We start from the raw sequence: 124,798 nt of genomic DNA, 5'->3' as shown, positions 1-124,798 counted from the left end.
CAAGAACCTCACTTTGGCATCTAGCACTAGGGAACCACACTTCCCAATATTAGTGCCATTGAGCATCCTGCCCCAGCAACAGATCCCAGCCAGAGTCACTGGGGCCGGGTGATAGGAGACTTTGCAACCTCACTCTTTAGTCTTAAAATACTAATTCGTGAATTCCCCATATTCATTTGTGAATTCCCCATATTCAGCTGATGTCCTCCTCTGACTTCTGCACATGTGAGAAGACACAGCTGTGCATACATTACCCACATGTTACATACACCCCTCTCCTCAGACAAAATAGAAAGCAACTGAGGAAGATATTTGACATCAGTTTTTGGCCTCAACACATGTACCCCACATGCATATGTATATGTACACACGTGTACCCACACATTAAATAGCTACACACAAAAAGTACACACACACACACACACACACACACACACACACACACCCACTAAAAGGATCTCAAGCTACATCTAGATGCTCCAGTTGGCCACAGACCCAGCTGAACTCCCAACCAACAACAGTCAGCTCTGTAAGGGAACCAGCATGAGTATCCAACACAGAAACATGGTCGAATGACAACAGGCCCCAGCCACTATCTGACTAAAACCACGTGAGAGACCCTGTTGTGGAACACTACCTTCCGGGAACGGCATGACTGTTTGCCCTCTTGAACTTTCAGACACTAGGACAACATGCAATAGACCGACATGAGATTAGACCCACTAATGTTCATCATGCAGCATGGGTATAAACAGGAGCATTTAGACATGACCATTTAGCAAAACAATCCTCCCACATTTACAGTATGCAGTGGGAATTCCCACCTATGACACAGGCCTAAAGTCCAATGAAAAAGTGGTTGGTTATCCCGATAGTTTTCATGCCACTGTGGCACCAGGGAGCACATCTTAGTTGGAAGGTCATTATCACGTCTCATGTGATTCACAACTAAGTAAGACTATTGATGGTTTTTCTATTGACGGTACTATCAGAACTATCCAGAAGGAAACTTCCAGTCCATGTCTCTATGGCCTGAAAGCAAAGTGTGTGGAGTCCTCAGCAGTAGGGTTTAGCCAACTGATTCTCATGGTCAATGAAGAGCAATGGTTAGGGCCTGGATCATTTGGGGACCCTCTGTCACTCCCCTGAACCAACAATCCACAGGGAGTTATTCCACACCCGCATTGGGATTTTCATTGAATAATTCATGGCTTCTAAAGGAGCATTTCCTGTTTGTGCAGGATACCTACGAGGAGCATTTTCTTCAGGGATGCAGATGTTCACAAATTGTCTATGATCAAATATCCTGAATAAAACCCATTGGTTCACCAAGCTATACTTGGGCAGAATCATTTCTTTGGTCCGTTGTTGGTGTCTTCTCTGGGGTGAATAGATGTTTGCGTCCCAGAAGGAGCCCATGAGAGTCCTTGGTAAGCCTAGTCAATACCTCCAACCAACAGGTGGTAAGATTTTTATTTAGATGACAGAGTTCAGAGGTGATTTGTTGCACAGTCAGTCATCAACATTGAAACACATCAGGATTCTTTTCAATCTGTGTTTATTGTAAGCTATTCTCACAGACCACTTCACTCAACATGTACCAGATGTTGTCCTTTCTTAGCAAAAGCTCACAAAAAATATGTTTAAAATATTTCAAAATTAAAGTTTGAAGTTGGGGGTCTTTTTCCTACTAAAATTGGAAAGGATTCAACTGTATGTGAAACAATAAAACTGAGTTTGAAAATACACTGTAAGACTTGTTGACATTATCTGTGATTAAGGGTCTATGGCTTTTGTGGTCATGTTTTAAAATTTTATCTTTCCTTATTGTTTTAAAACAAACTTTCCCATAAATCACAGCAACTTTTTGTGCATAGCTGTTTAATGAGTAGGTACACGTGTGTACATATACATGTGCATGTGGGGTACATGTGTGTTGAGGCCAAAAATTGATGTCAAATATCTTCCTCAGTTGCTTTCTATTTTGTCTGAGGAGAGGGGTGTGTGTAACATGTGGGTAATGTATGCATAGTTGTGTCTTCACACATGTGCAGAAGTCAGAGGAGGACATCAGTTGCCTTGGTCAAACATTCTATGCTGTCTTCTCTTGAGACAGGGTCCCTCCTTGGATCTGAAGCTGGGTTGGCAGCCAGAAGCCACAGTGACCCTCCTGCCTTTACCCTCTGCTGCTCTGGAGTTAATAGGCATATACACAGCCTTTATATACCCAGTCTTTTACATAGTTGTTAAGGGATTTAAACTCAGGTCCCCATGTATGTGTAGCCAATGCTTATGCCCTCTGGGTCATCTTCCCGGCCTCCATTTTGTTTTTCGAGACAACTTCTCACTGAACTTGGAGGTCATCTGTTACACTGAACTATCTCTCCAACAAGTCTCAGGGACCCTATCTCTGCCTTTCCAGTGCTCGAATGACAGGCATACACCTCCACACTTGGCTTTTTTAGGTGAGAACTGAGACTCAAACTCAGATCCCCCTGCTTCTGTGATGAGCAATTTACCGAGTCAACCACAGATGCTTTAAGACAGTTACAGTTCTGAATCTAAACTATGCCTCTCAGCCAGAAACTATCACAGAAACCCTAGGTCAGATCGTATTCATGATAGAAAACCACAGCAAGCAAAAGACATTCTCTCCCACCCACACACACAGCTCTAGTATTCATAAGATGTTTTTTGGCTTCCTCTTTAGATTTCGGATGCTGGTTATCCAGTCTAGTTGTGCCCCCACTGAGTCCCAAAAGAAGGGAACCAACCAAACATTCACAGAAATACACATAACACATTCATGACAAATCTTGGAAGATAGGGAAATTTGCTGACCTTGTTCTGTAATTTATTTTCTGTGTACATCTTGGCTCCTTCAGGAGACATTGAGATCCCTTCTTGAACTTTACCCCACATATAAGCTTAAGTCACAGGCTTACAGAAAAGCCTAAAATATTAAGAACATATTATATTCCAGTGATCACTCTAAGGACATTAAACACATTATCACATTACATTTTTGGCAGCTTTGGGATGCAGGTGTTCATTGTCCTATTTTACAGTTGAAACCGCCACAGCTCCAAATGCTGACATTGTCGCTCAAGGAGTCACAGATGCTGAGACCACGTTAGAATCTATGTGCACCTCTCAGCAGCATAAATGGAGCTGTTGAGAGTTTCTGAGTTCAGACACACCCAGAAATGACATCACGGTTGCTAAAACATGGGACAAAAGCCATCGATGAGCCAATAGCATAATGTGCCCTTGGAAGTCATGCTGAAGGAAGGCTAATCTGAGAATTGGCTATTGCAAAATGTTGACATCTTCCAACTGCTCTTTCATAGTGGTAGTCATTAGCATAACTCTGTTATCTGAATTGCCCTAGTGGCTTCTGTGTCTTATGGGATTCTGTGCTGTCGTTCTAGTATGTGGGTGCTGGAACTAACCATTCAGGAAGAATGTGTGCAAAGGTCTGATGGTGTGGTGGAGACTGAGAAGACACACAGAAAAAGCAGTGGGTTCCCAGAGTGAGTACACAGGTACACATATATACATAACTTTCTGTACATGTTGATGAACATGTTGGGTGGGATAAAGACTACTTCTCTATGAGTTATGCCCAAACAGTCTTAGCTCTTCTGCAAAATGTTTTCCCCTTGAATCACTCCTCTCTGCATTCTCCTGTGGGCTCAGAATTCTGGAAAAACTCAAGTGTGGAGGTGATTTTATGGTGGGATGCTCTGGGGTGCGGTAAAGCCTTGTTCTTTATCTTATTTGTGTCCCAAGTCCTACTTTCTCCATCTAGTCTCCATATGAAATATGGTCATATATAATTAGGAGTTCCTTTTGGGAAATGCAAACATTTCGCTGTCCACATCTTGGTTTCTTCCCCTCGCAAGTAACATGACTTTGTCATACACACACACACACACACACACACACACACACACACACACACACTGCCAATTGGCTGAAGTGAGGGAATTTGAGGAATAATCAGTTAACCTGAAGACAGCCCCGCTGAGGAAATCACAGGGAGAAGGTACTCAGAACAGCTTGTTAATTAAGAGCGTTGTCCCTGGAACCAGACCAAATGTGTCCACCTCCTCCCTCCACTGCCACAAGCCACTAGACCTTGAGCTAATCACAGAACTTCTTCAAGCCCATTCCCTCAGCTCAAACTGAGGCTGTCAATAATTCTCCCTTGGTGTTTTGTGAGCACAAAATAAGATCATGGGTTCAAAGAGCTTTTCCAATGCTTGGTGTGCGGCAAGGCTTCAGTAAGCATTAACTGCTTTTATTTATTTTGGAGTTCACATGAATAAAGTATTCATTATTTATTGAATATAAGTTCCAAATACATCTCGGAACTGAGTACTTAAAAACAATGAAGTATTTTGCCGAATATCCCATTTCACAGGTGAGAAAACTGAGGCACATAGGGTGAGGTTGTGTTCCTAAGGTCCCCAAAGCTACCAAGCCTTAATCTATTTCTGTCTGACACAATGCGATGCAAGCCTTGAGCTCCCAGCCAAGACCTCATATAAGCTTCATCCCAAAACACAAAACTAGAGCTATGTGTTATATCTGTTGACCCTTGGGGCTGGGGATTTAGCTCAGTGGTAGAGCGCTTACCTAGGAAGCGCAAGGCCCTGGGTTCGGTCCCCAGCTCCGAAAAAAAGAACCAAAAAAAAAAAGAAAAAGATCTGTTGACCCTTTCCATGGGCCCTTTGGGACCCCAACACCTCTTGATCCCAAAACCTTTGGAATGGCCTTTAACACACCGAAGGACCCTCTGTGGAAGGCTATGGCACATGGGGAGGATGCTGTCTCCTGCTCAAGCTTTCACTCAAACTACCCATTAATGTGAGGGTTCATCTGTGTTCTTGGGGTGTTTGTGCTCTGGTATCTGTGTGGAAGGATTACCACGCAGGATTAAATACCATGGAATCTTTCCAAATGTCCTGTTTCATGATATTTGACACTGACTGCAGTGGGTGCATTTATACCACAAAAGTTAGTAAGTGTGAAAAAACTGTTCTATTGGTGTTCTGGAGTTAAGAATGGCATCGTAGGATGGGCAGAATTGCACAGTGGTTAGAGACACCTGCTGCCAAAGATGATGGTTCAAGTTTGACCTCTGGGACCTACATGGTAGAAAAGGAGAGGCCACTCCCACAGGTTGTCTCTGACTACCACATGCACATGATGCTGCCTGTGACACACACACAGAGACACACACAGAGATACACTCTCACAGACACACACACTCACACATACATACAAACTTATACATACATATGCACAAACTTCCACACACAGACGCACACAACCATACTCACTCACACACACACACACACACACACACACACACACACATACAAACACACGGACACACTCACACACACTTACATACTCACATATACATACAGAGACACAGTCACACAAATGTACACACATACACACACAAACACACACACACCTACATATAGTCACACACATACACATACACTTACATACACACATATATACACTCACCCACAGACACTCACACACACAATACACCAACACAGACACACATATACACACACAGACACTCTCACTCACACACACAGACACACATATACACACACAGACACTCTCACTCACACACACAGACACACATATACACACACAGACACTCTCACTCACTCACACACACATACATATACACACAAACACACATAGACACACACTCACACACATACATATACACACAAACACACAGACACACACACACATACATATATACACAAATACACATGAACACACACACTCAATCACACACACAGTCACCTACACACTCACAAATGTAATAAAACCTTTTGGCAATCGCGTAGATCGTACTTAAGACTGCGGCACCTCTGATCTGTTCTCTGGAACAAAGACAAAGAAACTAAGTTGATTTTACTTCTCATTCAGCGGAAAGTCCATTGACAAATGGGCTGTTTTCCAGCACCTTTACTGCTCCACTTCCATTTCAATTGTTCACAAAGTTATCAACCAGCATTCATGTCAAAACTACGTTTGTAATCCCATGGCAACCCTAATGAGCCTAGAGAAAAGAAACACACAAACCAGAAAGTATATTATTTCAGAATTAACTGCCTATTTGAAAATTATGATGGAAACTCTCATCAGTTTTTTTTTGAAGGACACCATGGTTTTATGGGTGTGATAGCTCCCGCTGTAGGGAGAGGTCCAAGTGGATTGCCCATCATTTCGTTATTTGTGAATTGTGCGCTATTCGTTCTTTATAAAAAGGAAACTATGTAGCGATAACATCAAGACTGCACACATCCACAGACGTCCTTCGAAAGTTTCTCCATCTGTTTCAAGAAGACTGCCAGGACCTGCCACCGCCACCAGACTTTTGGACTACGTGAGGTCACAGAGGGCTAGGGAAATGCCTGGAAGCTTCAGGCCAGAGGAAAGGAAGGCTGGTGTTTACAGTGAGGGCTGGCTCCAAAACAGCTTTTGTCTGTTGGGACCTTTATTTATTTTCAAATCAGCCTAAAGCCTCTGACCTCGGTTTGAAGTTAAAGGACAGGAAGAAAGGTCTTTTTCCTTTTTTAAAGTTGTATTTAATTTTTTTTTCAGATGCTATATTTTGATCGTGTTCTTTCCCCTCCCCCAACTCCTCCAAAGACACCCCTAACTCCCTTCCCACCCAACTTCATGACAGATAGACAGACAGACAGTTTGAAAGAAAGAAAGAAAGAAAGAAAGAAAGAAAGAAAGAAAGAAAGAAAGAAAGAAAGAAAGAAAGGGAGGAAGGAAGGAAGGAAGAAAGAAAGAAAGAAAGAAAGAAAGAAAGAAAGAAAGAAAGAGAGAGAGAGAGAGAGAGAGAAAGAAAGAAAGAAAGGTCTTTTTAATTCATGGGAATTGACCACATCATTCATTACTGGAGAACTTTAGAATACTAAGAAGGCTTAGCCCAGGATACCCCAGAACCCTGGGTAGTTCTGTTAACACTGGAAAGAAAATTACACTCCCTCCCCCACAACCCCACACACTTCTTCTTAGAAGCTGGGCATCCTTCAAGTCTACAGGATACCTGTAATCACACAAGTGCCTCTCTGTTTAAGGTCATGCTGGCCTCCTATAAGGGACATCATTTATTTACCTCATTGTTTTTATCCATGTGTACATAAAACATGCAGCATATAATTCATTTATTCATCCTTTTATGCACTGAGTAAACACAGTGCATCACCTCCCGAGGGCCAGCCAGAGTTCTGGCACCATGTGTGTAGCATGGACTGACAACCCCTGACATCATGGAATACAACCAACTAGGAAATATGAACGCCGTAGTAATTTCACATTCAGTTCGCTGAAAACTACATCAATATTTCCTCGGCACACTACATTACCTCCTTGACTCAAAAACGCTATTATAAACTGTCAGTGCGGTAGTAATGCTCTGCACCGTTTGAAATGGCATTAACTCCTTTGATTTTTCCCAGCAACCCCCTCGAGTCTGCCTCTCCTCCCACTTACCCATGATAACTTCATAGCTGGTGAGGAACGGAGGGTGTTCAGACGAACAGGGTTATGTAAGCTTGTGTTCCATGCCACTTAACGACAGTCTAGACTATAGGTTGAGCAATACCTACGATACGGGCCAGGCTTTTATTAGCATCCTCCCTCTATCATTTTCTGCCTGTGGGACTTGGGACAAGAACTTGTCTCTTGTTTCACAGCCCTGAACTTGTTTCTTTTTATGTGTCAGATGGGCAATTGCAGTGTGCAATTAATTCCTGGGAAGATGATAAGAGGAATCAGTGTTACAATGAGTAGAATATTTAGTGCGGTGCCTGGGACATACAGGTTCAAATCTAAATAGTGATGGTGATGAGAATGAGAGAAAGGTTCATCAGAGGGTCCTGGTCTGGCGAGGGGCCCACAGACTCCTAGAGATTAGGGTCTGACATTACCTTGTTCACTGGAGTGTGAGCCTAACACAAGACATATTGACTATTTGTCGGTTAGTTACTTGGTTGTTTGGTTGGCTGTTTGGTAAGCTGCTTGGTTGGTTGACTAGCTGTTTGCTTATTGGTTGGTTGGTGGGTGGGTGGGTATGGATAGGTAGGTTGGTTGGTTGGTTAGTTGTTTGATTGACTGACTGTTTGGCTAGTTGTTTGACTAGATGTTTGTTTGTTTGTTTGTTTGTTTGTTTGTTGAACAGTGTTTGGTTGGTGGGTGGGTGGGTGGGTGGGTGGGTTGGTTAGTTAGTTGGGCATCTGGCTGAATGGCTAGTTGCCTGGCTGGTTGATTGGTTGGATGGATGGATGGATGGATGGATGGATGGATGGATGGATGGATGGATGGATGGGTGGGCGGGTGGACCGACAGACGGACAGACAGACAGATGGACATATGGGCAGACAGACCGATTGCTAAGTAGCCTGACTATGGCCGACTAGAACCTCCCAGAAAAATGTTTCCCCCAGTTTTGTTCTTGGTTCATCACTTTTTGACCCATCAGAATCAGTAAGTTGCTTTCTACCCACTGTTGCAAGTGGCTGAAGCAAGTTTTAATCTAACTTCTATTTGTGGTGATATCCACGATGCTGTCTCTCCTAGAGTTGCACATGAAACAACTTAATTTTATAAATCAGGCATCAGAGGAAAATGAGACCAGATCTCACTTCACCCACTTACTACTAAAGACTTAGAAAAGCCAACTCCATTCTCTAAGTCTCTATGTTACATGAGTACATACATGCATAACCACATCTACATATATTTGACAAATAACACTTACTTCTTACATTGAGTACATTTTGATTAACTCATTAAGTGAAACCAAAAGCATCAGTATCTCCATCAGAATGTGGGCTTCCAGGAGAGAATCCTAGCAAGGGCTGTGTATGAGATATAACATCCCCACGTTGTCAACTGTCATTGTACACATACATTAGTCTCCAAATGCTGTCCCCAAAATTCATACCACACCAAAAGCCAGCCCTTCCTCCCAAGAGACCTCCCTCCAGGTCACTGTGAGTCAACCTAAATGTCTATTTAGCATACTGTGTATTTTTATTTGTGTGTGCATGTGTGTGTGACAGAGAAGGGGTTAGGGGGTGGGATGCTCTTGTAGACTATGGTTGTCAGTTCCCCTAGAGCTGGAGTCACGGGTGGGTGTGAGCTACTAAATATGTGTACTGGGAGCTGAACTTCGGTTCCCTGCAAGAGCAACAATAGTTCTTAACCTCTATATCCATACTGTATATGTTTGTAAACTAAAATAGAAAGGTTTTTTAATAAGTTAATCAAAATGCACTCAATGTAAGAAGTGTTATTTGTCAAATATATGGAGATGTGGTTATGCATGTATGTACTCATGTAACACAAAATATGAATCATGGTGATATATGGATATAGATAATTTTTGAAGCTACCATTCCAGTCTCATTCAGAGCTTCTAAATGTATCATGTCACCTTTGGTGACGCTGTATGTGAAGAGTTAGAAAAGACACCACTGCCCCCTGCTGGACGTCTTGATATCCTCAGCGAATGGCCAGCACCTGTCTTCTGTGGAAGCCACTGGCAGGGCATCTATGCTGATTCTCTGGCCAGAGTTAGAGGCTACCTTTTGGCCAGGATGTGCCATTCTCACCTTTAAAATCACAGTGCTCTCCTCTGATGCCTTTAGTCAGTCTGGGAAACTAAAGAGTGGCCGAATTACGGAGTCTTAGTGTCATGTGTCACTTTTGGTCTTGTCTCTGAAAATTTCAGTTGGACAGAACCTCTATCCCAAATCCCCACCATCCTCTGCACCTCTGGGAGAAGACATGCCTCTGAGGAAGATGAAACCAAGTTCTCAGAGCCAGGACACCCAGCATTTCCTCTCCCACTGCATTCAAATGGCTGAAGACAGCGGTGGGAGGTGCAGTACACTGAGAAAGACATAACCACTCACAAGACAATACTGTCATGGCATATGTCCAGAAGCAAAGAGCACTGCTAACATACCTGTGCTTTGAGGATGGGAAAGAACCAGATATGCCAGGAGCCTGTTTAATCCTGCTTCACTGTGTCAATCCCCGGAACTGAGGACACGTGCAAAGTCGCCTACAGTGTTTCACCCTGTCTTAGTTAGGGTTTTGCTGCTGTGAAGAGACACCATGACCAAAGCAACTCTTATAAGGGCATACGATTAATTGGAGTTGGCTAACAGGTTCAGAGGCTCAGTCCACTCTTAGCAAGGCGGGACATCCAAGCAGACAGGGTGCTGGAGAAGAAGCTGAGGGTTCTACATCTTGTTCCAAAGGCAAACAGAAGATTGTCTCCCATGTGGCTAGAAGGAGTGTCTCAAAGCCCGACACACAGTAACACACTTCCTCCAACAAGGTCACACCTACTCCAACAAGGCTACACTCCTTAATAGTGCCTCTCCCTGGGCCAAACTGCATTCAAATGACTGAAGACAGCGGTGGGAGGTGCAGTACACTGAGAAAGACGTAACCACTCACAAGACCACCACACGTTCCAGTCAGAGGATGAACTGTGTTTAGTTAAGTAAAAGACATTACTCTGGTCCCTCTGTGAAGCTGCCTTCAGTCTCATGTGTCCACCCACGAAAGAACAGTGCACCCACACCCACCCACAGTGGGAGTCACTACACTTTTTAACATCAGCGTTTACACCAGAAGGGAAGAGATCCAAAATACAACTGCAGAGTACCTGATGAAGCCCAGAAAGAGAGAGTTCAGAGCTTAACTTTAAAATAAATGAACTTATGGGTGGAGTCAATGGAGTCCCTTTAAAAATAGTCCCATTTGTTTGTGTTCTAGATGAGGTTTCTTTGTTCCTTGGGTAATAAGTTGTCCCTAAAGAGAGATTTGCTTCAGCCATTTCCTTGTCTATGAAACGAAAGAGGCAAACAAATCTTTATCAGTTCATCTGAAGTTTACCCTCTGTGCCAGGTACTGTGCGTGCTGGGTACTTTTACATGTGCTGTCTAACACAGCTTGGCATAACAAAGTTGTTTGCTAAAGGTCAACAGGCCTGTAAGAAGCAATTAGAATGGAGGGGGTAGGTAATCCCACTCCAAACCCTACCCCCTCGCCCCACCCCTTACTGCCCTGTAAACCACTCTCACACTGCGTTCAAAGTCACCCCTAACATATGTGTACTTTGGGGGCAGGAAAGAACCATTTATGCCAGGAACCTGAAGCACAAAACGTCTACATCACTCACAACCGCTCCTTCTGCAGCTTGCTTTTGTCCTCAGGGTGAAGCCCAAATAGCTTCAGGGTTTGTCCCCTCGCCCACTGCTGGACTTCAGTTTTTTGCCTGTCTTCCCTGTTTCCCTGACTCTGCTCCAGCCTCACCTAATCTATTCCTACTTGGGGGCTTTTGGTGATATGCCATCCTGTTTGTCAATACCAAGATGCAGGCTTGTCCCCAGCCAGAATACAGCAGGTCTCTCCAAGTAGAGCATAGCAGGGCCCTCCCTGACACCCTTGCTCCTGTCCTAAGTAAAGTTCCTGTTCTTTAGAGAACCCACAGTCTCCTGGAACCAACTCTAGCGATGCTAAAGATCCTGATTCTATTCCACAGTGCATCACGTGTATCTTACCCGGCTCACCCAGCCAAGGTCCTGCTTCCCTGTTCTGAGAAGGGCACAACTGGGGCCCACTGACTCTATCCATGAGGAGGGGAATCTGTTTTGCTACTTCTATTTCTCATGAGGATGGGAGTCTCTCAAAACATTCAAAAAGACCCTGATCAATGCTAAGCTGCCTTCTATGCTTTGTCGTTTGTTAATTTCTTGGACTTTTGAGCACTGAAAGATCGGAGCTAGGCAAGGAGCTTTGGATAAGGAACAGGACTGAGCTTAAAGTCAGTGCACCGTTTTGCTCATGATATTTGTTATAAGTTGTGGAAGTCTGTGGATGACAAAACATTACAACTCTGTGTATGTGTGTGTACGTGTGTGAATATGTGCATGTGCATGTGAATAGGTGTATACGAGTGTGTGCATGTTCGGGTATGCACATGTGTGTTATGTGTGTGCTTGCATGTGTGCATGTGTGTGTATACCAGTCATCCTTTATAGAATTAATTTATATAAGCAAAGGAAATGAAGGGAAAGAGGAAAGAAGGGCCAGCCAAAACCCCCAAACTGAATAGGTATAAATAGCTTGATAAACGACTCTTCTAGTGTTGTATGTGGTGATAAACTCAGGCTCAGGTGCTTGTGAGACACAGTTACACACTATGAAGGGGGCTCCGGAGGGCAGAAACCCTTCTCATTCCCCCAACCTAGTCTCGCATCAGAACCCTTGGAGCACTGCTGTGTGTTGCCACTACCTGTGTGCCTGGGAGGAAAATTACCTTCTGTCTCTTCGCTTACTCAGCCATAGAAAGAAGAACAAAATCAGGGCATATGAAAATCTGATCTCATCCCACAGATGACATCTCCAAACCTGGTCATGCAGGACAAGGACAGAAAGAACTCCGTGGGAAAGGAGCAGTCAGGGGACTGACCTCAGAGGTCAGAGCTCTGAGCTGCAGAGTCTCCCTGCCATAAACATGGAATCAAAGGTTCCCATTCCCTGGTGATCTGTTCCATTTTTCTCCCTTCACCCCTGCCCATTCCCTCCCCAAATAAACAAATGAATGACATTACATCCAGTTAGCACAAGCACACACAGACACAGACACAAACACACGCATATGTGTATAAACACACACATGTGCATATACAAATGTCTGTATCAAGATAAACACATTGCCTGCATAAGAGAAGCCCCAAGAGTGGTAGTTGGTTTCAGGATGTTGGACGGGGAAGTGGTCCTCCTGAAAGTGCCACTGATAAGAGACGAGGAGCTGGGAGTCAGGCAGCCCACGAAAGTTCTGGGAAGTAGGCTAGGATACCTAAGCCATGGCTGTGAAAAACACAGGTCAAGCCTGCTCCCTTCTGATGTCTGTGGATAATGGGGGAAATATAAAGATAAAAGACAATCAACACCATTCTAAAAGAAACTACCCATCTTGCTTAAGGCTTCCTACGGACATCTCACAACTGTTTTAACAAGTGACTTATAATATATATATATATATATACATATATATATATTATAATTATCTGGTAGAATGTCTTAGTTATTTAAAAAAAAAGGCCTGGCTCCTGTCTTTATATAATGTGTAATGGTATTATTTATTATGAAACACAGTGATCATTTATATCTGACCTGGTTACAGGCAAATTTATCGGATAAATCAAAATGCACAGAACACTTTAGCTAAAACTTACAATGAAATATAAAATCCCCATAATGCCCCTTCATGTACACAGGTGCAAATGCATGTTTCATGTACACATGAGGAAGATCTGATGGGCCGGAAGTTCCTTGTAAATGACTACAGAGCTCGAAATGAAGAATCCGCTATAGCTGCTGAGGGAACCAATCTTAGTAGGGCTTAAAGGATAACATCAACTTACACTAATTACAGTAAGATTCCATAGCAGTCTTCATCCCCATGACCAACATCAAAAGCCTGAGCAGTTTGGAGACAGCAGCAGCTCGGGCCAGAGGATAGTGAGCCATCAGCAGAAAAGGGGAGAGATTGTAACTTGAGTCAGATGGGCAATGGCTAGGGCTTGGCTTCCAGGCCGAGAGAGCTTTCTTCAAATATAAGATGTGTAACTGCTCTGGAACTCAAGGGCCTTGACCATCCCTCAGGAATGTTTTTGCAAGGACTCTGCATGGGAGATTAGGCCAGCCAGCCTCAACCACAACATTCCTCCCTGTTTCCTTAGATTTTACAGCTTGTACTGGGGGCAGAATTGCATCATTTTTACACAGGAGCAGATCGAAGAATTCCATTTCCTCTCTGGGGAGGAACACTCTAGAGGAGAGAAGAGCCAACAAGGATTGAATTTCTTCCCCCCACCAAGAAACATATATGTGTGTGTGTGTGTATATATATATATGTGTATGTGTGTGTGTATGTATATGTATGTATATATGTATGTATATATAGTGTGTGTGTATATGTGTATATATAAATACATATATATAAGTATATATATGTGTATTGTGTTATATATATATACATATATATATATATATATAGTGTGTGTGTGTGTGTGTATGTATGTTGATACAACTATAACCTTGGTGACTAGATGTAATGGTGACTCAGTATACCATCCGTTCCCACCCCCACCACACAGACAACCTCTAGTCATCTGAAAAGTCCAAACACAAAGGCATGTGATCCAGTTGGTTAGTTAAATCTAAGCAGCTATGTGCAGGTGAAGAGGCTGATGGCCAGACCTCCTCACATGTTACACTGCTCAGAGCAAGAATGAACCTCCCACCTTGTGATCCCTGAATTGCTCTCTCAAACTTCGTGCTCCTGAAACATGTGACTCACTAAACCAGAATTAGGAGGAGCAGGAACGAAAAGTTCATGGTCGGCTTGCTCACCGAGCAATTCACACACTGTCTAGGAGCTGTCCTAGAATATTTTTCATGCTTCGCTATGCACTCGAATGGCTGGGGGGTGTTTGTGAGAGATAGGGAGTTGGGCTTCAGGGGGTTCCATTCAGTTGTCTTGGGTACAGACACAGAATTTGCATTTCAGCTGTCAATCATCTGACGCCAACTCTAGTCAGTGAACACAGTTTTGTCTCACTGCCCAGTTCCATTACCAAAGAACTCAGTTACAATGGTAAACAATTCTAGAATGATCTCATTGATCCCTCCCCTCCTGACTTCTGTGCCCCTGCTAACCACAAACCTGTCTTTTGTATTAGCTGATCCTCTCTGAGGAGCATCCCAGTTGACCGCTATGCCATAAGCGACTCCGATAGATGCTGTCTTATTATGAACACAATGCACAAGGCAAATGGGTACCACTTCTCAATTTGATTATAATTTCTCTCGTTTGATCTCTTTGGTGCCTCTCTGCCTTGCTCATTCTGATGACAGGAGGAGCTATCATGGGGTGGCCTGGCCATCCTGGCTATCATGGCTGTGGCTCACTTCTGGCCAACTGCCAGCAACAACCAACTGGCCAACTCCTGCCAACAACCATGTGAACCAAGTGGAAGCAGCTCTCTCTACAGCTGCACCTGAGGTGACTCCTTCCCCGGCCTACACCTTAGTTTCAGTCCTGTAAGCCGCCCTAAGCCAGAAGACCCAGCGAGGTCACGTTGGGATTACTGCCCTCCAAACACTATGAGATAGATAATCAATGCTGTTGCAAGCCACTCGGTGTGGTGTGTGGTTACAGATAACTCACAGAGGTGTTTTGTAAAAGAGTCACCTTCTCTCTCCCCACCCCCAAGATAAAGGAGACAAAAGGGTATATAAATGTAAATAGCCAATATTTAATAATATACAGTATTTACATATGATGTATGGCAGAATTCACAAGCCTTAGACCAAGTTAAGCTTCACTCGAGTTTCTGGAAAGTCTTATAGGAGCCATGCTTTCAAGTAGAATGGAGAACATGGACCCCAGTTGGACCTCTGGACATTCCACCTGACCCTTCTGTGGATGCATCTCCTGAGACAAAACCTTGCTGGAACCTTCTGCCAGCAGTCTCCATGAGCACCGAGTACTGACTCCTTTCGGTTTTGAAGAAAGCAAGAGAGAAACAATGGGTTCCTCCACAGACACTGAAGGGTCTTCCCTGAGAACACTGGTGAGGGTGCCAAGACAGTCTGCTCACACTTTCCCCAGTGCACTGCCTGCTTTCCTCCTTTCTCCAGAGCTGGGTTGAGAGAAAGCATCTCGGAGCTGTTTGTGTAGAAGAGTCACAGTGACCTGGGCAAAGTTCCCGAAGCAAAGTGTAGAGCCAAGATGCCCTTCACAGAGCCCTTCTCCTTCTGGGCATTGCTCTTCTCCATAAAATGAGGTGATAACTTGAATCCTCCCAGCCCAGATCTAAGAACTTGGGGCAGGAAGGCAGCAGCTAGCCATGGCAAAATGGTCAAGAAGGGGATGGGTCTCTTCAGAGGGCCAGGCTCCCACCACTGAGCCACCGTGACCTCTCTGAAGAGCACCCCAAGGGTTTGCTGTGCCACAAGGGACTCTGGCAGATGCTGTCTAGCCTGTTCTTAATGGTGTCCTGCAGCTCCTCGTCACCCACCAGGACCGCAGCTGCTAGTGCCAGCAAAAAGTATTCAGTAGCATCATGGGCATCCTAACCCCATGGGGCAAAGAAGAGACATCATTAGCAGTACTTACAGGACAGGCTTAAGCTCTATGCTGAGATCATTGACATTGTTCAGTTACTCCATCCCCACATCCCAATGCCTCAAAGGAGGTCTTCCCTTGATGTACTCAGGCTCTGATGGCATTACCAATCACAGTGTCCCTCCTCCTCAGGCACAGAGGTGGCATCTTCCCCGTCTCCAATCAAGATACAACATTGCACTGGACAGTCCACCCCCCTCTGGGACTTTTTGGTGTAACCCAACAAGGAAAATGGCCGATTTCCTTTTGAATATGGCATCAGTCTCCCAGGGGCTGGCAAAGATTGAGGCCAAGAGTCACAGAGAAGTAGGAACACACAGCGTCAAGGAGGAGATAAGAGGTATTCATGAAGTTGAAGGAGGAATAGAATCCAGAAGTACCCAAAACTAAATCTGCACCTCAGCTTCCAGTTATGGGAGTCAGTAAACCGCCTCTTCTGTTTACAGTTGTTCCAGGTTTTCCCTTTGCGGTACCTAGACTCCTTGGCTGATGCAACCAGACCATGCATTCTCTGTCCCTGAGCCACTTGCTCTGGCATGGTGGTTAAGTGGGCCTTCACCTCGCCGCCTGTCCCTCTCTACACAGAGGATAAGAAACAGATGCTTGTCTGGGGAGGATTCAGAAAGAGACTCCTGGTTCTCATTATCCTATATAATTACTGAAGGCCAGAAACAGTCTGACCAGTAGGCAAAGGTCAGCGGAGCTGCCCTGAGTCTCCATTTGTGGTCAGAGTTAGACAAGACTCAGGAAAAGTCACTATTAAAAGTTTATGGGCTATGCTGGGGTGACAAGGACCTTTGGAAGGGGAAGCCAAACTTGAGGACACAGTTTGGGGGAGGAGGGGTGGTCAGAGTTATAACGGGACTGAAGGCTACCACCTCAGTTCCAGAAGCCACTGGGAGTTCTAGATTGGACTCCAGCCCAGCGAGGAAGAGACTCAAGACAAGAAACTTCTCAGGACTTAAATATCCTTGTATCCAACATGGCCATACATGATTATCTCCAGCATACTCCTGTGTGTGTGCCTTCCTTATATGAAGTAATTTCCCGGAGCTTTATGTGAAATGGGGTACAGTTGACATTAAAGTTTTCACAGGAATTATAGTAGAGGAGAGGTATGACCTTTCTTCTCAACGCCTTTCACTTCTCCAGTGGGGCTTAACAGAAAAAGTCCTCACATCCCCAGAGAAACCATTCCCTACCCTGTGACTAAAACCTGATCATCTTGGCCTCACTCGTCCTCTCACCTCCACTCCAAAGTCCCCTCACTAACTCTCTCAGTAAAGAATGGCTGAACAGTAGCTCTCAAAGAAAAAAAAAAAGCCATCATGGAAGACAACCTCTTACCTTCAGCTGGTAGAAAGTGAGTCGGCCCAGGCGACAATACACCTTGGCATAGTACAGCGCTTCCTTGGGACTCTGCAGCCATGGCGGGCACAGGGATAGAGTCTTCAGGTAGCAGTCTTCAGCCATCTCATACATGTTCAGAGAGAAGTACACGGTCGCCAGGCGGTGAAAAGCCACCAGCTCCTGTTTCTGATCTCCTGAGAATGACAAGAGTTGGGGATACCATGCAGCCAGCACTGGGTACCATTCACTCACCTTCAGCCCAGAAAACTTCCCGAGTCTACCAGATGCCACAGATTAGGGGCAGAGAAAAGAGCGAGGCACAGGCCCCTGCCCTCGTGCGGTTTGATGTTCCAGAACAATGAATTCCTTAAAGAATCCCACAAACAGAACATTGCTCTTATAGACCGTGCTACAAAGACAGCCACAAAACGCTGGGATGTCTGATTTCTGGAGAGAATAATCTGTGGTGCAGATGATGAGATGATTCAACATGAGTGGGGGAGGGGCGGGGGCTATCTCATAAAAACAGTGGTGGGCTATGATGGATGAGAAGACAAACTTGATTAAGTAATTAGGAATTCCTTTCTTTGAAGATCCCTGGATAGCAACCGTCCTTCCCCCATGAAGTCTGTCCTCAGAAAGCCCAGTGCCATCTCAGCTCCTTACCAACTCTCAGTCCCATGGATTCTACAGTGACCCATTGTCTTTTACAATAGTGGCTTTGTGTGTGCTGAGGGCCTAAGGTGTCTGAAGCTTTGTGTGAGTTAATGGTTTTAATAACTAACCAGTTTAATGCAAAGTACATTTATTAATGCCGAGAACAAAAGCTCCTCGTCCAATCCTGCCTTTTGGAATGATCACAAGGTAGCTATTTGATGCCATCTTTTTTTTAAAAAAAGAAAATTGCTTTTAAGCTTCAAAGAACCAAAAGCCAAAATTATAACAGCAGTCCAATGGAGAGAAAATTGTCTTCTCTGGGAAAGCACAATCACAGAGACATCAGCGTAAGGTGAGCCCAACCTCCTGGAGCTCCTTTCCAGGAAGCAATATATTGATAAAGAGACTGAGCTGCTCCGGGCCCTCAGGCCTTTCCTGAGGTCAGCAGCAACCCTCTGCTGAGATTTCCTGCAGTTAAAGTGGAGGGACAAGGGCAAAGAGTCCTCTGGTACAGTTAGAATCAATAAAACCCACTCCCTCCTGTATCAGATGACCTTGAAAATGCCCAGAAGAACCTTCTAGAACTACCTCTGAGGTTTCCATCTACTCCTGCAACCAATCAAGGCTCCGCTCATCAAGACTGCTTTTCCTCAGACTGGCGCGAGTGTACACACACACACACACACACACACACACACACACACACACACGCTCAGGGTGAAGTTTGTTTCCAGTCTTTTTAATTTTGCCTTTCCTCCCTGCCAACTGCTTACATTACTCCTCCCCAGCTTTCCCTGTAAGGGCAAGCTCTTTCAAATATGTCCGGAGTTAGGTTAATGGCAATTTGACCTTCATTTGCATTTCTACTCCACAGGGGAATATGTTGCCTACTTATTAACAAATTAAAAATTCAGGGAAAAAAAGTCTTTATGTAATAAAGACATTACCTATGCATAGAATGAAATACCCACTTACCTCATAGGGGAATGTTACCAACTGTGATATAACAGCACTGGCAACACTGACCTCTGAATAAGGACGTGTGCCTCACCCTGTGCTGCCACCGTTACATAGACAACTATTGCTTTTTGTAACCGAATGGGAGTAGACACTCATTTGAATAGTGCTCTGTTGATGAAGAACAAAACTTGTGGGAACTGATCCTGCTCAGTTAGTTTCCCTGACTGCTGAACCTAGAATTAAAACCCACACAACCCTAGTCCAAAGCTGGCATGCACTGCTTCACTAGCCATCGGTAAGTAGCGTTTGTTCCTAGCTCCGGGCACCTATGGGTTAGGCCCACCTACCTGTGAGGACACTCAGCCTGGCAGCCAGAGTGGCAAATTCCAAAGCTTTTTCATAGCCCCGGAGGCTGATCTGCAGCTCCGTCAGCTTGTTGAAGATCCGCAGCTCGGTTCGCAGGGCCTTCATTCTCCTCGCTAAAGGAACAGCCCCAGCCTGAGAAACCGAGGCACAGGGATCTTAATCTACAGATACGCCATGCTGTCCAGGCCTGGCTTCTCCTGGAGGGTCTGTGGTAACCATGTGTTCCCATGTTGCCTTTCCTCAACTCGCTCTCCGCTTGGTACTCTGCCCAGCTGTAACTAGTTTATGAACTGGAGGTCACTGAACCTTCTAAAATTGAGGCAAGCAGAAAAGAAAGTCGACTTCCTAATTATGAGGACAGGAGACAGGAGATTGGCTAAGGCAATTTAGGGATGGGGAATCCAAAAGTAAAGTATCCAAAAGTTCCATTCTTTGATCGATTGTTTGTTCAAGGGTTTGTTTCTCTGTGTATCCCTGGCTATCCTGAAACTCAGTTTGTGGAACAGGCTGGTCTGGAACTCAGAGACCCACCAGCCTCTCCCTCCCGAGTGCTGGGATTAAAGGTGTGTGCCACCACTGCCTGACTCAACAGTTCCATTCTTGCTTGTCCTTAGCCAGAAACAGGACATGTCATCCTTGTCTCTCCAGCCAGGATTGCCAGAAGGGAGCTCTAGCATCTTACCACCTCTTGAATGAGCATCTGCCGGCAGCCATTTTAAGGTTAAAGGTAGCTACAGACACTAAGCCCTTCCTGTGAACAACTCTGAAACGAGGTCTCCAGATTTTCATGTGCAAATGGGTTATATTCACTCCCCAACTTCAGACCAATCCTAAATGAGTTTAAGATCTCAGCTCTTGAGGAAGGAATGGCCTTGGAGGTCACTGGGGACATCAAGGCTCTGTTGAGGTCCCATTAAAGACCAGAATCTTCCTCTGGCCTTGGATGAAGATGTGGAATTCTGATCTGCTCCAAAGATTAGGGAATTACAAACAGTTGTCTCCCCCTCTAGGAGTTCATCTATCCAGGCCTGTCAGTCACCTACAGTCGTGCTAAGACGATAAAGAACACAATTGTCCCCTTAGTGACATAATGTACTTTCCCTTCCCAGAAACCCTGCCCCGAGGGCAGCTGCCTGGAGGTCTTCCGTCAGACAGCACTGCCAAACTGCCAGGCCACTGCCGTGGCCATGCGACTACGTAGCCATGTGACCATGTGACCATGTGACCATGTGGCCATGTGGCCTGGCCACTTCTCTGAGTCCTAACTCAGAAACAAAACGATTCCTTTCCCTTCTTCTCTCTGTTCCTGTCAGGTATGGGAAACACTGGGACACGCTTTCCTAACGCTCTGATTTTTCCCAGTCTTTGACTCAACCAAGTGCCCTCCCCTTCCCTATGTGGCTACGGACCACCAAGGTAGCTTTCTGCTCCTCTTGTTTCTCTCCTCCTGATGCTGCCAAGAATTGATAGCTTGCCTGTCCTGTTTATCTCTTAAACTCTAATAAAACTGCCTTTGGGCCTTTTTATAAGTCAATTTCTAAATCCTTTCATTAGTATAACTAACCACGCAAAAGAGGGGACTCCAGTTTCCCCAGTAATATATGGCACCCAGTGTGGGACTTCCCGAAGTTTCCAATAACTCTGGGGTCACCTCAGGCGATATGTGGAATACTTGTATGAGCCAGTGTCTGTGTCTGGTAGTGTTCTGGAAATAATCATTTCCATTGTTTCCATAATTCCAGAAGTTTAAGCTTGTCACCAAATCTTTGAGCCTTATATTTCTTTTTAACCTCGTTTATTTTTATTTTATGTGTATGAGTGTGTGTCTGCATGTATGTGTACCACACTCAGTGTAGCATGTGAGGAGGCCAGGATAGGGTATTAGATCCCTGGTACTGGAGCTGAAGGCAGTTGTGAGCTGCCATGTGGGTGCTGGGAACCAAATCCGGGTCCCCTGCCAGAGTAGCAGGTGCTCTTAATGAGAGCCATTTTTCCAGCCCCGAGCCTTAGTTTTATTATCCACAGGATGCGTGTGAGATTAGCACCTCTATCAGTGGGCTGCTTCTTGCTCTCCCACCTACACTCAGTGTCCAGCACACACTTGGTATCATGATGAAAAGCAGGCAACTGACCCCAGAGTACATACCCAAACAAGCAAAGGTTTAGGACCGAATACTTCCCGGATGTCAGGAAGATGATGAACAACAATTCATGTCTCTGCTAACCCTGGCCATTCTGGCTTCATCATTTGCAATAGTAACTATGAAATCATGACTTGATGAGTTATACATTTTAAGTTATTTGTTTGGGGGGGTTGGTTTGCTGTTGTTATTGTTGTTGTATTTTTTTGGTTTTTTTGTTTTGTTTTTGTTTTTTGACACAGGGTTTCTTTGTGTAGCCCTGGCTATCCTGAAACTCACTCTATAGACCAGGCTGGCCTCAAACTCAGCGATCCACCTGCCTCTGCCTCCCAAGTGCCGGGACTGAAGGTAGACATCACTACTTTCTGCTTTTAAATACACTTTAGTCCATGTTTATGAAAAGCACAGTAGCATCCCTTAGTGTCTGTGGTAGTGAGATGTCTCCCATAAGTCTTAGGCATTAGAATACTTTGTTCCCAGATGATGACTGTCTGGGGAGGGTTAGGAGGAATGGCCGTACTGGAGGAAGCATATCACTGGGGATGGACTCTGAGGTCTCCAAAAACTCATCATTTCAAGAGGGCTCTCTCTGTTTCCTGTTTGTACTTTAGATGGGAGGCCTGAGGTGTTACTGCCACTGTCCCTGCCTGTGGTCACACTTCTCTGATAGGATGTTACACATATTCCCTCGGAACCACAAGCTCAAATTAAACCATTCTATAAATTGTCTTGGTCCTTTTATCCCAGCATCAGAAAAGGTAACTAATAGTGTCTACCCATGCATCCCCCTAGGTCATGGTCCATAAAGCTACAGTCCTAAGAATTCTGATCATCTATGTATGCTACTCCTGCAAAGGGCTCTACACACAAAAGACCTAATTACTCTGATACATTGTAGCAGCAAGGCTTACATCTCAAGCCAAAGAGTAACGTTGATGAGATCCCTTGCTGGGATGAAGATGTGCGTTCTAGACAAGGAAGACAAAGAGGGTTCAGTGGAGCTGCCCCCAGTTGTGCCAGGGCTGGCTCGGCATAGTAGGAAGTCAGTGGCTCACCCGGTAATACTCCACAGCCCGATGTCTATGGCGGGTCCCATTGAAGAACACATCACCTGCTTCTTCATAAAGCTTGAGAGCGAGGGAGAGCTCTTCTGACCTCAAGGCTGTCTGGATGGCCTCCTGATAGAACAAAAATAGCTGTCAAAGGTAGAGAAAATGTCATCCAGAGTTCCGAGACAAGCACGGGGAGGATCGAGAACCTGGTCAGAATCCTAGAAACCCTTAGCCATTGTGTGGTCTTGGCCTCCACCCATGAAGCTGGTCAAGAGACTCAGATGTGACCTATCTGAAAGTCCCGTGTAGGAGGAGGACATTCTTCTGGGGGGACTTGGGGAGCTCTTAGTAGTGCAGAGATAAACAGTCTGTTCCCATAGCTAAATATTTATTTTAATATGTTTCAGGAAAGCCATTAAAAATGAGTCAAGCCAGTGATTTCAGACATTATGTAAAGTTGAGTGTCTTTGAAGGGTTGATTTGAAGTGGAATACAAGAAAAATAAATAAATAATGGTTTAAGAGGGCGCACGGACTTAGCCATGGACCCACTTAATGTATAAATGACTGAAATTGGAGATGTGGGACCCATCCCGGCAAGTGGAGGCAGCAAGACTGAACAAACTCCCAACTCCTCTTCCAAGTTCAAGTGACTATTATCAACAAATGTTCTGTGCTCGGCTTGCCTCCTCCCAACCCCCACAAACTCTCCGTCTCTGCCTCCAGCCAGCTAGGAGAGTACAGCTGCTCCTCAGGTGGCCGCACCGCCAACCCACCTGCAAATACACTTCCACCAGCTCGTCTTCCTGCATGAGGTAGTGCAGGCGCCCGGCCCCCAGCCAGGCCTCAGCAGCCTTGTCTCTCTCCCCTAGGTCGACGAATATCCGCAGGCTCTCCTTGATGCAGGCGAGGGACCTTCTGAGGGACCTGAGGAAAGATGTGGACCTGTGAGCTATGGAGAACCCAAGAGCTCGGAGGTCACTCAGCACAGGAAGACCCGAGTTTCTAGAAGAGAGCTAGCTTGCTGCAGACCACAGAGAGAGCAGGGGCTCATTTGAGTCTCAGCTCTGCAGGCTGTGTGATCTTAAGACAAGATAGTTCTTACCCAAGCCTGGGTTTTCCCATCTGTAAAAGGGGAATGTAATTAATTGTTCCTGCCTTAGAAGATTATTGCGAGGACTGAGATATCCGTCTAGAACGTTCAAACTGGTGCCTAGGAAGTAGGAAGCAGTTGATGAACATTTAAATATCATGACCACCATTACTAACCCACATCCCTCAACCTTTAGACTATACCGCAGTATATTTCACATAAGCACCCTGGAGGACAACAAATGTACTTCTATGAACGTAATGCCTGAGTGGCCATAGAGATAATGTATAGTGGGTAACTGGAAACCATGAAGAAGATATTGACCTTTCATTAAGAAGAACAATCCAAACAGCCTGTTTTTTTGTTTTTTTGTTTTTTTTTTAAAGATGGTACTTAATCCTGCTTTCATTATTTGGAAACTCTCTAATTAGTGGGTGTTCTTTAATGATTTGGGAAAATGTGTCATGTAGAAAATACAGTTTCCCCATAACAGGAATTTAAAAAAGAAATGTGGTATGAATGATGTGGTGGTGAAGACCCAGAGCCAGAGAACAGCGGGGACCACAGGGCCTCCTCTGTCACCCCCAGCAGCCATGAGTCACTTGGGGACTTTTTAAACCAATACATGCAATTCACTGTGGTACAGTCACACCAGCTGGAGCCCTGGATTAACTGGGATTATGACCCGGGTGCTAGCACTTGGTCACAGCTCCTGTGGTTTGACTGTACAGCTCGGATTAGTATTTGCTGTTCTAGCCCATTCTTTGTACGGGCTAGAAACAGTGGTTCTCAACCTGTGGGTTGCAACCCCTTTGGCAAATATCTAGCTCCAAAAAATATTGACATTATGATTCATAACAGTAGCACAATCACAGTTATGAAGTGGCAATGAGGATGATTTTATATTTGGGGGGATCACCACAGCACAGCTGTATTAAAGGGACCCAGCACCAGGAAGGTTGAGAACCAGTGCTGTAGAGGAAACAGTTCCAGACACGGGAGATGACTTCACAGGGCTGTGCAACACACCGGGAGCAGCTCCAAAACCAGAGAGCCCCATCCACAGTTCTGAAAGTGTGAGCCCCTACCCCTACCCCTACCACCTCCCAACCCCATGGCCCCACCCCATTGATATTACCTTGAGAGCTTCAGAAAATTCCAAACTCCCAGAGGTACCTGGGACTAACTAAATGGAAGCATGACAGCCACAATCCATAGGCCCGAGTTCCCAAAACACACTCAGTTTATGGTCACCCTGCATCAAAGTCTAGGACATACACCTTTTAGAAACACCAAATGCTATCGGCCACAACTGCAAATGTGTACACAAGAAGCATACGCACTGAGCGTCGTTCCTATCTGTTGTGCTTTCTATACAGTTTGACTCACAAAGGTTAGAGGTGTGATCTCCACTGTAGCAAAGCTGAAAGGTAGTGAGGCCTATAAGATGAATCCAAGGTAACTGGATCACCAGTTATCTGAGGCATTGTTCACAAAAGAGATTACGTGGCTCTCCTGGGACTTTGGTTAGCTCTGATGAGAGCTGAGTTGTCCTGAAGAAACAGCATAGGTCTGGTTTCTTATCTCACCAAACACTCTTGCCAGTGTGGTACCGTTAACCAGTAGGCCTATGCCAGACCTGGAGTGATGATGGCACCATGCCCTATTGCCTAACCCAAAAGGTTTTGCAATAGCAATGAAAAATGGATTACTATGTCAGCTCATCACAGACAACTCAGCTGTCAGGCCCTTTTTCCAATGAGGGATGCAAACTTTGCCTTGACTGGTGCTCACTGACCCTTTTTGGCAGTGACACAGCTTTGGGCTTTCTGGAAAAGAGTGCCCAGGTATTCAGCCCATGTAGGAAAGAACTCTGGTTGTCCCTACTGCCCTGCCCTTGACATAAGATGACTGGCTTCCAGGGTGAACATTAGACTCTCTCAAGTATTTCAAATCTGAAGCTGGGACAATGCTGAAAGCTGAGAAGCCACATGCGTCGCTGTGCCAGCCACTGGCCTCCCTGATTGGGTAGGAACCACAGTCCTCATAAGACACAGGAAGGCCTGACCTTCTCGGCGCAAATCTGAACAAAGAGAGGTAAAGCAGTCCAGGCCTGGCTCCACTACACTCCTCATTCTGACCAGAATGAATGGTGAAGACAGAACTCGTAAACCTCATCTTGATCCTATTTCCTGTTGTGCTTTTTATTATCACTTACTGTCCTCAGATGTCCTTGCTCTGGAGTTTCTGTCTCCAGATCCTCAGGGAACAAGATTTAGATTCTCAGAGGCTAACACACGGAGTAGACATTTGCTTCTTTGCCAGGGAAAGAAGAGTTAAGCATTTCTCTCCAAGATAAACACCCAAGGGTGGGAGTGGGAGATAAAACATGGAGACCTCCATATGAGCAGAGGGTTTTGCCAAGACACACATTTGTCTTCTTTTAAAGTGCGCTAATAGTCTAAACTGGGAGGTGTGTTCAGCTGCCTTGGTAGATTTTAATCAGTCCTTACCACCCATTATAATAAATGCAATGGCTATGTTGTGTCACACACAGGACTGACTTGAAATGACCCAGCATCCTCTTGCCACTACCTGAAGGTTCTACACCTGGTTTGGCATATATATATATATATATATATATATATATATATATATATATATATATATATACTGGGTTAGCACTGACTCACTCATGTGAGTCCTCTACCTGACCTGTCTTGATCCCACTTTCATTTTAACCCTATTTCCTGTTCACACTCCAAGTTCACACTCTGGGTCTCAGGCCTTGTTTCTTCTTCCCTGTCCAAACAGATAAACAGCGGCCAGGTGACCCCAGCACATCTGTATTCCCAGACAGCATCCTGCCATCCCTGCCTGGGTGACCCTGCCTGACCTCTAACAGAGATAGCCTCCAGTGGTCCTTCTGTCCTTTTGCTATATAGCAAGAGTCCTACTTGCAGACGGCTGTTCAGGTGGAGGGGTGGGCACCTTCGATGCCATCCTCTCATTCTCCAGCCATAGAACTTTAAACTAGCAAGGTGCTTAGCTGGTTTTACAGATAAACAATGCCCCAAGGAAGAAAACAAGCACTCCCAAATTCCCGTGTTCATTTCTAATTTCTAAAACCTTATTTGAAACTCTGCTGCTCATTGAGGGTGGCAGTGGCAAGGTATGGTAGAGTTGACTGGGCATTTGGCGTGCCCTGGGCACTTTGTACCCATAAGCTCAATTAATCGTCACAGTAGCTCCAAGGGAGCAGTATTACTACTACTATAGCCATTTTACAAAAGAAGAAAAAAATAAGAGCTAGTGGAAGGGTGGCTCTGTGTGTTAAGGCACTTTTCACCAAGGCCGAACATCTGAGTTCCATCACTGGGACCCACAGGGTAGGAAAGAATTGATCCTGAAGGTTGTTCTCTGAGGTCCACATACACCCAATCACAGGCATGCTATAACACCACCACACACACACACACCACACACACACACACACACACACACACACACACCAAATAAATGTAAATGAAAATGGAAAATTAAGGCTCAGAAAGCATAAGGAACTGTGGCCATGTAATAAACCATGTTTAAACCAGAATCTAATGCTGCAGGTCTAGCCACACATTCAAGCACCCCTTACTGAACTCCTGACTTAGCTATCATGTGTAGGAAAGCTTTGATTTCCTTTGCCACTTACAAAAGACTGAGATTGTTAAGGACATAAATGATTGCAAACCTTGAGAAAAGCTTTCCTCATCTGTAAAAATGGGTGGTAATGAACCACAGCCTTGAGATCAAGTGCAGACATACCAAAGGCAGCTGTTTCTTCAGTTAGGATTGCAGAAGAATTAGGGATTAGTCATATTAGTTATATTAGAAACCAAATGTTGGAGGCGCTTTTCTTCTTTCTGTTGCTTGTTTTGCTGTTTTTATTTGAGGTCCCCAGAAGCAAGCAGAATAGAATAAAAGAAAAGCTAGGAGGAACCAATCCTACACTGGCATCAGGTTCACATGCAGGGACTAGTCGGTCTCCACAAGGGCCTGCTGCTTGCAAAGCACTCCCTCCTTCTAGTTCTACTATGTTGGATGTGCTTACCACACTCTCTGACTGTGATGGTGACCATTTTCTGTTCTCTTTACTATTCTGTGAGCATAAGAAGCTCGGGGACTGTAATGCCTTTATCTGATTTCTAGCTACATGGCTGGACCAGAGGAAATGATTTTAAAAAGTATTATTTGTTGAGTGATCCAATAAAGTCACAAGGTCCTCCTGAACCCTACACAAGGGGTTGATCTGTATAGTGGTTTGGATGAGAATGCCCCCATAGGCTCATATGTTTGAATACTTGGTCCTAAATTCTCATGGAATGGTTTGGAAAGATTAGGAAGTGTGGCCTTGTTAGAGAAGGTGTGGCCTTATTAGAGGAGGTGTGGCCTTGTTAGAGGAGGTGTGGCCTTGTTAGAGGAGGTGTGGACTTGTTAGAGGAGGTGTGGCCTTGTTAGAGGAGGTGTGGCCTTGTTAGAGGAGGTATGGCCTTATTAGAGGAGGTGTGGTCTTGTTAGATGGGCGTGGCCTTGTTAGAGGAGGTGTGGCCTTGTTAGAGGAGGTCTTGTTAGAGGAGGTGTGACCTTATTAGCGGAGGTAGTGGGGCCTTCCCAGAGGAGGTCTGATCCAAGGGAGGGCTTTGAGGCTTCAAATGCTTCCCATAATTCCCAGTGCACTCTATACACACACACACACACACACACACACACACACACACCCATCCCATTGCAGTTCTGCGACGTGAGTGGTCCCTCCACCATGCCTCCACTCTATCATGATAGACTCCAACCGTCTGAAACTGAAGCCCTATTAAATGCTTCCTTTTATAAGTTGCCTTGGTTGTGGCATTTAACCACAGTGATAGAAACGTAACTGACACCGTCTGCATGTGTCAGGTTGAGACCGAGAACAAAATCCATGAAGGCGTCAACCACTCGGAGACTGAACCCTTGGTCTCATTCCAATGTAGTTGTCTCCTGGAAGGCAGAGAGAACATTACTCTGTAGGTACTGACCAGTGAGACAAACCTACTACCCCCTCCCATTTTAAACACCAGAGGGAAAATCAATTAATTTAGTGATGATAACCACCAAGAAGACAGAAGAGGGAAAGCCCCTTCTATTGAGAATTTCAGCTAAGTCCAGTGAAGCCAAGCAGTGTGATGACGCTGGCCTCCAGCAGGGAGGGACAGAGCTGATAAAAACCAAGCCACTCTCGACCCTGGAATCCTAAGGCGCCATCCTTATCTAGGGCGAGGGTTGTTAGCAGAGAAAACAGCACATACAAAGCGCTTGAGTACATGGACAATAGACTAGGGGTGGCAAAGTCTGACCCGCGTGCCAAGCACTCCCTCCCGTCTGCTTTTATGAGTTAGTTAGCTTTTCTGGAACGCAGCCACTCTCATTGTTTATGTACTGCCCAGAGCTGTTTTTACACTACAGCTGCTGAGTGGCAGAATGCTGATGGAGAACATATGGCCCACGAACCCTGAAACATGTACTATTTGACTGGTTTTTTTTTTAAGCTTACTAATGTGAGGGGTTATGCTCATAACCCTAGCACTTTTGAGGTGGGAGCAGAAGAATAAAGGTTCAAGGTCACCCTGCTCTGGGTGATTCTGCCTCAAAAAATAAAAACCAAACAAGTTTTCCGACACTGCCGTGGTCTCCAACTGTTGGCAACAACCACCACCGGGGGCCTCGGGCAACACATTGGACCACTTTAGCACTCAGCTTCTGTACAGCTTCTTGCTACATGCAGTTGCCCTGAAACAGACGCACTGCTCAGCAAAACAACACGTGTTCCATAGAAGCTTTCTGCTGGCCCAGTATTTTCTTTGTGGATGTTTACTGTACGTCCGGAGGCCTGCTGAGATGCAATCCCCATAGCCTACCCAACTCTGCATCCTTTCTCAGCCAAGGACTTCTCTGCCTGAGTCGCCATGATCGTCACCATCTGTTCACCCGTTACTCACATGACCTTCGCATCTATTCCCTTGATCAGAAATGCCACTTGTTAGCATTCACCTTTTCCCAAGCATCATACTCAGCCCTCGGGACTCTCCTCAAATGTCTTACATAGATGATTTCTGTCACACAGACCCTCTTACCCCTCCCTAGAATCCTTTTCTCCTCCGAGCCTGACTCTGCTTGCTTTACCTTGAGTTTGGTGAGAACGGAAATTCTTTGAGAGGAGCTGAAGAAATCTGTCCATGACAGCGGTATTCAACCTGGGGGGTTGCAGCCACCCCTTGATGACCTTTTCCTAGGGGTTGCATATCAAATACCCTGCATACCAGATATTTATATTATGGCTCGTAACAGTAGCAAAGCTATGGTTATGAAGCAGCAACAAAAATAACTTTATGGTTGGGGAGGTCACCACAGCATGAAGAACTGTATTAAAAGGTCAGCATTAGGAAGGTTGAGAACTGTTAAGTTTCAAACCCGAGACAAGCACCTGAGATGCCTGTTTAACCTTCCAAAGTAGACCAGACCTCCAGTTTTTCCCAGCATCCCTCAGTCCCTAGCGGTTATGGGGTATGGCTGGTATACCTGCCTTCTACCCTGAACTCTCCAGCCCTTCTCCCAGAGGCTCTTGCCTATATAATCCAGACATTTTGGTTACCTACCCCTTTTGTACCTTTGGCCTCCAAGCTGCTGAACTTGGTCCTCCCCACCCCACCCCCGTCTTCCCCTCCCCCTCTCCTCACAAGGCTCAGGGTCATATCCACTCTGGACTTTCCCAGACGTGTCTGCCTCTGGCCATGTGCCACATATCCACAATAAACATTTTTCTCCACCACACCAAGAAGCAGTCATGGCCTTTCCTTTTTATTCCTTTTTTCATTCAGAAACCAGGGGTCTGTGATATTAAGAGCTACTTCCTGGGTACCAATGCCAGGAGGAAATTTTCTCCAACAGATGCATGTGTTTATGCTCTTTTATCATGACAGTCAGAACTTCATAAGACTCTTTGACTTTCACTTAAGCTACCAGGAAGCATCATGAGGAATAAAAGTGACCACACCCCGCGGGGTGTGGCGACACCTGTTCATCTTTGTTCTCTGTCCTTTTCTTTTTAATTTTAAAAGCGCTCCTCTCTATAGGATTGCTGATCTATAAATGCTAAACAAGTATGGCATTCCTGCACGTTCTCCAACGAAATAGCTACTTCACAAAAGAACAATAACCTTGCCGTCTGCAAGAGCTTCCTGTGACACCGGAAGTACTTCTGAATCCTGGGGAAGTCAATGTTGATGGCTGGCGGATGTTTCTTCCAAAGAATTTAAATGAAAATCTTGAAATCTGGGACTACTGTATACTAAAATCAAAGGCCTCAAGGATTGGAGAGATGGCTCAGTGGCTAAGAGCACCAGCTGCTCTTCCAGAGAACCAGAGTTCAGTTCCCAGCAACCACATGGAGGCTTACAACCATCTGTAACTGCAGTTCCAGAAAATCCAAGGCCCTCTTCTGGCCTCCACAAGCACCGGGCACATAAATAGTGCACAGACACACATGCAGGAAAAATACCCATACACATAAAATAAAAACAAATACAACTTTTAAAAAATTAAAGAACCTGGTTCTGCTTCTAGCGCAATGGAGCAGAGATCTCAGAAAGTCCAGGTCTGGAGGAAACCAACGGAAACATAAGCAGTGAATTTTCACAATAAGCCTTTCCCCAGAAAGTCTGTGCGAATCTCACCTTATGGACACCTGATGCTTCCTCGCCTAGCCTTCATCCTTCCTGCTCACCCCAGACCTGTGGCAACCATCAAACAAAACCTCAAAGTCTGTTTCTGGGGAACCCTGCTACAGGGCTCAGGATGAGTTTGGATTCCCCAAAGCTCAATTAATTAATTGAATTTTAAAACACCCTCTTTTCTATGCAGTTTTCAAAAAAAAAAATCAGAAAGATAAATGAACATTGCCACAGTCTGACATAAAGAATGTTAAGGCTTTGGCTTTTACTGTCTATTGTAATGCAAAGTGCAGGCCCCTAAGACCTGGAGTCTACACTCACCCCTGTGACCCTGCCCCCAAGTTAATTCTGATTGGTGAATTAAAAATGCTGACAGCCAATAGCTGGGCAGAAGAAACATGAGTGGCGTTTAGGTTTCAAGGGCCTATGAAAGAGGAGGAGCATGAAGGAGAAGAAGGAACAGGAGAGGAGGAAGGAGAAGCCACCATGGGTTAAGGCTCAAGAGAGTGTGGCCCTGAGGGCTGCCCAATGGGAGTTGGAATCAGGCAAGATGGAACATAGTAAATAGTAATCAATAACTCCGGGCTATCGATTGGAAAATAGATTCTAACAGCACGGAGGGTAGGCAGTCGCCCAGTTATTGTGCTGCTTAAGGCTTATTGTAAAGGATGTGTGTGCGTTTTTAATCCGGGAACTCAATATCCAAAGGTGGGGAAGAAACCCCAAGCCAGGATTTAAAATTTTTCTACAAGAAAGAAAATATTTGGGACAAATAGGAATCTAGGGTTAAGAATGTAGCTCAGTGGTAGAGCACTTGCTTGGCATTTGTGAAGCCCTGGGTTCAATCCTCAGCATCATTAAAAGGAACTACACACGAGGAACAGGCAAAAGCACATAAAGGCAAAAGTGGAGGATACCACGTCCACACGAGCCAGCCTCTCTAGGAATGAAGGCCATGTGCATGTGTGGAGCTCTGTGCGCTCACTCAGAAAGTCCTGCAAGTGATACAGGTGAATCTGGTACTCTCGATCCTTAGGAACCCGCTAAGAAAATTGTTGTAATGAAGGAAATAATACAGTGCTCCATTAAATATCTATTTAACATGAGAGAAAGCAGAGGTAGCAGAATTGAAAGTCGAAAAGGATGTGAGACGACAGAAAACAAGCAGAAAAATGATAAAAGGGTACATAAGCCTCCCTGTAGGTGCACAAAGGAGGGTGCTTACTCAACCAGGAATGGGTTAAACACTTCAGTCAAAAGTGTGCGCGTGCGTGTGTGTGTGTGTGTGTGTGTGTGTGTGTGTGTGTGTGTGTGTGTGTGTGTGTTTGACAGAGCCCAAATGATGTGTAGACCAGCCTAACAGAACCGAAGAGGAACTAGACAATTCAGCAAGACAACTGGATATATTACCAACCCTTGTTCAATGACACAGAGGACAGTTAGACTTGGAGCAAGAAGGAAACCAGGGACTATGGATATAGTTCTGTGGGTCAACACATATTCAACATGCACATGGCCCCAGTGAATCCCCAGTACCAAACAATAGCAGTGGAGATAAAAATAAAGAACAGGGTGAAATTCCATTATAATGAAACAGACCAATCGGACCTAGAAGAGATGATTTACAGAGAATGTCACACCTAACAACAGCAAAAAGTGCATTCGTCTACAGTGTCTAGACCATCCTGCAAATAGACCACATGCAGTGCCATAAAACAACTCTCAAAACTTTGAGGGGAATAGACTAATACAAAATATATATTCCCACCACAGAGGGATCAAATTAGGCACCAGTTAGAGTTTCTAAAAACTGGGAAATTCACCTGAAAAAAACTCCTAAATAGCCAACAGGTCAGAGAAGAAATCACAAAGATATTAGAAAATACTTTGAGATTAATAAAAAAGAAAAGCACAATATACCAGAATTTGAGGGATGATATAAAGTGTAGCGCAGGGGGAAATACCTGCTTATAAGTCAATGCCACCTGAAGACACTAGCCAAAGAGGAGTAAAACCAAAGCATGTAGAGGAAGCAGGCAAGACAGGTGAGCAGAGCCACACAGAGAATGGCATACTGTAGAAAATGGATAAGATGGAAAATCAGCTTTTTAAAGGATTTTTTAAAAATATCCGATCTCTAGTTAGTAGGACAAGAAAAAGAGAGAAAGGTGAAGAGAGACTTGGGAACTAAACAGAAAACTATCACCAACTTCCTAGCAATAAAAAGGGGTTGATTATTCTCTAGAGAACAATATTTCATTCTCCCCATACCCTTATTTCACCTGGACCTCATCCTATGGGATGCTACCCTTGGTATTTGTGGTGGGCCTTCACAGCTTAATTAAGTCTCTGTGGAACCCCCTTCCCAGGACACCCAGAGGTGTGCTTTCCTAATTGCCTTAAAGTGACATCCAAGATTGACCATCGTAAAGAGCCTAATTCATTAAACAAAGCAATCCAAAAAGCAAGACTGAGAGAAAATGTCTGCAACACACACATCCAGAGCACATGAAGTCTTGCAGTCAACAATAAAGAGGCAAAGGACTGATTTTAAATAGACGAAAGACCAGGTGTTGGTGGCGTATGACCAGCACTTGGGAGACAGAGGCCAGAGGATCTCTGAGTTTCAGGCCAGCCTGCTCTAAAGAGGGAGTTCCAGGACAGCCAGAGCTATACATAGAAACCCCGACTCAAATAAATGATAGATAGATAGATAGATAGATAGATAGATAGATAGATAGATAGATAGATAGATAGATAGGCAGACAGACAGACAGACACAGTGATGGATTGGCCCAGGGAGTGGCACTATTTGGAGGTGTGTTCTTGTTGGAGTAGATGTGGCCTTGTTGAAGTAGGTGTGTCACTGTGGGTGTGGGCTTTAATACCCTAGTTCTAGCTGCCTAGAGGTCAGTATTCTACTAGCAGCCTTCAGGTGAAGATGTAGAACTCAGCTCCTCCTGCACCACGCCTGCTGGATGCTGCCATGTTCCTGCCTTGATGATAATAGACTGAACTTCTGAACCTGCAAGCCAGCCCCAATTAAGTGTTGTTCTTTTTTTATTCTTATTTATATGAGTACACTGTAGCTGTCTTCAGACACACCAGAAAAGTACATTGGCTCCCATTACAGATGGTTGTGACCCACCACCAGGTTGCTGGGAGTTGAACTCAGGAACTCAGGACCTTTGCAAAGGCAGTTAGTGCCTTCTCCAGCCCCAAATGTTCTTATAAGAGTTGCCTTGGTCATGCCTGTCCATAGCAGTAAAACCCTAATTAACATGGATGGATGGATAGATAGATAGATAGATAGATAGATAGATAGATAGATAGATATTGAGGTAAATATTAAAAATAACCACAAACCCTCACTGGCCAGCTAGGACATATGGCATTAGCAGGGACATTCATCTCAGTGGTGGCCAGTTCTAGGGCACCATGCCATGCTACCCCCAGCTATTCTCTGTCCCTGGCAGTCTCTCCACCCCTATTGCTAGCTACGTGCTGTGGCCACCCTCTCCCAGCTGGCTCTCTGCCTCAAACTCTGCTCACATTCCCTGAAACCCAGTAAAATCAGGACTCTAGAGATCCCAGCAGCTGCTGGTCCCCCGCAGTTCCGAGACCCACTCTGATCCCAGTGGCGGCTGTCCTCTTGCAGCTCTCTGCCACTGACTCTGCCACACTCCCAGCAACTGCTCCCAAATGGTTATAGTACCAACTCCCAGCAACCCATTGAAATCAAAACTCCAGATGTTTTTAATTTAGCAATCAGATGTATATTAAATTCTCAATCCACAAAATGTCCACACTATAAACTTACAACCAATTGATAATGATAAAAAAAAAACCTCCCACCTAGATAAGATAAATTGACCTATAGAATTCCATCCCTTAAGAAATATTCATGACAACCTGTGGTCATTTAAGGCCACACGGATCTGGGTCATCCTCTGCCTCCATCTTGGTTCCTCTCCTCCTCTTCTCTCTCCCCTTACCAAAACTCTGTGCCCGCCCCACTTTCTCACTGTCCAATTACAGGCCTTGCCTTAACTTGTGCCAGCCCTCACCTGCATATAGACACCAGCCTACAATAGATAAGCAGGCAGGCAGGCAGGCAGGCAGGCAGGCAGGCAAATGACTTGTATGAACATTTTTCCAAAAAGAACATATAAAGCCCATGAAACAATGTTCAATATCTTCAGTCACTAAGGAAACACAAACTAAAAGCCCCATGGAAAAATGAGATTCCATCCCATCTCACCCCACTAGGATGGCCAAAATGAAACTCATACAACAGCAAATACAGTGAGGACATGGGGGCACTGACGTCATCACACATTTCTCATAGGGATATCAAATGGTGCGACCTCTTTGGAAGACAGTCTGCATTTCCCCAAACATTTAAACAAAGTTACGAACACTTGTAATTCTGAAATCCAAAATTCAGTTCAAGAGAACTACAACCCCATCTTTACTCGTTCACAAACGCCCATTAGTTACCAAAGCGGCAAGGTAAAAACAACCCACAAGTCTGTCAACTAAGGAATGACTAAGCAAACGTGGCATAGCCACAGCGACAAAAATAATGACTAGTGGGCCAGCAAGATGGCTCCGCAGGTAAAGGCTCTTGCTGCCAAGCCTTACAATCTAAGTTCAATCCCCAGGTCCCACTTAAAGAGGGGAAGTACCTGACTGCCACACAATGTTACACAGAAAATAAAAGACAAATGGAGGGAGGGGGTAAAAATAATGGGACACTGACATCCATGGCATAAATGATCCTTGAAAACACCATAGGGAGTGAAAAAAACCAGTCCCGAAACTGACCCCACTTGTACCTAGTATCAAGGATACACAGGAGGTGTGTGGCTTCCGATGCCAGATGAGAGTGGAGGGTGGGCAGTCCTTGCTGCTGAAGAGTCCAGGGCTGAAGATGTTTGGCAGTTTGACAGCAATGAGACTTAACACAGCTACATGAGAATGCTAAAGACCAAAATGTATGTTGAGCTGCAAATTAACTTGTAAAGGCTCAGCCGTATCACATGTGGTCAAAATTCAATGACGCCGTTACGAAGAGGTGCTAAATGAGCAATATCTGCCTGAATAGAAGCCTGTACAGGTAACACGCACACTCGCACAGCGGAGGCTGCATGAGACAGTTACTCTGAGTGTTTTTGTTCCTAACGATGAGGCTCCCCAACTCTTAACCATAGACACATCAGAAAGGCTCTTATGGTGTAATAAAATGCTTTCTCAGGAACAGATCCTATCACTGCATTGTATAGAGGTTTTATCATAATTCTTCATGTAACTAAAGTATGCATATACCTACTATACCAAGAACTTAATATAGAGAGCATGATATATAATCTTTCATATACATGAGCTTTTTGTTGCTATTTTTAAATTTTTAAATAGTTACTTCTGGAGAATTTGGGGCATAGGAACTTGCAAAGAGATCCTTGTTTCCCATGCATGATCTTCAATGCTGGTTTAATTTAATTTTATTCATTTTTACTATAAGTAACTAATTTTAGGGTGGGAATCTACATTCCTTATTTGGGGACCAGTCACTTTGTCCTACTCTATATTCAATACGTGGTTTCTTATTGGTAAGTACTCCCTAAGGAGGGGGACCATGCTATTTTACACCTAATACTGCATAGGCCAGGATCAAAGAGACCATTTGGAATGGCACCTGAACTCCCACTAACCTTGTCACCAAACACTAGAAAGCCTGCCTCCAAACTCCTTTCTTTCCCTACATGAACCCTGAGCGATCCAGGCACGGTCTCCTTTTGCAACAAACACCCCTCTCTCTCTTCGGCATCAGCATGCAGGGCAGCAAACCAGTATACCCAGTAACACAGAGTAATGATCCCGTGGGCTAAAACCCCATTATCACTCAGCTGCCCGCAGGAGCACACAGCCTAGTTCTGCACTTGATACAACATCTGCCTACAAGAACTCCGACCATTCTTTGGAGTTTTCTAGGCTCCTCCTCCCCGCAAAAGCCCTTAGGTCCCTGTCTCCATGGCCCTATCTAAAAGGTTGGTAGCTTTAAGGATCTGCCTCAGCGAATGAAGCCTCTTTGGAGGCACTAGGAGCCTGGTAGCCAGTGTCAGATTGATATAGTTAGCCAGTCTCAGAATCATCTGGAAGATTCCTGACTCTATGAACACAGCAACCAAGACAAATGGCTTGTTAAGGACATGTTATTAGGTCCCAGTAGGGCTTGGTTTCTAGACTCCTAATTCCAGCCACTTGTCCCAGTTTGTAGCTGATATCTTCTTGTGGTCCCCACTCATATGTCTTCTGTGTCACCTGCAGATGATGCACTGTTTGTTCTTAGATGTAAGAACAGTGATTCAGGGGTTGGGGATTTAGCTCAGTGGTAGAGCGCTTGCCTAGGAAGCGCAAGGCCCTGGGTTTGGTCCCCAGCTCCGGGAAAAAAAAAAAAAAAAAAGAACAGTGATTCATACTCTCTCCTTCTGCCTGCCCACTCTCTTCTCTGTCTCTCTCTGTCTCTCCCTCAACCCCTGTTGCCAAAAATCTCATTAATTTTGACAACTAAACCAGAGCTGAGAGCAGAGGATGTCAGGTAGAAGGTGGACACACCTAAAACTGAAAATACACCAGAAACACGGTTGGAAGAGGCAACGATGAGTCAGAAGTAAACTCGGCATCCTTGTTCCAGCCTCCTGAATCTGGCTTTCTAAAGCCCAGTTCCAGATGCATGTGACTATTCTAGTCCATCTCAAAATGTCACCGAAACCCATCTCTTAGCTCTGTCCAGAGGCATCCAGACTCCTAGAGTTTGTAGGAATGAAGGCAGGACAGGCTGGGCAGGCATTCCCTTGCCTCCCACGGCTGTGTGTGTCAAAATTCTCTCGCTGGCACCAAAGGCAAAGGGAGTGGGAAGCTCAGAAGATGTTTTTGTATGAGAACAGGAACAGGAAGAAATACAGTGAGTGGGGAGAAATACATAGCGAACGAGAAGGTCACCATTCGATTACCTGTTGTCTGATGCCTACATGCCCACGGTTACCATGGTACCAGTGCTCACTACTTTTGTGTCAACTTGACACAGCTAGAGCCATCTGAGAGGAAGGTGTCTCACTTAAGAAAATGCCTCTATAAAAATCGGGCTGTAGGCAACCCTGTAGGGAGTTGTCTGAATTCGTGATTAATGGAGGTAGGGCTCAGCCTATTGTGGTAGTGCCATCCCCTGGGCTGCTGGTCCTGGGTTGTACAAGAAAGCAGCCATGAGGAACAAGCCAGTACACGACACTCCTCCATGGCCTCTGCATCAGTTCCTGCCTCCAGGTTCCCTCTGTTTGAGTTTCTGACCTGACTTCTTCAATGACAGACTACGATGTAGAAGCCAAATAAGCCCTCTCCTCCCCACCTTGCTTTCGAGCATGATATTTCATCTCAGCAATAGAAAGTGTCTAAAAGGGAAAAATAGGGAAGTGTCTAAAAGGCAAAAGCTAGCCTTGAATTAGTGTTCCCTGCAAATGTCTCTCTGATCAACACTAGAAGAATCCCCACTCGATTTTAGTAAGAATTATGATCCTAACGTTAAGACACAAATCTGTTGCGAAGTGAAATGAGAGGTTTTTAGAGACAGAATTGCAAGCTGACCATCAGTGAAGGAGAATCTTAGGTGGCCCTAGACTGGTGTGAGCAAAGAACTCCAGCAGGAGGCAAGGTGAGGTGGGTGAGGAGACTTTGCGTATCAATAGCCTAAGAGATACTTGGATATACTGGGGATATACTTTTACAAAACTGAAGGTTTTTCGGAGAGCACTGTGGTGGCTTGAATGAAAATGGCCCCATAGGCTCATAGGGACTGGCACTATTGGGAGGTGTGGCCTTGTTGAAGTGGGTGTGGCCTTGTTGGAGTAGGTGTGGCCTTGTTGGAGTGGGTGTGGCCTCACTGGAGTAGGTATGATGTTAGCGGATAAAGTGTGTCTCACTGGAGGTAGACCTTGAGATCTCAGAAAGCCAAGGCAGGCTGAGTGTGTCTCATTCCCTCCTGCTGCCAGCAGATCCGGATGTAGAACTCTCAGCCGCTTCTCCAGCATCCTGTCTCCCTACATGGCGACATGCTTCCCTCCATGATGACAAGGGACTAAATCTCTCAACTGTAAGCCAGCCCCAATTACGTTTTTCTTTATAAGAGTTGCCATGGTCATGGTACCCACAAGCAATAAAACCCTGACTAAGACAACCACCAATAAATAAATAAATAAATAAATAAATCCCAAAAGAAAGTACTAGTATACAGTTTCCTCACATAACCAAGTGCTAAGTCCACCCTTCACCCCCGTGTATTTTTTTTTTTTTTGAGCACAGGTGATAGCAGACTTGACTTCCCTAGTCCCAGTTCCACTTTAAAGACGAGGTTCCAATCAAGTGGGTTTTTTTTTTAACCAAAAAGAAAAGCATCCCTGTTTCATTTCATGGCATTTATAAATACTCTGTGTCCTTTCTCAAATCCTAATTGTCTTTAAGTAATGAAGACCTCCTGAAGGGACCCTTCACAGTATAACTGGCCCCCACAGTATAACTGGCCCCTTTGAATTATGTCCTCTCAGCCAATCAGGATAGACTAGAGACACAAGAGAAAGTAGTAACCTTTACAGAGACTGTCTGAATTTCAGGCACTTTAACTCATTCACCTCTGACACTAGTACTGTATGATAAACACCATTATCATCCTCCTCTGACTGACGAGGAGACCAAGGTATAACTCGCTCAAGGCCATAGAGCTCCCAACCGACCGGTAGTGCTGCTGACAGCTGCAGGACCTGTGGTTTCCCAACATGTTATCCACATACCGTGTGCATCTGGACACGCGATTCTTGAGAGAAAGAATACCATTCCTCCCTCAAGCAGGGACTCACCTGGATGTATTTAGGTTCCTATAAAGCTGCCCAAGGGACTCCAGTAACCGCCCCTCCATCTCCCGGTCCCTGAGTTGTTGAGCCAAGGCCAGCCAGTGTTCATGATAGGTAATGCACGCGTCAGGGTTTGGGGACACGGAGCTGTAGAAATGGCAGAGGGATTTGGTGACCTGAAGTTGACCTGAACATAAAGCAGGGACATGAATGAGATACTGGCATGGCGTGCACCAACGTGTCATTTTCCAGTGCTCCCAGCAGTGTGGACATACTCACTGTTTAGGTGTCGGTGCCTTAAGCCAAATAGCAGTGCCATTTCATAACAAAGGCGGCTGTGGACCAGCTGGTGTCCAGACACCAGAGCTTGGCCCAACCAGAGTAACACTTGTACCAATTCCATATCTGTCTCCTTGCTGGCTTGGATTTCAGAATACAGTCGGACAGCCTGCAGGAGATAACCCCTGGCTGACTGCTGCATACAGGACTTGAGGGTCAAGTGACCAAGATTGGCCATAGACACAGCCTGGTTACGTATATTCCCCATCTCCCGAGCTCTGATCAAAGCTCGGAGATAGCTCTTGGCTGCCCTGCTTGTCCGACCTTCATCTTGAAAGGCCAGTCCCAGGAGGTTATGGACCACTCCCCTCTGGGTCACACACTCTGTCTCCCTCAAGGAACACAGTAGCGGTTCGAGGATCTCCAAAGCCTTCTTCGTCTGCCTGGCTAAGAGATAAGCCCATGCCAGACAGAGAGAAGATTCAAAGGCTTCCTCTTCACCCAGGAGTTTCCCTAACACATGTGCTTGACTCAGGTATTGGACAGAACCATCAGGAGACCTGTGCTGGAGGTACATTTTGGACAGGAGGAGACACAAGGTCCTCTGGATGTTCAGGTCAGTCTGTTCCTCACAGGCAGCCAGGGCCTGCCTGAGGGTTGGGCAGGCCAGTGCAGAAACTTCACACCAGCTTGAAAAAGGAACACCCAGGATCTTTGTGGCATTCTGGAGAACCAAATAAGCCTGCCAAATGGCAACAGACATCCCCCGGGCACTCTGGGGACCACGTTTCTGAACGGAGGCCACTGCAAGATGTGGAAGATATTTCTTGTCATACAGAGAACTCAACATGGTGGCTGTAACCTCCGAAGCAGGAGAGTGTCCAGAAAGGAGCTGCAGACGCTCTGCAAATGGCAGAACTTCCTCATGCCGGCCAAGATTCAGGAGCAACCGGATGGCCAGGAAGCAGGACCTAGCCTCCAGAGGGCCACTCCCCGCCACGATCCCTTGGCGAAGCACATAAGTCACCACGTCAAGCTCATTCTTGGCACTGAACTCACGGTCTGGCAGGCAGGCCAGCAGAGCACCTGCCTTTTCCAGCAGGATTGGCCCTTTATGTCTTAGCCTCTGCCTCAGGTAGATGGCTGCCAAGTTGATGTACAGAGCAGCCACCAGGGAGAGGTCCTCGAACGCCCCGTCAAGGACTCGAATGGCCTCCTCAAAGTATACCCTGGCCTGGGAAAGTTTGGTCTTCCTGATGCTTAGTCTGCCCAGGAGGAAGCAGAGCCGGGCATGGGCCCACGTCCTGTGGGTCATCTTGGCCCACTTCCTTGAAGTCTCTAGGTAGGCCACTAGCTCATCCTCCTCAGAGAAGCTGTAAAAGGACGAAGTAAGAAAAGAGAAGGAGAAATCATAGAGGCTCTTGAAGTGGTCAGTGTAGCCTTCATGATCTAGAAAAGCCAAGATGGGGGCAAAGTGCTCCATCTCATCCTCTTCCAGGCTAGTGCTTAGGTCCATGAACAGTTCCGGGTCATCGAGGTCATCAGGCTCTGGAAGGTGATAGCTGTCTGAGGAGGCTGAGATGAGCTCATCCTCAAGGCTGGAGTCTAGAGAACTGCTGGAACGTCTGGAGCCCATGGTCTTCCGCTCCATCCAGGTCCCACCAGACCTGGCCTCCCTGAAGCCCTCGGGCTGAGATGCTGTAAGGACAGGCAGAGTTGAGCACCCCTGAGGGCCTGCAACTGGGGCAGTCAGCTCCTGGCAAAAGAATAGAGAAGCTGACCCAAGGACAGGAGGTCGGGCTTGACATGATCTCTACTCACCGCTCAAGTCATTCTGAAGATTCTGGATGGATTCAAACTCACCTAGGTAGAGACGAAGGACAGACCATGTCACCATGCTGCTGGCCCCTTTGATGCAAGTCTATCACCAACCATTGCTCCCTTCCCGCTCCCAGAACAAGTACTCCTTGGTGTTCAGAGCTCTGCTCCCCTTATCAGGAGAGCCTCGCAGCTCTAGCTTCCTGCCTGAGTTTGGCAGATCTGCTACAGCAAGGAAGTTTTCTAGGACTTTACGGCTCCTATCTGGGGTTTGTACTTCTCACAAAGGCTCCCTATACATGAAGAAAGTCTCCAACTCCCTCTCTTCCAAGGAACTGGTCTGAGAGTCCCTTGTGGAGAGTCTCTGGCTACCCCTATGAGATGGCAACCATCTAATTCAGCCTCACAGAAGCAGACATACAGTCCCCGAAGAGGTAAGAGAAAAAAAACCCTTCATCAGCAACATTTGTGAGGATAACTGTATTTTCTCCACAAAGCAGTGGGCCTTTCCCATCATGAGGAAATTATTATCATTCATTCATGCATTCATTCATTCACTCAACATTGCCAATAATTGCACTAAGCAAGGTAGATCCACTCCTGAGACAGATACATCCAGGGTCATCCTGTATCTGGGGTAGCATGATAAAATGGACTGTCTTGGCTGGTAGGCATGCTGGTTCTAACATTCTTGGGTCTCCATTTCCTAGTCTGTACAATAAGGGAGAAATTATCTCTGAGGTCTCTTTCCAATTATCAACAGGATATGTGATTTGGTACCTAGTCAGCAATGTGACCTTTAGCCATGACTCAGACAGCTTTTGCTTTCCTTGGGATGAAAGGCCAATCCAGCTGACCACCCATGGTAAAGGCAAGGTGGTTTTATCATGTGTCATAGTTGCCAGGTAACACTATATATGCAATCCAGAAAGATCTAAAATGTACAGGGAAGTTGCTAACCCAGTATGAACCAGGCCATCAAGTGGATACGGACTGCAGCCCCAAATCCCTACATGGGAATAGAATGAAGAGAAGTCTATTCCTGGCTCTGGGTTCCTTTCTGGTCTTTAGGAACCTGGGCTTTCTCTGGGATCTACGGAACACTCACTCAGCCGGTAGACAGAGGTGATGTCAGTATGAGCGAGTGCGCTTAGGAAGCCAGAGCACTCAGCCTTCCTGTCACCTCCTGGGGACCAGAGAGAACACCTTTCCTCATCACTGAAAAAGACAGAGTTCTTGCTCCTGCATGGGGTAGAAAAACAGACAAGGTCAGTGCTGGGCTTCCACTCCCCATCTTCCTCTCTCCACACAAGGATGTAGTAAAGCTTAGAAAAACAGGCTAGGGAGTGGGTGGAGAAATGGCTCAGTGGTTAAGAGCACACTGACTGCTCTTCCAAAGGTCTTGAGTTCAATTCCCAGCAAACACATGGTAGCTCTCAACCATCTGTAAATAGGATCCAATGCCCTCTTCTTGTGTGTCTGAAGACACTGATAGTGTACTCAAATAAAATAGCTAAATCAATCTTAAAAAAAAAAAAAAACAGGTTTGTCCATGGTTGACATCAGCTCCTCAATGTTGCAGTTTGAGCTTTCCTACTGGAGAAGAAAGGGACATTTTATGGTGGTAAGTAGGTCAAGGGGGAGGTAGAAATGTCCTTCTATTAAAATTCCATACCTCGACGCCCAGTGCATCTGTTTGTAATGGCAGAGCCAGTATGGTAAGGATATAAAGAAAATATAAGAAGTTCCTTTCTCCTTAGTCTATTTCCAGAAGTCAGGGACAAATGGTACCTGTCTAGAGGAACAGCAAAGAAAGCTTCCCTGCGCTCTGAAGGAGTCTTTACAAAGTTGCTAAGGTCTGATTCCAGGACACAGAACAATATTGTGTGACACCAAGAAAGGAAAGAAATTGCTAAGGGACAGAACATGAGTAGAGGCAGGGTCAGGGGGCTGGAGAAACAAACATCAACAAAAGAACTTTTTGAGTGCAGCCTATCTGCAATCTACCTGTAAGGTCTAATTTGCTCACCAGAGGTTATTTTGAAAACTACAAATGGCTGACAAAACATTCTGTGCAGGCCTTAGCTGACCATGTTGTAAGGTCATTCTGTATAGCCCTTAGCTGACTGTGTTGTAAGGTCACTCTGTGCAGCCCTTAGCTGACCAGGCTGTAAGGTCACTCTGTGCAGCCCTTAGTTGAATGTGCTATAAGGTCACTTTCCAGCCTGTGTGGGAGCTTCCCCTCCAATCTTAGTACTCCTTGGGAGGCTGAGTCCAGAACATTGCCTTGAACTCAAGGTAAGTCTGAATAGTGAAGTCTAGGCCAGCCAGCCTGAGCTACAGAGTGTAACTGACTCAGGGAAGTAGGGCAGAGAGCAAGGTCAGGAAAGCCTTTGGCAAAGGCAGGAGAATTAACACAAGAGAAAAAACTGACAATGACTAAGGTCAGACAACCCTCACCCACATACCACACAGCCCACAGCCAAGGCCAGCTAGAACTGACTAGAGCTACTGTTGCTGGTGCAGAGCCACTCCAGAGTATCTGAAGGTGACCAACTTGTGGTTCATTATAAACTTGGAAATCCCAGCAGGTGCCTGCTGAACCGCAAAATCCACAGAGATCTTTCCTCCCAAACAAAACAAAGCACAGTCTTCGTTCAGTACCAAGCAACTTAAAACGAAATTCTTCAAAACCCCAAACTTCAAAGGAGCTAACATGTTTGAAAGATGTTGCAATACTAAACTTAATTAATACTTAATCTGCATAGCTACTCTTTAGGACAGGCTCTTCTTATCCCTCTTACAGATAAAAACCTTACAGGCTAATAAAAAGTCAGAGTCCGTGAGGGGGAAGTAAGAGAGCCTGTCTAGACAGGGCAGGAATCTAGAATGGCTATGAAGGGTTGCTCTGATCAGTCCCGTGTTGTCTGTCCCCAGAGCCCGGGCAAGAGCAGTTGGAAGGGAGACAAAAGGCCAGCCAGCTGTGGGAACTTCTCAAGGACACTCCGCTCCTCACTCATAACTAGAGTTATGTGTTGACACCTGGCCTGGAGTTTTTCCCCCTACATGTGAGATGCCTATCTTTAGCCTGGTCTCCAGATTGTTCCTAGTACCCTCAGTTTTTAGCCTCAAAAGAGCATACAACGAAAACCTTGGGTTGCAATAGGAATGTATAAAGGGATCTATCTAGAGGGATGGCTCAGTGGGGAAGAGTGCATATTGCTCTTACATAGGTTCTGAGTTCAGTTCCCAGCACCCACCTCAGGTGGCTCACGACCAGCTGTAATTACAGTTCCAGAGGACCCAACGCCCTCTTCTAGCCTCCATGGCTACCCACATGCACATGGGGTACCTATGTTCATGCAGCTTCACACACATATACATAAATAACTAAATCCTTAAATGTAAATTACCTACTGTGTCTATATATTACATATATTAAATGTGTGCTTATAGATGTGTATGTTTTATATCTACTATATAAACCCAAGTTTTGTAGAAGCCCCAAATGTTACCGCATGTTCTGAATTTACTCGTTCATATTCATAACTCTTTGTAAATTGTTTTTAATCTGTGCTTGCTGATGAATACGATTCAGGAGCATGCTCAGAATTGTACAGTCAGAGGGTGCTAAAGCCATGACTGAAAGTGGTGTTTTGTCCATCAGCATCTATGTCCGTTGCCTCAGGGCTGATCTGCCAGCATCCTGTCCTCCTGGTGTTTACAGAAAATCTGAGAATCATGATAATCTCTACTAGAGATTTCTAAACACAAAACAGAGCTAGTGAGTGTAGCAAAGCACCCAGCAACATGGTGTGCACTCCAACCCTGCAAAGCACATTAAAAAAAAAAAAGGAGAAATAGCTTAACAAATGCCCTTAAACTTTAAGAGAGGAAGGGGAAATCTTGGGGGTAAAGACAAAAGGAGAAGCCAAACCCAGGGCAAGAGGTGAGAGCAGATGCCACAGACTGTAATAGTTTAGCCTAGGTATTGGGGCTCCTTGGAGACAGGAAACTTGATCTGAGCCTGTGTGTAGGAAGGATCTGGACACATAAGAGTCTTCATAAAGCCCACAGTCTAGAAAGGCAGCAATTTCTGTTCAGAGAGCCACAAAATGTCTTACTATCTGCTGTTCCAGTCATACCTTTCACCTCATTGAGTCCTGGAAAACACCAGACCCCAACACCTACAGCACTAGAATGTACAAGTATCCTAGTGTACATGCGGGTATCACAGAGAATGCATACAGGGCCTAGACCATGAGTTTCTGAGATTTCAGGAGAAGCAAATGCAAAGACTCCCCTTGGCAAGGAGGTTCTCTTGACTGAAGGCTTTATGCAAGGTTTCTTTCAAATTGTTGAAAAAAAAATAGTTCACATAATAAAAAGTACAAACCACAGGATGTGAATGATGAGAGAAAACCCGCAGAAGTCAATGATGGTGCAAAAGTAGAAGCAGCAGTCACCTGAAGACTGACTTGCAAAAGCCCAGTTAGAACAAAGAAACTGACAAAGGGAGTCAGTCAATGCTCCAAGAGGGTGGATGGCTTTCAGCACAAGCAAGCGCTGAGAAAAAATGCAGTTCTGTACATGGAAAGTGAAGTCATTCATGTTAAGAATCACAGAGATGAGGTACATGGCGAGTTCAGCTGCAGCAGAGGAGAACGTTAGAAAAATGAAAGCAGCCCCCAGAACATGTCCTCCAATGACAAAGAGATGACGGGAGGTAACAGATCTGATTCAGAGACTGAGTAAGTTCAATGTACCTCCACCGGATCTCAGCAGAGAGACTAAAGGACAGAGAGAGAGAGAGAGAGAGAGAGAGAGAGAGAGAGAGAGAGAGAGAGAGAGAGAGAGAGAATACTCAAAGGGAGAATGACTGAGAAGTTTCTAGAATTGGAGAAAGACATGATGAGTCTTCAGACTGAAGAAGCACACCAAGTCCTGAGCAAAACAAATAAAAATAGGATTTTTAACAAGGAATCCATTTCTTATAGGTCTTTCCAAGTTAGCTTTTTTTGTTGTTGTTGTTTTTGCTAAATCTTACTTTTGAGTTTAACCATCCACAATTAATTTAAGTATTCGATTTAATGACATGAAAGACATATAAATGACAAGAACACAGGCATCCGAAATTTAAAAAAATAGAAGAAAATAATCAAGGCAAATGTGATCTTAGTGCAGAAAACACAGACAGCAAAAGAAAAAATATGGCTGTCTGAAAACACTACGAAAATGGACAAAGCCTAGTGCAATAGCCTTGCATTTCTCTTTCCCATGCACATATACTTTGAAGATGTTCTTCTAAGCCTCGATAAATTATCATCCAAGAGCATTGAATCCAAACAAAGGCTGAGGACTTGATCACAATTGCAGAATGGCACGGGGAGTAACTGTGAATGGGTGAGTTTTTGAAGGCAACAGTGCTTAATCTACTACCAACACAGAATAGGCACTATTCCTAGTAAAATTGGAAAATATCAATGTCTGAGATGAAAAGAAACTGCCTACCACAGCGCCATGGCTCTGCCACTAACAGCATAACATCAGCAAAAGTAGATGTCCTGAGGAACGGAATCACAAAAGACAGAGCAACACGGGATAGAATTTTTAATGCTATGAAATTCCGAATTGTCTCCTGCTCATTTTGCTAGAGCCAAGAAACTGGGTTCCAGCCTTCCTTGCTTTTTAGTTTAGACATCTGGGTGCATTTCCTGTTGCTTCTTCTGTATTAAAATGAACTCTGTCACACTGGGGCTATGTCTGTTAAGAAAAAGTCAAAGTGTTTGCCACTGGAGGCACCTGCTCCCTTGCTCATGGGTTGTGGAGACCCCATGTGGTGAGCGCTCACCAGTGTCCAATTTACAAAGAGAATGCTCAGCCCAGAAGAAAACTTCCCTTCAGACTTTCCAGCAAAGCCAAGGTCAATCTAGGCTTTGACCTATCCTCACACAAGGAACAACTGGTAAAAGGAAGGCCAGAGGCTCAGCCCACGGTAAGCGGTGAGACCCAGATCCTCAACCAGATTTGACAGTAAAAAGTAAAGCGGTTAATTCTGGTTGCCTCCATGGTCTTAAACACTCAACAGGAAAATATAGCCAAAAATCAAGATGATCAGTGTGCTTCTTCCCTGAGGAACAGTCCAAAAGATCACACACACCAGACATCAGACCTAACTCCATATGAGATGTCACTTACGATTTTTAGTTTCTAAGACAGGATCTCACTGTATAGCTCTAGCTGTCCTGAAACCTACTTTGTAGACCAGGCTGGCCTCCCAAGTGCTGGGGTAAAAGGCATGTGCCACCATACTAAGCTTAATGATTTTCTTCTTGTTAAGGAGAATTACCCGAACATTGGGACTTTAGATCAATTCAACACTATAGCACCTACCTTCAACCCAAAAAGACAGGCCCTTGGCTTTAATCTACAAATTAAATGAGGATGACTAAATTATTACTATTTCTTCTTCTTCTTTTTCTCCTCCTCCTCCTCCACCTCCTCCTCATCTTCCTCCCCTTCCTCCTCTTCTTCCTCCTCCTCATGAACATTAAAAACAAACTCTGATCAAAAGACTCCAGCTGCTGACCTAGCCTTCCAATTGAGCCAGATTGGCCACCGGGCAAGGGAGCACACCATGGAAGGCAGGTTCCCATTAAGCCATCCTGACGAGCTAGGCAGAATAACTCATCCTTTCATGGGATCCTGTACTTTTCCCTTCTCAGAATCCCCGCCCTTGTGCAGTAGTACATCATGCGGCTTCTAACATCTGCCCACTTTTCTAACTGTCCAGAAAAGTATTATTGTCTTCATCCTGTCTCTCTTTAAGCTTGTTATAATTTAAACTTCTCCAACACGTGGAGATCCCTTACTCTTTCTCTAAAGTCCCCTCCCTTCCTCCATGTGGCTACTTGGCTACCAGGTGTCTGATCTCCATGCTGGCTTTAATGCCATCTTTCCCCTCTCTCCTCCATTTCCCTCCTCTGGGCAACTGTTGAGATTTAGAACCTGCATGTCCTGAGTATTCTTGGTCTTCTTTTTTTTCTTTTAAACCCCATTAATTTAATTGGCTTTAACACCATTAAATTTAATGAATAAACAGATCAATAAAAAGTAAAAAAATTTAAAATTACTCTTGAGCTTCAATAAACAAATAAATATAAAACAAAAGAAATTCTTGCCCCAAGTTTTACAGGCTTGTCCTCCAGCGGCCATTGCTGTGAAACTAAGTGGCTGGCATTAAAATGCTGTAAAAGGAAATTCATCGATTCACTTCCTTAGACAAGCATGAGGGCGTGGCTGTGTGTCCGAAGCACCAAGTAGAAGGTGCTTCAGAAAACAATCCTGAGAAATATCACCCTCAACACACGGACAAATGGGTGTGCATACAAACATGTCCTCGGACACATACTCACACCACACAAACTCACACGCATTATGGGACATTATTCCAGCACAGGGAGGAAGTCTGCAGGAAGAGTCTGAGGTAAGCAAACAGTGAAGACATCTTTCTCAGGAAAAGGTCACAAATAACTGAGCACAGCCTAAGAGCAACACCCTGTGGCATTGACTGACACATCGATGACACACGGGAACGTTAACAGTGCGCTGACTGGCTGCTGGGGCCAAATTACTTGTCTGTCACACCTCTGCGTATGATTCTTGAGCCCAATGCTCACCCTTTGTTTGCTGTGGTTCTGGGGCATCTGTAGTCCAAAGAGCACTTCTAGAGCTACAGGGACCCAGGGTACTCCTTCCTCTCCCACTGCTCCTTGGCTCCTGACTCTCTTTCCCCTTCCTACCAAACATGCAGCTTCAGATGCACTGTGGCCCACAGGTGACATGTGTGCCACTTCATCCTTTGATGTGGGAGATGTTCTTCCTCGATATGAGAAGATGCCCTTAGAGCCAAGCACCAAATCAAGTTAGGGAGACTAAGTTGTCGTTGTTTGGGCAGTGTTTGAGTCACAGAAGTCCAAATATAATTTATAAATCTAAATACCTACTTTGCGTTTTTTTTAATATTTATTTATTCATTTTATGTATTTGAGTACCCTATAACTATCATCCGGCACACCAGAAGAGGGCATCGGATCCCATTACAGATGGTTGTAAGCCACCATGTCGTTGCTGGGAATTGAACTTGAGTCCTCTTGGAAGAGCAGTCAGTGCTCTTAAACCACTGAGCCATCTCTCCAGCCCTGGTACCTACTTCTAACATCCTCTTAAAACTGAACCTCAAAATTACCATACACAACATATGATTAAAAACATAATAATAAAAGCCAAAATATTGAATGCTGGCACACTGCACAGGGTTTTGCATGCTCTGTGTGCATGATCTGACTGAAGCTCATGACGATGCTATGAGGCAGCATCACCAGCATCACACACATTTTACAGATAAGAAAACTGAGGGCCAGAAAAATAAGTCACTGTGTGCAAAGCCACAGCACTGGTAAGCTTTTGAAGACATGGGATTCGCTGGCTACCAATGTACTTTATTTGTGGGTCAGTCTTACCCACAAATCTGAAAACCAGTAAGTTTCTGTACCTCTAAAGTCATTCCCCAATGTCAACCACAAGCCTTTCCCCAGCCAGCCCTGCCTCACCCACCAATGCTACCAATGGTGTTCACCGTTCAGCCTCTCCTGGCCAGCTCCTTCCTCTAGGGCTCTTTTGTATTCTTTCTTCTTCTCTCCTCAGCTATAGAAATGTTTCTTCCTCCACTAAGTTTCTGCTATTTTCCTTCTCTCTCCCTCTCACCAGAACCTTGATTACAGAATTCATACACTCAATGCCAGGATTCTAATGTTTTAGATACAGAGTTTTGGATTCAAGCCCTTTACTCTTGTAGGTCCCCACTGGTCCCTTGCAGCAAAATAAAAGAGTCATTTAAACCGACATCTTTCACCTGAAGGACGGTTATCCACACCTTCTGTAACTATCATGGCCCAAGACCTCCTCAGAACAATTAGACGAAGCCTCTGCTGGGCAAGACACAGGTACCCAGTTTACAAATTTCTCGATTCTCTCTAACGTCTTGTTCACTGCTGCTCATCACTAATGTTTCCTCTCTCTCCCCACTCCTCCTCCAGGATTCTAGCCTTAGCCTTTCCCCCTGAACTCCTGCCTCCTGGCCAGTGCCCTATTAATACATAACCAAAGCTGGGCAAGCACTCATCATCTCTCAGCCTCTGCAGAGATTCAGACACTCAACATCCTCTTCAAGGTAAAGGGCATACCCTATACATGACCTCCCCACCTTCTGCATCAGAGAAGGCCACACCATTGTTGGCTACACCAGAGCTCTCCTGGTAACCTCTCTCTGAGAGAATGACTCACTTTGCTATGAAAGGCTGCCTCTGTCTGTCTGTCTCTGTCTCTGTCTCTGTCTCTCTGTCTCTGTCTCTGTCTCTCTCTCATGTGTATGTGTGTGTGCCTTCTTTCTGCTCTTTCTATTTTTATTATAATTAAAAATAATAACATGTGTGATGGTTTGTATATGCTCGGCCCAGGGGATACAACTATTAGAAGGTGTGCCCCTGTTGGAGTAGGTGTGTCACTGTGGGTGTGGGCTTCAAGACCCTCATTCTAGCTGCCTAGAAGTCAGTCTTCCACCCGCAGCCTTCAGATGAAGATGTAGAACTGTTCAGCTCTATCTGCACCGTGCCTGCCTAGATTCTGCCATACCTTGATGATAATGGACTAAACCTGTAAGCCAGCCCCAGTTAAATGTTGTCCTTTAAAAGACTTGCATTGAGGTTGGGGATTTGGCTCAGTGGTAGAGCGCTTGCCTAGCAAGCGCAAGGCCCTGGGTTCGGTCCCCAGCTCCAAAAAAAAGAAAAGAAAAAAAAAGACTTGCATTGGTCATGGTATCTGTTTACAGCAGTAAAATCCTAAGACAACATCATTTCCCCCTCCCTTTTCCCTCTCCTGCCCCTCCCATTTCCCTGCCTAATTACCTCTCCTAAGAATTCCCTTGACAAGTTGGTCCCCTTTATAAATCACAACTGCCCTCCACCCCTCCCAAGGCATCAAGGACTGCTCCTCTTATTCAAGGATTTGGATTTTACACTTCTGCATTTAATAAATGGCATGTCTCCTCTCAGGAAGAGGCAGAGCACAAAGGGAACTTCTGCCCTCAGTCTACTCTCTTTATTGGTTCTTTTTCACAAGAGGAAACTCTAGTATAAACAGTGACAGCATTAGACATTCCTTATGTAGCCTTAGATATTCCTATGTAGCCATAGCTACTCCTTATATAGCCTTAGTCCTCATGTAGACTTAAATATTCCTTGTGTAGCCTTTGTTATCTAAGATAGCCTTAGATATTTTTCATGTAGCTTCGGATGTTCCCCAGTGTGGAATGTGTGGCCACAGCATCTTCACGCATATAGGCATGTGTTTTCTCTTTTCCTTTGTACTCCCTAACCCCAACTTTATGCTTTCCTTTGGAAACTCACCTGAATAGATGGTGCAATACTGCCCACCTTTGCTCCTCCCATGACAGGGAATTGCCTGCTGCTAACTTGTCTGCTCCTCAGAACCAGCCCTTTCAGAATCAAGGCAGAGAGGAGAAGGTAGCTCTGGTTCTCCTTGTCAATGCTGACTTCACACATTCAAGTTTTAGCCTGAACACTAAGTGGGTAAACATCTTCAAGGGTCCTACAAAGGAAAGAGTGTCATTGGCCAAGCCAGTAATCTACTCCTCTCTGTCCATGTTCATCCTTTGACAGGGTCTTGCGATTGAACACAGTGAGTGAGGGGACTCAAACCCTTACCCTTAACCTTACTGTGCCTTTCTTTGGTGTAGAGCCCTTTGGTCTCCAGGCTCTGCTTCTTTCTTTGAACACAGCAAGGCTTCAAAGAGCATCTGTTGAAATGAACTGACATGATTTTGGTTTGTTTGTTTGTTTGTTTGTTTGTTTGTTTGTTTTGATCACATGTCCTTCCTAGAACCTTTTGTTCCCACCATGGATGTCAGACTGAACTTCTCTGGCTCTACATCCAGGGCTCTCCCTGCACTCTCTACAAAGTTGCTCAGAGGTATACTGGCTGGTTTTGTGTCTCTACTTGACACATGTGAGAGTCATGAGAGAGGAACAAGCCAGTTGAAGAAATGCCTCCATGAGATCCAGCTGTAAGGCATTTTCTCAATTGGGGAGATCAGTGATGGAGTGCCCAACCCATAGTAAATGGTACTATCCCTGGGCTGCTATCCTGACTTCTGTAAGTGAGGAAGCTAAGCAAGCCATGGGACGCAAGCCAGTGAACAGCAGCCCTCCATGGCCTCTGCATCAGTTCCTGCATATAGGTTCTAGCCCTGCTTGAGTTCCTGTCCTGACTTCCTGCAAAGACGGACTATGATCTGGAAGTGTAAGCCAAATACACCCTTTCCTCCCTGGCTTTCATTTTGGTCATGGTGTTTCATCACAGCAATAGAAACCCTGACTAAGACAGAGGAGAAGGAAGTTCTGGGGAAGGCAGCTGGGCCCCAAAGCATACTCACACCGGGGAGCAGGAATCGAGATCTATGCTCCTGGTGGGGACAAAGCCCACTTTTCCTGAGCTCATTGACTTCCCAATGAACCACCGCAGCCCAGGTATGACAAAGCCGATGACGTCAATGCTTTCACCCTGGAGGAAGCCCAGTTCGTCCCTTTCCTCCTGTTGGTAATCCATCAGAGCCTTGCACCGTCCTCTGCCTGTGGGTAACAGCACACAGGACAACTGGAAAAGATGTAAGGGAGTGAACCTTCCTCTCTGTCAACGAGATACAGACAAAGGACTCCCAACCTTCCTTAGGAATGTCAGCAATTTAGTCACACACCAAAATCAAACCAGAAGGAGCGGCAAGGGATAGCTGACTTTTCATCTTGCCAAAATAGGACAACCAAAGAGAAGGAACTATAGTCCGGATGCTTTTGCTAACTTTATTAAAAAAAAAAAAAAAGGAAGGAAGGAGGAAGGAGGAAGGAAGGAAGGAAGAAAGAAAGAAAGAAAGAAAGAAAGAAAGGAAGGAAGGAAGGAAGAAAGGACACTTTGGCAATTATAAGAAAGTATTCTCACGCATGCCTTTAAACTGGATAACCTTATGGCAAACTGGAATGGTCCTTGTGTTGTCAACTGATTCTGCTACCTTCCTTGTGGTAGTTTGTATGTGATTGACCCAGGGAGTGGCACTATTAGGAGGTGTGGCCTTGTTGGGGTAGGTGTGTCACTGTGGGTGTGAGCTTAAGACCCTCATCCTAGCAGCCTGGAAACCAGTATTCTGCTAGCAGCCTTCAAATGAAGAAGTAGAACTCTCAGCTCCTCCTGCACCATGCCTGCCTGGATGTTGCCATGTTCCCACCTTGATGATAATGGACTGAACCTCTGAACCTGTACCCCAGCCCCAATTAAATGTTGTCCTTATGAGAGTTGCCATCGTCATGGTGTCTATTCACAGCAGTAAAACTCTAACCCAGACATTCCTGTATATCATCACCTTGCTTGGCACAAGACCTTTGAGCACTGTATGAGAATCTCTACACCACAAGATGCCAACACCTCCTTCCAGCTGCTCCAGCTGCTGTGACAGCTGATGCTTACACACACTAGAGTCAAAGACAATCCGCATCACGTCTGGTACCTAATCAACTCCCGGCAGATGTTCCTGCACAACCAGTGGTGGAACAGAGTGCTGTGAGGAACCCGGGGGCACCAGGGACTCTCCTTATGGCTATAGTGATTACCCAGTGTGATGAACCGCTCACCTAGAATCCAATAACAATGTTTTGTGAGTACTGAGCTGTCTAGTTCACAAAGCACGTTTCCATCCTCAGATCTTCCCAAGCGCCAGGCAGGGTACCCAGCAAAATACCTACTTCACGGATGAGAAAATAGGAGGCAGTGCTGAGTGATGCTCTAAGGAGCTTAAGGGTATCAGAGCTAGGACCGCAGGGAGGCGTCTCTGCTACTTCTGCCTCTCTCGTCCATCGGCTTAGTTCTTGTGATATGTGGCTTGATCACACAGCTTCTTTATTGAGAAGGTAGAAGCATAGCGAGGGCAGGGAGTGCTGGTGTCAGGTTGTGTGACCCATAACAGACTCTAATGCCCCACAGTTCTGACCATACATAGGCTAAATTGCTTCCAAATGCTAACAGAGCTTCCAGGGACTAAGCCACTACCTAAGGACTATACATGGACTGACCCTGGGCTCCAACCTCATAGGTAGCAACGAATAGCCTAGGAAGGGCACCAGTGGAAGGAAAAGCCCTTGGTCCTGCTAAGACTGAACCCCCAGTGAACTCACGTGATTGTTGGGGGTAGGGCGGTAATGGGGGGAGGATGGGGAGAGGAACAGCCATACAGAAGGGGAGGGGGAGGGGCTAGGGGGATGTTGGCCCAGAAACCGGGAAAGGGAATAACAATTGAAATGTAATAAGAAATACTCAAGTTAATAAAGAAAAAATGCTAAAAGTCTTGTTTATGGCCAATTGCTGCAGTTCTAATATTTCCATTCTGTAATTTCTTCTAGTTATTTTTTAGTGTTCTTTGGGTTTGGAACTAGTAAGACTGTATTTTTTTTTCCTTTTTGCTAGAGATGTGTGATAAGAAATGTGCCAGAACCAGGAACTTGCAAGGACAAAGTTTCAATGGTGCATTTTAGATGTTCTGTGATCTAGTAAACGCATATACTCACCAACATGTGTGTGTACACAGAGATTATCGACACGAATAGGCATGTGCGGACACAGGGGTGTGTGTGTGTGTGTGTGTGTGTGTGTGTGTGTGTGAGAGAGAGAGAGAGAGAGAGAGAGAGAGAGAGAGAGAGAGAGTTCATCTGTTCATCCAGTGTTTCCTAGACACTCACTATGTACTAGGAGTTCATAGTTCCCCTAAATTGCATTGCTCTATGGAAAAATCAGAAAAATGTTTGGGGAAGCAGCGGGAAGCAGTCACATTTGACTCAAAAGTGTTTCATTTGACCCATGCCCATCTATCTTTAAATCTCTCTCACCCCTGCCATTCCCTAACATCCCTCCCCACACATGTGTGTCTGCCTGCTCCGGTAGGCAGACATCTGTTTCCTCAGCCCTGGCTTATAACCTTCAAAAAGACCCCACATGTGCAGACAATAACTGGCTTCCCACATCCTGTCCGTGAGATTAGGAGGCAGGTAAACATCATTTTCCTGACAACGCCGTTTTCAATTCATACCGATCTGACAGGAGCCTGTCCAGTCTTTCTTCCTGGGAAGGCCACAGATTCCTGGGTGATTCTTTAGGAACCATCTGCCAATGGAAACATGGAGTTTCAAAACATTAGAACCAGTGGGCAGAACAGCCCCACAGAAAAATGATGATGGTGGTATTCTTGCTATCGTCACGCATCCTATTTTAATGACAGTCAACCGAGAACTTACCTTACACCGTGAAAAATGAACGCTCAGCAGAACGGGGTGTTTCCTAGCTCTGCAATTATTCTGCCAGCTAAAATAATTTACGTGCAACCCTTAGTGTTCTCACTGTCGATTCTGCTAGGACCAAGCAGAATTTACAAAACATGAGATAATGTCTCCTCTCCCTAGTTTACAGTATCCTCCAACAGAAATCTCAAACTTTAGTGTGAAGAACATGCCTGGGGAGATATTTTAAAGTGGGGGTTCCTGGGCCCAGCACCAAGAGAGTCAGAAGAAGGCTGTATCCATAGTAACACCCTCAGGCGTTACACAAGAGGCCCCAGACCATGAACTGCAAAGCACTACAAAGAGGTCATATATTTCTTACTATATACTATGTCCATCTGAAATTTAGAAGTTTTCCCACTTCCATCAAATAATAAAAATTTTGGTTTTAAAAGGGGGGGATAAAAAGCCACCCCAATTTTGTCAGCTCTTCCAAACACTAGGAATACCATGTCTCCATGGGCATCTAATCTATTCTGCACAGACTTTAGTCTACTCTGGGACCCTCCCCACAAGGAGCAGGCAGATACTCACTGGTGGAAAGAGACAGGCAGGGGTTCCAGGGCTGACACCGGCACCAGGCCCCTCTGGCCCGTCACTAAGGACATGCCTTCCCAGTCGGATTCGCCCCCAGAGAGTACGGAGATCAGCTCGTTCTTACACAATGTCAAATATTCTCCTTCCTTGTCAGCTGGCTGAGTCACAGAGCACATGGCTCTGCAGAAGAAGTGACCTGCAGAGAAAGAGAAAAACCTTTCCAAGAAGTGACCTGCAGAGAAAGAGAAAAACCCTTCCAAGGAGGACCCGGAATTGAAAGAGGATCTCCTATAAGGTAACACTTAGAGGCAAAGACCAATTTTCTTCCTCTGAGGAAAGTCCACTGTCCAGGAGGAGGCACTGTGATCCCTCGGAGGAGAGAAGTCACTGGCAGGGAGTTCACGTAAAATGGATATTCACCATTCTGAATAATTAACGAGAATAGGGCTTAATTGAACTCTGCCTCAAAACAGAGATGAAACAAAGACCCAGAGACATGCATGTGCACTCACTAAATTCCGGCTGGCCTCGTAGCCCTGCACTTCGTTCAGAGCCACAGAGAGAAAAGGAAGTTGGTCTAGATCAGGGCAGTGGCTCTGAATGAGCTTTGTTAAAGGTGCGACGTGAGTTGTGTCCTTTCTAAGAGCTGTGCAATGAAATCAGAAAGAGAAATCACTTGTGTAAAACTACCCCGGGCCCATCTGACTTTCAATATGTATCAAGCGACCGGATTTGACCACCTCCCAGTCTGACGGAATCCGCCCCTGTGGAAAGATCGACCGAGGGCTTCGGCTGGCTCCTCAACATTCTGCTATTGAATTTCGTGATGTGGTTCAGGTTTTCCAAGATTTAAAGATATATTTTACAATCAAACTGCATCATGTGTTTGGAGAGCTGTTTCTCAATCCTGGAGAGCATTAGAATCGCATGGGATACTTTATTTTTAAAATGCCAGTGCCAGGTTCCCGATCTCTGGGAACTCTAACTTCCTAAATAGAGCCTGGCAGGGCCCCACTTAAACCCCCAAACAGCCTGAACGTGAATCCCCTGGACCAACTGGTGCAGCTGCTTGTATGACGTTGAGACTGAGCTGAGAAGGATGTTTGAAGTTTTGTTATAACAGATACAGATAGGTTTACTCCTGTATGTCTTCACCTTTCGGATGCCTCTTTTGGTATCTTAATTATCTGAGGGACTCTGGTAATAAATATCTAGACAAGGGGTTGGGGATTTAGCTCAGTGGTAGAGCGCTTGCCTAGGAAGCGCAAGGCCCTGGTTCGGTCCCCAGCTCCGAAAAAAAAAGAAAAAGAAAAAGAAAAAGAAAATAAATATCTAGACAAGGCTCCCATCCCAAACCCCATGCCTGACTCACCTTCCTGCAGCAGGAGGCCCAGGTATATGTTTTCCAAGTGAGTGTCGTCCACAGACACTTGGATCTCTGTGTCGTCCACCAGTCTGCTGTTGAGCCAGTACGTGTGGTCAAAGAAGAGGTGTTCCAGACATGTAGACACATAGCCTAGAGGTCAACCCAGCAGAGATGAGCCGGATGAGTTCCACCCTTAGCCACCACCAAAGAGAAAGCAGGCTCCATGACACCTTCATGCCCAGACCTGCCATTTAGAAGGAGCGGAATGCTAACTAGATACTTTCTAGAATGATCGGACTCTTCTCAACGTCTGTTAGGAAATACAAGTTGAGTGTTAAGTTATGTTTACTATTCTAAGCACTCTGAGGTCTTCATAAATGCCTACTTATCTTTTAAATTTTTTTTTACATTTAGTCATTCTCTCTCTCTCTCTCTCTCTCTCTCTCTCTCTCTCTCTCTGTGTGTGTGTGTGTGTGTGTGTGTGTGTGTGTGTGGTGTTGTATACGTGTGGGCACACACATACTTGTATATCACAGTGCGTGAGTGGAAGCCATAGGACACCTTGCAGGAGTCAGTTCTCTCCTCCCACCCTGTGGGCTTCTGGGTGGAACTCAGGCCATCAGCCTTGACAGGAAGTGCCTTCATCGCTCAGCCATCTCATTGGCCCTCTGCCATTTCTTTTCTAATACAACAATGGTGGCCTTCCAGTTTACTGTGCTGACTCTGAGGGTTCCTGGTCTTCCCTTTAAGTTGTAACCAGAAGTTCATACTTCTGGACCCTGACGTTGTGGGGGCTGAGGAGGCGTCCCCGGCCCCTGGAGTTAGAAATCCCCTTCCCCCATCTGCTCTGACTAGGACCTCTCCCACAGCCTAGGAAGAAGCTCTACCTCCTGATGAGCAAAAATGGCTGGAGAGTTAGCGCAGCGGTTAGACTGCTTGAGCAAAGCTCTAGGTTTGACTCTCAGAATTGAAAACAAGAGAGAGAGAGAAAGAAGGCAGGGAGAGAAAACTTAAAACTATGCAAATTGTAAAAAAAAAATCACTATTCTATGTCAATATCCTTCTAAACATTAGCTACTCGTGTTGGAATTCTGCTTCTTCTTTGGGTCTTTTTCACTCTGCCCATACTGCAATAGGCTGCCGCTTTCCACCCTCACTCTCCACTACAAAGACCCTTCCTCAATTTGAAAGTTCACCCCTGGGAGTCTTATAAAAACACAGAGGCTAATTAAGCCTGGAGTTAGAGCCTGGGTTTCTGAGTCTCTAACACCAGGTACACACCATGGAAGCTACTCCATGTAAGTTTCCTCCTCCAGCCAAGGGTCACATTGACCCTCAGCCCAGCTCAGCAGTGTTCTCTAGGAAAAACTGCAGGGAACCCAGTGTTTTCTGTAAATTAGGTGTCTTGGCTTTGAAGCCATCAGTTCCTGCCAGGAGATGGGTATTTTTTTCCCTTGGGACAGAGGATGTAACAGTGGCCACTACAGTGGCAGCGTCGCTGAGTCCTGACATCTGTGACCTTCTAGAAACCCCTGAAGTCTGGGGCTACCAGCTAAGTCTTTCATCTCTTTTCTGGACTCTTTTACAAATGTGTGTGACAGAGCATCCCTGAACTTCAGCATTCTGAGCAGCTTCTCAATCTTCCTCAGAATAGTCTCTCTCCCTAAGGAACTCAACATCTACCTTGCTGCTCAGTAGCTCACCAAGACAATTAGACAGGAAGACGATAGAAAAGGTCTCCCTGCACAGCCAGAATACAGCAAATACAGAGGCGAATGCCAGCAGCAAACCACTGAACTGAGAACAGGACCCCCGTTGAAGGAGTCAGAGAAAGGACAGGAAGAGCTTGAAGGGGCTCGAGACCCCATACGAAAAACAATGCCAACCAACCAGAGCTTCCAAGACTAAGCCACTACCCAAAGACTATACATGGACTGACCCTGGACTCTGACCTCATAGGTAGCAATGAACAGCCTAGTAAGAGCACCAGTGGAAGGGGAAGCCCTTGGTCCTGCTAAGACTGAACCCCCAGTGAACGTGATTGTTGGGGGGAGGGCAGTAATGGGGGGAGGATGGGGAGAGGAACAGCCATACAGAAGGGGAGGGGGAGGGGCTAGGGGGATGTTGGCCCAGAAACTGGGAAAGGGAATAACATTCGAAATGTAAATAAGAAATACTCAAGTTAATAAAAAACATGAAAAAAAAAAGATAAGAAAAAAAAGGTCTCCCTGGACATAGGAAATGACGTTCTGTTTCCTTATGGGAAAAGACACATCCATTCATAAAAAGTCTTCAGATGACATCTTAAGCGTAATAGTTAATATTTATTTTAATATGAGCTTTAGAGCGTTTATGATATTTCCAAAAGCCAGCCATCCGTTTCAGGGTTTCATCTATTTTAATTATCAGAGACAAGCCAGCCCCCCAAGATCAGGCTCAAGGGGCCAGCTAGATTGAGACAGCTGTTCTCCTCTACCTACCCAAGGCATACCTAAGTTCAGGTACGTGGAAAACTTCCAGATTTCCTCCAGGGTCTTGAAGGTGATGAGGAACTGGTCCTTCTGGGACTGGACACTCACCAACCTTGCAGAGAGATCCTGTACAAGAGCAAGTCAGCCTGAGGTAACAGAGTCTTCTGTGAGGGGCTCCCATAAGTATATAGCATTACTCGACAGCAGACAGGCCGTTGCTAAGCAGCATGCCGTGATGGAAACCATCTCTTGCGTCGGTGATCAGCCTACATTACAGCTAATGCTTACAGATGCCATTGTTCACATTTGGATTATTTTACAATGTTAATACCCTACTCGGCTCTGGGATAACTACCGCAATAGATAAATCTCTATGCACATTCTGGCTTGACTCTAAGAAGCACAGTTTCAGTGGAGAGAATGCTTGCATTTTCTATTCTAAAACGCAGCCACTCAACAGCCTCTAAGGAAGTTCACCAATTTAGGTTCCTAAGTAGAAGGAGAAGAGGCCTGTGAACCTCTTGCTCTCTAATACGGGAGCAAAGGCTTGAATCCAGCGGCACTCGCATCCCCTCAGTCTTTCTCTGTTGGTCGTTCGGAGTGATGGTCTAAACATCCTGCCCCAGGACCTGCCATTGAGAGCAACTGCTAGATCCCTGTCCTTAGGGAGTCCAAAGGGAAGAAGATCCGAAGAAGAGCCCCAAGTTCAGCAAAGCTGGAAATCTATATCCCCTTAACACCAGAGATTCACAGACACCAGATCCTGAATCTGTATAGAGCCTGTGAGCAAGGAGAGCTACTTGGGGGAACAAAATCGTTTACTGAGAATTTATCAGATATCAGGCCATTGCAAGGCAAACCTTTGTAAGCAACCCCTCATTCAGCTCCTGCAATAACCCCCTGAAAAGGGTTCAATCATGGTGTCTAATCCACTCTAACAGCTAACCACTTCTGATATAAAAGACGAAGTTTGGCACCCTGCCTAACAGACATGGTGTGCCTTCTCTAGTGCATACACTAAATAAGGATAGACGTTATGATTAATACTACCTTGGAGCGAATAGCATTGCCCTGGTTTGGTAAACAAAGAGCTGAGGACACAGAGAGGTGGGGTAAGTTGTAGAGTCCTGACTGGATACAACCAACTCCAGGCCTCAGCCTCCACCCTACACATAGTTGGCTCAAGATAGGACCTGACAGACAGCTCTCCCTATCAAATCCTGCTCCTGCCCACAGAAAAGGTGACTTTAATTAAAGGGAAATTTAGCGAAGTCAACAGCAACTGTTGACTTTAATTCCTGAATTCCAGGTATTAGAATAAGATCAAATTTAGGAGCCCAGGGCTGGAGAAATGGCTCAATAGGGTAAAACCACTTGTTGCTTAAGTATGAAGATGTGAGTTTAGATCCCCAGTACTCACATTTAAAAAAAAAAGCCAGGTGCACCTCCTATACCTGGAACCCCAGAACTGAGGGGTGGGGCAGAGACTGGAGGGTGGCTGGGGCTTGCTGGCCATCAGCCTAGCTCCAGAGTGAGTAAGTAAAAGCTGTCTCAAAGGAGTAAGATCAAAGAACAGGCACCTAGTGTCCCCCCTCCAGCCTCCTTGCATGCGAGAGCCCAGTAGCCTACTCAGGGGCATGTGCTCGAACATACAGGTGCACACATGCACAGACACATGCACATATGCCACATGCACACACAGGAACACACGGGCACACACATGCACACACGCGCATGCATACCCACACACACACATGCACGTATGCCACATGCACACACAGGAACACACAGGCACACACATGCACACACGTGCATGCATACCCACACACACACATGCACATATGCCACATGCACACACAGGAACACACGGGCACACACATGCACACACACGCATGCATACCCACACACACACATGCACATATGCCACATGCACACACTAGAACACATATACACACACATTGAACATACACACATGCACACAAAGAAACACACATTTTTTTAAATCTTTAGCTGTTAATTATGGAGCAGATGCCACTACCCACATACAAAGCCAAGCTCCCTACACCTGTAGCCTTGCTTTCTCCTAAAAACAGCCAGTCACTCTGCTACATGACAGCCACAGCACCTTTTCTCCTTTCAGCTTGTACCAGATTAAGAAGACTATGAAAATAATAAGACATAGTATGTAAAGCAGTGCTCTCAATCCCCACCACCAACAGCAACAAATTCTCTCCATGTCTGACTGTCATTCTTTGATAATATGAAATATAGTTTGACTTTTAAACATATCATCTATGTACTATGAAAATGTTTAATTTATTGCATTGTTCCCCTCACCCCAATATTTATGGTTATGGTTTTCCATTGGCAATATTGTTATTTTAAAAGCACGTTCTCAGAACTGGAGACAAGGCTCGGAGGTTAAAAGGGACCGAGTGCTCTTTCAGAAGACCTGGGTTCAATTCCCAACACCCACATGGCAGTTCACACCTTCTGAAACTCCAAGATTGGCACCCTCTCACACAGATATACATGCAGGCAAAACACCAATGCACATAAAATAAAAATATTCTTTAAAAACATGTGCTCGATGTTTACCAAGATCCGAGGAAAAGGGGAAAATGGAGAGTTTATTCATGGGTAAGGTGATTGAATTTGGAGTAATAGTGGATAGAATGTTCTGGAGACAAACATTGTAAATGAACCCACGTACAAAGATTTTGAAATCACAGTGGGAAATATATGAATGCGGTATCCAAGCAACAAAATAGAATTCAAATTGGGCACATTAAGCGGGGAAGAGGATACTTCTGAGGCCATTGCTGTAAACATCCCATTCTACATAGTTCAAGTAACTTGCCCAAAATCAGTGGCATGAGGGAGGAGGACCAGGGGTGAGGGGGACGTTCAGAGGGAGGGGAGACTGGATAGGGTGGACGCAGAGAGGTGGGGGGAGAGGGGAGGAGCACGGGGAAAGGGAAGGGGATGGGGCAACAGGACACAAGTTTTCTCTGGCTTAGTTCACTCAACTCCTGTTAAGCGAAGAATATGAGCATAATCTCTCCCACCCTCTGCCAACTGGATGTTTTCTTGGGGACTAACTTTGTTCCTTGCTATTAGGGACCTGATATCCAAGAGCCAGCCATCCCAGCTCACCTTAAACAGTGCATGGACTTCGTGGGCTTCATTCTCCAGGGCCCAGAGCCTCCTCCGTGCAGCTTCCTGTAAGGCTGCGTTGACACACCTCCTGGAACGACTCCTCACCCAGAATGAGAGCACCAGGTCTGAAAGAGAACAGAGACACAAGGCTGGATGCACAGTAACGAGAAGCAAGCACTCGAGGCCAGGATTGGTGAATGATTCCCCCACAAGCCCTGAATTGGTGTCCTCCACTGGCGATAGATCTTAGTAGACTAAAGGAGCCTCCAAGCTCCCTTTCCAGGGGTCAGGGAAAAACACTGAAAGCCATCCGGGTTCAGGAAAGGTACATAGTGGTTATTTCTGTGTGGGTGCTAACATAGAACCAGCCAGGGCAGGCACTGATTCCAGTGGAAAATGTACAAATATTCAGAATGAAAAACACTTTATCAAAACTGAAGGGAATGTGTTTACACAACAAATTTAAAATAGATAGTAAACATTATTTTATGAGTTGTGTGGTGGTTTGAATAGGAATGATCCCCATAGACTCATGTGTTGGAATGCTTGACCCACAGGGAGTGGCACTATTAGGAGATGTGGTCTTGTTAAAGGAAATATGTCACTGTGGAGGCAGGCTGTGTGGTCTCATATGCTCAAGCATATGGGGTACTGGAAGGGGGAGGGGAAGGGGAAACTGCGGTCAGGATGCACTCCTATGAGAGAGGAATTTTTTTTAAAGGAAATAAAAATGGTATTGGTAAAACCTGTTACACAGCTTGAAAGAGTCCTTTTAAATGAGCTATGTATATATCTCTTAGTTTCTGGCCCATATTAAATGTTCAATGTATGTGAAGCTTCCCACCCCTACCCTCCCAGTACCCCTGAAATAATGGCTTATCAATGTCTTTATCTAATAATACTATTAACCTTGGCAGCAGTTGATACTTTGACTTCTGTTCTGCCGAATTCTCTTTCTACTGCCTTCCAAAACCTGATGCAAACTCCCTCTTAGGGTCTCTTACAAAATCGCTGCTGCCAACTGGTGGTACCCTCAGTGTGACTTTCCCTATGGTATATGATCCCGTGTATACAAAATGGAGAAAACCTGGATCTGAATAAGCAGTCTTTGAGATCTTAATTGAGAGCAGAACCTCTATGCAGGCGGGACCCTGTAGTACCGCAAATCACCACACGGGGCAGTAAGTCCAGTTCACTCCAGTGCAGACAGAAGCACGTTAGTGTCCTATTTTAATCTTTCTGGAAGCCAGCCAGTAGTCAGAATCATGTACTGATTCTGAGTGAGGTCGTCCGGCATAGAGCAAGGTTGGCAGTTAGCACCAAGTCTCCCACTTCCACACCATGACCTTCCTGCAAGCTCAGCCCACAGATTGGGTTTCACTTGTGATACACCGTGTATATCTCCTTTCATTCACTAATAAGGCAAAAGGCTGACTTTGCCGCCATTCTAGAACAGCAGACGGCAATTCAAGGGGTTTTCTAGGATGGCCCACGCTTACAGATGTCAAGCAGGTGACCCAAGAGCGAGATTTTTCTCATCATGGCTAAGACGGTTTGTTAGGCCTTGATGACCTGAGTTCGATCCCTGAGAGACACATAGCAGAAGAGAACCAATTCCCACATCCTGGTGTGCATGTCCACACACATACAAAAATACACAGACACACAAGTAAATGTAATACATTTTAAGATAATATATATACATACATAAATATATATCATTTTGATACAATTTTCAATAAGGATTAGAGAGAACCTGGTTTGATAATTATACAATATCTATTAACATTGTTTGTAACCTTAAAAATACCCCAAATGTGGGCTGGAGAGATGGCCCAACGGTTAAGAGCACTGACTGGTCTTCCAAAGGTCCTGAGTTCAAATCCCAGCAACCACATGGTGGCTCACAACCATCTGTAATGAGATCTGATGCCCCCTTCTGGTGTGTCTGAAGATGGCTACAGTGTACTTATATATAATAAATAAATAAATCTTGAAAAAAATAAAAAGTGAGAAAACTGTATCCTAGCCACTAAAAAAAATACCCCAAATGAAATTCTTTCACAAACCTTGTGTCACAAGGAAAGGTACACTTATGGAAGAGTCTGGATCATGATGGTTACAAACAGGACAATCTTGATGGCTATTCCTGGTTGTCAACTTGACTGTATCTGTAATGAACTAAAACCCAAGCGGCCAGATACACCCGTGAGGAAGTTTTCTTAATTAAAGCATCTGAAGTGGGAAGACCCACCTTGAATCTGGATCCTTTGAGGTAAGGAAATCCCACCTTCAATCTAGACCACACCGTCTGGTGGCAGCCTAGACGAAGGACATGGGAGAAGGAATCTTTGGCTGTCTGCCTGCTTGCTCATTCTCACTAGCAAGCCCATTCCTTCACTGGCATCAGAGTCTACTTCTTCAGGATCCCAGCATACACTGAAGATCAGCTGAGACATCCAGCCTCACGGACTGAACAACCACTGGATCGTTGGACTTTATGGCGGTAGACAGCCATTGTGGACTAGCTGGATCACAGCCCTTTTATATATAGACCCCCTTTATATAGTCTATCAGTTCTGTTCTTCTAAAGAACCCTGACATACAAAAAGAGTTCAAGAGTCTTCCTCATTACACATTAAGTATATGACAGTCAAATCACCTTCCCTTCTGACCCTCTGATTCCCATCTGATAGGTAGTGATTTGGGTGCCGTCACACAGAGGTGACTGTGTAAGAAGAGGATCACATCAGGCCTCCTGACACAGGAGCTGCTCCCACAATGGGCTCACTAAGCCCAGTGTGGCGCTGCATACCTTCAATCCCAGCACTAGGAAGGCAGAGGCAGACGGATCTCTGTGAGTTCAAGGCTAATCTATGTGCCAAGTTCCAGAACAATTGGAGTTAAAAAGAAAAAGAAACGTGGTAGTTTGAATAGGTTTGTCCCCTGTGGACTCAAGTGTTTGAATGCTTGGCTCGTGGGGAGTGACACTATGAGGATGTGTGGCCTTTTTGGATGAAGTGTGTCACTATGGGGGTGGACTTTGAGGTCCTATGCTCAAGTTCTGCCCAGTGTGGAAGAGACCCTTCTGTCAGTTGCCTATGGAAGCCAGTTTCCTGCTGCTGCCTTTGGATCAAGATTTAGACGTCTTGGCTCTTCCGGCACCATGCCTGCCTGCATGCTGCCATGCTTCCTGCCATGATGACAATGAACCGAACCTCTGAACCTATAGGCCAGCCCCAATTAAGTATTGTCCTTTATAAAAGTTGCCTTGGTCATAGTGTCCCTCCACAGAATGGAAACCCTAACTAAGACAGGTCCCTACTACCGTATTACAGAAGCTACACTTCTGCCTGTCCTCTGGTTCCTGCTGTAAGGTTCGTCTCAGTTACAGCATTTCCTAGTGAGAATTCTCTCTTTGCAAATTTCCCTGAAGTCTCAGGAAAGAGGACCTTATGAGATATTCATTATGTGGATATTTCCATAATATTTATTTCCAAATCTTTTCTGAAATATTTTGTTTCTAAAATATTCACTCAGATGCCTTCTACCCAGCCAATCTCACTGTATATACTCCGGTCTCAATCTCATTCTCTATGTTCAAGTCTTCAAGTCTTCATTTTGTTATTCATTTATTTAAGAAATATCTACTCAGAACCTAGAATATGTAAGAGACTGTGATGAGCATTATATAGAATATAAACAGGTCCTCTGTACATTCCTGCCTCAATCTGTGTCTTTGTCATTCATTTTCTGGACACCAACTACATACAAACAACTCTTTAAGGTACCATATTAAATGCACATTTTATTTTAAATCTAACCCTTCCCCCTATCTGCAATCTAATCAGTAATATGTTTCTCTAATCCAGAAATTATATATAGAGTTCCTGACCTGGTGCCAGAGCTTTAAGTAAGAGACTGGAAAGTTTGTGAGTGTGCTAATATAATAAAGACACACACACACACATACACACACACACACACAAACTCACACACACACATACACACACACATACACACACACACACACAAACTCACACACACACAAATGCACTTGGAGGTGGCAAGAGGACAGATGACGGATGAGGAAGCTCTTGAACTACTCTGCATAGATGGTGTTTTTTTTTAATTTCATTTATCTTTGAGACTTAGATACCTTGAGTCATATTCTGTGGCAGGAAACATTTTCTCTTGTTTTCAAGTGAGGATATGTCCTCAGTCAATCCAGGCGGATCCTTGGAAGAACCTTCTTTACCTGAAGAAAATAAACCAAAAGACCATTCGTAAGAGTAAGCGCAAGTCGGAAGTACAGATTGCAACTTCTTACCAAGCCTCAGTGGTTTTCCCAGGACTAAGGGCCTGAAAGAATTACTGTAGCCACCGCCGTTACTGTAGCTACTCTGTAGCTGGTCATTATCAAAGGACTGTCATGTATGCTATCTCAATCCTGCAGCAGCCAGGGAGTGCCCACTTCATTAACTATTTCCACCCGTAGGTCGTACTAAGTTCCAGGGCTTAGTGCACTGAAGATGCTCTGGGTAGGTGGGGTCTACACGGGTCATGGGGGCTCTGACTGCAGCAAGGTATGAGAGGAGGACTGGAATGGAGTAAGCAAGAATGACATCGTTAGAGAGATGGCTGAGGAACAGTTGTAATGTCCGTCCCATGCTGTCCTTCTCTCTGCCCACAAAATAGGGTCCTGTCTAAGAGTCTCTATCTCCCCAGTTCTTGAAACAGTTACTTGTTTTGTAGCTACAGAGACAGAGTAAAGGGCATGGACTGCAGCCATTAAAGAGTGTTTGCCTAACACGAACAGGCTCTGGGCTCCATCACAAGCGTTACAGAAGACTGTGGGCTGATGGGATAGCTCGGCAGGTAAAGGTCGTCAAGCCTGACTCCATCAAACCTCCTGATTTCAATCCCTAGGACAGATTTTGACACCTCTAAACTGTCCTCTTACCTCTATACACACACACACATACACACACACACACACACACACACACTCACACTCACACATGTGCATACATATAAACACCTACACACACTAAGTATAAATAACTATTAAAAGGGAGCTGCAGACTGAGACACAGGATGGGGACTGAGGTGAGGTTAGAGAAGTGGTATTTTGATTGCTTAAGGTAGGAAAGAGAGCAGAGAGTCCATTTCAGGACAAAGTTTCTCAAGACCTGAACCACTGGACCAGAACTGTTAAGGATAACCCATTCCTAGGGGGAAAGGTTAGCGTTCTTGTTTCTACCAGTATTTCAGAGTCATTTATTTACTCCCCACAACCGGCTATAAAATTTAGGTCAGAGGTGTGCAGGCCCATCGAGTCTTGCCATCTGGACCTGTGGTTTAATGGCGCAACCCAAGCAACTCGACAGGACGCAGGCAGTCACAGTCACCCTAGCTAGCGCCAAAGTGCAGTCCTCATACTGCTCCCGAAAGGCCGGGTTTCTCTCCACTGTTAGCTGCTCAGTGCTGAAAGCTAAGCAGTGTAGTTGGAAACCTGGCAGCGATGACGTAGAGTCAAGCAAGAAGCAGAAGTAACTGAGGCTTCTCAACCTTGCCTTAAACTGATATTATCATATAGGAATTAAAAACTCACTGGAAATCATAAGACTCGAGAGAGCACAAATCAGACCTCTCCATGGGCTGATTAAAGGACACTGGACAGGGCCTTTGCCTCATCCAGGTCCTGCATGGCTGCAGTTATAAAAGAAGTGGGTTGTCCAAATCAGAGCTTCTGAGCCCTGGTTGCTTATTTGAGTCATACATATATACATATATGTATGTATGCACATACATGTGTGCTTGTAACTCCTGTTCCAGATGATCCTACAGTGTTCTCTTTGCTCTGAGAGCTCATGACACACACATACACACACACACACACACACACACACACACACACACTACAAAAACAATAAATCTTTTTTAAAACTTTGAATAAGACCTGTTATTAAAATTAGTAGACACGTGAGCAGATTGGGGCCACTCAGTGTCCACTGAGGCTCCATGTTTCTGGCATTTCCAAACGATGTCTCCGTCGCTAACCAGAGGAGCCCATTTGGAGTGGGAGTCTCTTACCCTGTCATCAAGTTTAACCATCTAGTAAACCCCCCAAAACATCTTCTTCCTCTCCTACAGAGAAAAGTTTTAATTTTAATTGCTTAATACCATTTAGAAATCAGAATGTTTTCTCCACCTCCAAATGCTAGTGTTGCTTTGAAAGCTGGATGGTGTATAGCTCAGGGCTTTCATCCTCGCACAAAAGTGTGTGGCCGCTGTCCCACTGCAAAGCACTTACCATCCAGCCACCACAGCCTGGCCCCTCATTGTACCCTTGCCCAGAAAATGATCTGACAGTAGCAGCCTGGGAAGCGAGCCGACTTTCAAGGAAGAAAGTCCACGGTAGTGACTCTGATGTGGGGTCACAGATCACATGGCCCGTACGAAGATGTGAGGTTTGGGAGCAGATAACCACAGCTTTTCAAACTGTGATTCATTCGAGGCCATATGCTGTTTTCCTGTATAGGTGTTTTGCCTACATGCATGTCTTTGCACCGCTTACATGCCTGCTGCCTGCAAAAGCCAGAAGATCCTCTACAAAAGACCCAGAGCATTAGATATAGACGTTGTGAGGCAACTAATGGAGGGTACCCAGGTCCTCTAGAAGAAGAGCCAGTGCTCTATACCACAAAGCCAGCTTTCCAGCTTGTAGATACTTTGTTTAAAAAAGTGTCTGGAGTCGGGGCTATAGCTCAGTAGTACAGAACTTACCAAGCATGCTTGAGGCTGAGTGTTCGATACCCAGCCCTGAGGGTAGAGAAGATGGGACATTTTGGAAGATGTGTCTAAAAAACAAATTTACGGAAAATACAGATGACTGTGTAATTTAAGTTGCCAGTGATATCTTAAGCAGCACGGGCAAAGGCCTATCTATCTATCCTCCTCCTGAAAAATAATATGTAAACTATAATGTGTTAAGTTTAGGAATTTATGCTAATCGGAGGTATGAGTAAAAGACTGATAGGCAGATAGCAGGGTAAAGGAAAACATGGACGACGCACACATTCAGTCATGGAGGAACTTGAACCTGGAATGTATAAGAAAGACTGTGAGAAAGCTGCACGGGGGAGCGGAGGGATGGCCTCTCTTTTACCTACACCTGTTGCTTTTGCAGAGGACCTGGTTTATCCCCAGCACCCATACAACGGTTCACGACCATCTGTAACTCCAGTTTCAGGGGCTCCAATGCTGCCTTCTGACCTCCTCCAGCACCAAGCAGGCAGACGGTACACGTACATACATGCCGGCAGAATGCATAGGATGCAATGAATAAATCTACCAGAAAAGTCTTTTTAAATCTGTAGGAAATGAGCACACAGGGTAGCACTGAGCTTTGTGTGCCTGGAGATAGAAGCCATCCTGCACATGCTGAACGGTTGGGCAGCCAGGCTTGGTAGGAACGGGAGAGGTGAGCTCTCCCTGTCAGGGAGAATGATGGGATGGTTATGGAAGCAGTGCAGAGCTTCAGAACACTCTTGGCAGTGGAGCGGTGTAATAAAAGTGTTTACTCGGCTGGGAGTAGCACAGGGACGACCCAGGAGAAGCAGAAGACTCACAGAGGATGTTTGGGAAGCTGTTAGGGAATCAAGGGAGGGAGTGGGAAAGCCGGCCATAGTGTTGGTGGTGCAACACCACGGGGAGAGAACAGAGTAAATGATACTGTGTTTTGAAGTAAGGAAAGAGAAGGCATCCTGACCTGCCAAATCCCGGAGATAAACATGAGGGAGAAACAATCAGCAGGGAAAATGAATGTTGGGAAACTCAGGCCCGGAAATGAGTGCCAATTTTACCAAGGTCACACAGCAAGTTATCGGAAGAGTCAGAGCTCGCCAAATCACCGGGGACAGACTTTGTATTTCTACTACAGTAGCTGACCTAGGAACTCCAAGGTCAAAGGTCTCCGATGAGGAAAGCCTCTCGATGCAGAAACTTGTTGGAAATGGAGCCCTTCCCCCTTCTCTTCTCATGGAAGAAGAAAATCAACCCTGAAGGCGTCCCTGCATGACCTTTATTATTTTGCCACGTTTTCCCCCTTTGGCCCAGCAAACCCACCCACACCATCAGCAGTTTTTGTGAGGTAAGCTCACATCTCTTTGCTGGGACAAAAAAAAAAAAAAACCAGACTGTAACTATAGTGACTATAGTTGCATTCATGTACATGAATGTAGCTAAGAGTGTAATGTAGAGGGGTGGGCAAGCAAGTTGCATAACAGAAGCATTGTGCTTACGTTTAAAACGGCGAAACTATTTTTCCGCAATGACTGAGATGCATGGATAGGTAGTAAAAGACGGAAAGAGAAAACCACAGATTTCACAAACATGTTTAACTTTGCTGAATGAGACCTGAGAGCCATCCAGAGACCCCAACTGCGGATTCAGAATTTGATTTATTCAAAAGGAGAAAGGAATGAAGACTTCCTGGTAGCCCAAATAGAAACGTGTCAGAGTGGACGGGGCTCGTTAGTCCAACACTCTGGGGCGTCACCAGGTTCAAAGGTCACTCCGTTCCTTTATATTCATAGCAATGCCCTGATACTGTGGGTACCCCCTCCTCCTGTAATATATCACATCGGTCATACAGGAAAGCCTGAAGAGAGAGTGCCAATGTCTACACACATCTCCCCTGATTCCTCTATGTAAGAGTTTCTGCCAGGTCTCTTCAAAGAGGCATTGGAGATAAGGGACAGTGAGATGGCTTCCTTTGTGCTGTGAAGGGGGGAACTTATTGGTGACTAACAGTGACAAGAAACCCCAAGCAGGGGAGTCACTGATACTGGCAACTGACCAGGACCAGCGCTCTCTCTCTCTCTCTCTCTCTCTCTCTCTCTCTCTCTCTCCCTCCCTCTCTCTCTCTCTCTCTCTCCCTCCTTCCCTCCCTCCTTCCCTTCCCCCACCCCCAGTCCCCTATGTACTACTGAGAGATTTCTGCAGAAAGTAAGAAACGTCACCAGGAGAAGCTACCAGAAGGGTCTCCATGGGTGACAGTCGTTTGCTGAGGCAGCCTGAGCCAGCTTCCATTACCAGGCCACCCCATGGCAAACCTGAGCAGCCATCCAGGGCCCCACATTATCTCAAACTTTCTCCCTTGTCTCCCCACACACACAAGGACACATGGTTTGCTCCTCACTGCTAACTCCCACCTAAACAGACACAGTAGCGGTAGCATCCAAAGAGACTGGGACACAGACTTCTCTCCAGTGGAGACTAATGCATTAGAGGCGAGGTGTGGCCCATGTTAGCTAACAGTAGAACAGCCGTCCATCCCAGGATGTCATGTGCAGTAGACACGTTGTCCCTTCGTCCCCCAAGGTTCCTGTGATCTGCACCACCACTGGACACCAGCGTGCTGTCAGATCACTGCTAGCCAAAGGTCTGAGAGACTTGCCTAAGGTCATGCAACTGTTTAAGTCATTCAGAGAAGCTTAAGGCGTTCAGAGAAGCATCTCAGACTTTGTGACATTTCCCTAGGATATACGGAGAGGCTGGGATGAAAATATTTACACCATCTGGCCTCAGATGCATCCCTAGCGACTTCCCTCAGGAAAAGCCTGGTGGGTGGAGAACAACTCAGAAAGAATGGCATGGAAATTCTGACAGAATAAATAGTAAGCCGGCTTCTGATGGAACGGTGAACCCAGGGGCTCAGCAGCGCCAATGGGAAAAAGCAAAAAGAATAAAATTATTGGGTGACAGTGCCGTGGAACTTCAAGGACACCTTTCATATCAGCTTCCCAGCTCTGCACCGCAGAACCCGTCCCAAATGCAACTCAAAACACAGCAGAGCTCCACTCATTGAAACTGGAGTTAGGCGTGGGGACAGGGACCTGGAGCACCTCCAGCAGCAGCCTACAGCCTCAGGCTTCATAGGTGACCATGCGGAACCCTGAGAATGTGGTCTGCTAGGGTCATAGAATGATCATTAACAAGGCCACCTATGCATGATTAACTGTGTGCTGGGCTGTGTTGAAAGTGTAAACTTGAGCCCTCCACAACCTTGTGAGGAAAGCATGATGTGTCATAAAATTCCTGGGTGAGGAAGCTGAAACAGGAGCATTAAATAAATTACTCAAAGTGTATAAAAGAGCCAAGCCCAAACTCAGACCTTAAGGCCTGAAAGCCAGAAGGGGTTGACCACAATGATATGGGCCTAGCTGAAGGTAAACAGAGTCTGACTTCCAGACCTGTGATCCCAAGTAGCCCTCACTATGTCTGTTCCCACGAGGTAACAAAGACAACAGGATCTGGGGAACAGGTTTGAAAAGATTATAAACCTAGAGATTTGGAGAGACAAAATATGTCATGCCTTTTGTGATGTTTGGAATTGGTCTGTTAGTTTTGGGTGGGTCCTTGGTGTCGCTTCTCTATGAAGGCCTTATTGGTGGTATCAAAATGAGTAGGCCAGGACTTCTAGCTTGCTTCAGGTTCACTTTAGAAGTGTGTGTGTGTGTGTGTGTGTGTGTGTGTGTGTGTGTGTGTGTGTGTGTGTGTGTGTGTGTCTGTGTGTGTGTGTGTGTGTGTGTGAGAGAGAGAGAGAGAGAGAGAGAGAGAGAGAGAGAGAGAGAGAGAAATCTCAAATCCTTTTTTGATGAGCTCAGGTCACAAGACTACAGAGGAAAGCAGTCAGTCAAAAGAAAAGCCCTTAGCTAGCTAGGGGAACCTCCCAGCAATGCTCACCCAAACCATGGTAGTGCTACAGGAAGACACGTGACCCTAATAAAGGTGCAGAATGATGCCTATCTCCCAAGCGAGTTCTCCCCCAGCCCAGCCCTTTTCCCCTACAGCCACCACTCCTCCGAATGAACATCCCACAGTGTATGAAAAGTTGCAGGAGCTTTGAACAATATGTCCAATTGTCCTGGTTTGCTGTGGCTGACAGTCTGTGTTTTAAAGCTGACCACATCCGAGGAAAGCCCTCAGTCTCGGGCAAACCAGGAAGGCTGGTCACCCTGTGCCCAGATTGCTGGGCATCTTCTTAGGACAATTTTCCATGATCTCAACTCGACAGGCCAAAAGCCACCACAACAGGTAGGAGGGAGGAACCCACCCCTGTTTCCTCAGCGGCAGAAGCCTGGATGAAAATAGCGCTGAGTGACCCAGGCCAAACTGATGGCCATCATGGGCTACAGAGGAACTCACTGAAGAGCCTTCTTCCTGTCCCAGGGAATCTTGGGAAGAAAGGAAGGAAGGGCTTAGTCACACACTAGAAGCAGCTGCCAAGAGCAGCCCTCACACCCTGTCCACAAAGCACAGCCCCAGAACGCAGCTTGCTTCTTGGGGGAAAGTAGATGGTCCGAAGTCTTCATTGCTTTTTTTTTTTTTTTTGCGCCCAAAATGGGAAATGCCAAATTAGAGAGGGAAGAGAGGAAGCCAGAAAGTACAACCATCTCCCAATCTTTGGAAGGACTGTTTTCCCAAAGCATCAGCTCCCTGAACCTTCCCTAGACTAGCACTCTTGCCTAAGCTCTAGGCCAGATCCCCTCAGGAAACTCACCTGGGCCCCAGGGTAGACTCCGCTCCCCAGGGATACAGAAGCAGCCACCCATGTGTGCACCATCCTCCCTGGGCCAAGGCCCCTGGGAACGCCAGTCAGGAGAACCTTGGGAGCCTCCCATCGGTGGTGTCCCTCCTCCCGCCTCCTCCCTGGCACACGAGGGGGACCGAGGCAGTTCAATGCACAATGCAGCCTTTGATATCCGGCCTGCAGTGGGGAGGCCAGGGAGGGTGGGAGGGGCCACTCAGCCTGCAGGCCAGATAGTCCTTGCACTGTCAGGCCTTGGCCTGGGGAGCAGCTCCTCCCTGCCTTTCTACAGATTGCTTCATGCCTATCAGGCTGTGGCACATTCCTCTCATTCTAGGATCCAGACACAGTCCAGTTCTTGTGAGGGTGGCCCCTGCAGAGGAGGGCAGAGAGCATCCCACGAATCAAGGTTGTTGTTCTCTGCTCTCTCTTTCCCAGATGGACTTGGCCCACAAACACCCCTGCCAGCTCTTAGAAAGCCTCTCCGCAGATGCTTCCTTGGAGGTTTAGTAAGGCCAGACGTGTGACTGACTGAGCATCTGCAGTATCAGGGAGCCGGTACTAGGCGGTGAACTGTGTGGAGTACATGAGCCCAAGGTGTGGATGGGCGCCCCGCCCCCCCCCCCCCAAAAATTCTGATCGGACAGAATCCAGGAAATCACCTAGTATTATCAAAGACTTAATGGCTGAAGGACCAGACTATGCAAAACATTTAAGGTGTCAGGCAGTCAGGCATTCACGAAGAACTGGTCATAGGGTTGGGGATTTAGCTCAGTGGTAGAGCGCTTGCCTAGCAAGCGCAAGGCCCTGGGTTCGGTCCCCAGCTCCGAAAAAAAAAAAAAAAAAGAAAAAAGAAAAAAGAAAAAAGAAAAAAAAAAAAAGAACTGGTCATGCTAGACTAGGGGAGTGCACACCACACAAGAAGGCTCTGCCTCAGAAACAGCTCTCAGGAGATTGCTCGAGGTGAGGGGGGGGGGGGGGGGAGACAGGCTGCATGCCCACAAGACTGCTCAGAGGATCTGGCTGCTCCAACAGGCCAGCCACCGGATCACTGGGCACTGACTTCCCTCCCTACCCAGCGCAAAGGTCTGCAGGAACACCCAGGGACAAGAAGATACTTGCAAAGAGAGGCAGGGTCCTGGCTGGCTTGTGCCTCAGGCTGTCTGGAGACTGGCCTTTCAGGTCTCAGAAAGCTTTTAGAAAGGGTAGTGGCCTGGTCAGGTTTACAATCCGGGAGGAGCCTTGGGTGACAATATGAAGGGCACCAGTCAGTGTCTCTGGAATAGTCAAGAGAGTCCTCAGCGCATACCGGATCAGCATATACTAGGAGCACACAGCACACAGGATCTCCAGTAGGCCCCTACTAGAGCTTCAAAGACTGTGTGCTAATCGGTTATATGTCAATCAGGGGTTTGTTGTTTTTGTTTGTTTTTTTTATAAGGAAGAAAAGAAGTAAAGAGATGCATTTAATTTGCACACATACCACATACACACACACACACACACACACACACACACACACACACACACACCTCCTCCCTGGACCCATCTGAGTTGGTTCAATGATTTTAAAGTATCGCCTTTCTGACCTGTGATCAGATCACAAACAAACCCTCTGGGCCAGCCTCCATGGTGGAAGGCATAGTGGAAGAGGAGGGCTGGAGATAACAAGGACTCACAGGGGTGTGGTCCCTGGATCCCAGCCCCCTCATGGTAGGCGTTTGGTCTATGCACAACTGTTTAAAGTATGTTTTCCATGATGCCTACCATGCCCTCCCCTATCTGAAACCTACTCAAGAAGAAAGGGTAAGTGTTCTTTAGAAAGCAGCCATTCAAAGACTCTGAGAGGAACCCGGGAACCCGACAATGAAGAGAAGCCAAGCAAATGGGTAGGCTTATTCCTTCTGTGGGACTTAACCACGTGCCACTTTCATACAGGGACCAAGCAACCAGAAATATGAAGGACCAAGACCCAGATCAGGGTTCTGCAGGATCCCCTGGGGCAGCTGCTCGAGATAGACATTTTGGCAAGTCTGAAATGAACTAACTGTCCATTCTTGAGGAAGTCCTTACTTCCCTTGAGATGGGAAGAACTCAGTTCTGTTCATGAATTGTTCTGACAAGTCTGTCAGAACAAAGGGATTTCTGGGCAGGGAAGTAGCAGGAGCAAAGTCCTATGGCAGACGCCTGGGTTTCATGCTACAGGAAGCCGGGTGGCCAGAGTGCAGGGAGGAAGGCATGTGTGGGTTAACACAGAGACCATGGCAGCAAATTGCTCTGCATTCCATGCTGGAGCTCTTGAGAACAAGCAGGCGGTGTTCAGTGCAGTCAACAAAACTTTTACTTAAGATACTTAGTTTCTTTTGTTCTCCCCTTAAAAAAAAAAAAAAAACTCAGAAGGAAACTCAGGGCCTCAGTCCCCGCAGGCAGGTACTCTATTATTGAGCTGTATACTCCTAGTCTGTTACACGTTTTTATCTAACGATGAATTTTTTAAGATCTAACTCCACCCCGAGGGCCTCTGTAGCTTTTGGCCCGTATGCTGGCCAAATACCTGTGGTAGCTTCCTGCTGAAGACTACAATTCCCAGCCTCCCTTGCAGACTACTGATGTCATTTCCGCCCCTATGAAGGCCCACATACCACCCTCACAATGGTGGGCATTTTGGCCAGCCATACCTGTGAGTGTTAAGATCTGTCTTCACATGAATAACATGACCAAACCCCCTAGCCCCAGCTGCTTTTATTGTTTTTTTAAATAATCTAACAATCTGGGCACCAAGTTGGCACAGAATTAACCATTCCAAAGGAAGTAGCGGCAGACTGGGGCATGAGGGTACAAACCCATGAAGAGTTTGCTTAGTATTTCCCCCTGAACAAGTGGGAGAACTAGTGTGCTGTTTACTGAAATGTTGGGCCTTGAGAAACAAGCTTTGGAAGAGCTGGCTTTCTATGTGGGAAGTTCAAGGGCCTTTGACATGTGTGTCTGAGCAAAGACAGAAGCAGGAACGGGAGCTCGGAGAGGCTTACCAGCCGCGATTTGGGCAGAGGGAATGGGACCCATAAAAGGTTTAAGTGTAACTGAATTCCTGGGGAGACAGTATCTTCACAAACAGGTGTACTGGTTAGTTTTATGTCAACTTGACACAAGCTCCAGTCATCAGAGAGGAGGGAAACTCAATTAGAAGAACGCCCCCATAAGATCCAGCTGTAAGCTTAATTAGTGATTGATGGGAGAGGACCCAGGTCATTATGGGTACCGCATGGTGTTTCATCACAGCGCGAATCACACTAACCAAGACTGTGGGTGACCCACAGTGTCCGTGCTGCTAACAGAGAAGAGATTTAGGGAGAACCTGCTGCTGACTATCTCCGCAGAGAAATGAGGATGGAATCTTCCTTCACTGGGGGAGATTCAGGAGCATGTGCTAAAAGAAAAGGGGGAAATCCAGACACATTTCATTCGCCACCAACGCCATCGCCAAGTCTTTATTCCCTTGGTATTTTTTGGTGGCAGCTGGTGTAAATGAAGCTTCCTGAGGGACAAGTGACAACTGACCCAGCTGGGAAGCATCAAGGGGAGGTGCCTCTGCCCAACCTTGGGAAGCCCCTGCTGTGCTTTGGGCTAGGGGAAACACAGGACAGACTATAAGTCAGCAGGTATCCTGGTTTGTCTGGGAAACCAAAAATCTAGACCTCCTGGTGGAGTTTCCCAGCTTGTAAATGTCACAGGCTAATTCAAAGAAGTCTTCCAGAGCTCAGTATACCCAGAACTGATACTGAGCAGATATCAGGGCAGACACTGTAGACCGGACCTAGCCAGAGAGCCACTAGGTTTACTGCACACAGGAAATATATCTTCTCTTAGAAATGCTATAATCTTGTCAGGATAGTGCCAAGTGGGTGGAGAGCATCTCAGCAGTATAGCACCTGCTGAGCATGCAGAAAGCCCTTGATTCCAGCTACAGCATGAGGACAAAGAAAGGAAGACAGGAAGGCAGAAAGACAGGAAGACAGGAGACAGGAGACAGGAAGCCAGACCACACCTGAGAGGAAGAACTGGAAAGACTCTCTACACATTAAACTATGCTCTCCTGAAAAAGAAAAAACAAACACTTCCAAGTCATCAGCAGGTGTGTGTGTGTGTGTGTGTGTGTGTGTGTGTGTGTGTGTGTGTGTGTGTGTGTGTGTGTTGCTGATGGCCCCAGCCAGGGATACCACTCCCTACTACTCCCAGACAAAGGAATTTCTCTCCAGCTCAGATCAACTTCTAGAGGAATTTCAATCTCCGGGCATCAGGCCCAGCAGAGTGGGTAGGGAAGAGTAGCCTGTTGGCCAGCAAGTCCAACTGGGTGTCCGTCCCTGAGATATGCTCACACCTGGACAGACATCAGGAGGCTGTGGGAAGAGGTTGATTGCAATGTGGTAGGAACGGGTAGGCAAGGATATTTAGTAGCTTGGAAGAAGTCAGTGTCCAGAGTCAAAGAAGGAGTCTGAAGGCATCACTAGGTGACACAAAGAGTTTCCATAAGATCAAAAAGTAGACGCCTACTTAACACAGAGAGACAGAAGAAGTCCTGAGTGTTCGAGTACGTGCGTGCACTGATCTATTTCTTCCCACCACCCGTGTGCACTCCCCTGAACTGAGGAGGAGACAGCAGGAAGCAGAGCAGGCAATTCCCCACTTCTCCCAGCTAGGAAAGGAAGTAAACTGAGTCTTATGTAGTATGTGACCTTTTGTGTTGCCAAAAATTTTCAACTAGAATATTCCACAACAGTCTTCATGTTGTAAATATATATATATACATATATATATATATACATATATATATATATGAGAAGAGGAAAGAGGTGAGAGAATATTTAAACATAAACAAACACAGCCAGGTTCCTATAGAAGGGAGGCTTGGGCATAGCCCAGGTCACCACATTCCTCACCTGACCTAACCCAAAAGATGCTGGGCATCACAGAGGGTGATGACATGTCCCAGTGCCCAAACCACCAGGCATGGTGATTGGGAGGGAAGAGGCTACACTATCAAAGAGTTTTCTGTCACAGGCATTTTCTGATAACTGGTGGTTTCTGAGCTCCCCAGTGATATGAGAGCTGCCCAGAACCCCAACTGATAGGGAGTTACTGTTCCCTGGGGCAGGCAGTATTTTACAGTCAGGCTCATCTACAGTGGTGGAGACAAAGTAAGAAGCTATGCTCTCCTCCGACATAACAAGGTTCACCATCTCTAATGTCCATTCGGAAGATGGCAATATTAGATGTGTCCTTAAATCATTGGAGGTGGGACCTCTGGGGGTTTGCACACCTCATCCAGTCCCTTCTCTCTGCTTTAGGGCGCTTGCTGCTGCTTGCTTTGTAAGGCACACCTCACCATTACCAGATCCCCATCCTCACCAGAGACCAAGGAAACGGGAAGCACTCAATTTTGGATGTGAGCCTTCAGGCTATGAACAAAATAAGCTCCCTGCATGAGCAGCCTGTCGGGGGCACTTCACAACAGTAATCCCATGACGACTACTCTAGCCAGCCAGCGGTGCAGAGCCGGACCATTGCTGGGCCCTGGGGACAGCTGAACCAGTCCCTCTCCTTCTGAAGACACCACCATCCATTCCAGGACAGAGAACACGGATGGACACCCACACACCACATATATACATGGATTATGCCTGTGTGCTGCCATGTTTCCTACCGGGCTGTTAATGGACTGAACCTCTGAGACTGTAAGCCAACCTCAATTAAATGTTTGCCTTTATAAGAGTTGCTTTGGTCATGGTATCTCTTCACAGAAATAGAAGCCCTAACTAAGACAATAGATGATAGATACATACACACATACATATACATAGACACATACACATACACACACATACACACACAGACACATACACACAAACACACATGCACACACATTCACACACACACACACACACACACACACACACATATATATATATATATATATATATATATATATATATATATATATATATGACAATATACTCATTTCACACACACGACCACTCCATGAGGAGTCACTATTACTATCTTACAAATGAAGAATTTGAGACCCTGGGAGGCTGGATGCACTGCCAAAGATCACAGGCCTCTCGCTGGAGGAGCCAGACCCTTGAACGGAGAACCATAGAATTCCCCTTGTTTCTTTCTACTGCATTGGACATTTACCCAATTCCTGCTTAAGGGCGACCTAGGGCATTCATTGAACAGTTACCAAGCAATGGCTGCAGAGCAAGTACAACCCTGCCTAGGGAGAAAAGGGGGGGGGGGGGAGTGGTCAAGACCACCAATAAAATGGGTTCTTTTCAAGAAAGTGGGAGGGGTGGAGGGATGGGGTGGAGAAATGGGGGTGGGGTTGGGGGGCAGTGATTGGCGCAGGTGAGGATGTAGCACCGAGCAGGAAAACTAGAGGCATCGCAGTATCTCACCCACTGGTCTAGCTGCCACATGCTTCAGTTCAGAGACAGTATATACACTTCAGCCCGGAGGCCAGAATGCATCTAGCTTGTCAGCCCCATGCTGAGGTGGGATCTCTTCCTCCACAAAGCTGGTCATTTCTCCCAGTGAAAATATTTCTTTCTTATCTCATCTCACATCCAGAACAGCGGTGTCCCTAGGACACCAGAAGCCCTTTCACTCACCATGCACAGACCCCCCCAACAGTGCAGAGCCTGAGACGCACACCTATGCGTCCAGCAGGTGGCAGCAGTGAGCAGCAGTGTTTCCCTCCCACTCACCCACCCACCCCAGTGTTGCCTGTGCCCTGCGGAGCCCACATCGTGGATGGCGATGCCCTGACTCTCACTAGCATCCCAGACCCTAGATGACCAGTAGGATTCATATGCTGCTCGCAGGGGCCAGGGCAGGCCGGAGCTCCCAAAGCTGGTCATAGGTGGGTCGGTGTTACCCACTGCCCCTGCCCTTCCTTTCCGTGGTCCTTACCCTCTTCTAACTCTGCAGCAGTGGTGGATAGTAGAAACAGATGTACACAAGCACTTAGAACCCTCCGTTTGTTTGATGTTCCTTCCAGTCCATCTCATCTGCATCGAAAGCCTTATGTCAAATAAAATAGCACCTGTTGTGTGATTAAATTCACCTTTCTAGAGCTTCCTCTGAGACTTGCTTTGAGCCGGCCTCACCAGCCTGATGTACCAACCACGCTGCTCTCCTGGGAGGGTCCTTATACCCTCCAGCTTTTGCTGGGCCCTTACAAGACCCTGATTTCTATAATTACCATCTACGGGATTCCTAGTCTACTCTTGAGTAATCTTGCTTAGCTATACTAAGTATCTGCACCCATTGCTTTGTATCCACAAAGTATCTGCTCAATGAAGAAGGCCTTAGTGAGCTTTGGGGCACCTAGCCCAGAGCCAGACTCCAGCAGCCTCGTTTGCCTTCCCTAGGCCAGTCTTTGATGCAGCTGAGGGACAGGTAGGTGAGAACTTACAGTGGAAGAGGTCACAAGGTAAACTCATAGGTCACTCAACCTAGAAGCCAATTAAGGCAGTAAGAGGGAACACCCTAGAACACCATGAGGAAGGGACCTATGGAAGCCCATTTATGCTCCCCAACAAACTGTGTGGTCTTGAGAAAATACAGGCCTGTCTGAGCTTCCGTTTCTACTTCGATACAATGGAGTGTGATGGGACCTGCCTCAGAGGACCATTATGCAGATTAAAGAAGTGTTTAGAACAAAACTGTGCCTATAATAGATATTATCCATTATGACGTATCATATTTTGCCCAGAGTTGTGGTCCACCTTCTTCATAGCAGTTCAAGAATTGACACCTAGCACACAGTAGATGCCGAGTGAATACATTTTAACTAAATGAGCACAGTTTGCCCATAGAATAGTTACATACATTGTTATGCACTGGTGCTTAATGACTACTAGACTATTTATCTGAACCACTCCATCTCAAAGAACTTTTCCTCCATGGCCCGGCTTAGCAGGGCGAATGAAACCTAAGACAATGCAAGTGCACGGGTTGGAACCTTAGAATTTAAGTGAATATTGGACATCAGCAGATCATCCTCCCACCAGGTCGAAGCTTAGTCAGTTTCCTAAGCAGGGATAACTGTGGCCAGCTCATCCCTAGAGAGCAGAGCTGAACAACTGCTGAGTTGGTCATGGTGGGAACGAAACTGCCGCTCTCTGGTTTGCTGCTTCACCATTGTCCCAAACTGACCTTTTATCTTGTGTTGTGCTGTTTATAATTCTCAGACCATACCTTGGTTTACATACTAGTAAATAAAAAAAACAAACTGGAGAAGGAATCTCGGCACAGAAAATATACTTAATAAAACAAGGATGAAAGTTCTGGGGGAAATCCAGACAGCAAGCAAGCCACAGCGAGAGTCGGGAAATGCCCACGGAGCTGATGGTTGAGTCATCTTCTTCTCAGGTTCTAGTGGCCATGTAACTAAGCACATCACCAAGAAAGGCCAGGAAAGGCTTGCTGTTTTAAAATATAAGTATATATTTAAAATATAAGAATACATACACATGCACATGCACACATGCATGCACATACATATATATGTGTGCCTGTATATATATATGTATGTATATATAAATATAATATACATTATAAGCTTGTTTGGCACTGTATAAAGTGATAACTTTATCAGAGCTACGTGGTACAAACTATTCGAGAAAGGTCCTTTTTATAAAAGTAATACCCAATCAAATCGATATCAGTCTACGCCGTCAACCCCACAACATCTGACAGCTAATATGTTATGTCTACATGAACAGTAGAAACATACATAAAGACAAGCAGATAGATCTACTTCTTGAATTAGCGTCTCTAGAAAAGGGTTTCGAGTGTCTTGACGTCAACCCTCTACAGAGCCATTCAGCACCGCAGAGACTCCATTGCCTGCTTCAGTGGTTATATGACAGCAATGTTCCTATGAGGATGGCATTTTGCACTTTTAGCTTTGTGTTCAGAGTCCAGTGGTGGTTGTGTGTAACATTGGTCTTTTTCACAGCCCAAGGAGAATGAGACAAAGCTTGTCTTCCCTTGTGAGGTTACGTGGTCCCCATAGAGCCAATGGAGGTCAACACACACAAATGGTTAGAGAGGGAAATTTATTATACATTTATTCATTTCTTTTTTAAATTAATTTATTTATTTTATGTATGTGAGTACACCATTACTGTCTTCAGACACACCAGAAGAGGGCATCAGATCCCACTACAGATGGTTGTGAGCCACCATGTGGTTGCTGGGATTTGAACTCAGGACCTCTGGGAGAACAGTCAGTGCTCTTAACCGCTGAGCCATTTCTCCAGCCCCACATGTATTCAGTTCTCTTTCTTTGTTTTTGTTTTGTTTTGCCTTTTGACCTACATGGCCCTAGGGATTAAGCCCGTGTTCTCCTGCATACTAATTAGGTAGACTACCACTGGCCTGCACCTAGAACTTAAATAAAACCCCACTAGGTGTTCCCAATAAACACCTAAGCACAGGTGACAAACTGAACTGAAGAACTAAGACAACAAAAGGGAAGCTTGGGCGCTACTGAGAGCTGATTCTGTCACCCATGGCAAGTTGATTATGAGTCATTAGGGAAAGCATGTAATTGCTAAAGGTTGGGGAATGGGGCTTGAAGGAGTATCATGGTGTGGGAGAAATTCATGATGATGCACAGGCTGTCACACCCAGGCTACAGAGTTTTTAATTTTAGCTAAAGCTCTTACTTCCTATTGCGGAGAGATGGAGATAGAAAGAACCCTCAAGATTTCAGAAAGTATCCGGTCTAGAAAATATAATTTGTAAAGCTCTTTTTAGACTTAAAACCGAATTGTTGTTAGTCTTTTAGCTCAGGGCCGTTTTGTTTGTTGTTTGTTTTCTGTTTTGTTTTTAAATGCAGGGTTTCTCTGTGTAGCCCTGGCTGCCCTGGAGCTCACTCTGTAGACCAGGATGGCTTCGAACTCAGAGATCTGCCTGCCTCTGCCCCCTCAGTGTGCCACCATGCCCAGCTCAGAGCCAACTGCTTTAAAAGAAGCAACTTGGAGCTCAAAGGCTTGGCACAATAGTCATTGGCTGGGCTGTGTGAGCAGGACTCTGGTCTGCACTTCCGGCCTCACTTCATTCATAACACGCAGCATGCCTGCAAGGCAGGGACTGCCACTGTCTCACAGATGAAGAAGACTCAAAAAGATACCACACCTGACAGACTCACACAGTGACACTGCCTTGAAGGAGGATGGAACAAAGCCCGCCCTGTGTAAGCAGTACAGAGCTGTAGTCCATAGTGGCGAGGGTCTAAAAACCTCTACACACAGCACTCTGTGGTCCAGATGAGGCAGTCAGGTAGCAAACTGAATCACCCAAGGGCAAGGTAGGATGAAATATGAAAGGCATAGGTTAATATATTTAGCTTTAAAGCAAGAAAGGGAAAGCCCTAGGAGTCGGAAACAAAGTCAAAAGTCAAAAGCCCCTGCACCGTGGGAGAGAATGCCTTAGGAGCCTAGTGGTCCTCTGAGCTGGACCTGAACCTTCTATTTCCCTCCCGATGATAGAACCCCCCCGGGGTGGAAGTGGGAGCTTGTGTGAAGTCAGGAAGCTAGAAATGGCTCTTGCCAAAATACCCGAAGGCTGGAAGGGTTACTGCTCAATCAAAACGGAGTTACTTAGGAAACCTTCTTCCGCCTTCTAAAGATACGCTGAAGAAGCGCAGCATATCTGAGGCCCTACGTGGCAACTGACAACCTAAAGGCCACTCCCCGAGGCAGTGTAGGAACTGAATCTGCCTGTGTGGTATGGGACCCTACCCGGAAGTATGAGTCCGAAAGGGCCTTGAGTTCTGACTCTCGACAGAACATCCAATCCTGCGAAAGCTAGTCTCTTAGGACTTTCACAATGAAACGTTCCCGAAGATTCCCGTTTCAAAAACGTAACTGAAGAATGGTTCAGAGTAGTGCACAGTTACACAGATTCAAATCACACCAGAATTTAGCCACCAACGGGTGGAAACAAGGGGGTGGGGGGACATAAGAGCAGAGTTATCCAACTGGTTACTCTACACTGCAAGACTAGGAAACGAGCAATTCATCAAGGTGTGGCCAGATCTGAGACTCGACCTGTGAGGCAGGCTCCGCAGACCTGGATAGCATCAGCAATGAATCCTCCAAGGAAGGCTCAAGGCGAGAATGAATAGGCCTTGTCTCAGCTCCCAGCATTCCAGGACCTGGGAAAGGAATGAAAGAGAGAAAGGTAGCAATCCGGTCAATCGATTTCTGAATCTTTATCTCCACCCAGCTCGCTCTCTCCCTTTTTGTCTTTTTAACACCCAGTGCTATTTTAGCAAGCCAGCTCAGCTCCACTCCGTTCTTACTACATGTCGCTTTCCCCCCCTTCCCTATGTTCATCCCACCAGTCGAGAATAAGGCCGATACCACAGTATAAAGCTAAATTTGAAGCAAACTTTAATTAAATACTGGCTGGGTTGATGGACTGTCTGACCAAGTCCACCTCTGGGTTTCCAGAAAACAGCCAGGAGTCGAGCCTTGCAGAGGCTTAAGAAGGCAGCCCTGCAAGGCCACCTCATCATCAGAATGATGTTAAATATGCTCAAATAAACGGAAGTAGACATAAATACATGCCTGAGGTGATTCAGAAGAACACAAACAAACAGTTAAATGAAATAAGGAAGCTGATCCCGGATATGGAAATGGAATTCAATAGACCCAAAATAATGAGAAAAAAAAAACCTGAATATGAGGCTGTCGATGAAAACTTCAGTGTTAAATAACTGACAAAATGGACTAGTCAGAACAGATAAAGGTCACTGCCAACCACACAGGGGAGCTACCCATCAAGAAGCTGTTAGGATTCTGAACATATGTGCACTAAATACAAGTGTAGCCCATCCCACACAGAAAACACCACTAGATGTAGAGCCACAGATAAGCTCCAACACAGAAATAGTGGGTGACTTCAATACCCTACTCTCACAAAGACAGATCACCCCAAAAGAGGAGAGCAAAACACTAGAGTTAAATGGCATCGCATCAAATGGACTAAACAAAGCATTCTATGCAAACGTTACAAAGTATACACCGTTCTCAAAAGATCTAAAATAAGGGTGGGTATCATTAGGGCGTGTTATCTACCATTCTAGCTCCAGGTTCATTACCCACACATATACATATACACTATACGCACAGGCATCACACACACACACACACACACACACACACACACACACACACAAACTGCCATCCTGACAAAATTAATCTACAGAGCCAACGCATCTCCATAAAAGTTACAGCACTATTCTTTACAGAAATAGAAGGAAAAAACAGACAAATTTACAAAGCATGTTGGAGCCAAGTATGCCATCCACCTGGGAGAGACGCGGCAGAACTCTGAGACCAATTAAGCTATGCTGCCACCTAGTGGTTGACTGTGATGGATTCCCAAAGGCCCCCTTTATCCCTTCTTTCCCCTACTGAGACAGGCTACAGGGTTAACCAGGTGATTACCACAAACTTAATGACTCCAGCTGCAGCTACTGCACCAGACATGGTCTCCTGGCTTGAGCAGACTAGCATATCTCCTGATACCTGGTATTCAGTGTTTTCTCTTAGGCGTCCCTAAGAACCACCAATAGCTATTTGCCTATAGCTGGCAAAAGTCAGAAGTACTACAACTCCTACATCATAATTTGGTTTCCAGGGACCTTGATTGTCTGTCTCTCCCATAAGATATCATAAGAGTCCTTTGTAGAGGGGACATTGTGCTGGTTAGACTAAGTGAGCCAGAGGTCTCAATGAATGGACTCAATGGTAAGTCATATGCGTACCAGAGGGTGGGAATAAATCCAATATTTAAAGGTGACATGTTGGTGAATCCAGTGCTGAGAAAGACTAAAAGTTATTCCTTCTAATGTGAAGATAAGTTGCTGCTCGAAGCCCCTCCCACCGAGGAAGAAGCGTGGCACTGAGTGGGCCATTGGGATTCCGAGGCAGCACATTCTGCCCTGGGCTGTGACATGTGGTCCATCCGCCAAGGGACTCAGAAAGTGGTTTGAGTGGCACTGGAAACAGGAGGGGGCCCATCCAGCTTTTTCAAGTGCCCGATGCCTTATTGCTACCTATGGCCACCTTACAGCATCATAGTACACCCATAACTTCTTATTCGCATCTAACAGTAACTCAGGACTCATTGATAAACCTTTCCTAGCTCCCTCAACCCTATCTGTTCTCCTCAGCCCTTGACAACCACCGACATTCTACTTTCAACTTGTATGAGATGGGAATGTCTAGATTTTATGTATGTGTGACCTTGGGTGGTACTTGTTCTTCTGTGCCTGACTGGCTTCACTTAGATAATGACTACCAGTTCCAAGCACATTGTCACAAATTATAGGACTTCACTCCTTTTTGTGATATATATATATATATAATATACATTGTATATATATTGTGTATATATATTGTATATATATTGTGTATATATATACACAAACACACACGCACGTCCATGCGTGTACACACACACACACACACACACACACACACACACCATATTGTCTCTAGCCATTCATTTTGGGGTGGACACTTCTGCTCTGGCTATGGTAACAATGTTGCAGTTTGTATAAGAGCCCAGAGTCTCCTGGCAACTTTTGTCATCATCCTTGGTCTCAGGGTCTCTGGTTCATGCAGTAGTTCTATTTTTAACTTTTAGAGGAACCTCTAAGCTGTTTCTCACAATGGCAATGTATAGTTTCGAAAACATGTCTATGAGGTCTGTGAGGTGGTCCAGCGTATAAACACATTCGCCATGCAAGCCTGAAGCCTTGGTCTGATCCCTAGAACCCACATAACCCAGAGGAGAGATCTGTGTATATTCATTCTCTGACCTCTTCCCACACAAGTGTATGGCGTATGTGCCCCTATACACACACACACACACACACACACACACACACACACACACACACAATGTTTAAATCATCTTTGGAACACAGATTTATTCTTGTTTATAGTGCCTTTGTCCACACTTAACTTTTCTAAAGGGAACACCTAACTCTTCTGCCTTGAATGTGTCCATAGGTGTATGTTATAATAATGCTTCCTGCGCTCTTTTGTGGAAGTCTTGATTTCCGTAAGCAGGGGAGTTGAAGGGGCTAGAAAAATCTCCCTCGGTGATTAGCAGAAGATGCAGACAAATGATAGTAAGGTAACACAAGACCTCATCCAAAAACTCTGATCAGCTCAGCCTAATTGGTGTTTATACAACACGTCACCAGACATGAGCAGAACAGATAGTCTTCTCAAGTAAATATGAGTCAGCCATCAAAATGAGACACATTCTGGGACATAATACAAATGTTGATAAATTTTAAAGATTTAAAATCAGTCAAGCATGTTCTCTAACAACGAAGGAATTAATTGAAAATCAGTAAGAGAGCTACATCTGGAAAATATTCCTAAGTATTTCAGGGAGCAGGGGAGGAATGGTGAGGGAAACTAGAAAGTGGTTTGAGGGGAGGGGGAGGGGAAAAGATTGTGGTAGGGTGTGACCGGGAGGGGGAGAGAGAGTGGGATGTAATGTGAATAAGTAAAAACAAAAAATTATATTAATTTTTTAAAAAAAATGGTTTGAACAGAAAGCAGTCAAAACACAGCACATAAAAACTGGCAAGGCCATGGAGGAAGTTTGCAGAGGAGATGTAATGCCATCAGATTCTAAGATTCAGACAAAGTCCCAAACAGGGCATCAAATCAAAGCTATTAAATCCAACGTAAGGAGAATATAGAATAAAAGTAATAAAGATAAGAGTGGAAGTCAAATGAAAAACATCAGTAAGAAAACAGGAGGGCTGGAGAGATGTCTCTGTGGTTAAGAGCACTGATTGTTCTTCCAGAGGTCCTGAGTTCAATTCCCAGCAACCACATGGTGGCTCACAACCATCTGTAATGGGATCCGATGCCCTCTTCTGGTGTGTCTGAAGATAGCTACAGTGTATTCATATTCATAAAATAAATAAATCTTTAAAAGAAAACAGTTATCTCATTCAGATCAATAAATGTTTCCTGCCCCAGGGCCAGCTCTGCTCCCTAGAAAAGTCCCCTTTAATAATACCCTCCTTCAGGGACTGTGAGGTCAAGGACCATGAGTGCTGGGCGGGGCCCCTTTGCCCTTTGTAACCACGCCTCTCCTCTCCACTCATCCACTAGACATACGGCGGACTGAAGACCTGGCTCTCCGCACCACAGAAACTTTGTGTATCCAGGCAACAGTAGGGAGGTAGAATGGTGGGATGGGCAACCACCTGCTTCCACAGAGCTCATGAGCTGTCAGGCCTTGGCCTGGGGAGCAGCTCCTCCCTGCCTCTCTGTCGATTGCTTCACGCCTATCTGGCTACGGAACATTCCTCACATTCTAGGATCAAGAGGCAGAGTTTGGTTTTTGTGGTGGCTGTCAAGGTGGAGGAAGGCAGAGAGCATCCCATGAATCAAGTTCTTGCTTCTTCCCCGAGTGCCAGCCGTTGGAAAATAACCCCACCCAGGCTCGCTCTGTAAAGCCCTCCCTTGGCTTTCTGATAAACCTGAAGATATGGGCTCAGAGTTTCACCTGAGCACCAGTCCCAGCCGTGAGCCCGCTCACCCAAGCCCTCAGCCTTGGTTCCCAAGGTGCTGTGCAGACCTGCACTTCCCACATGATGAACGGGAAAGCAAAACCCTTTAGGCTGCACATGTGTACAAAATCCAGCCGTACATGGCAAATGAATGGATACATCTCCTGGTAGCTGGTACGCAACCATTGGTCTTGCGAATGCTTTCTTCTCAATGCCGTCTATCTATAAGGACAGCCAGAAGAAATGTGCTTTCACCTGCTTTTACTCTTCTACCTTCTAGGGTGTGCGGTAAGCAGGAGAACGCAATTTGGATGCACGAGCTGACACTCAAGCTCCCACAAATGAATAGAACACACATGGGCAGAGTACAAACATGAGAAGAGAGATGACTGACAGATCTAAAGACCTCTAATAAATTACTCGATTCTTCCTTGAGCGCTGTTTTCTGAGCAGATTCTGATTCTATCCCTTTAGAGGGAAGAAAGTGCACACACAGAAAGTGCACACACAGAAAGTGCACACACAGAAAGTGCACACACAGAAAGTGCACACACAGAAAGTGCACACACAGGTAAGTGCTAGAGAAGCCAGAAACACGTTCCTCGTGTAATACTGGGAATGGATGTAGTTTACGACCTGGTGATCCTTTTGCTGCCTGTTGAGTCAAGCATCACCCATATCCCATAGAAGATTTTTTATTTATTCCCAGACTTTTCCCTCTAAAGCCTTGAGCAATACTTCTAGGACATCAAACTCATCCTTGTGAGAGATGTCTTTATATTTTACAATAGCTTAAAGAACGCCTATGCTATCTGAGAGCCAGGTCAAATCTGATGTCCACAGGCGTTGTTTACTTCTGTCTTTCTCCCTAGACCCTTATTTTGGGCGTTGTTTCTAAGTCAATTAGAACCCATCTTACAGACAGAGCCATATGTAGTTTGTAAAGAACTTCAATGTAAACGCGTCTTGTGCTTTGTGGTATTCACAGGGCTGAGTTTATGGTTATCAGAAAACTTTTCTCCAAGACTGTGCAGTAATTAAAGATGGTAAGAATAAACCAACTGTTGGTCAGACTCCGGAAGTCCTGGCCCAGCACCACCTGAAATTGGGTTGAATGCATTTGTGGGAACTGAGTTTCATCCCTGCCTCTTCATGGGATCATTTCCCTGCCTCCCTATAAAGCTTACAAGGACCCTCCACAGATCCCAGGCCAAAACCCCACAAAGTCTTAGGTGAGAGCGTAAACTCAACCTTGCACGGATATTGGCTCTGTCCTGGGCCCTCATGAGGCTGTTGAGTGGGCATGCAGGCCCACACCACCATAGGAACATGGAGAGCAGACAAGATTTGCAGTGAAAACTGTACTGGGGCGCCATAAGACCATACAAGATGGGAGTGTCATTCTACAAGAGCCAACATTTGCTGGGTACCAAAACCAGATGAGGAGAGAGACAGAGACAGAGAAATGAAAGAGAGATAAACAGAGAAATGTAGACCAATTTCCCTGATGAATACATGTCTTTAACTTCTCAATAAAGCTCTTGTGAAGTATATTTAAGATATATTTTAAAAAATCAAATACCATGACCAAGTTTGTTTCATCCCGAGGATACACCATAATTACCAATGAATACTCATACTATAACAAAGGGGCAAGAACCACGTGATCATCTCAATAAACACAGAAAAGTATTTGACAAAGTTCCATGTGCCTTGCTGGCAAAAAAGTCCTAAGAAATCAGGAATGAAAGGGATATGCCTCAGCAAAATAAAAATATACCCAAACTGAATTAATGGAGAAAAACAGAACAAATTGTCTTTAAAATCAGATACACACTACGAGTGCCCACTCTTGTTGTTGGTATTCAGTAGAGCGCTGGAGTCTTAAAAAAAGCAGTAAGGAGAGAGAAATAAACAAAGAGATACAAAAGGCTAAAGGAGAAGTCAAGTCTGCAGGTGACAGGACCTACACTTAAATTGTGCGGCTAGAGAGATGGCTCAGTGGTTAAAAGCTAGGACCTAGCAGCCACATGGCAGCTCACAACGGTCTGTAATTCCAGCTTCAAGGGATTACACACACACACACACACACACACACACACACACACACAAAACACAAATGCACATAAAATAAAATAAATAAGTCATTTTTTAAATTAGCCAGCAGTAGGAGCAGCAAAGGATCCTGGGAACCATGCAGTTCTTAAAACAGCTATGTTTAAGGGGAGAAAAGAGATCCTACTAGTACCATCCGAACTCTGTCAGCTCTGATAAACACTTTCAGAGAAGTAGCAAAATATAAAATTTACATACAAAAGTCCACAGCATTTCTGTATACCAATAGTGAGTTGGCAAAGAAAAAATACCATGCACAGTAATGTTTTCTAAATACCTAGGAATAAACCTAACCAAGTTCATAACTGGTAAGAAATGACAACAGCCTTAAGTGTTGCCTTCAGGCGAGTGTATAAGGAAAATACGGTACATATACACAATGGGACTGTATTCGACTGTAAGAAAAAGAGATCGCTTCCTCTGCTGGAAAATGGATGAAAGCAGAGGTTATTATGTTAAGAGAAATAAATCAGATCCAGAAAGAGACCAGAGGCCTACAGCTTTACGTGAAAAAATCCTAATTCTTGACATTGGAAAGGTAACTCAGAAGAGTTGAGAACTATGGCGTCTGAAGCTTAAGTGTGAACTAACTCTCCTACAGGCCAGTCCAGCCTAGTGACTTTTGCAATGGTCTTCCCCTTGAAGATCCCACAATCTAGTTGACATAATGAAATCTAGATTCTACGTGTTAAGGCAGCATGCAATTATATCCACTGAGAGAAGAAGACGGAGGGTGTGCCCTCTTTACTGATTCAGCCAGCCAGCACGTCTCCATCCCTAAGACACACCAGCCTTTTACCTTAGTTTAGAGGTTCATCAGGGAACCAACAGACAAGTCCCTTCTCTCAGACAGTGAAAGCAACAAGCAGAGTGTTCTGAGTCAGAGGTGATATTTTAAAAAAAAAATAAATGAAGTGTACCACACGAGGGGATCAATTCCAAACCGTGGGTAAAGTTAATGGAGCTCCAGGCAGTAGCTAGATGACTTTAGCCTTGTCACGCCAGAAGGGGGCAGCAGAGAGCAAGATTGCTGGCACCTGGAGCTGAAAACCGGCTGCCTAAGAGAAAGGGCTGCAACCAGGGGTGTTAGCCCGGTGGTACCGGTGGTACCGCTCTTGTTAAAGGAATGCAGCCAGGCTTAGTAGAGAGTAGATACCCAAGCCTCTCCGCAACCACACCGTCCCAGGCTAACCTGCTATTGGCTACCCAGATGCCTGTTGGCAGGACTTGTTTAAAGATTGTTAGAAGAAAGCAAAGTAAGGACAGCTAAAATGAGGTATAATGGCACACTGCTGTAATCCTGGCCCTCCGAGGCTGAGGCAGGAGGATAGTGAGGTTGAGGCCAACCTAGGATATGTAGCAAAACCATGTTGAAAAGGCAGAGAAGGAGGAGGGGGGCAAGAAGAAGAGGATGGGGTGGAAGAGGAGAGGGAGTGAGAGCAGGGGTACAATGGGAGACAAGTCAGAGGGGTGCGTGGTTTGTAAAGCCTGGTTGTGTTCACAGTGCTGGAGCTCGCTCTGACGGAACCATGAACCACTCTGGAAAACTTAGCAGAAGACAGGTGGATTTGATGCATGTTTTACAAGGAATCACTCTCCCGCTGCTCTGAGGAAGGCGATTGTGGGTAGAGAAGGTCAAAGGTGGAAGTCACTGGCCCTGACTGGGAATGTGATAACAACGGGTTAATGAGATGTCACAAATAGATCCAACGCGATAGATATAGATAGGCTACGCCCGGGGTGTGAAAGATACGGAAACATCCAAGATGGCTTCAGACGATTCCGCCTGGGCACTGAGAAAGATGGAGCTGCTCTTAACTGATAGGGGAGAGCCTGTGGGCGGAGCTGGCTTAGCTGAGAAGAGGGTGATGCCTGTTTGTATCATATGGAGGTCCGGATGGAGATCCTGAATACGCAGTGCAGAATCTACAAGACAGATATGGAACTGGGAGTGTAAATGTGGGATTCAAAAAGCCAAGAACAGAGGGGCTGGCGAGATGGCTTAGTGGTTAAGAGCACTGACTGCTCTTCCGGAGGTCGTGAGTTCAAATCCCAGCAACTACATGGTGGTTCACAACCATCTGTAATGAGATCTGTAATGCCCTCTTCTGGTGTGTCTGAAGACAGCTACAGTGTAATCATATACATCAAATAAATAATATCTATTAAAAAAAAAAGAAAGAAGAAAAAAAAGCCAAGAACGATCCCGGAAATACAAACGGCAAGACAGCACTTCCAAACAAGATAAAGGATGGAGTTACAACAGCAGATATAGGTGAATGGTGCGCTCCAGTGAGTAGTAGGGCAGGAGGCTGGAGGCAGAGTTTTGGGAACCAGAGTTGGGAAGAGTCGTAGGCTTGGTTTTCAAGGAAGTTGGGCAGAAATAAAACCGTGCCAATTCTCCACTCGATTCTTGCAGTTGTCATCTAATTAGCACACGTTTACTGGGCACCTGCAGGACTCTGTTCCGCTCCAGATGTTAAAAATAAAATCACTTATCGAACACCGCACTCGATAAATAGAAGAAAACTCCATTTAATCCTTGCAGCTCTCTAAATGAAGATTCTCCCCAGTCAAGCAATAAGGAAACCAAGAGCCCCCAGTCCTCTTAGCCTACAGGGTAGCATGGAGTCAGGAGTCAGAATTAGAACCTGACAGTGTGACCCGGGGGACCTTTGTCCTTAACAGTCTTCTTCACTGCTGGGGCAGGATAAGCTGCCCAACCATCTGCCAGGTGCAGGGCCAGCAGCCATTGAATTACTGATTGTGGAGCCAAGGGCTCAGCTTTCGAGACACACCCTTATCAGAGATCAACTAAGGAGCCAGAAGCAGCAGTTCCAGGAGGGAAGGTGGCTGCTGACCAAGATGGAGGTCATGGAGCTGCTGTTCTGGTCTCACCCAAAACGAGCCAGTTACTCCTGCCAAAATGTCAGTTCCCCATTGCTTGGCGCCACAATAGACTAGGGTGAAGGGTGGACGGACAACTGCGGTCTCTCACTGAGCGTTTGAAGTGCCCTCCAGCAGCAGTGAGGGCACTGCTCCTCCCTTCTCCTCTAACCCCATTTCAAGACAGAGAAACCGAGACCCATACTTTTAGACAATTTCTGTGGCCAAGACCGACTGTATTCACACTCATATCCGAAGACTTGGTTAATTGTCCTTGGTCCACAAGACTCTAGTAATTCATGTCAAAGATTAGGCTCCCCACAGCAGGCTGGGGTGGTAGGATTGTGTGTGTGTGTGTGTGTGTGTGTGTGTGTGTGTGTGTGTGTGTGTGTTTGCCTGCTCGTGTCAAGTTCATGTCTCTAGCCCAGGGCTGACACTCCCTACCACTCCCAGGCAAAGGAATTTCTCTTCAGTTCAGCCCAACTTCCAGAGGCGTTTAGGACTCAGGCAGCAGACTAGGCAGAGGGGATAGCAAGAAGGAACCCGCTAGCCAGTGCATACACTGGGGTGTCCCTCCCTGATGGATGTTCACACCTGGGTCCCAGAAGGGTATGCAAGGAGATTGGTCACAGTCTCATCGAAGCAGTGAGGGATGAGAGTGTCTACTGAGGTGAAGTGGTTGTTTAGCCGTGAGAACCAAGCATCAAGAATAAAGGAAGGAATCGGGAGGTAAGGTGTATTATGTAAAAGAAAAATGAGGGGAAAGGAAACAGATGCTGCAGAACAATGGAGAGCATAGGAACCCATTTATGAAAAAGTGCACGTACATGTGTGGTGTGCGCAGAAGGCTGTGCAGCTGTGGCTGGCAGCTGGCAGGCATCTGTTCCCTCCAAGAAAGCACTGGGGGCCTCCTCTGCTGTGACGGGAGCCAGCAGGTAGAACAGGCAGCACGCTGCCTCTCACGACTGTGCAAGGAACTGGGGACAAGGTGGTGTGACGGTTCATCTTTATTGTCCACCCTACATGATCTGCGGTCACCATGGAAATGAGCCTCTGGCCCATCTGTGAGGGATTTTCTAGACTAGGTTAGGCAAGGTGGGAAGACCCACCCTAAAGGTAGCAAGGACCATCCTCACTGGCTGGAGTCTTGGGCTGAATGCAAAGGAGAATTGAATATGAACTTGCAGTCTGTCCTTCCTGACTGCAGATGTCTTGGGACCAGCTGATACAGGCTCCTGCCTCTGTGATGGAAACAAAACAAAACACCTTCTTCATTAAGTCACTTCTTGTCAGGTATTTCATCTCAGTGATGAGAAAAGTAGCCAATACCGGGCAGAGTTAGGGAAAGAGACACCATCTTTATTTTTTTAAAGCACTCTGTATCATCTGAAGTTTTTGCAAAATGATTTAGTCATGAATGTGTCACAACAGATATGCATGTAAGAGAAGGGGCAGGAGGGGTATTACTGGCTAAGGGCCAAGGGTCACAGGAGCTCTTGGAAGAAAGACCAATCTCTCCTATGCTATGGCAACCCAGCAAGCAAACACCATACCCCATCCCAAGCACAATATCCAGTGTCTGAGAAAGAAGACGGAGTAAATCATATTGTATCTCCCATAGCAAACTGGTTCCAGGAACTGAAGAATATATATTCTTCTTGTACTTCTTGTTGCTGTAATAAAATGCCATGGCCAAAAGCAATTTACAGAAGCATTTGGGGAGGAGGATTATGATTCCAGAGGAAGAGTCCATGGAGAAAGGAGAGGCATGGCCTCAGGCAGCTGAAGCAGGCAGCTGAGGGAGCACAGCTCCACCCACAGGCAAGAAGAAAGCAAACTAGAAATGTAGCAAGGCCATAAACTCAAAGCCCACCCGCAGTGATGTATTTCCTCCAGCAAGGCTCCACCCCCTAAAGGTTCCATAACCTTCCCAAACAGTGCCACCAACTTGGGACCAAGTATTCAAATACTCAGGTGGGGAGCATTCCTCATTCACATCCTCCAACACCCTGTGGTCTCCTGCAGGCTGACACAGACCCTTACCTGGAGAGGCTCTACATGAAGAACTTACCTTCCTCCATGAATGTGGGCCAGTGAGGTCCTACTATCACCTCCCAGATCACGGACCTCCTTTGAGCCTTGTTCTCTGCATAGCTGTGCTTTGTACAGAGTCCTGTTCCAGTCTTCTCCAAGGTACACTTCCCCAAGACAGACCGCCCAAGAGCAGATGAGAAAAAGTAACAGAAATTATGCCGAGGGACACATCCTTCCAACCTAACTCCCACCCTGAGCTTTGCTGTGCAGTCTTCTGGCCTGCAGAGAAAAAAATAACAGGATCAATCACTGGCCAATAGAATAGCAAACATTTTATCCTCCATTCCATATGCTCTAAATACTGTGACACACTGATCATTAAACTGAGGTCAAAGGTTCCCATCCTAACCCTGGTTCTGTCGATTTTAAGTTATATCCCTTTACAGGGAAGTATAGCCATATAAATAATGAATTGTTATTATTACTGTTGTTATTATTATTTTATTATTATTATTATTATTATTGTAGATGGGGATAATTAACAGGTTTGTCTTACAGAATTGTTATGAGGAATCAGAAAGGTTCACAAGTGTTTGAGTGTTGTTGCTCAAAGCTTGTACCCACGTGTGTTATGGGAAAGTGGAGAATTCTGCAAGTTCCACATATTGCCCGTGCACTTAGAATGTGCAGGGGGTGAGGAGGAAGAGGTCCCCCGGTAGGCAGGATGTGCCTGCAACGAGGCTGGAGATGATCTCTCTTTCAACAGGAAAGGCTACATGGATGTGCACTCATGTCAAACCTGATCTGCCTGTCCTTGGAGAAACAGAAAGACTCCTTCCGGTTGTCATGAACCTGGGGCTGCTTACCTGCTTCTCTCCACGTGCCCTTGAACTCCTGTCATTTTCCACAGATGGCATTTACCTCATGAGCAGAAAAAGGAAGAAGAAAAAGAAGAGGAGGATGGAGTAAGGAGAAGGGAGAGGGAGGGGGAGGAGGAGGAGGAGGATGGGAGGAGGAGGAGGGGGAAGAGGAGGAGGAAGAGGAGGAGGAGAAGAAGAAGAAGAAGAAGAAGAAGAAGAAGAAGAAGAAGAAGAAGAAGAAGAAGAAGAAGAAGAAGAAGAAGAAGAAGAGGAAGAGGAAGAGGAAGAGGAAGAGGAAGAGGAAGAGGAAGAGGAAGAGGAAGAGGAAGAAGAAGAAGAAGAAGAAGAAGAAGAAGAAGAAGAAGAAGAAGAAGAAGAAGAAGAAGAAGAAGAAGCAGCTATGCTTGCACTCAGTTCCTTTCATCATTGTGTTATTTGGCGTCATTAACCTAGCTTTTCAATAAGTAACATCCAGATGTCTGTCCCATCTGGGTGTTTTTAGTGATTAAGTTCTGTGGATGACCTTGAGCAAACCTAGCATTCCTCTTTCCACCCCTACTCCTCTCCTTAAGTCCCCTCATGCCTCTGCTCTCCTTTGGAAGGCTTTTGGCCAACCCCTTTGAAGCTGTGTGCCCACATCCTCTCCCAGGAGTTCAGTTATCTGATACACAGCTTAAAGGCTCAGTGCTTCCCCTGTCTCCTGCACTGACCTTCTGGAGTAACATCTATCAGCCACGGTCCCACCACTGTGCTTTAAGCGGCACTCAGGGACTGGACTCCTAGATCATTTGGGCGGATTTAGCAACACTCGGATCCCCAGAGCTGACTCTATGTGAAGAATCAGAACCCCTAAACACAACTAAACTTTTAGATTAGGTCCTTCCTAGGGAATTCTGATTATTATATATTGGGAAACATTGCCACGGTGGTTCTTTTTACAAATGTGAGCGGGCAGGGTGTGTTTCTGATTCTCCTAATCCACACTGGTTAATTAAAGAGTTCGCCAACAGGGGGCAGCACAGACGGAGCAATTGGGCTTCCGGAAATTCATTGTGATCTTTCTAATTTCTTCTAGCAACGGCTATCACAAAAAATTACCCTACCATTAATTGCACAGAGCTGCCTGTTTATGGAGCCTCTCCAAAGTCACAATTCATGACGTCCTTCAACATGCCTTCAAAGCAGGCAGTCCACCTTCGTGTTAGCAGGGCGATCTGTGGTCTGAGAGACGTCTGATATCTTCTCTCAGACTTTATGGCTCATAAATGGCAGAGACTGACTTCACAAAGACTCTGGGGGAGGGTTGGATGAAATAGGACCCACACGTGGTTGCTATCTTGTAAAACTTAAAAGACAGAGGACTGAAGAGCTAACCCCAGTTGGTAAAGCATTTATTTGCCTTAGACGTGTGAGAAACTGACTTTGCTCCCCAGAACCCACAGAAGATAAAAACAGGCACGGCGACCATGCACTTGCAACCCCTAACATGGAGCTATGTATGTGGCACCTGGGGCTCACTGACCAATCAGCTTCAACTACTGGGATAGTCCAGGCCACTGAGAGAATTTGTCTCAATCAATCCATGGATCAACAAGGCAAAATGAAAACACAATGCTCGCCTTTGGGAGTTTGGCTCACTGAGAAAGCACAGATAGATGCTTTTAGCCTGCACAGAGCCACTTCCCAAAGAGGTCAGGCAAACAAGTGACGCTGGACAGTAGACATATGTGAGAGCCCTCTCTGTTCTTATAACATTTACTACTGTGTCTCAAGCCTTAAAGTGGACACAAAGTAGCTAGAGTCTTACCAAAATGCAGACCACTGGGCCGGAGAGATAGTTCAGTGGTTAAGAGCACTGACTTTTAGAAGAACAGTCTAAAAGTTCAAATCCCAGCAACCACATGGTGGCTCACAACCATCTGTAATGAGATCTGATGCCCTCTTCTGGTGTGTCTGAAGACAGCTGCAGTGTATTTACGTGTAATAAATACTTTTTAAAAAAGTTTAATGCAGACTGAGTCTGCAGGGGTGAAGCAGGGTCCTCTGCACTTTCTAGATAGCTCCTTCGTGATAATCTAAAGTAGGGCCACAACCTACACCCTCCTTCGTGAGTGGAGGCCCTCAGTCAGCATGGTGTGAACAGAGGGGCTGTGGGCTCCAAGGTTCTATCTACCTCTACCCACGAAGGTCCCTCTAATGCTTAACGACATACTGCTCATTTGAGTCGCTTTATACTCAGCTGAAGATCCTATGATAATGCCAGAATTGCAGGCTCCTAAATACAGAGCCACTAATTCCTAATGTGATGGAAAAACAAAGAATGCAGGCTTTGCTCGGAGCCAAGGAGGGGCTGCTTGTTTGTTTGGGTTTTCTGCAGGGTTTATCAAGGAAGCTCTTGTCTCCCTGAGGACGCCGTTCCTGGAGCCTTTTTTGGTTGTCACGACCCGCTGCTAGCTTCCCATTCGTACATGAGACAGGAATACACAAACTGCCAAGCACGGCCGGCAAACAGCACAGCACCCACGAGAATGCTCTGCCCACAATGCTCTGCAGTGGTGCAGCTGTAGAGAAAGCCTGCTGCATTCTGGGTGACTCACGCTCCACAACATTTTTGGCAACTCAGTGAGTGATATCTTAAAATATTGCCCCAGATCCCAGACAAGAGAAAGATCACAGGATAGCGATCCGAAATGGGAGCCATCGGGGCCACGTGCTTACCACAAGGCAAGAGAGTTGAGTACTTGGACGGGCGAAGTAACTAAGCGTGAGTGCCACTTCAGTCGCCAACGATCCGGATGGAGCTGGACGCGTTCCCCACAATCTCTCAGCCTTTATTTTCTCAGATATCAAACATCGAGTCCCTGAGCGCTGTTTCAGGAAGCCAGACGCACGAATTTGGCTGGTTTGTCTTGTAAGGGCTGCTTGCTCACGGAAGAAATGAGGGATGCCTACACACATCATAATTTTCGTAATGTTTTAGAATTTATTGGTTGACAATTTTGTATGTGTACATGGTGTGTTTTGATCATAATCCCCCTACAGAGAGAGAGAGAGAGAGAGAGAGAGAGAGAGAGCCCATCTTCCCCATTCCCTCTAAATTTCTTCTCAAATCTCTCTGCTGCTTTTATAATTCCTTTTAAAACCTGATGTGAACTCCGGATTTTAAATGTTGGTTGTTGACGAGGGAGATGACTCAGTCAGTAAAGTGCTTGCCTTGAAATTTTGGTTTGGATCCTCACACCCAAGTAAAACCTGGCCTTCTAGTCCCGGAGCAGGGAAGACTGGGATAAATGGATTGATTGCACAAACTCATTGGCCAGCCGGTCTAGACAGATACGTGAGTTCCAGCTTTCTATAACTATGGCACAAAAACCATTGAGAACCATATCTATGTTAACCCCTGCCCTCCATATTCCAGTGTCCACACACGAGTAGATACAAGCACACCAGTGTTGATTAAGGCATGAATATCAGGGATAATTAATGCTGCTAGGTGCATCTTCTGGCACAACTAGACTCACATTAATATAGTTTACGTTGCCTCTTTACAGGGGAGGCAACTCCGATGTGACCTAAGACATTGGATTTTTCATCTCCAAAGGTCGGTTACTTCACATGAAGAATGACAGTGATAATATCCACCTCACAGGCCTCCCAAGAAAATTAAAATTAACTGAAATAATGAGTGGGGGGGGGGGGGAACCCTTCGGTCAGTGCCTGGGCTCTGTGTAAAAGAAGGCGTTTATGCTCTGGGCCTCCAGCCCCAGATCGACACCTGATTGGTTACCTCGCTAAAGAAGAGGCAGTCGTGAAATCGGAACCTGCCGGGACTGCAATCGGAACCTCGCCCAGCCTCTTTCTGCTGGAAGGAAGTTCAGGACTTCAGCCATCTCTATCCCTGCTCCACGCGCGGGAACAAGGGGGTTGGAAATAAACATTGCGTGCCCGTCAGCACACCCGCATAGATTCAGAGCACGCCACGCTGACGGGATACCCAGTGGTTTTACTCCACTACCAGGCCAAAGACACTAATGAAGTTGTCACCGCTGAAGGTTCTTGAAAGAGTAAATAATGACAGGGAAAAAGAGAACCACAGCCTTGGACCAAATACATTTTGCATAAAGGACTCCATGCTACTGTGCACCAGAGACCCATGCTGCCACGTGCTTCACATCCCCCTCCTTTTTTTTTTTTAAAATAAGAAATGGGGGTGGGGGAAGAAGCAGAAAATATCCAAATGTTTATCTGGACAGTGTAGGAGAAGGTAAGTTCAAGCATATAACTAGTCATACTTTATGGCATGGAGAAAGCCTGGGTGGGAGAAGCATCTCGCCCAATCCCTTTAGACAAGCAAACTGGGGCATCTGGAGATTAAGTAACGGATCCCATACCTCAGCCTGCAGTGACCATCTTGGGAATCCAGACTTAGATGGATCATTTCTGCTTGACTCAGAGGTTACCCTCCAGCCTTGGCTAGAGGGAAACTCAGAGTCCTGCTCTACGCTGTGACATCTAGCCCTTACTGTGAGTTGGGCACCATCCTTAGTACTTGGAGGGAGGTGTGGCAGGGGCTTACTCCTTTTATGTTTGAGGGTACAACCCAGTTCATAAAAAGACACAAATAACTTGTACAAGATGGCTTCGGTTAGCTATGGCTGATAGGGAAGGGCAAGTTAGAGAGGAGCTCCAAGAAGCAATATTTACTAGCCATGAGACTTGCTGGATAAGAAGGCCCTGGTCTTGTGGCTTTCAGGTGGAAGGAGATTTTGGCTGGGAAGGGACAGCAATCCCATAGGTCACCTCAAAGACAGGCGAGGAAGGCAGCATAAACCGAGGAAGCCTGTGGCTGGAAGAGTGGGTGAGGCGGGGATTGGAGGAGGGTAGGTCAGACAGAGGCACGGGCAGAGACAGGAGGCATGGACTTGCCCAGGTCCTCCTGGATTGTCAGGTAGAAGCAAGACTAAGACATGAACTCAAACCTCTGAGCTTGCTGGTTTGGTGATTTCTATACAGGCGTTTGCATCATCGTGGGGACCATATGGTAAGTCACCACATCAACTCAAGGGGTGACACTGGCCCTCAGTCATATGATTCTTACACTTAGGGCCTGGCAAGGGATTAGCCTGCAGAGGTCCAAGGAACCCCAGGAACAGAGTGACCAGGCTGGAGAGTGCCCCCCTTTTCCCATTAGTCACAGTCACAAATCAACCCCACACGCCTAGGGAAAGGACATCACTATGGCGAAGGGCTACTTTTTAGTCATTGGAGTTTTGGTTTGGTTTGGTTTGGTTGGATTTGTTCTTTTGTTTCTGTTTAAATGGGAACTCTCTTTGTAGCCATGGCTTCCCCAAAACTCACTCTGTAAAGTAGGGGAATCTTGACATCACAGGAATCTGCCTGCCTCTGCCTCCCCATTGCTGGGATCAAAGGGCTGCACCACCGTACAGCAGAATTAATTTTTAGTCACACAAGAACTCACAGATACACTTTCCTTGTTTTAAAAGGGGGACTTAAAACAAAATATGACCCTGCAGTTAGTGTCCCCTGAGACTCCTCCCCTTTCAACTTGGTCCCTTGTCAGCCTCTGTCTCTTTCCCACCAAGAACTAAGTATTTCCTCAGCTCAGCCAATGTTTTTCTAGATACTATCTTACGTCTTGAAATGTATGTGCTGTATCATGCGACATTTTGTAAGTTTGTTTTAATGCATTCAAACAAATTATGCATAAAAACTTACAATTTGATTTTGGCCCATTACACTAAGAAATGGGGTCGTTGAATATATATTCACCTCATTTTTCTAGTCGCCGTGTAATATCCCTTCATGTGATATATATATGAATCGCAGTTTAGAATGCTTCCAACTTTTTTTTACGTGTAGAGGTATTTTGCCTAAATGGATGTCTGGGCACCACTTTTATGCCTGGTGCCTGCAAATTAATATAGTTTATATTGATATTTTATATTTTATATATTTTCTTAATACGGCAATGATGGAAGAAAGCATTAGATCACCTGAAACTGGAGTAGCAGGAAGTTGTCAGCCACCAAGAAGCTTCTGGGAATTGAACCTGGGTCCTCTGGAACAGCCAGTGCTCTCAACCACGAAGCCGCCTGTGCTAGCTAATTGTGTGTCAGCTTCACCCGAGACATTTTGGAGGAAGAAACATCAATTGGGAAAATTCCCTCACTACATTTGGCCTTTGGGAAAGCCTGTGACATGTTTTCTTAATGATTGATGTGGCAAGGCCCAACCTATGGTACGTGGTGCCAGCCCTGAGCTGGTCCAGGTTCTGGGCTCTGTGGGAAATCAAGCTAAGGAAGCCACGGAGAGCAAGCCAGTAAGCAGTCATCCTCCATGGGCTCCGCCTGCAGGTTCCTATCTGACTTGAGGTCCTGCCCTAACTTCCCTTGGTTTGCTACCAGAAACTGTAAGATACAATAGAATCTTCCTCCCATGTTACTTTTCGTCGATGTGTTTTACGGCAATGTTGCAGGGTATCTCATCGCACTGTGAGCCCAGTGGTTGTACTGTTTACAGGAAAAAAAAACAACTGTTTCTAGTTGGGTTTTGGCTCAATCTTAGCACATACCTTCAATCCCTCTGGCTGGAATACAGACACACCCTTCGTATGCACCTTTAATTCAAAACAATGAAGGTAAGATTCATGGAAGGAAGCTTCCATGTTTGAAAGTGATGTCTAATCCTCCTGGGCTGACAAAATAATGGATCAGAAAAAGATTTGACAGTATAGGTTACGCCCAATTCTCATGAGAACAGTGAGGAAAGAGAAGCTACTTTACAGATAACAGGAGAGAGAGAGAGAGAGAGAGAGAGAGAGAGAGAGAGAGAGAGAGAGAGAGAGAGATTCTACCAGGTACCAGGACAGTTGTGCAGAGACAGGGTGCAGAGAAAGAAAAAAATAGACACAGGTGAAGACAGAATAAGCCAGAGAATAAGGAGGAGTCAGGAGATCAGGCTGTTCAGAGCTAGTTCGAGGCCAAGCAGAGCAAAAAGTCAGAGACTGAGAGAGAAGCAAGATTGAATCAGTCAGCTTGGAGAGGAGTTTGAGTCAGAATGGCTGAGCTGACCAGCCAGCCAAAGTTCAGAAAGAACTATGAAGGGGTGAGATAATTCAGAAGTAAATCTCAGAGGCTAAAAAAGCACTCTAAGCCTAAATAAGATTGTGCAAAGGTTAGAAGCTTCCGGGACTGGGCCTACGTTAGTGAAACAACAAACCCAACAGGTGAATAAAAGCTACTTTTACGTGGCAGCAATAGAAACTCTGAGGCATCATCTCTCCAGCCCCTTTCAATTCTTTTGATGTCACAGCAAACTGTGCAATGAAACTTCTCTGTGTACTTCTTGTGAGGGTTCCGTGCCAAGGGCCGACATCAGCATGAAGAGGGGCTGAGAGAGGGGTTATCTGGGAGCAGCAAAAAGAACGACTCAGAGTCAAATCTCAGGTCCAAGCTGATGGCCTGTGCTCTGCTTGATCCAGCTTTTCCAGTCGGCTTTTCTCTATGCTCTGTGCTCTCTGGAGACGTCTCTGTCTATGTTCTGCTTGCTTGGTAGTCTAAGAGATCTGTCTGTCCATGTCCTGCTTGTGTGTGTGTGTGTGTGTGTGTGTGTGTGTGTGTGTGTGTGTGTGTGTGTGTGTGTGTAGAGTGTGTGGGGGTGTGTGTGTCACAGTTCTGGATAGCTCATCTCCTGCAGAACACGGGTCTAGTCTTTAATTTTACCCATAATCCAGTCATTTACTCCAGGCTTCCTTTTGATTATCTTATGAATCAGCATCCCCTGACTCCAGCCCTCTGATTCTGACGAGCCAGCAAGCAGACATTTTCTCTTAACTTTGTAAAAGAATTCAGAGATCTGTCTGCCTTTGTTAAGCACAGAGGACAAGCCCTGAAATGACCATTTGAACCACACTGACCTAACCTCACTCTGTCCTAGGCTGACCTTGAACTCGGGAATCTGCCTGCTTTTGTGTCTTTCTGACAAGCTGGCTCATGCTGTAGCTGCCTTTGTTCCTCCAGATCCATGAAGCCCCTAATCCATAGCGCACCCTTATATTTTGCATAGTTGAGAAATTATGTATATTTTGAACTCATGTATTTAGAGCTTTTTCCAATAGCCCTTAAGGGCTGTCCCGAAAGTCCCAGCATTTACCACTTTGCTGAGACATAACACCTTCGCCTCCTGAACTCAGGCTGTCGCAGATAATCATGGAACATTAACACAAACAGGGAGGACACCCCTCAGAGGAATGTGAAAATATGATGTATATGAGTACACAAATAAGCCTTGCGCCCACAGCACCCATCGACTCTTGTGGAGGCTCCCACTGCGGCCCTGTCCCAGGGGCAGGGACCATGTCACTCTGTCCCCACCAGGGTGACACTGGGCCCCATGGTTCCTCTCAGAAATATGGAAGACTCAACTCTTATTGCAAAGAGAGCTGAGTCAGTCACAGTCAGTTATCTCGCTGTGGAAGACCCACCCTTACCAGGACAAGCCTCCTCCCTTTGAGACCCTGTATGAGGAGGAATCACTGGATGCCCTGCTGAGCTCCCACAGCTCTTACATCTCTGGGACCCTGAGAATTGAACCTGCACTTTTCTCTCACAAGCAGGAGTTTGATCCCCTTCCACAGAGTATAGGGCACATTGGCATGTGTCCCAGCACACCAAGATCACAAGGTGCCACTCCACTCACGCTCAGGGTCTTCCTAGGAATAAAACTAGTACGTGCATAGCACTGACTCCTGTGTTCCTTTTTCCATGCCTGGGTTCCCACCATTAGCAATGCTGTGTTAATTCCAAGCCGGAAGCATTAATCTATACTGATATAAGGAAAAAGGGACTACAACCAACATTGCATAGACTTTAACTTACATGACAGATTTTACTCCTGGATCAACCCTGAGACATACGCAGAAAAGAGAAAATTACGCCACACAATATAACACCATGAGATAAGTACTGTTATTCATTATACTTGAATGGACCAAGACCAAGAGAATCTACTTGTTTCCCAGGGTTAAAAAGCTAGGAAAGAAAGGAGAACCTGCAACCCATATGTTTTGAGTCCTAATTCTTTCTTCTTTTTAAAAACGATTTATTTACCTTATGTATGTATATATGTGAGTACACTGTTGCTGTCTTCAGACACTCCAGAAGAGGGCATCGGATTCCATTACAGATGGTTGTGAGCCACCATGTGGTTGCTGGAAATTGAACTCAGGACCTCTGGAAGAGCAGTCAGTGCTCTTAACCACTGAGCCATCTCTCCAGCCCTAATTCTTCCTTCATATACAGGACAATATTGTGTGGAGACTCATTTGTAACCCTAAGAGATGAGGGGAGATTTATGTCCCCAGCAGCCTAAAGGTTTCAGTGGAAGACCTTATTATCTTCCACTTCCACAGTCGGAACTTAGAAGCTAAAGATTGTCCAAGTGTGTAAGGAAGAACACGGTAAACTTGGGGAAGAGTATAAGAACCAAATTATACTTAGAGTTATTCTGAACTCTAAGGAGAGAGGACAAGGCTGCACAGCGTGGGAATCATTGGTCTCTTCAACCGAAGACACCGTGCAGGCTGCCTACTTGCCTACTTCCGTCCCTTGAACCAAGGCAAAGAGAACGAGGAGGCTCTAGCTTTGCCGATGTGGAAGAAGAGCAAACCAGTAAGAGAGTAGTGGGCACAGAGGCCCCAAGATGGAAACCCTGGGCAGTCAGTGCTAAAGGCCCTGCGAGGAGGGGTTCAAGGAAAACATGGGACTTGAGAGGATCCCGAGTGCTGCATTTATAAAACGGTAAGGAGAGAAAGGATATGCTTGGTGGTCAGATATGGGGAAAGGGGGTGCCTCCACATGGGACCAGCCGCAGGATGGTATAGTATAGAATAGAGTTTATTCGGGGAATGGGGAGGGGAATTGACAGGGTAGTTGAGACAGAGAAAGGAAGGGGAGGGAGAGGGAGAGGGAGAGGGAGAGGGAGAGGCAGAGGGAGAGGGAGAGGGAGGGAGAGGGAGAGGGAGAGGGAGAGGGAGAGGGAGAGGGAGAGAGAGAGGGAGAGGGAGAGGGAGAGGGAGAGGGAGAGGGAGAGGGAGAGGCTCACCATGAACACATGGAGAGGGGATGTGGTGGTGGTGGTGGCGGTGGCGGTGGCAGAGGTGGTGGTGGTGGTAGGGGAATGGGAGAGAGGGGGTAAGGGGCAAGGACAGAGCAGGAGCAAGAAGGGAAGAGAGCAAGAGAGAGCGGAGGGGGCAAGCAGCCCCTTTTATAGTGAATCAGGCACACCTGGCTGTTGCCAGGTAACTATGTGCTGGAGCTTAGACAAAATGCTAACACTGAGGACATGACCACCACTATCCAAGGGAAGCACAGTAGCAGTGGGCTCTGTCGGCAGCAGAGCTGAAAGCAGGGGAGATGCTGAGTAAAAAGTAAGACTCATTCAACCTGTAACCTGGAGGGCTGGGGCCGGATGCTCCCTGATGTCCCCTCAGAGTCTTCTATGGGGAAGCTGAGCCACAAGCAGACAAGGGAGTAGCAAGAAGCTCTCTCTGGTGTTTATCCCTCAGTTGGCTGTACTCCAGCTCCTTCCTTCTGCTAGAAGAGTGAGCATCAGGAAGGAGCTCTGGGCCACAAATGGACATACCCACAAGACCTCAGCAGAATCCTGCAGTGGGGAGAGACTTCTGACTGACTGATAGCTGCGTGGTCACTCTCAATTCTCTGAGGCAGCCCTTTGTTCCCCCCTAGAAGCCTTACAGACATCTTGGAAAGTACTTTGATTTTTTTTTCCAACAAATCTCCACAAAACAATGTGAGGAACCAGAGGAAAAGCATAGCGGCTCCAGCCAGAACAACAAGGCCGAATCCTGCCAATTCCACAGAGGTTTAGGCATCTCCTGGGGTGGGGAAGAGGACAGGACTGGGGGAGGGAACCGATATGGGGCTAGGGAGCAGTAGGCAGAACCCTGTCTCCTGAAAGACTTGATCTACCCAACAGTGCCCTAGGAGATTAAAGATCCCCACATGACCTTGGAAAATGGTCACATCTGACTAGCTCCAAGGATTCTCCACTAAGTAACCATTAACAGTTCAGAGCCAAGATCAGGCGTCAGGAAGTCTCTGGTACAATCCTCCCGTTGTAAATATGGAGACTTGGGCCCATGCAACAAGTCAACGCGGTTGCCCCAAGGCTGCTAAGGACAGTTGAAAGTAGTAAGCAGTCACTTGTGAGTAGCTCTGGACCAAACTCCCTCCCTGCCATTGCTGTGGATGCTCACAATGAGGTGAGTCTTAATGGAATCTTCATTCCATATGTGAGGAACCTATGGATTTGAGAGGTTTGGCCTAAAGCCATACAGAGCATCTTATTCCACTGTCACTGCCTTTTTACCACCTTCACCATGAAGGCTGAACATCCGTGCTCTGTTCCCTCCTGCATCAACAGAACAACTTGGATCCCGGGCCCCTTAGTTCTGAGAGTGTAGCTTGTCATGAGCATCTGTATCCTTGTCAGCTCTTCCATATGAAGCTATTAGGCTCGTCAGTGACGTCCCACTATGCCTTCCCTCTGGTCTGTGGCCTTTGGCTCTGCCGTGGTTTGAATGAGAATGGCCCCCATAGACCCATAGGGAGTGGCACTATTAGGAGGTGTGGCCTTGTTGGAGTGGGTGTGGCCTTATTGGAGGAAGTGTGTCACTGCCAGTGTGTGAAGCTCAAGCCAGGCCCGGTGTCACTCTCTCTTCCTGCTGCCTGCTGATCCAAATGGAGAACTCTCAGCTCCTCCAGCACATGTCTGCCTGCATGCTGCCATGCTTCCCAAAATGATGATAATGGACTGAACCTCTGAAACTGTCAGCCAGCCCCAGTTAAATGTTGTCCTTTATAAGAGTTGCCTTGGTCATGGTGTCTGTTCACAACAGTAAAACCCTGACTAAGGCAGGCTCCTGAGTTCTGTGTATGTCACCTCCCTCCAGCTCTGAGCCACTCAGAGGGTGACTGTCCTCTCTTCTTTAGCCTCAGAATCACCTGGCTGGGGAGCTGCACCTCGCTCGTCTTACACACACTCATCATAAGTCTGCCTCTTGCCAACGTCCTGTCTTCTCCCTATGACTCTGGGCTTCCTGACAGAATAGGTGCTCAATTAAAACTTATTGAGGAAACAAAGCAAGTGTGGACCAAACTCTCTTCCGTGTTGTACTTATACAGGGAATTATGCTAAACTTATATAATCCGGAAATGTCCACTCGTTCAAAGACTGGGTGGTTGGGAATGCGTCCCTAAGGGCCTTTTACTGTGCATCACACACAGAGTTAAACAGTCGGCCCTCAGAATCAGCGGGGGGGATGGGTTTAAGAATGCCCAAAATTTTGGCTTGCACAAGCCCTTTATATACAATAGCACAGTGTGTACATGTAACCCGTGCGCACGGTCCCCTGTACTTTCTATAGTCTTTAGATTACCTATAATGTCCAATACAGACCAATGCTCTGTAAGTAGTTTTCTGCCATATCACTTGAGTGGTGACAGGAAAAGCCTAGACACATTCAATATGAACACAATATTCTTCAAATATTTCCCACCTGTAGTTAGGGGAATCTCAGGTAGAGAGTGCCTGCTGTGTGTGCATGTGGTGTCCACGTAGGATCATTTGTGGGGTAATAATTCATGGTGGCTTAAGTAGGAATGGGTCCCATGAATGAATGTGTCCGAACCCTTGGCCGTAGAGTATGGCACTATTGAGGTGTGGCCTTATTGGAGGAAGTGTCTCACTGTGGAGGCGGGCTCTGAGGTCTTGTATGTTCAAATTATTCCCACTATGGCACATAATCCCCTTCTTCTCTCTGCAGAACAAGATGTAGAGCTCTTAGCTTCTTCACCAGCACCATGTCTGCCTGTACATTTTTCCCGCCATGATGATAACGGACTGAACCTCTGAAACTGTAAGCCAGCCCCAGTTAAATGTTGTCCTTATAAGAGTTGCCTTGGTCATGGTGTCTCTTTACAGCAATAAAACCTTAACGAAAACATATTTGATCCCTTCGTGTGATATATTATGTGGTGCTATATCTCACTATAAGGTACATACAACATGTATGTCCACATGTATGCATTGCTGCAAAGAATATTCCAGATGCATTGTTCTGTAACTTTCATTTCTTATTTAATCACATGCTTCCAAACCAAGGCCCCTGTGCTCCACATGTTACTACACTTTATTTTTCAAAAGCAAGAATAGAATCTCTCCCTCTTAGCAAGGTGCTCTGGTATGTAGAGGTGGCAGCCATTAAATTATGAACACTCCTCCCTTGTTGCTATACTTGTGTCAAGGTGGGGGCGAATGAGCACACATTCACCAGTAAACAAGATCGGTGAGGAATGGGCAGATATGGTAGGGAGGGGCCTAGAGTGCAACAGGACGCTGTGTGTGTGGGAGGAGGGGGTGGGTACAAAGGAAAGGCAGAGGTTCCGGACTATGTCATCTAAATAACAGGTGGCGATAGGGTATGGGAGAAGGCGAAGAGGAGAGACAGACATGGCCCTGCTAAGTCTCAGGAGGCCAGTATGGATGAGCACCCATGAAGAGGAGCCACATAATGGGCAGCCCCACAGCAGCCTCAGCGATCAAGGCAATGACTGTGGGTGAAGCTTGCCCCAACTGGCATCCTCCTCCCTGAAATGATTCTGTCGCTGGGCTTTTCAACAACCGGAAACCTGTTTCCAAGTAGGACTTGTTTGTGTCCATCTGGAGCCTCAAAGTTCAAAACAAACTTCCAAACAAAGGGCTCCCTGCTCTATAGCTGTCAACCTTGGGCTCTGGACCAGAGGGAGCCATGACTCTGCTCCTCTGATGACTTCCACAGCCACAGATTGCCACCCCCACTTCCTCCTGTCTTTCCTGTTACCTCAGATTGCTGTGGACATCCTCTTAGCCTCGTAGGGGCAACTTTGGGGGGGGACTTTCTTTTTAAACACTCTCTCTCTAGCTTTAAAACCATGAAGAGAAAACAATATTGTTTCTCACATGGAAACGTCTTGAATCTTTTACCAGGGGTCAGCTGTCCAGTGGTCTCTCCTAAGGACTGAACTCATCAGCCTCCAGAAGGATGTGTTGTTGAAAGAATCCTGGAGTAGAATAACCGGTTAGCTGAGCTACATGTCATTAAAAAGTTCTAAGACAAGAAAAGGTTCCAGAGTGGCTGTCTAGGAGGTAACAGGGCTGTCACCAAGTATAGGTGAGAAAGAAGAGTAGCACTAAGGATCAGTCTACACCTCACTTTCATGCATTCCACTGTTTGATAGATAACTACAGTCATTGTACCCATTTTACAGACGAAGTTGACACTCATAGAGACTATCTTGTCTGAGGTCACAAAGCTGGGAAATGATGCATCTGGGAGAGCTAGTCATCTGGGCTAAAAACAGTCTCTGAGCTCCTAACCAGGCCATCAGCAATCAAGTTTATCTGATATATACTTTACGTGGCTGTCATCTTCTCTCTTGTCCCCAAGCTGGGTTGATGCTCTGTGTGTGTAGAGGACCTGTCTGTCCTCCTGAATACTGTATCCCTTCAGGACTGGCTGGAAGGTTGGCACAATAATGAAAATTCCATGTTACTACTGTTGAGTGACTGGAGGAAGGGATGTACACCATTCTTTATTCGAGTTTGCTCTATAATCTGATTTTTATGCAATTCAAGTTTTGAGTGACAATAAATAAATAGTTTGATTATTTTCATACATATTGCTTAGCAGAACTTTCTCAGGGTGGTGGGGAGGATATAACTTTTCTCTAAGAATTAGAACCTAATAAGATAATTTGGGATTGAATAAGAAATTCCGGTCTAAATCTGTAGCCCTCTCCAGAGAAATCTGGGAGAAGAACTTAAAGGGTTATTAATCACTTACTATGATTTCAAAGACATTCCGGGCCTCTGCCCTTTTCAGCACAATGGTGTATCTTAAATGCTTCTGGTGCTTAATAAAGGAACCAACCTGGATCCTAGACATCTGTACTTCTGCACGTATCTGAAAACTTGTTACACACATAAACGATTCTATGAACCACTGCGAGAAGACTGGAACGGTCTTCACCCTACCTCAGAGGGAAAGGCAATCACGACACACCAGCAGAGTGAGTGTGGAATCCATTGACACCTCAAGTTATCTAAAGGGTCCTCAGCCACTACCATGCATTTAGGACATAGCAACAGTCTCAGCGGCGCCAGGGACAGACCTTACATTTATCCATAAGGTGTCTTCTCTCCAGTGTTAAGAAGGCAGCTACTGCACCTTAACCAGAGACCTCAGACTCAAGTACGTGCAGTCGTTCTCACAGAGAATGTCTAGTTAACCTAGAGGGGTCAGGTTTGCAAAAAGACGCTGTGCCCTAGAATTTCGAACTCCGAGAGTATGAACATTCAGTTTTCTGAGTTCACACATGTCCCCTCTGGAGTCACTGTATAGACCAGGATGGTATATACGGTCTCTAGTCTGGTTATTTGTTACATTTTTGTAAGCATGAATTAGGCTAAGGAAATGCCAGAGTTGGCAGTCATAGGAATGTGAAGAGCCTCCACCTTATGTTGGCCGGTTGTCACCAAAGAATTCAGAAAATAGCCATGACAACTAATTGCTATAACAATAACAACAACTCGAGGTAAGTTAGCTGTACAAAAGCGGAGGTGACCCAGCATCATGAGGCTATGTACCTGCTGCCTTCCTCAGATGGGAGAGAGCAACAGGGTGAAGATGCTTAGACCTCCCACAATTAGGGTTGGGGTATATTAGGGTCACATAACACAAGGGTCATTTTTTTTCCGACAAATACTGATACCTACTGTGCCAGGCCCTGATGGAGGAGGTCTACTGAAAAGACCCTTTTTTTGTCATACAGTGAACGTTGCTTGTGCGACAGGGGAGGTAGGCTGTCAGAGCAAATTAATCTAGTGATCCCAGAAATCAAGAGAGTAAGTAGGGGAACGGGGACACGAGCTGAAAGGAAAACGGCATCCTGAGCATCTGTCTTATTTACTGACACAGCTACCTCAGGATCCAGTTCAGTAGGAACCTGCTCAAAGCTAAACTGCACCCAGCTTGTCAGCCCTGGGCTGAGTTGGGAGCTCAAACTCCAGCAAATCCAGTCTCTCCTTCTAAGTGATAACTTTCCTCTTTCCTTCCTTATATCGGCTCACCCCCTAGGTCCCAGGTTCACCCCCACCCCACCCGCCCGTACTACTGCCCTCAGGACATCAGGGTCCCGTTTTTTTTTTTTTAGGGGAGGGGGTGGAGTTGGTGTTTTTTTTTTTTTTTTCTTCCCACCACCCCAGCACTCAGGCAGAATGCCCTGCAGGGCGGAGCCTCAGACACGCGCCGGCGCGTCCAGCAGGTGGCAGCAGCGAGCGGCCGCGCCCCCCGAGCTGCCAAGCTGCGAGCCCACATCATGGATGGCGAGCTCTCAGGTTTCGCCTGGCTCGCCCTGGCATCCCAGACCCCAGACGACCAGCGGGATTCATGAGCCACTTGCAGGGGCCGGGGCAGGGGCCTCTGGCTCCCAAAACTGGACAAGAGGTGGGTCCCGGGGCGGGTCGCTGCTCCCGAGGCCGGGCGGGGACGCGCTGCCTCCGCCCTGCCTCCCTGTGGTCCACACCCCCTTCGGGCTCCGCAGCCTGCCGGCTGGGATAACGCGGGGTGCGCACGAGCCGGCGCTGCCAGCCTCGCTACTGCCCGGGGTTCGGGTCCCAGGTGCTGAGGACGAAGCACCTGAGTCCTCCTCGCCTGCCCCTCCTCTCTGTTCACCTGCCCTGTTCGTCCACTCGCCTTAAAGGCCAGCGGCTCCAGCCCAGACGGAGAGGGGCCAGCAGGGGGAGAGCGCACCTGAGGATACACAGCTGGCCCTGCTCTGCCTTTTCACCCTTAGGTGATGAGTGAGGCCAGGAGAAGAACACAAGATTTAAAAAGCAACCCGGGCCTCCGTTTTGAATGAACGACCCAGAGCAAAGGCATCACCATGAACACGAGCAGTAAGTGGATCCTCCTCTCCTTTGCCATGGGAACAGGGGTGGGGGCGGGAGGTTCAGGAGCCTGCGCCCGGGCTGCCTGGAAAGAGGAAGGAAGCCGGTATCCGCGGGGACACCTGACTCCTTCTTCTTCGGGTGCTTTCGGAGCTCCCTGGCACAGGGAGAGCTTTGAGGTCTGCCTTTTCCTGATGATTTTGCTAATGTTTAATCGGCAGCGCCAGTTGCCTCTGTCGGGAAAACTGCTGTCTCCTAGCTATGCCTGGAAAGGCCTAAGAAGCAGTAGTGTGGCCATTGTCTGACTGTGGGGGGCTCCCAGGAGACCTCCATGCCCACATCTGTAAATCCACGGAGGCCCTGCTTGTCCCGGGAAGAGCAGAGAGGCCGTGGGCGGACCTGGGCGGACCTTGGATGGCAAAGAGCAATTTGATAAACAAATCCTCATGAAGCCACCTTTAGGTCCTGAGGAAGATCCAGCTCCTGTTCCCTCAGTGGTCCAGGCTGGTTCCCTACCGACCTGGAGGCTGCTTAGCCTACAGGAGAATGAGAGGAAGTGGCAAACCCTCTGAGCAACAGCTTTGGCAGTAACTGCCCTGCAGAGCCTGGCCCGGACACTTAGGGCCCTGGATATCATGAAATGCACTCAAGCAACCCAGGAAGGCCCTGGTTGGGTTAATGTGACCCAGGCATTACCCTAGGAGGGCATGATTGTGTTCAACTGGCACTGTCTGGCTCTGTTTTCAACTTGCTGGCTGGGGTCATCTCGGTACCAAATCCGACGGTGGAAGCAGAGGCTCCCTGCAAGCATTCCCAGTTGGGGGTTCTGACTTTTGGGCTTAGTCCCAACTCTACATCTCAGATTGCTCAGCTATGAGATCTGGAGGGATAAATCAGAGACCTTTCTGATCAAGAACTGACAAGGTCTTTCTACAAATGCTAGAGCTTGGCAGTAAGGGCGGGGTGAGGGGGGGTTCAGCACCTGAGTGAGACGAGGTCCAGGCTAGCCCCGCTAGTTCCTGACCCTCCCTCCATTTCAAGGCCTTGGCACAGAGAGAAACTGCAGAGCCGCTGGGATGGAAACGAAATGTATTTATTTACTACGTATTTGCGTGACTCACGTCTCGTCTCTGCTGTCTTCCTTTGTGTATCACATAGCTATGCTAAGCAAGCGAGTGAGGCTTGACTCCCTTCCCCTCTTATAGCCAAAGAATTTTTTTCCCTCATAGCTGACAGTCTGAAATGATATTCTGGCTTCGTACCAGACTTGGGGAGGGGGTGGGGCAAGCCCTGTCAACCCTGTCACCGGAGGGCCATATGTTTGCATCTGTGTCCTTCGAAAAATTAAGGTGTGGATTGCCTGCCATTCCTTACTCTATCTAGGGGAATTTTTGTTTATGGGAGTCTTTCCCAGTAACTGATAGAGGAGAAGGAACTAAGAAAGGTAATTAGCAACTGACTCTGCCTTTTGCTGTTCTAGAATCCTAAGAAATGTTTGTGCTATTAGCAACACTGAGTATTATAAGCTGAAAAAAAATCCAAAAAACCAAACCAGATTTCCCTTCGTTCTGTTTTTTCTTCCTTCTGTCTAAATAATGATCAATGTAATAATGTACTTAAATGTTGTAGATGACACAGACAGAAAAAAAAAGTCTACTTTTCTAATTAGGAGATGTTAAATTTGCAGTAGTGTGGGGAAATGAGCAAGAAAATGCCCAGCACAACCTTGGGAACCCCCAAGCGCTCTATAGGGAGGATACTCAAGAGCTGGAGCACCCAGTGGGGAGTCTCAGGGCCTGAGAACTTCATCTCAACGGAGACCCTGCAGATGGAGAGAGTATAAGTCAGACCTCGTAGGAGGAACAAGGCCATAGAGCCACAGAGCAGAATATTGGCAGGAGACCGTTGGCTAGTCTGATGTGATTAAAAAAAATGTGCCCCTTTTAGATTTGAAATGATCCAATTCACATGACTCTCAGTGTTTATTCCACCGCCAGTTAAGGGGTCCTCATGCCAGTTACTAAGCTGGGCACTTCTGTTAGCTCCACAGAGAAAACCCCCACTGGGAGATTGCTCCAGCTTTGTAGCTGAGACCTTACTGTTGGTATTTGGTCATTTCAAGCCATTTATTTAATTGTTGGATTGCAAAAGGTTCTGGGATGTGAACTGTATTTGACAGTAGGCACTATTCCTAATCGGTGGTTCAGGTGCCAACATCGAAGTTTGGGCAAACCATAACTTACTGCTCAGCTCCTAATCAGGTCATCTGGAGAATACAGGGCTATGGTTTAGAGACAACTGTAAGAGCAAGTACAGCCGGGTGTTGTGGCACATGGCCTCTTATCCCAGATATCTGGTGGCTGAGGCAGGAGGACTTCCCCGAGTTCAAAGCCAGTCTGGGCTACCTGGTAAGTTCTAGGCCAGCATGAATTACAAAGTGAGAATCTGCTGAGAGAGAGAGGGGGGGGAGAGAAAGAGAGAGAGAAAGGAAGGGAAGGAAGAAGATTGATTGATTGATTGATTGATTGATTGATGGAGCTTACCCTACATCAGAGGGTCCCCAGATCAGATCATCTCTCTCAGTAACAGTGTGGTCTTCAGCCTGTTGTTTCATCTGCAGAAAATTAGACTGGAATGGAAACTACATGTTACACATTTGTGTCAAATACTTGGTGAAGTACTTGTCTGCGGGCACAGCTGATGTGTCAGCAACAGGTGATTATCGGCCATCTTTACTCTGGCCATCGTTGGGACCACTGTCACCACTAAATTAACTCTGGGATGTTAGCAAGCAGTCCTCTCAGGTGTCACAGCTTCACCAGGGATTGAGTAGCATACCTGGAGGAGGGTTAAATGGAATGACAAGGAAGAGCTCTTATAAGCGTGTTTAAATTATGTTTATTAACAAGAAAGTTGCTTCTCATGCCACCAAACAGGACAGTGCCCAGCCAGCCATTACTTGGTGTGGATTTCAGCATTTTCTAGATCCTTACTTGTGATGAGCATTAGCAAGGCATCCAGAATAGTGATTCTGAGGCTGGGGAGTGGAACAAAAGGGTGCACCAGGTGGGCTCCCCACTCAGAACCCATGAGCGAAGTAGAAGGGACCACCTGGAGCAGGGTTTCCTAAACTTTTCCACTTGCCATCCCTGTTCACCTGGTAATTATTGACACAGCTCCAGGTGTGTAGCTTTATAAAAAAAAAAAGGTACAGAAATCAAATATTTGGGACTGAAGAAATGCCTCAGAGGTCTTCTCAGCGCCCACATGGCAGCTCACAGCTGTCTGTAATTCCAGTACCAGAGAGTCTCCAAGCCTCTGTGTCACAAGTCATGCATGTGGCACACACGTGTACATGCAGACAAAACACTCATACACACAAAATAATAAAATAGATAAACCAAAAATAACGTTCAAAAGAAAGCAAATATCTGCTGATAATAAATTATAAAGAAATTCATTTTGAAATAATTCCTGGAGGTGTAAGTACTATACATTTACTCCATATTGATAACCGAAGCAAGTTTGCATACCGCCACGACGTGATCATTTATTTTTACATAATTAATTAAAGTCTTGGTTGACATTTTGATACAGTAGGGCATAGAATATTTTTGGCATTTTCAGAATTTAACCGACGTCAATTCTGAACACCATTTCATGTAAATACATAGCACAAAATGGCAGAAATATGTGTAGGGCCATTTGAGAAATTGTTGGAAATTCTGTCCTGATCCCAACCCAAAATTCATTGACCATTTTCTTTTTTTTTATTTCATTTTTTAAAAGATTTATTTATTTATTTATTTATTTATTTATTTATTTATTTATTTATTATGTACACAGCGTTCTGCCTGAATATATGCAGAAGAGGGCACCAAGATCCCATTATAGGTCTGGATTCACCACGTGGTCGCTGGGATTTGAACTCAGGACCTCTGGAAGAGCAGTCAGTGCTCTTAACCACTGAGCCATCTCTCCAGCCCCATTGAACAGTTTTCTATGAAAGAGAAGTCAACGACTCAAATAGCAGTTCTTAAAAGCAAATGTTCCAACACAATGCACAAAAATATATACTAAAGATATACTAATTTAGTATTTACCTGCCGAAGGATGACCGCTAAACAGTAGAAAAGATTTTACTTCCCATAATTAAACTATTATGTTTCTATCAGAGCAAAAATATTAGTAAATGCAGTGAAAACACCGCTGTTCTTAACATGCGGTAGCTTCGAATCTGCGTCCTGGTGCCCGGGTGGTGTTTGTTGGCAGCTCATGGTGCCCTAGCCCTCTCAGCTCAGAGACAGGGCACAGTGAGGTCATGTGACACAGCCCAGCCGAGACCTGCCAAAACACCAAGTTCACCACCTATTTGACTTTGAATTCATCTTTGCCCAGTGAGCACTCAGAGACCTTTCACCGTTGCCAAATTTTTCATAGCCCCTGCACTGTGACACAGACCCATATAAGTCGTAACACAGCGTTTGAAAGTTGTATGCTAGAGTAGAGACTGGGCTTCAAGGCTCTGGCTTTTATGGCTGCCTCCCTCATCTGGCTTTCTTTCCTCCTATATATAGGCAGTCTAATTTCAGGGATCATTTGTCTCCTGCCCCACTGAAGCACTCCTAACTGGTCTGTCCCGTCCCTCAGTTGTTCCCCAACATTCACTTTCTGTGTCACCCTCTGCAGAATTTCATGTGATCCAGCCCCATCCCTTCTCTGTGTCCTTCTTATGTTTGCCTCTTTCATCCCGCTAAGCGCTTGCTCCTCTGACCGTTGCTGTCCAGTAAGTCCTCTCCGTGTCACACCAGCCCCTCTGCCCACTCCCATGATTCATTTGGTGTCCTCTCCACCCTCCAAAGCTGCTAGGCTCTCCCCAGATTCCTATTCCAGCCATTATCTCCACAGTAGATGTTCACGGGCTCAAAGACTGTTCTCTGTCATTCTGTACGCATGCGCGTGGGCCCTGAGTGGGCCCCATCTCTGCAAATACCCAATTCCACGTGGGCTGTGGCTTCCAGCCTGTGGCAACGACATGCTCTGGGATTTTCATGAACCCAGACCGGTTGCTATCCCAGTCTAGAGTCATGGATACCACCCATCAACTGTACAGGCTCAAGCAACAATGTTTTATTGTTTGTTGAAGTTCTTGTGTTGATATCAGGAGTTCCAAAACTGGAAGAGACAGAGTTGATCCCAGTGTGCTTGAGGACCTGAACACCAGTGTCAGTTTCAGGTTCTGTAAAGCGCCATATTACTCACTGGCTCGGGGCTTCTATGGATCCTAAATGCTATGCTTTCTTAAATGGAAAACTTAGGGGTGGGTCATAATCAAGGTGGGATTGAGCATCCTACACACTACAGACCACGCCCTCTGTGCTCTTTCTCATGGCCTGGCACAGTAACAAAATTACTTTTTCTTTTGTTGGAAAGTGTATTCGGAAGTTATTTAACCCAACAAGAGTGTGACCGACAGGAAGAAACTGTGCTTTGACGAATGGATCCCTAGGTTCCAGTTCAAGAGTTTCATGATCTCAGACATAACAGATTCTATCTAGACTGTGATTGGTAAGATGAAAAAGGTCAGAGTTCTTGAGAGAACCAAATGAAATGCTCGTGGGTGTTAGCTGTCACTGAACAGGGGTGAATCTGAAGTTGGTCATTGAGTAAAGCGAGGTTCTGAACTGATGGTGTCATAGAAGCCAAGCTCTCAGATTGACGGTCATCTCCGGGTGATGGTTTCATCATTACGATAGCCACTATGGGGTTTTGTATATAAATGAAGCCATATTATTCAGGAAGATTTTTAACCCAGCATTGTATTTGGCTTACTATAAAGGGCAGATAGAAAGTAAGAATCCTGTGTGGTTGACACACGTTGTCTTGGTTTGGAAAAGGTAAGAGGCCAGGGTTTGTGGTGGTTATAAAACAAAAATAAGGGGAAAGATCCTTTAGAAAATAAATCATGTGACTTGCTACCAACTTGTAGTATGGGGTTAAAAACAGAGGAGGATTCTCACAATTGCGCTTCTGGCAGGGGCTAGAAGGGCACTATATAGGGCGATGAGAGAGTTTTCCCCAGATGTGTGGGGAATATGTAGAAAAATAAGAATCATCAATGCCTAGGGGAGGGAGGCTAGTTAAGACACCCACTCCCCAACCCTGACACGATGGCCCCTGGCCTGAAGGGGAGAAGGAAGGAACCAGAAGGTTCTGCTAGGTGCTGGGTAGGCACTACCTATCAGGGCCTGCCATTTTTGGCTCCCAGAAAGCAACCAACACAGTTCTAGGGAAGCAGCCAGGAGAAGGAACATCGTTATCCCCTCTGAGTTCACACAGTAGCCCCGGTCCACTAGAAGCCATAGATAAGAAAGGCAGTTGACAGGCTATGCCCCATTCTCCCACATCCTCACAGGGTTCACAGCAGGATAGAAAGAGGGATGGAAGACAAAGGAAGCAGCAAGGATACCAGGACAGGTAGCAATGTCTCTGCTAAAGCCATTGCCTGCATCCAGTGTCCTGAGGCTTCCTGAAAAGGAGTCATTTACAGCACAAACACAGTCAAACAAACAACAACCAATAATGCTTCCCGGACAATGAGGCCGTTGTTGCTAATGATTACCTTAGAGGACCTAGAGGAGCCATGTAAATGGCCACTTTTAAATCATCCAAAATTAACAGCACACATCTCTGAGAAATCACAGTGTGATTTCAAGAGCACTTGGATAGTAGAGAGGAAGTGATATCAGTTCTTGAATCCCGACTTCCCTGCCTGGCAAATGCTTCATCGGCTGAGATAGCATCTGATGTAGTGAATGGTCAAGCCCTGGCTCTCACCCAACATTCACCAGATTCCATTGTACATGAACAGAAAACAACCAGAAGTGTGTAAGCATCTCCAACAAGCTGGGTAGTTTGCTAATTAAATTGTCATCCTGTAGTTCTTAAGGGAACACTGGACTGAAATTATTGAATTTAAATCCATCCCTGTCCCTTACTTACTGTGTATCTTAAGCAAATTGCCTGCTTTCTACACAAACTTCCCTTCTTTGATGATAATCAAGAGGGCATGGAATATTAATAGGACTTCTCATAGAGTTGTTGCGAATAAATAAATCCGGGTGTTGGAAGTCAAGGTTTTACCTCAGTGAGTTCCCTTTGATGGTCTAAGGTTCCAGAAAGCTCCTAGCCTATACCTAGACATCTTTTTGTTTCTCTTCAGGTCTTACAATTCTGTGTGTGTTTGTGTCCAGCTTGCTCCTCTGGTAAGGGCACCAGTCCTACTGGATTAGGACCACTCCCATGACCTCATTTTTACTTGGTATTTATACAAAGGCTATGTACAAATAAGGTTGTGTTCTGACAAACCAGGTCTTGAGATCTCCAGGTATGAATCAGGTGGGGAGGATCCAAGTCAATGCCCAAGGCCATGTCTGCTAAGAGAAGCCCTCCAAAGGAAGCACTCCCTGTAAGTAGGTGTCCCCAAATATCAGGCAGCCCCCATAGCTAACAGGTGATATGAAATGCTGACGGCACCTAAGTTGTCTCTCCAGGGTTGATGTTTAAACACTCCCTTTGCCACTTGTGGCCAGAAACATCACCCTCTTGACTGGAGAGAGAGCTCAGTTGGCAGGGTGGAAGCAGCACCTGTAATCCCAGCACTCAAGCAGTAGAGGAAAGGAGATCAATTGTTCAAGGTCATCCTCAGCTACATAGCCACCAGGGCTAGCCTGGGCTACTTGTGATTTTTGTCTTAGACAGAAAGAAAGGGAGGGAGGGAGGAAGAGAGGAGAAAAGGAAGGGAAAATATGGGTTGGGGGAGAGAAGGAGGGAAGGAGCAAGGAAGAATGGGAGGGGAAGGAAGTGAGGTCATACAGGGGAAGACCAAAAGTGGCTTAGCATATTCACACTCAGTTCGCTGAACACGAATCACACACCCACTCAGGACCTTATGCAACTACGGTATTCAGTATGATAAGGGAGCTTCCAGGCATGGTCTTGGTTTTCCAGTCTGCCTAGTTCCTGG

General features: G+C 46.0%; 2 protein-coding genes and 2 long non-coding RNA genes across 19 annotated transcripts in view; 3 read left to right on the top strand and 1 right to left on the bottom strand.

The window, feature by feature from the left end:
• Positions 1–15,379: 15,379 nt before the first annotated feature.
• Sh3tc2 (SH3 domain and tetratricopeptide repeats 2) lies at positions 15,380–76,414 on the bottom strand. Of its 8 annotated transcripts, XM_063277342.1 has the most exons (18): positions 76,198–76,413; positions 68,788–68,886; positions 64,626–64,753; positions 61,490–61,595; positions 59,005–59,148; positions 57,630–57,828; positions 56,849–56,922; positions 54,155–54,350; positions 43,751–43,884; positions 42,646–42,687; positions 40,825–42,522; positions 40,552–40,732; positions 23,575–23,725; positions 22,803–22,925; positions 19,588–19,738; positions 17,621–17,817; positions 16,672–16,850; positions 15,382–16,220 (listed from the first exon to the last, which is right to left on the bottom strand). In XM_063277342.1, exons 1-18 carry the CDS (start codon positions 76,316–76,318, stop codon positions 16,181–16,183), a joined length of 3,963 nt encoding a protein of 1,320 aa, XP_063133412.1. In that variant the 5' UTR covers positions 76,319–76,413; the 3' UTR covers positions 15,382–16,180. The 8 variants fall into 8 exon arrangements, with proteins under 8 accessions (NP_001414025.1, XP_063133412.1, XP_006254879.1 ...); NM_001427096.1 differs by lacking the exon at positions 16,672–16,850 and having other exon boundaries at positions 15,380–16,220; positions 76,198–76,287; XM_006254817.5 differs by having other exon boundaries at positions 16,081–16,850.
• A 1,434-nt stretch (positions 76,415–77,848) lies between these two features.
• Positions 77,849–81,990, top strand: LOC134483038 (uncharacterized). The gene is made up of 2 exons (XR_010059857.1): positions 77,849–78,030; positions 81,570–81,990. It is a non-coding gene; the product is annotated as an uncharacterized LOC134483038 (long non-coding RNA).
• A 9,452-nt stretch (positions 81,991–91,442) lies between these two features.
• LOC120098202 (uncharacterized) lies at positions 91,443–92,281 on the top strand. The gene is made up of 2 exons (XR_005496290.2): positions 91,443–92,023; positions 92,130–92,281. It is a non-coding gene; the product is annotated as an uncharacterized LOC120098202 (long non-coding RNA).
• A 23,897-nt stretch (positions 92,282–116,178) lies between these two features.
• The window catches only part of Ablim3 (actin binding LIM protein family, member 3), a 119,020-nt gene continuing 110,400 nt past the window's right edge, over positions 116,179–124,798 (top strand). For 5 of the 9 annotated variants that reach the window (XM_063277351.1, XM_063277347.1, XM_063277350.1 and 2 more), the window contains exon 1: positions 116,179–116,781. In XM_063277351.1, the coding sequence (XP_063133421.1) occupies positions 116,769–116,781 (13 nt within the window). In that variant the 5' untranslated portion in view covers positions 116,179–116,768. The remainder of the gene's footprint in view (positions 116,782–124,798) is intronic. The other 4 variants (XM_063277353.1, XM_063277352.1, NM_001191698.1 and 1 more) reach the window with 3 other exon arrangements.

The sequence above is a fragment of the Rattus norvegicus genome, chromosome 18, assembly GCF_036323735.1.
Source record: "Rattus norvegicus strain BN/NHsdMcwi chromosome 18, GRCr8, whole genome shotgun sequence".
Taxonomy (NCBI): Eukaryota; Metazoa; Chordata; class Mammalia; order Rodentia; family Muridae; genus Rattus; species Rattus norvegicus.
Note: the sequence above shows the minus strand (reverse complement) of the source record. Positions and strands in the feature narration are given on the sequence as shown.

What these genes read in the sequence shown, in the direction of transcription:
- Sh3tc2 (XM_006254817.5), bottom strand. Translation starts at nt 76,318, where the DNA reads ATGGGAGGCTCCCAAGGTTCTCCTGACTGGCGTTCCCAGGGGCCTTGG. An exon ending in GGGCCTCCTGCTGCAGGAAG is followed by an intron (nt 57,829 to 59,004) that starts GTGAGTCAGGCA and finishes CTTTCTCTGCAG; the next exon opens with GTCACTTCTTCTGCAGAGCC. An exon ending in TCACTTTCTACCAGCTGAAG is followed by an intron (nt 16,851 to 17,620) that starts GTAAGAGGTTGT and finishes TCCTCTGTGTAG; the next exon opens with AGAGGGACAGGCGGCGAGGT.